A 144,179-nucleotide genomic window follows, 5' to 3' on the forward strand; every position below is an offset into this window, starting at 1 on the left:
AATTTATGTAGTTTTTTTTTTACTGTACTACTTTTATTTTTTTTCAAAGACATTTAATTTTTTTACATTTTCTGCCACCATCTTCTGCGCGCAATAACTTTTTTATTTTTCGGTCAACATAGTTGTGCGATGGCTTAGTTTTGTGTCACGTCCTGTAGTTTGCATTGGAATACATACAGTACCACCCTATGAGTCAACCCAGCAAGTCCGAAAGAAAACGCAAGTGTTGTCCAATAACTTGTCTGCAACTAGCGGATGAATATGTTCCTCTGATATTGGCTGAAGCTTGTGTATTATAACTGGCAGGCCTGCGTTTAAGTCGCTACCAGTGTGCACGTCAGGCCTTTTCTTGAGGGCCAACCTCACTTACATATCTCCAGTGTGTTCGGTACAGTAATGTAGGTGATGCATGTTTGGACCTCACTTGGGACTACCCTGAGCTGCAGGACAATGTGGATGCTTTGTAGCCATCTCTCTAGCTGTAGTCCCTGCAGATTTGTTCTCTTAGCAATGTTGGTTCTGACACATTATCGAGCTGTGCTTTTCAAAAACCAGCTACCTCCTTTCTTGTGTAACTGCCCCAATCTAACAGGCACCTCAATCTCCTGACAATGTAGTCTCTCTTCAAGTTTAGTACCACTGGAATTGCTCTCCAGCTTGCAGCTCTCTATGGTCTCAAGTCCTCCAGATCTTCCATCTCACCCCTGCAGCCAATGGGAAGTTGCATACAACACTCCATAGAGAAATACACAAACTGCAGGTCACCCTTATACCATCCAAATTATATAACTATAGGAACCATAATCGGGCTCCCTCCTTACACCAACGCTACAGGTTGGCCTTACTCAGTAGGAATGACTGGCGGCAGTTTTTTTATTTATTTTATTTTTTAATCAGCTCTTGAGACCAAATTGCTGATCAATAGCATGACTGCATTTAGTAACACACACAGAGGAAGGAAATACAAAGCAAGAAAATGTAGTTTCAAACTGCATGTCAGTAGGGATGCAGCGGCCATCTTGGAAAATTGTAATGTAGGGAAATATCAGAAATAGAGGATAGGATAAGAGGGCAATGGCTGCACAATTTATACTCAAACATCTGCGCATAAACATGACACAAACCTTTCATATCTGGAATTTTTGAAAATGTGCCTCACCACTAGAATACCCCTCAATATGCTACCCCAGATAAGAGCAGCATACTATAAGTTCACACTTCTAGTGATAAAAATAGTACAAAAATGCTATTTGGCTACTAGAAACCCTAAAATAATACATCAAACTCCGTTTCTGAGTCCAGAATATTCATGAGGATTGCGGTCCTTACGCGTCTCTGTATCCTATCGCTTATCAACCTGAGGGGTGAGGGTGCTCTTCCCTCATTATAACACTGGACTATGTGTCTGGTATACGCTTTTAATGCTCCTAGTAGCCAGATAGCACATTTTTTTGTGACATTTTGGCTCCCAGCAATATGGTCATGTAAGTTGGTGAGAGATGCAAGAACCCATTACGAGACAGACTGCAAATAACGGGTCACATTTTCATGCACGTTTTGTGCGTCCAATGCACAAAACTTACCCATGTGAATGCACCCTAAAGGCTAACTTCCCATGGAGGAGTGCGTTAAGGGGGTGTGAAACCCGCCCCCATATCTCGCTCCCCACCATGCAAATTCCCTGCGGATGCGAGGCATCACCTCGGGGATAAGGGAACCTCCATGGGAGGATCACGGAGTTTCTTCCATTATTTTCAATGGGAGACCTCACATCGCATGCGCCTAGCACGTGGCGAGATGCTGCTGCTGCTGACCGGATTGGAAACAATGGGAGAGCACACACAAGATAGAACATGCCGCCATTTGTTTCCTGTATAGCATCATATTGCAGTGCCATGCAGGAAAACATTACTTATGTGTATGACCCCATTCAAACGAATGGAGTTCATATTTGTGCATCTCGCAACGCACAGATCTTGCGCGGTTTTATCGCCTGTGTGAAGCCAGCCTTCCTCAGTTTTCAGTCCTGCTGGCAACCTGTCAAAACTCACTAACTGTCTAAATCATCTTCCAATCTGCATGGACAAGTATAGCTTTGGCAGTGGTAGTTTGGCTCCAGTTCACTTGGATGTGCCTTCTAAGCTTGTTCAGCAGTTTACTAAACTAACACTTTATGGCTTCTTTGTTCCCGAGGTATCCTCTCTAGCTAGAACCCACAGACCTATTTTCTGCTTCTTTGGCACTCTTCAGGCCATATCCTACTATGCCACCAGTGTGACCATTGTCACTTGTGCAGGCACTCCTTCATGCCCTCCTGCATTTCATCAACTCAACTCACCACCCATACTACTACTTCTCATTGGCCCTTCTGGTGGTCACCGGGTTCAGTGTAGACCGATTTGTTCACAATTGTTTGGCAATATTTACTATTTTTTGTGACCGTTGCGGAGGTATAAATCAGTAAAATGCCTTGATAGGAAGGACTGTGATGTACAGTATGGAGACACTGTACGAAATGCATGGGATTTCTTGCTCCTCTTTTGACCCTTGCCTGTCTTGAGAGCTTTCCCAACAAATTTGTGTTTACTTCACCTCTTGCCCTGCTCTGCATGGTTTTGGGAGCCAACTACTAACAGAGGCTGAGTGGCTCAAACCCCTGACCAATGGAACCTTGTTGGTCGGGCAGATGTTCACATCTACCCAGCAGCATCTGTGTCACATTACTTCCACTTAAATTACATGGGATTATAAATCCTATTTCAATAAGACATGAGGAGAACGATTTTAAGGCAGGCGATTCGTGGAGCGTTTCCATATTTTTGTCCACCCCTTGTATAACTCACTGTAGCAACATACATTGCCCGTTCACTCCCATTGCAATAAAACATATCATGCATCATACTTTTTCTTTAATTAAATTTAATCTGCATAGAAAAGCACACAACTATAACTAAGGACTGTATAGAAAAGCTGATCAGCCATGACTAGGGACAATGTTCAGCCTGAAACTCGTACGTTCTTGCCCTAACTTTCCCGTACATTCAGTGTCCGTGATTTCATGATGTATAAAAGTCTTTATTTTCACTACCACGTGAGTGAAGCATGCTGGACTAACCCAGTGTTCCCCAACAGGTCATGTTTTCAGGATTTCCTCAGTATTGCACAGGTGATGTAATTATTGTTGGTGCCTCAGACATTGCCACAGGTATTCTTACCATAGGATATCCTGGACTAACCTACCCATTTGTCCGTTGACTGTATATCTTTTTTTTTTATCCCCCCTACCATCTCCATGCACTGTAGAGAACAAAAAGTGTGAAGACGAGTAGCAGCATGAGCTGATAAAATCTCTTTTTTATGTTTCCAAGTCTGCAACTGCACTTTTTTTATACCATAAACGAAAAAGCAAAAAAAATGTATGTAGATATATACAAACCCGTCATCTGAAACCATAAGACTATCATTGTATGACATTGTGGAACACGTATGTGCCATATAAATAGAATGTTTGTCAGAGCTATCTGGTTGTGAGAACTTCTCTCTTGCGTTATATGTCACTGGTATCTACGAATATCAGAAAGTGCAGGGAGCTGCCACACTCTTCCACTGCTGCTCATCTCACACTAAAGTGATAGAGCCAGACAGGAAAATGCCATTAGATCATTAATGGATGTCGCTGAAAGTGAGATTTACTACTACAGCCAGTTCTAGGCTTAGACATGCGTCATGTGTACACACTTGACAAGTGCAAGAAAATGAACTGCCATGAAAGTCTGAGAAGCCTTACATATCTAATAAGAAACTCCTTCAATTCCTTGAAAAAAAAACTTTAAAAAGGTGTTGTGTAGTTTTAATATAAACATTTTAAAGTAACTCTCACCATCTTTTTGCACCCTTCTCTGATAGCAGCATAAGGTAGTGCCTGCTATTCTGATTACAGTGATAGGTCTGTGGTGTGGATATGTGCAGTAGTTTTTGAGAAACTTGTCTTTTATCAGTAGCAGCACTGTGCCAATCATTGGCTGGAGGGTGAAGTGGGTAAGGCCAGTATGCAGCTCAAGAATATCAAGGACTAGTTTTGTGTCTGGCTGCTACTAGTAAAATGCAAGTTTCTCCAAAACTGTATCGTTGTAACTTGTCTCCACCGGAACTTGGGGGTGGAGACAAGGGTTTGGCAGTATCTCTGACAGAGAGGGCTAGCTCATACCCCCAGCAGTGGATTGGATGCAAGTGTCCCCGGAGTGGTGGTCCAGTTCTCCAGCAGCGGGGTGACTGACCGCCAGCTGCCGCCTCCTGTCACTCACCCCCAGAATCCTCTCCTGTCACTTACTTAGGTGCTCTATATTCTAGCAGCTGATACTGATAGCTTACGCGCCGGAGGTCAGACTCTGCTTGTGCCTGAGCATCCTCCCTGTATTGGAGCCCGTTGCCATCACTGTGTTGGTCCTCTGCCGACAAGCAGTGAGCACGGCCCTACCGCAGCTGACAGTGCACGGGCGGTGCTTTCGTGGCCACCTTTTCCCCATGGAACTTTCCCCACTGCTGCGCTCATTGTTTCCTGCTCCACGCAGCCCTGCGATGAGCGCTTCCGGGTCCGCTGACACACTGCCATGGAAACTGCTGGAGCAGTCTGTGGGGCAGATCCACAGAAAAATGGAGCATGCTGCAATTTCTCCTAGTACTTGCAACCCGCTAATGCATCCCCACAGGCAGCAAGACGCATGGGTTTCCCATGCGACTTATCAAAATCCGCACATGGACATTGGGCCTAAGAGCTGGGCATGCTTTAAAATTAAAAAAAAAAAAACATACCTATCTTTGACCCAAACAATTCCATGATGCATCTGCACAGCATTGCATTATCAGCCACATAGAGTACAATCTCTACAACACTGCCATCTGTTTTCACCTTAATAAGCTACAGACAATAAATCTCCTCTATTATAACTGTGTGATTATCATCTGTAACTTTGATAGGAGTCTCTGTCCCCCTCTAGCCAGATCTGTGGCAGGGTTCATATAACAGTATCTCACGGACTGAGAAACTGACTAAAAACTGAACACATAAACCCAAGTAGAATTGAGCTGGACAGAATTAAGATCACATGACGATCTGAGGAAAAAGATGTCAGGCATTTCAGATAGAAATAAATAACCAAGGTAGCACTAACATGTATACTGGGGGATAGCTGCATAACAAATAGGAAAAAATAAATAACTCAAGTGTCCCTTTAAAGACACATTGGTTGCACCCCTGTTGGTTCCGCTCCTGGAAACTCAACATATAAAAAATACACTCCTGACTAGAAAAGTGCCACAAGGCTTTTTTAATGTGGTAAAAGAGTACCTGCACTTGCAGTCTGAAGCACTCCTGCTCCTTCAGCCATTTTTGGAAGGAGCTGAAAACAGCCAACGGGGCACGAGCGCTGCAGACTGAAAGCGCAGGTACTTTTTAAGGTGGCTATTAATCTTTGCTCGCTGCATGCATTGACACCCATATTTCAGATGTTGGAAGGTGGTTAATAAAAGGTTTTGGGTGCGTCGTTCACACGTTGCAGATCACGTTGCGGTCATATGTAAAGGGGGGGGGGGGTGTTCTCCAGTTTATTGTACTATAAGTTAAATGATAAAACTGTTATACTGTAACTTTAGAGGGGGGAGTTTTTGGCACTAGTGCTGTACAGAAGAGCCGTTGAGCTACCCAAAGTGTGGTGAGCAGGAGAAACTCCCTGGAGCAGTGCGCTGCAGCACAAGGCTCTATGGACTGAGCAGCAAGCAGAGGAAACGGTTTCAGCTATTCTAAACTCATTCTGGTTTGATGGACTTTCCTACCGTTTTTGGCACAATGCTTACTCGTACATACAGATTTACCTAAGCAGATAGGTAAGACCTAATGCCCAGGAGCGGCTTTTTGCAGCAGGATCCAGGAAAAGCAGGCGTTTAAAAAAAAAAAAAAAAATCTGTACTGCGCATGCGGACCATCCGCAGTACAGAGAAGTCGGAAGAAGCAGACGTCGCTGCCTGCACACGTAGGATCACCACCGGATTCCCGATGCGGAATCTGTGTGTGCCATGTGCATGAGGCCTAAGACAACATTGTTATAAGCCGTTGACTGAATGTTCCCGGTTACAGCATGAACCGCGAGTCTGGGTTCGAATCCTTAGACCATTGCGTGGTTCAGGGGGAACCATGGTGATGCCTTCGCCATTCCTGCAGCTGAGGGCTTCTAGGTTGTAGGATGCCTTAAACTTGCAGGACAGTGTTGGAAGAACTTGTATTCCTGCACCAGTTTATGAATGGATCATTTCTGCGTGTAATGGTTAATTTAGACAAATGCCATGTCCTATGTATGTAAATTATGAGGGAATTGCTAAGATAAAGGTGACACTTTCTATGTCTGTTTGGAATATACCGGCTATAATTGTGAGGATAGAGAATCACCAGCAGTCGGTGACTTCCCGATTTATGCTGTCATGTTCAGCGGAGTGTATTACAGCTGCCATACCGCGTTGTCCTCATGTCACTGTGGCAGCAGAATGTGATTTTAATATAAAGCTTTCATTTCAGGCTGTATTTCCTCAGAAGTTATATCAGAAATATTACAATTATCTGCGCTGAATTATATATAGTTACAGCCGCTCTGTCTGTCATCTAGTGAAAGGTGAAATGTATAAAATTATAGTGAAGTCTCAGAAAGCTGGAACATTTTGTATTCCAAACTTTTTGCTGCATAACCCAGTGCTCCTTCCTTGTAAAAGTTCTCAAATTTAGCAGACTTTTTTTCTTTACGCTAGTGAAACCTAAACCTTTTTTGGGGGGGGGGGATAGTGCAAAGTGCTGTCTCCATATATAAACAGAGGAATCTTTATAGAGGGAATTACAATTGGGCATATTTGTGGAAACTGCCACATGCAGAATCTTGGATTTGAAAATGGTGCACATGCAGACGCCATTACTCAGCCCTAAAATTGAGGGTACAATTGATTATAATCAACTGTACCCTCAATCTTATTCACAACTGCTCAGTGTTGAGGGTAAAGCTGCCAATTACATGCAAACTCATGCAGCCACTATCAACTTGGTAAAAAAAAAAAAAAAATCAAATGGGATTGTAAAAAAACCCCAAAAACAATGCACCGAGACAGAAAAGTCAGAATGCTGTAAAACTTGGCATCAACAGGCGCTGTAAAAGTACTTCCGCTGTTGCCCAAAAAAAAGGCTCTCAGAGGATACTTTTGTGTAGTGGACCTCTTGTTGGGAGATTGTTGACCACAAGATGCCTCCACGACACACTCGACATTTTAGCCAACAGACTTTGAGAGGAGGCCCATCATTGCAATGAGAGAAGGATGGTCGTTTCAACTAACTTTTTACCATCTAGACCATTCTTGACCTAGATGTTAAGAGGGCACGCACCCACGGCGAACAGTCTCCAGCCAACCCAGACAGACCACCAGTAGAGGGGATTATTTGATCCTCCAACAAGCAGATTCAAGAGTTTTGTTGTCCACACCTTCATTACAGACCCATGTCTTTTTCAGGCACTTAGCAGAAAGAAATTTGGTGTCACAGCACCCATTATGTGTCCTACTATTAACACCCCAACACCATCATCTTTGTTTGTAGTGTTGTTGAATGAGAAACCTGGATTGCTTCAATCCTGTCTTTGCTGTGGAGTGACACACTGCCCCAACTGCTGGTGTGATGGTCTCAGGAGCCATCCTGCATGAAAGTTGGTCAACCCCTGCTAGTAATACGAGAGACAATGACAACTCAGTGATATGTGCCGGAAATCCTGAAACCACATGTGTTCCTCTCATGGTAGGGCTTCCATTCTTCAGCAGGACAATGCTTGCCTGCATACAGCAAGAGTTTCTCCAGAACGCCTCTATCAGGTTGCTACATCTCATTGACCTGCCCGGTCAGCAGATTTATCGCTGATCAAGCATTTATTGGACTATTTGGGACACCAGCTTTGGCAGCCTACGAATGTGCAGGATTTAGAGGCCCAGTTACAGCAGTAACCAAATGTGCTGCAGGATAACATACAGAGTGTATATGCCTCCATGCTCATTTGCATCTCATCGTGCATCCAGGCTAGAGGTGACCCAACAGGGTACTGCAGCCTCCTTTGAAATTCCCCTAATAAACTTATCATTTTGCTCTAACACACTTACATATATCGTTACATTCACACATCGGTGCATTTTTGTCAATGACTATATTTCGGGTATGTTCATACTGTGTGGATATTTTTCTGAAGTAAATCGGCACGACTTCATTTTGGATCTACAGCAACGGAAGAAGGTGACCTGGTCTGGTCTTTTACATTATGTGGATGATAAGTGTGAACATTGCTTAGCTTCGAGAAGAGATGGCACCAGGATGCACTGTGGGAAGAAAGTAAGCCAGAGTCCGTGTGATGTTCTGGCCCGTGTTCGGATAAACAAATCGTGAGTCCTTGTATTCATGTGGCTCTTATGGCTTAATCTCTCCTTTGACATGGCATGACTATGAAACCATCAGCCTTCCACGAGTGCATTGTGTAGGGCCTAGTATGTGATAGATGGCGCTTCCTCCCTCTGCTAAGCACCTACATGCCAACCAAAAATGACAGAAGCATCCGAGGGGTTAGCAGCCAGGAATGGAGTTATGTCCAATCCCAGTCAGACCCTGTGCCCACACGAGGATGTATTATGTGTTACTTTTTGTCTACCATGACATCATACAGCAGGAAAGGGCTAGAATACAATCAGCCACATTCAGATCTGTCAACATATAGGCCGCTAGTAACAGGACATAGTGTCTCGCAAACACTGCTTCCCATCCACGAAAAATGGTCTAAGGTGAAACAAAAAAACAAAAATGCTCCCTGGTTTCGGCTTGTGAAGTCCACACTCTGGGCGAAAATCTGACTTTTTTTCAGAGTTTGCGTGAAAAAGTGAGACGCTCAGCCGGTGTACAAGCTTTACAGATGGGTACCACGGGAATCAGGAAGCGGGCGAGTATGAAAAATACATTGCCCATCTACCTGTCACCTGCATTAATAGCTACATAAGTTAGTTTATGGTACTGTCGACAAATGATAACTTAAAGTGAACCTGTCACCTGTGAAGCACCGACCCGTGTCCCACCAATTCACTTTCCTCACCAGTGCCTTGCGATTGTCATTTAGTAGCAAGCTGTATATACAGAGAGCAACCGTCCATCACTGAGGAGGAAGCTAGGAAGAATTTCCTCCATGACTAAAGGAAACTCATAACATAAATGGCCGGCATATTATGGTAACAGATCCACTTTAAAATATACCCGACATCTTAAACTTTTGGCACATCAAAAGTTTTGATCAGTGGGAGTCCGGGTGCTGACAGGCCTACTGATTACTAAAGCGAAGAGCTAGAAGCACTCAGCTCAGGACGGACAATCAGAAATAAAGGGGGACATGAAGGAGCAGAAGCAGGTGCTAATGTTTAATCCCTCTCTGCATGCGAGCGCCTCTGCCCCCTCGTTTTAGTGATCTATAACTGTCAGCACCCAATCCCCACTGATCAAAACCTCTGATGTCACTATGGAATTCCAAAGGTTTTATGATAGTTACACTTTAACATGTAGTTATATACAATGGAAGCTGGGGAGATCTCCATGTGATGATATCCTAGATATCGGGCCATTTGTGTAGACGTTGGAAGATTTTTTTAAGTTATTGTAACCATTTATTTACTTACCATCATGTCAGGTGTGACTTTGCAATACTCAGGGGGAAATAAGGATCTGCATACACAAGCAGATTCTCCACCCAATGCCAATTGACAAAGTAAGTCGATCAGCACTTATTTTGCTGTCTTTTACATGGGCTGAGAATTGCTGATCTGGGGACGAATGATAGTATTACTATGACAGTTTGTCCCCACACAGCTGACATTGGTTGGCTATACATTTGTCCGTTCACATGGTGAGCGGTCTACAAATCATGTCCTATGAGGAACGGTTAAAGGATCTGGGAATGTTTAGCTTGCAAAAAGGAAGGCTGAGAGGAGACTTAATAGCGGTCTACAAATATCTGAAGGGCTGTCACACTGCAGAGGGATCAGCCCTATTCTCATTTACACAAGGAAAGACTAGAAGCAATGGGATGAAACTGAAAGGGAGGAGACACAGATTAGATATTAGACAGTGAGGATGATCAATGAGTGGAACAGGTTGCCACGGGAGGTGGTGAGTTCTCCTTCAATGGAAGTGCTCAAACAAAAGCTGGACAGACATCTCTCCGGGATGATTTAGTGAATCCTGCACTGAGAAGGTACACATTCTACTCACACATTCTATAAAATGTATAACTGATGAGCGTGCAATTTATTGCTTGCCAAAAACAATCAATCAACTGATGAACATTTGCACGGTCATCAACTGATTGTTATTCTTTTTCAAAAGCCCAATGATCGGGCAAATGTTTGTGCTTGTTACTTGGACCATGTAAAAAAGAGTCTTTAGGGAGTTTCTCAATATACTGAAACGCTGGTGGCAATGAGAAGGGGGCGATGCAAATATTTAAAAAAAAACAAAAAAAAAAAACCTTCCCGCTGTTGCACTGCTTACCAATCCTCCGTCTCTTTGTTTACTTGCCTTGCAGGAGTCACGTGGCTTGTTTACCCACATGACCACTGCAGGCAATAGGAGGCCCAAGAGGGACATCACCAGTGACATCCTGTAAACCTTCCGGGGGCTTCTACATTACAAGCTTATATGACAGTTTACAGGATTTCACCGGGTCTTCTGACCTGGTGACATCACTCGCCAGATACGGTTGGGTCGAAGCAGTGATCTGGCACCAGTGTCAGTATATTGATTGTCTCTAGTTGTGGACATATGGTGCCCAATATCATATAAAAAAAAACTTTTACGAAAATCGCATTCCCTGTACCGAACCATCCATAAGCACCGATTAAAACAGGAGTTAAAATAATGTTGGACTTGTAGTGCATGCTCCAACGACTATATCTACAGTCAGCGATCGCCCAGAACTTGCCATAAAGTAAACATCCTTCCAGAAATCAAATAAATTAGTTTATTGGAAAATTGTACATTTTGAAATGTAACAGATCTAGTGATTAAGATTCGAACAGGCAAAAAACAAGAGAAAAATATGTTGAAGTATTGGCAAAAGGGGGTAGACATACATGTCTGTAGTAGCAAAAGTATTACTAGTTTTAAAAGTGGCATCGTGTATGTTACAACATGTACAAATCTCGTAGCAGAGAAACGAAAAAAAAAAAAAAAAGTTGCGAGTTAGAGCGATAAGGGCCCCCACTGCAGTTATTAGTCGCCTGGGCAGTGTGAGAGGTTTACGGCATACAGTACATTTTAGCAATACCCATGGTGTCGATTCAGAGCTATGAAAATGCATGTGTGTCTGTAACACTCGAACAATAGGAACCAGAAACGTTACTTGTTGTTTGCACATCTGCATGCTAATGGAGTCAGTGGGTCAGCCCCAGATACAGTAAATACCTCCAACTTCAACGCAGTAGAAAGTATAGCAAATCCAGTCACCCTTTGCCTGTAAACAATCCTCGGCTTATTGGTTAATAGCACTTAAAAGCACCAATCTAAGTGCATTAACTCCTGTAACGATCTACAATCATCACTTGCATAAAAGACCAAGAGTGCGCCCTCTTGTTATATAATATCTACATATATCATACAGCTTGCAGCTCTGTGAAAATCACAGTGAAAGCCCTGGAGGAAAAAAAAAAACAAAACAAAAAAAAAAAAACACTCTTTACAGCAGGACGTCAATCTGTAACAGTAAGAATAGGTGAATCTAAGCCTTCCCCATACAAAAATGTATGAGTGTCTTCTGGAAATCGTGTCGATTAGAAACTCTAGGCTCTACTTAAAAACCCATTGATTGAAAAGTGAAAACAGACCCTCTTATCTGTCATTTTACAAATCTTTAAGTATTTCATTTGCAAATTTCATTTTTTTTCCCCCGATCAGGAAAAAAAAAATCCCCTCAAACTGTAGTGCAATTAGTTACTTAGTCCATAATGTAAAATGTCATAGCTCTGTGGAAAGATAAGAAGATGCTCCAGTAAACAAGAGATTGGGTAAGCCCCAACGTAGGCTTAAGTAGTCTGTTAGCGCTGGGAAGTCCAAAGTGGCTTCTTAAAAATTTCAAACTAAAAACTTAAAAGCAGAAATAAATAGACCAAAGTGACTGTAAACAGCTCCACTTTCCATTGAACTTCAGTGATAAGAGTTGGCGTGACCTTCAAAAGTCGGTAAAAGTAGTAAGACGAACCGAGGAGCATCGCACCCAGACCATCCAGTCTTGATTAAACTCCACAAGGAGTTACATTCTTAAAAACGTTAAGACGCTTCATCCATTGTCTTTAATCCCTTCAAGTCATTTTACTTTGAGATTTTCTTCAGCAGGACTTTGATTTTCGATTGCTTTTTTTTCTCGCCGTTCTGAGAGAGCTCGTGTGGCGTGGTCTTTAGTACAGGAATCCCGTGAACTTCTTGAATTGGCTTGCTGTCGTTTGGAGACGTAGGAAATGAAGGATGGGGTGGTTTGGAGGCGGGTAAAACACTGGAGAGTTGGTGCAAGCTGCAGGATTTCTCCAAAATACCATTATATACTTTACTGGCTGGGCTAAAGACCATGCTTTGGCTTTCTGTTAACCCTGTGGTGTCAGGGGAGGAGGCTTTAGAAACATCAGTGGTTACGGGAGAGTCTGTTGATAGAGACTCCTCGCAGGAGGTTTCTTCTTTTGAGATCTTCCGCATAGGCTGCTGCTGAATCTCTAGACTTGAAGGTGGTGACTGTCTTCTTCCCATTGAGGAGTTTAATGAATCACATTCTGAGCTTGTATCTTGAGCTTCCCTGAAGACACGAGACAAATAAAAAGTTTAGACAAATTGTTGAATTCATGAAATTTTAAAAAAGAAATTCAAAATTTTTGTAATAAAGCCAAAATGTCAGAAAAAATATCTAATCTATGGATCTTCAAGTGGTCCTCCATTCTCAGGACAAAATTTTGTCCTGGGACCAGAGGAGCCAGTTACATTACATGTTGTTGGTCTTCTGTGCAGATGACCCTCTGATCTGCTGATTTCGGGTCCCGCTTTAAGCTGTCCAAGATGGCCAACGCAATCTTCAGACTACCTAATCCTCACAATTTATGGGTAGCATTAGATTACCAATGCACTATACCTTCTGTCTAATTGGCTAACACTGCTCACGTCACCAGTGCTGGCCACTTAAAGAGCAGTGCACAGCATGCCTTAGGTAGTTAGAAAGTTGTAGGGGGCCATTCTGGATAACTGAAAACGTAATCTCAAATCCGCAGATCGGAATGATATCAGCAGAGAACAGCAACAGGTAATATACTCCCACCAGTCCTGGGACTGAATTTTGTCCTGGGACCAGAGAGTTTCTCTAGTATGAAGAAATCTGAGCCAGTTACAATTTTTGATTACACAACGGCCACTGATTTTAATGGGCACTCCCTGAAGACAACAAAAAGCCAAGATATCCAAAAGATACCAACAGCAAGTTCTCTAATGCTTAGTTCACACAGGGCAGAATTGACGTGGAATTTCTGTGTGGACCCTCTGCACGGAAATTCCACTGCATTTACAGTAGCAGCAAAGTGGACGAGATTTAGAAAATCTTGTCCACATGCTGTGGGAAAAACCCCACACAAAACCTGTGCGGAAACTTCGTTGCGGCATGGAATTCAAATTCGCGACATGTCAATTGTATCGAAGTTTCCGCTCAGGGGATGAATTCCGCACAGGAATCTGCACCAAATGGGGCGGGTTTAGAGGCAGGCATCCGCAGCTGATCTGCAGTGGGAGGTCCGCTGCGGAAATTCCGCTGGCAGTTCTTCCCCGTGTGAATCAAGCTAAGGGTTTTAGCTAGTCAGCAGGAAGTACTGCGCTCCTGCTGATCTAGAAGGAGGGAGCACTGACTGCTCAGAACTTTGGGAAGGGCGGGTGATGTTAGGATATACAGTCCGGTCAGATTTATTCCTCACAGTATTCTTATTGATAATCAATTTTTATGTAGGAGATTTTGATAAAAATTTTATTTTTTGTCATTTTTTTCCTCTTCATCTAATTCAGGGTGATTAGACAGAGTACTTTGTCTCTATCATTGTAACACATCTATGAGTTATGCTGATGTGTTTATTAGGGGACGTAACATTAATCATAGTTCTTCTATTGAATTGTTATAGTGATCTATGCCTTTGTTCTTCTCTGCCTTCCTGAAGTTTATTCCTCTCAGTAGGGGGGGGGGGGGGGGGAGCATTAATCACTGAGAAATATATACACCAATGTGAGGTCAGATTCACATGGATATCAGCAAATTGCACCCATGATGCTCAGGCACAACTCGCTTTGGACAGCTCAGACATAAAGCCGCGTACGGTCTTGATACCCAAGGGGCAGTGTGCGCATTGCATATCCAACTCTTGTCCATTACACAGATGAAAACAGGACATGCTGCGATTTTTTTGACATGGCCCATTGGTGGTTGGATGGGAAATGCACCTATGTATATAGCGTAATTGGCTATAATGGGACTGTGTGCTGTCCGTGAAATACAAGAACAGCAAATGGCCCAAAAATTCACCAGTGTGAACGGGCGCTAAGAGTAGACGACCTTGGTGCAGCTTTTTCTAAGTAGCAACTGCCAAAATTAGTTTGGCAAAGTTCGATTTCTAGCCTGATCTCGTGAAGCTGTTGGCGCCTAGACTGGAGTGGGTAATAAAATCTACACTATGCCTAACTATTAGGGGTTGATCCAGGGAACAGTCTGATTGCCATTAGGGAGTCGGGAAGGAATTTTTTCCCCAAAAGGGCTAATTGGCTTCTGGCCTTGGGGTTTTTTGCCTTCCTCTGGATCAACAACACAGGAGGATAGACAGGCTGGACTAGATGGACATTGTCTTCATTCAGCCTTACATACTATGTTACTATGTAAATTGATCAATATAGAACACATAAGTGGTTTTAGTACATGCAGAGGTTGGAGATTCTATATCACAGAAGTTATAAGGACAGTTAGATGTAGGAAAAGGGGTTTGGTTAGAACAGTTGTTGGGTATTAGGCTAGGCGCACACTAGCCGTCAATGCGTGTTGCGCCCGAGATGCTCAGATGCAACTCACATCAGACAAGTCCATTTGCTGTCCGATTTACATGGACACAGCCCATTGGCATGCCCTATTCCTCATCTGTGATGGGTACGGGAATAGAGCAGGTCATGAGTATTTGGAAAAAAAATATATAAGTGTGCATAGCCTCATGGCAGCAAGAACAGAGCTGTCCGAGTCCTGCAGCAATCAGCTCATTGCATTAGTCTAGGGAACAGCCAATCAGCAGGGGTTCTGGGTGGCAGACTCCTGCCGATGGCCAATATTGCGGTTAGGCTGTTGATATAGTTTACAACTGGAAAACCCCTTTAATCAGATTAATCTTGCTGGTCAAAAGCCCAATTTGTTAGTTTTAGATATTCAAAACGGTATCTCCTTTAGAGATGAGCGAGCCTACTAGCTAAGGGCAATTACTCGAGCGAGCATTGCCCTTAGCTAGTACCTGCCCGCTCAAGAGAAAAGGTTCGGGTTCCGGCGCGGGTGAGAGGTGATTTGCGGCAGTGAGCAGGGGGAAAGAGGGGGAGAGATCTCCCCTCCGTTCCTCCCCGCTCTCCCCCGCCGCCGGCAGCTGAACCTGTTCTCTCGAGCAGGCAGGTACTCGCTAAGGACAATGCTCGCTCGAGTAATTGCCCTTAGCGATTATGCTCGCTCATCACTAATCTCCTTCACAATTTACAGCACCCAACTGTAATATAGCAATATCTTTGCAAATAGCCGGAAAATGAAAGCTACAAGCAGGTGGAAGAATTAGAAGCTGTAATAGTCCACACAAAAGCAAGCAACTGTCCACAAAAAAAAATAAAATTTGTTGCACACCATAGAAAAACATGGTAAAAAGTTGTTGCAAACATGCATGTAAAGTGCTGTGTTGTGCAATGGCCCACGAGCCTCATACCAGGGTATTTGTTAGGTTACCCAGCAACATTGCGGGCGCTCTGGTACGGGCTCTTTAACCTTTTACTAGGCCAAGCATGTCTGATTTGTACTTGCTTCTGTGTCGGCGTGAATTCCAGGTAGATTATAGATAGTCTAAAACTACTAGTAGGTGCGTTATGTAGGTCTTTATACAATAATCTACCTTTTAGGCATATTAGCTTGACTTAATTTCTCATACCACTGCTTTTCTGCAATGAAATAGATTGCATCCTCTTCCTCCTCAGTGCGGTAGAGAGCAGGACAGCTCGATACGGACAGAATGTCGGGATCAGGTGACTGCAGGACGTGCTGAGACTGAGGGGAAGGTGGAATTACATTACGTCGAGGACGACACATGCTGCTGCTGCGTGCCAATGTTCCATGAGTTTTCAGAATGGAACCTTCAGAGACAGGAAGGGAATTTTAATCGCATAAAAGAGAAAGATTAACATAAAAAAACAAACAAAAACAAAACGTAGAACACATTAGAAGATAGGAAATAAGAAACATCCAGGAAGCAGTAACACTGACCACTATAAAAGGAACAGCGCATCACTCCGCACGGAAATGGGGTACATATTAATACAAAATCATTAGAGACTTTCTCATTTATTACTGGACCAGTTCCAATCCATTTGCAAGCTGCGGCTTCCACGTACTACATTTATTCGGCGTAGTTGGCCTGTGCGGACACTAGGGGGCCCTCTAAACCGGTTAACCGCCACAACTTTGTAGAATAAACCTGCAGATTACTAGGTTTTACGGATCATAGTAGTTGCCCGCATGTAGTAAAATAAAGTGGCTTAAGGGAAGTTGCACTAAAATGGTCTTTTTTTTTCTGCAGAGTTTTCCTAATTTTTTTAAATCAGGGATCAATGGAAATAAATTTCACATGCTTTCGATCGTGTGTGTATTATATATATTCTCATTTTTATATATATGTATATATATATATATATATATATATATATATATATATATATATATATATATATATATATATATATATATATATATATATATACACACACATACATACACACACACAACAAAACATCTGTGGGGTCCGCAAGCTGAGACCCTATTGATGCTCAGAACAAAAGGAGCTATAACGACTCAACCCTGCAATGAGTTTGCACACAAGTTACGTAAAAAGCCAAAATGTGTGCAAAGGGAACAAGTGCAGCACTGCCATCACAGCACTGCCCAGACCCCAACTGACCATATCTATATACTATACCGACCGTAGGCCAAGAATCATGGTCAAGGTGCGTGCCACAATTGGCACAAGCATAGCCGAATGCAGCATGACTGCACGTTTAGCACGGCTTGAAACACTTGTATGAGGGTAACATTAATAGAAACTACTGAGCTTGGTCCTCATTCACGTTGAAGTATTTCTCAGGACACTAATAACTGTATATTACAGGCCAGTAATTATTAGAACAAGCAGAGTCAATGACGCCTGTGAAGTGTCCGAATAAGTAAGGCCAAGAGTATTTTTGGATCTTAAATGGAGTGTGCCATTGGAAAATTACCTATTGTACAAAGCAAGTTTTTATGTTTAAGAATTTTTGGTCATTTTTTATTTTTCCATGTCATTAGGTGGATTAAAATAAATAAAATCCGGCCTAATTATCTGCAGATGGAGGATTCTTATCTGACCGCTAAGCCTATAGTCTGACACTTCTTGTTTTGTAAAGATCTTTTCAGCAGTCATCTAATCAAAGGCTAGATGACACATTCAGGATTCATTCACAGTAGGAGATATGTGCAGGGAGGGGGAGGTGGTGAGCTGTGAATGACAGGACATGCCTAGAACACACACACACAAGTAAATGCCTCCTTGCCTGTCCATTGTTTCTATGGCCCATGAGGCCGCTGTAAAGCATCTCTCTAGAAGCTATGAACTGCAGCTCAGTTTTATAAAAAAAAAAATTATATATATATATATATTTTTTTTTTTTTTCTGTCAGGTGTCACGCAGTCAGAGATGTAGAGTAGATACACATCACCAGAAACATGGATGTACACACATAATTGTCAATATTCTTGGAAGGAGAGGGTATTGATTGAACTTGGTATTTAAATCCATACTAGGTCTCCTGTACTTTACAGGAATGGGATCCAATGTACAGCCTCAGGCTGGCAATATCCTCCATGGCAAAAATTGTTTGACATTTAAAAAAAAAAAAAAAGTTTTACACTTCTAATATATACTTCCCAGTCTTAAACATTTCTGTCTATGACAGCCAACACCCGGTAGCGTCTGCAATAGAAGATAATGCCAATCGAGGCTGTTAATCATTTAAATGCCGCTGTCAATTCTGGCAGTGGCTTTTAAATGTTCTAATAGGAATTTAAATGTCCTGAATGCCCCTCTCCAGGTTTCATGGCAGCCTGGGGCCTTGTGAAAACCCCCAGGGCTGCCATGTATTTCTGCCTAAAGACATGCCTTAAAAGAATGCCTGCAGAAATGCAATATACTGCGATACTGAAGTATTGCGGTATATTGTATAAAAGAGATCAAATAATTCCATGTTCAAATCCCAATCAAGTCATGTTAAAAATCAAAGCACATAACATTATTTCTGAAGACTCAACATCTAAATGATATCGGGATGAGCAGTGATTACTGTTTGTAGATGGAAGAGCTCACATACCATGGAACTGAGAAATGATTGGAGGCGTATCTTCATCCAAGTCATCCACCCCGCCAGCTATTGGGTAAGGGGGAATGGAGACTCTGGGCATAACCACCCAACTGTGCTCAGAGTAAAGTGTAGATGTCAAGTTTGGCAACCCAGAATTGTGTACGATCTGAAAACCACACATTTTCTCAATCTGTTGCCAGCGGTAAAGTCTCTCTCGCAGACACGTGGTTAACTCAGAAAGTGCTTTCCTGTGGAATAAAGATTCAAAGGTTAATGCTTCCAACTAATGCCAACATGACGTTCTAACGTCCATCAGTCCACATCATATACAACACGCATAGGTGAAGCGACAGGTAAACTGCTCAGCTCTGAGAATTACCAGGAAGAACAAATTTAAACTCCAGCTTTACTAGTTATTTATATGAGCCGTCATCAATATACTAGAAAGGAATGTATTTCATCAGTGTCACAAATGTCTGATAGTTCCTATGTCGATGTCCCTTCTTAGAACATCTCTGCAAACAAGGTGTAAATGGGAGTGTCAAGAGCAATAGAACCCCTGTTGTTATTAGACGAGGTCTATGCCAGGAATACCTGTTGTACGTGGATGCACAGCGGATCATCCACAACTCCACCTCACAGTCTTTTTCCCACCTTCCTTATTGAATTTAACCAAATCTGCAGTGCATCCGCAATTGTATTTGCAGATGAACTGCTGATCGCACGCTCCCACAGAGCTGAATGGAGCCCATCCAAGGTAAAATGGAGCATGCTATGATTTCTTTTCCACGTGTGGCATCCACAAATCAAATGACATCAAATCCCTAGGTGTTAAATGAAGTGCGGACGCCCAATGCTTCCCTATGGATGGCTCGATTTGCGGATCTCACTTGCGGAGTCCGCAAATCAAAACCGCCCGTGGACATTGGGCCTTAACCAGCTCTCATGTGTCAGTACAGCTTTCCCCTTTCTTCTAATCTGTGCCCACATAGGTGTGATGCCGCTTGTGTGTGATCTCCCCCTTCCTCCCTGCAGATTCTGTCATGGGTGATCTCCTCTCTATGTATTTCTGTGATTAACAAGAGTGCCCACAGGCAGGAAAAAGCAGCGCTACAGCGTATTCTGCCCAGTGAATACGCTGCGTATGCACAGACCAAAATAAGCATACGCCCATGTGAATAAGCCATAAACATGCTACTCTCAAAGGAAGGAAAGGTAGTGAGAGCAGAAAGGTGATGTTAACACCAGACTTCAGTCAGATTTATGATCGACTCAACAGCGCAGCCAGCAATATGAAGGAGCTGCATAGACTCTACAGCAACAAAATGGTTTTCTGTTAAAGGCTTCTACCATTTAAAAAAACTACACAAAAGTTTTTAATTTGCTTTCTAAATTGCAAAATTAAGTAAAAGGTGTCTATAGTTTTTAACTTAATGGTCAAAATTAAGCCAGACCGTTGTACATCAACTGCCACGATGACTGAACTTACTTTGCTTCAAGAATTTTATGGTCCACCTCATCCAGTGAGGAGCTATGTGCAACATGCAAGGTTCCAAAAACTGTGCTCCTCTTCTTCTTTATTTTCTCTGCCTAGAACAGAAATAAATGACAGTTAAGAAGGAAACTCCTGGATGGGTTATTCAGGTGAAGGTGCTAGAAGAAATCTGAATACAGAACTGAATCCACCATCTGCAATGAACAGGACATCTATTTTGCTCTGACCAAACATAATAAAAGTGTAATTTCAAAGATGATGAGTACTTTGATCTCCTGCTGGTGAAGGAGGATCAGCAATGAGGTCATTTTATTGGCCACGTTCTATTGTATACCTGTCTCCCACCCCCAAATCATCCCTCCTTCACACCTGTACACAGGGTTAGGTTAGGTAAACCATGCTCAAAAGAGAATAGACAAAATCCATTACAAACAGCTGTGTAATATAAAGCAATGCATCATATAAATATGGAAGAAAAGGGTTAAACATGCTAAAAGCATACAGGTTTTGTTATAATATCACCCCAAATTATTATATATTTGAAACCGCGACTAGAAGGAAATACATAGGCTACTTAAATAGCATACTGTTTATATAGCGCCTACATATTCCGCAGCACTGTACATCACTTCTATATTATCTACATGGATAAGATGGATGTACATAATGAAGACCCCACAACAACTTAGTGGTGATTGAACCTTTCCAGGCTTCTGCTTACATTTGACTTACCGTATATACCGGCGTATAAGGCGACGGGGCGTATAAGACGACCCCCCAACTGCCACCTTATACGCCGGTATTCAGTGGAGAAAAAAAAAAAAAATTTATTACTCACCTCCCACGGCGTTCTGTCGCGCTCCGGCAGGATGTCGCTCGCTCCGGCAGGCTGTCGCTCGCTCCTCGTCCCCGCCGCAGCATAGCTTTCTGAATGTGGGGCTTGAAATCCCCGCTTCCAGAAAGCTAATACACACGCCGGCAGCCATGACATCATTGAATGGCTGTGATTGGCTAAAGCACACGTGGCTTCAGCCAATCACACTATTCAATGACATCATTGAATGGGTGTGATTGCTAACACGTGCGCCTTCAGCCAATCACAGCCATTCAATGATGTCATTGAATAGTGTGATTGGCTGAAGCCACGTGTGCTTTAGCCAATCACAGCCATTCAATGCTGTCATGGCTGCCGGCGTGTGTATTAGCTTTCTGGAAGCGGGGATTTCAAGCCCCGCATTCAGAAAGCTATGCTGCGGCGGGGACGAGGAGCGAGCGACAGCCTGCCGGAGCGAGCGACATCCTGCCGGAGCGCGACAGAACGCCGTGGGAGGTGAGTAATAAAATTTTTTTTTTTTACACTTTTTTTTTTTTTTGTATTACCGGCGCATAAGACGACCCCCGACTGCAGAGCAGATTTTTCGGGGTTCAAAAGTCGTCTTATACGCCGGTATATACGGTAAAATTACATCAGACTTTCATACAAGTCCTAATAGGTAAATAAAGAGAACCAAATCCAACAAATGAGTCAATATTAGATTTAGTGGATAATTTTCCTCAATAAATAAATGACCATCATGCGTCTGAGAGTAGTAAAAGTATGTGAACCTTTACAATTAGCAGATAATTTGAAAGTGAAATTAGCCAGGTGTTTTCAAATCAATGGGATGACAATCAGGTGTGAGTGGGCAAGCTGTTTCATTTAAAGAACAGGGATCTACAAGAGTCTGATCTTCACAAACATGTTTGTAGAAATGTATCATGGCCCAAACAAAGGAGATTTCTGAGAATCTCATCACACTGGAAAAGATTACAAAATCCTCTCTAAAGAGTTTGGATTCCACCAATCCACAGTCAGACATAGTGTACAAATGGAAGGTAGTCAAGACCATTATTTCCCTCCCCAGGAGTGGTCAACCAATAAAGATTACATTAAGAGCAAGGTCACAAAGGAACCCAAGCATCATGAGGACACTGAACAACAATGGTGTGCATGGCAGGATTGCAAGGAGAAAACCACTGCTGCTCTCCAAAAAGAACATTGCTGTCGGTCTGCTGTTTTCTAAAGATCACTTGGACAAGTCAGCAGGCTACTGGAACAATGTGTTGTGGAAGGATGAGAACAAAATAGAGCTTTTTAGCTTAACAGAGAAGTGCTACGTTTGAAGAAAGAAAAAACACTGCATTACAGCAAAAAACTTCAAACAATCTCTGAAACTTGGTTGTATCAGGGCTTGGGCCGGTTTTGCTGTATCTGGGCCAGGACGGCTTGCCATCAGTGATAGAACAATCAATTCTGAATTATACCAGAATATTCTAAAGGAAAATGTTAGGACATCCATGAGCCGAATCTCAGGGAACGAGGGTCATGCAGCAAGACAATGACCCAAAGCAAGATATAAGATATGCTGTGATCAAGAGTCATTGTATGGCTTGAAACACATAAGCGTTACACTGCTATATGGACTCTCTACTCCTGATGTCCTAATAAAGTAGTAGCGATTTTATATGGAAGTGCTGGGCTTTTTCCTATCATGCATGCTTCTCCAAAGCGAATTGCTGGCAGTTGTCCGCTGCGCTCCTTGCATTTTGGCTGGGTAACCTGGAACATTAAGTGTAAGTGGACCTCACAACCTCTAGGCGTCGTGCCCACTGGCAGATCAGATTCCTCATGCGGGAGTCCGCAGTATAATCCGCCCCTGTCTGCGACCCAGGACAATACGGGCCTTCTACTTTCTACATTCAGGTCTTCATTTTCTTCACTGCAGATGTGTGCAGAAGCGCTGCCACACATGTGCAATGGAGTTATTTTTTTTTCCACGGCCCGTCTGCAATTGCACGGATCGGACGGCTTCAATGGAAGCAGTCTGTGCAAGATCCACATTGAAATGGAGTATGCTGCGATTTTTTTTTCCGGACCAAAAGTCTGCAAAATCAAATTCGCATGCTTCATTGCATTTGCAGATGCCGATGTATCCCTATGGGCGGCTTGATTTGCAGATCTTCCGCACGGATTCTGCAAATCAAACCCGCCTGTGGGCTTTGGGCCTTACTCTGCCTTAAAGTTACAGAATGTCCAAGTCAAAGTCCTAACTTACTCCTATAGAAATGATGTAGTAGGACCTGAAGTGAGCAGTTCATGGGGGGGGAACACCCACCAACAGAGTTGAAACTATTTTGCATGGCGGAATGGGCTAAAATTCCTCAAAGCTGATGTGCAGGACTAATCAATAATTACCGGAGAAGTTGAGATGCAATTATTGTTGCACAAGCAGGTCACACAGGATATAAAAAGCAAAGGTTCACATACTTTTGCCACTTTCTGTTCTTCAAATAAAACAGGTTGCCCACTCACATCCGATTGTGATTCCATTGATTGGAAACACTAATTTCACTTTGAAATGTTCTGCTAATCGTAAAGGTTCACCTACTTTTGCCCCATATGAGATTGGATCATTTTCCTCAATAAAGAAATGACCAAGTCTAATATTTTTAATTGTATTTGTCCGATTTGGTTCTCTATCTACGTTTAGGTCTTATCTGTGAATCTGATCTAGTTTTAGGTCAAATAGAAGCATAAATATGGGAAATTCTGAGGGGTTCACAAACTTTCAAGCATCACTGTATGTAATTCAATCGTCACTCGATACGTCGTCCCATGTAAAAGCGCCTTAAGAATTCCATCCTAGAATGTAACACACATATATATATATATATATATATATATATATATGCATTCCTCTTCGGATCCATTTCATTATGCCTTGATGAAGGACACAGAGGTCCGAAAGCTCGCTATAACATCATGCATTTTTGTTAGCCATTAAAAGGTATCATATCTACAAGATTACTTGATTTCTCTTGCTGAGAATAATCACAGAATGTACAGTAACTAGAATGGGTTAATGAGACCTGAGGGAATGGAGCGGGACCTAATGCCACACTTTTGGTTCCTATCGGGCTTAGTGCATTAAGCCTGACAGGAACAAAGGTGGTAGTTTTAGGCTACTCCTCCGCAAGTCTCATCAGCCCATGCTGGTTACATTCTAGGTTGGGTTTCCCAGAGGCTGTATGGAAGGAAGCCATGTTTTTTCACTTCCTGTATAACCCTTTTGACGCAACAAGCCCTTGACCGCTGCTGTCTGACTACAGACGTCACTGTATGGAGGTGTGCTGCAGATTTATCAAGTGTGAACGCATACATATCCAGATGACAAGAAACGTTTACGCCCAAGTTGTATTACCTCCTCTTTAGCTATCGCCAGCTGCATTTCTGCATTCTGCTTCTTGATGTTGTAGTACTGCACTTCTACCTCGTGCGTTAACTGCAGCCACTTCTGGAGCGTATCGGGGACCGACCAATTACTCCGCAGTTCAAACTCCTTTTCTGCTTTCTTTAACGCCATGCGGACCTGCAAATATGGAGAATTTATCACTATTCTCATTGTTGCCTTCTACAGTTAGTTACCCAGCATGCACCAGTAATAAGGTCTCATTACTTCTCCCTCCCAGACGCCAGCTTATTGTACATTTGGCAACTCCCTAGTAAAGCGGAAATACAGCTAAAATAAGCTGCTGATATGTTGGAAGGGGACATTGGTGGGGCCCTCCAACGTCACAGATGAAAACAAAGGCTTGACATAGAAGTTTCCAGAGATGGAAATCCCAGTCGTAAAATAAAGTAACATTAATATCAGTGCTGCTCTATCCAAAGTTGTTTAACCCCTTAGTGACACTTTTTTACTGACCTCACTAAAGGGATTTAAACCTACATGCACGCTTTATAAGGCAGTGGCTTGGTTGAGTACTGACAGCCAGGCTCCTGCTCTAATAGCCAGGAGATGAAAAACATCAGCGCCTGGCAGTTTAACTCTTTACATGCCACAATCAACAACAACTGCAGCACGTAAGCAAATGACTGGAGGGAAGGGGCTCCCTCCTGTTATCCATCGGCACCCTGCAATGCTGCGTCAAGTTACCAAATGTGTTCTCACGGCAGCCAAAGGACTCCATGTTGGCCATATAACTCAGGCTATTAGACCATGCCTCCAGCAGACTCCATTAGGCTGAAGTCATAGGCTTCATAGAAAGCACTACATAACTAATGGAGTGTACTACGATAGCAAATGAACAATCGCACCTTTAACTGCTCTAGAGGTACCAAAAAAAACATTGTCAAAGAAAGCTTAATAAAAAAAAATTTTTTTTAAATCCAATTAAAAAAAAATGTATCTATGTATTTTTCCCCCACAAAACCCTTTTTAAATGGATAAAATAGAAAAAAAATTTAAAAGCAATGGGTATTACAGTGTACATAGCGACCCAAACAGTGAAAATATTTTGCCATTTATCTCGCATTGTGAAGAAGAGAAAAATAATTTTAAAAGAAATGCCACAATTCTTGTTTTTCTTTTGTTCTCCTCCCATAAAAAAAGCGATCCAAAAGGGGGATGTATGTCTACGTAAGTACCAATAAAAATGACATCTCTTCCTGCAAAAATACCTTACTTGACACTGTTGCCAGAAAAATAAACATCCTTTGGGTGTTAGAATGCAAGGACAGAGTCAATTGTTTTTAAAATCTGTTTTCGTGTTCTAAATTTGTGGGGAAAAGTACATAAATTATGTATAGCAGTAATTGTACTGATCCAAATAAGAAAATCATCATGTTATTTTTACCAAAGGGCAAAACTTATATCAAAAGCTAAAAAAACAATGGTGGATTATCTGGGGGGGTTTCAATCACCCCTCAAAAAAAAATGTAATCCAATTTACACAAAACATAATGGCACCACTTCAGGGTGTATATAAAAAAAATAAAAAAGGAACGAACTGTGGCTCTTGCAATGCGACAATGAAAATCACTTAGTCCTTAAGGGACAAAATAGGCCGGTCAACAAGGGGTAAAGCACTTCATTTGGAGAAGTAAGCAACGAGTCCGTATTTCTAACTTTAGCATCACAAGGATATGAATGATAACCACAGGCCCTCAGGATGGAGAGCCACTCTTTGCAGGTTATCCACACAAACTTAATGCAGTTGCCCAAAGTGGGGAAGCCTCTTCAATAACCTGCTGGGGCACATGAAGAGGGACAGTCGAAAGAAGGCAACCCATTCTAAAAACTTATATCAATAGCATATCCCAGGCAACGGGACATCCACTTATCCTGAGGACGGGGATGCCGAGTCCTTCCTTTGCTAATGGAAGAGGTGGCAACATGTATGGTCTCTTATTAGACTGAGCTGGACAGTTAGGTTGCAGTCCCACTGGGTGTAAGTCCCACAAAAATCTCGCGGAATGTCCTCAGCGAGATTTCCGCGGCAGAAAGGCAGCTTCAAAGTCTGTATTCTGCTGCGGCCACCTCTCCCCATAGAGAGGATAGAGGCTGCAGCGGAAATAGCGATAAAATTCACATGCCGTGGCTTTGAATTCCGCGCAGCATGTCAGTTTGTGGCTTGGCCGCAACGGCTTGTTCTCAGTGATTTTTGAAAATACCGCCCACTTTGCTGCTTAGGCTTAAGATTGCCGCCGGAAAGTCCGCACAGAAATTGCGCAGCATTTCCGCCCCGTGTGAACCCAGCCTTACACAGCTCCCCATTACTGCCCCTCGTTCAACACAGTGCTATGTGTGACACTACACACCTGAACCAACTCCTCTTCTGCATATTTTAGTCTACTGAGTTCACATTCTGCTCCTTCCCGCAGTTCTCGGAGGCGCTGGGCTTCCCGTTTTGCGTCACTGATTTCATCCATTAACTTGCGCTCCAGATTTTGTTTTTCTACAGCGACAGTCCTGTTTTCTTCTTGCGCTTTATCTAATCTTAAAGAGAATAAACAAAAGCAAAATTAATATAAAAAAAGAATGTTAAAACGGTAAGGAGAATAGGCAAAACCAAAAGCATCACAGCTTCTCAGAGGTTCCTGATATGAGGAAGCGTGGTGGACTGGAGGTAATCCATGCGGGAGAACTGGATAGCCAGACCCAGACTGGCTTATGGAGACGACCACTTAATCTCAGGGCAGGACTAGGATTTAAACTGAGAAAAGCACCAAATTTTAAATAATTTGTAAATAAGGGTGGTTTCACACCTGTGCCCGGGGTTCTGCCTTCCTGCTCCGTTCAGGAAGCGGAAAAAAGGAACCACCTTGGCCAAATGGATCAGTGTAAGGACAGAACTGAACAGCGCCAAATGGACTCCATTGACTATAATGGGATCCGTTCGGTTTCTGCTCAGCTGCCCAGGCCTTTAGACGGAGGAAAAATATTGTAGGTAATACACCGCAGTACTACCTACTGTAATACCACAAAACATACATTTCTACGCAAACTATGCAACATTCAAGGGGTTATCCACGATTAGAAAAACACTGCTTTCTATCCACGGGTTGGGTTTTGTATTGCAGCACGGCCTCATTAAAGCGACCTTCCAGTTCCAGGCAAGAGTTGGTCCAGAGACCAGAGCAGACTGTTATATCACCTGGTACCCTCCTTTACTGCCATATTGACGCTGGCTCCTGGGTTCCCCCCGGAGATACAAAGTGGCCACACTGCTTCTTCGACTACCCCAATAAACATTGCCATTACATGCTGACCTAAATTGATCAGTGTTGCTCATGTGAGTAGCTTTGGCCAATCAGAAAGCAGCATCCAGTAGCTGATTACCAATGCACAGTGTGGATTGAGTAGTCTAAGACTGGGTTTACACTGGGCGGATTTGCCGCAGAAATTCCGTCTGGAATTGAGCCGCGGCAAATCCCGGGTTTAGCCAGCCCTGTGGACGAGATTTCTCAGAAATCTCATCCACATGGGATGGTGGATTTTCCCGACGCAGCATGTCCCTTTTTCTTTTCTGCTGCGGCCGCGCTCTTCTTTATGGGAGCACCAGCCGCAACGGAAAAGTGTGCAGCCAAGCCGCTTCAAAACCCGCGGCTAAGTGCCACAGGTTTTGAAGCAGTGCTTTCCCGGTGGAAATCTTGCAGCCAAATCGCGAGATTTCCGCCCAGAATCCGCCCAGTGGGAACCCAGCCTAAGAAGCAACGCAGCCATCTTTGATTGCCAGAGTGGGACTGCAGGAACCAGCGGCTATACGGCAATAAAGGACGGCACCAATATATAAAAACACTACTTCCCTCTAGTCTCAGAAGAAAATTTGTCACAGGACCAGAGGGTTGCTTTAAAATGAATGAGGCTGAGCTGCAATACCCCATGTAACCTGTGGACACACGTGGGGTTGTTTTGGGAACAGAGTAGCCATGTTTTTCTGATCCTGGACAACCCATTTAAAAAAGTATGACCAGGCGAAGAATGTATTAAAATACCCACCCGTTTTATAGATTTAGCATTCTGTTTATGGCGTTTATATTAAGATCTAAGTGAAAGTCTGCCATCTATTAATACCAGTTTCGAAATTTGCGTAACCCAATATGTAACTAAAAGAAAGTACACTTTGTCCTGCAACCAGTTCTAAAAGAAAATAGAATCTTAGAACAAAAAACTGAGGGAAGAAAAAAAAATAAAAATCAGCGCACTCGTCTGGGACAATACTAATATGGTCTGGGAAAAGTAAGTAAAGCTGAAAACCAAGTAAAGCCGCCGCCACCGGCAGACACATTTGGTAAAGTGGTGAACAGAAGCAAAATCTAATGCGTGGCATTTGCATGTGTGTGGCGCCTGAAGGCTGCTGAACTCAACATTTGCATGAGGATGGAATATGTTCTCCAACACAAAACAGTTTCTTATTTCTCACATGCAAAGTGGAAACTTAGAGGTCACCAAGAGTTAGAGAAAGTCAACACATTGTAACCCGGTGATCTGTTTATCTGTTCCCTTACCTTTCCTGCAGCTCAAGGAGACTCAGCTCAGCCTTCTGTAGCCCCTCCAAGTCTTTCATCATCTGTGCTATATGCTCCTTCGAGGTCTTGTTCTGGGTATAGGCAAACCAGCAGCCACCGACGCCTATCACTATAGAAATGGTCAGAACAAAATCCTTCACCCAGTTATGAGGGGGGCCTGTAAGACAAAGGTTTCCATGAGTCGCAGGAAGGAATGCTCACCGCCCGGCCGTTCTAAACATGCCCTATACCTACGTGTTAATGGTCCAAACAGAACGACATCCAACGCCTTCAGGTGAAGTTTTTGTCTGTGGCTTCGATCGCTGATCTTCAGTTGCGAGATCATAAATGCCGGCTCATTTACAGCTATTCTGTTGGCAAAATACAATGAAACATTTTATAACAAGCGGGTTCTAGTTACATTAGATTGCACTCAGAACAACAAGCTGTGATAACACAGACGTTGCGATCGACAACTTGAATCACCCTGGCGGTGGGCAGCCCAAGTCTTAACCATAGTAGCTTGGATAGGTACATGTCTAGGGCCACGCAGATGCAAGAAAGGCTTTGATCCCTTTCTACCCAGTAAGGTAGAGTAACGTCACGGGAGAGAAGTGGTTAAACTAAATGCTATACATGTACAGCATGAAGACGGTGCGGACTCAAAAGCTGATCCACCACCATCCATCCGCAGCAGGAGATGGCTGTAATAAAAAAAACAGGTCCTGCATCAACAGTGGGGATCGGAGAGAGCTCCAGATCCCTGCCTTTTTAACCCCTTACATGCCAGTATCTGTTGGTTGCAGCATTTAAGCAGTTAATAGTGGGAGTGAGCTCCCTCTGTGCCTTCATCAGCCCCTCCACCATGCAATTGCAGAGGGTGAATGCGTTGCCACTGCAACCGAGTGCCTGACAATGGCCTCCAGGTCTGTCATAGCTTATGGCAAACAGCAGAGATAATATACTGCAGTACAGAAGTACTGTAGTGTACTATCTTAGCAATCATAGGATTTCTACAGGGACATACAGTAGAAAAAACTAAATATCCAGGTAGCAAAAAAAATAAGAAGCTTTGCACAATTTTCCTTTTTTTGTAGAAAAAAAAGTGTTTAGGATCACCGCATCGGTAACTTCCCATACTGAACATCCTTCTTATCCAGCACAGCAAGTGCTATAAGGTAAAAATGAGCCCAAATGCCTTTTTTCATGTTGCTTCCGCAGTGATAAAAAAAGTCATATGTACCTCAAAATGGTACCAATAAAAGCTACAGCTTTTTATGCAAAAACAAACTCCAAACTTTTGTCCATGTAAAAAAAAAAAAAAAAAAAAGAAAAAAAGGTTATGGGTAGAGATGAGCGAACGTACTCGGTAAGGGCGATTTCACAATCGAGCACCGCGATTTTCGAGTACTTCACTACTCGGGTGAAAAGTACTCGGGTGCGCTGTGGGGTGGGGGGTTGCAGAGGGGAGTGGGGGGTAGCAGCGGGGAACAAGGGGGAGCCCTCTCTCTCTCCCTCTCCCCCCCACTCCCCGCTGCAACCCCCCGTTCACCCACAGCGCACCCGCGTACTTTTCACCCGAGTAGTGAAGTACTCGAAAATCGCGGTGCTCGATTGCGAAATCGCCCTTACCGAGTACGTTCGCTCATCTCTATTTATGGGTCTTTAAATGCAGGAATAGCAATAAAAGATTCATTTTCAAAAAAAGAGCTGCTTTTTATACTCACAGGATCCCCCATTCCAGCTCTGTTTCCCTAAGAAATTCTTGCTCGCACAGTATGACAATTTGCCCGAGGCTGTGTGCATGCGCTCTCCCATAGAAACAATGGGAGTGTGTGGTCTCACAGCCTTGTGAAAAGAGTCTAATGTAGTTTATGGGGCTCAAGGGTGATGGCAGATGCCCTTTAAATACAAAAATAGGCCAAATCCTTAACCCTTTCCAATCCACTGTCTGACCTCTGAAGACATTATGATTTAAGGCTGTACAGCTCCGATGTTGGAAGACATCCGTCGGGGTTCTCTTACTGTATATTGCCAGCCTCTCTGCTGTCGGAGCCTATCCAACGTGTCACCTCAACACGGCAGAAAAAGAGTAAACAGGATACAAACTGGATTGGAAAGGGTTAAGCAAGGTGCAATGCTGATCGTGGGCTGGAGCAACGTAAGGTATTATTCACTACTAAGAATGATTACATTTTGAGTAGTGAATAATCATTCTATGGAGCGATGAATCACATTCTACCATCTGACAGGCTGATAAATGGATGAGACTGGAATCCGCAATACCAGAAGACAACTTCCACGTCCAAACATGTATATTTCACAAGGACAGCAGTGCTCCAGAGATAAGAAATCACCGCCTATACAAGTCTACATCTGGCGGTGCTACATTTTAGGGCCACAACACAACAGTAAAGAAAATCTAACACTTCAGGCCTTATTTATCAACCCGGCAAAAAGAAAAACTGGCCATGTCAATCGATGACAGTGAAGCTTTCACTTCTCCAGAGCTGAGCCCCGATTGGTTGTAGTGGGCAACAAGACCAGTGCGTTTCTGTAAAGGTGGCCATACGCACTGTGGGCCTCAAATGGGTCTCAGAAAAAATGGCTGTGTTGTACAGGAGAGATTCCATACTGTAGGAGGGTTTGAAGATGGTTCCCTGAAGTAGCTAGTCCAGTGGTGTTCAGGGTATAGATAGCCTACTGTTAAAACTACAACTTCCAGCAAGGCCGGAGTAGGGTGGAGAATATCAAGTTAGACCAAGATATTGAGAAAGATTAATCAGTGTTAGCACACTGAAAAGTGGTTGAGTCAGCGTAACTGACCCATCAATAACTATCAATGGCGCAATGCTCTCACCAGTCGCTGTTTCAGCGTTTCATGCGACTCCATCAGCTCCTTCAAACCGCACATACAAGCCTTCGCCACCTCCAGCTCAAAAACCTCTCTCAGATACAATTTTTCAACAAAAATGCTAGTGCCCACCCTCATCTCCCATCTACACTACTGCAACGTCTTCCTCTGGTCTCCCTTCCAATGTCATTGCGCCCCTCCAATCTACCCTCAAATCTGCTGCCCGGTTTATCCAACTCTCTTATCGTTAATTCCCTTTACCAAGCCCTTCACTGGCTATCCATCAAACAGACAATCTAGGTCAAAGTATTAACAACATGTCCACACATCTGTCCCCTCCATAAGTCTGATCTAATCTCCCGATGCCTCCCCACATGTAAGCTTCAGTCTTCACTAGACCTCCTCCTCTGCTCTTCCCTAGTGTGCTCCGCACACAAACTTCTTCAGGTTTTCTCCTGTACATCACCTATACTTTGGAACTTGCCATTTCAACAGACCCTCCACCACCTGGAAAAGCTATAAAAAGGATACTGAAACTTACCTCTCCACACAAGCCTACAACCTACATTAACCCTGCTGCCACCACAAGATGAGCACTTTCTTCCCCCATCTACTGTCCCCTTCCCCGGTACACTTTAAGCCCTTATGGGCAGGGTCCTCTCTACCCCATGCCAATTTCAAGTGTTATTACTTTCAGACGCAGCATGGTAATTCTTACCTTGGTAGAGTTGTTCCTTTGACAGTGTTTTCTCGGAAGGTCCTCTCATACTGCGGGAGCTCCACAAACTCAAACAACCACTGCAACGTCTCTTCTTCTGTCCAGTTATGAACTGCAAGAAAAATGTAATTCATTCAGCCCAAGCACATGCATACCCATATTACAAGTGTTATTAAAGCAGTTACTACAGAATGACAAAAAATAAAACTGACCCCAACCTACACTGCCATAGCATTAAAACCAGCTGCCTAATTTAGTGCAGGTCCACCTAGCTCTGCTAAAACAGCACTAACCCCTCGAGGCATGGACTCCACAAGATTTCTGAAGGTGTCCTGTTGCATCTTGGCCAGAGATGTTAGCAGTAGGTCTTCGCAAGTTGAAACGTTGAGTCTCCACGGATTGGACTAGTTTTTTCAGCTCAGTCCACAGGTGGTCAATCAGATTGAGGTGTGGGGCGTTTGGATTATAAAGCACCAGCTTGATCTCTTTTTTTATACCATTCTTGAAGAATCTTTGCAGTGTAAAAGAGTGCATTATTCTAGTTTAAGAGGCTTATGCAATTGGGGAATATTGCTGCCATGAAGGGGTGAACTTTATTTGCAATAATATTTAGGTAGGTGGTACATGTCAAAGTAACATCCGCATGAAGGTCAAGACCCAAGGTTCCCAGTAGAACATTGCCCAGAGCATCACACAGTCTCCACCAGCTTGTCTTCACTTACTGCATCCTGGTGTCATCTCTTCCCCATTGCAGCGACCCACATGCACCTGAGTGTCTTCATGATGTCTAAATTAAAAAAAACGTGAGTCATCAGACCAGGCCACCTTCTACCATTGCTCCATGGACCAGTTCTGATGCTCAAGTGCACCTTGTTGGCATTTTAGATAGGGCTCAGCATTGGCACTCTAAAACAGTCCATAGCCCCAAACTCAGCAATCAGCAACGCCCTGTGTGATCAGACCCCATTCTATCATAACCAGCGGTAACTTCTTAAGAAATTCGTGCTACAGTAGCTTTTGGCTAGCCTTCAATCCTCAAACGCATCAATGAGCCTTGTGCCCATGACTATGTTGCCGGTCCATCAGTTGTCCTTCCTTGGACCACTTTTGGCAAGTACTAACCACTACATATCGGGAACATCCCGCGAGACCTGCCATTTTTGGAGATACCTAGTTATCTAGGTATCACAATTTGGCTTTTTCCCCATTTGTACAGATCCTTCTACTTGCCCATTTATTCTTCAACATATGAACTTTAACAACTGTTCACTTGCTGCCTTAAGAGGTGCCATTATCATGAGATAACGTTAGGCCGGTCAGGAAATATTAAGTAAGTCGACAAGTTTTACCTTTATTACCCTACAGTTAGTGACGATTTAAGCCCTCAGATAGTGGCATGACTTTCCAGAGTTAAAATCCATATCACCTCTCCCCATCAGGAATGTGAAAAGTAAAAAGCGAAGCTTAAATGACTCTCGCACTGGGACCTTATAAGGAATAAGAGTTTCTCCTGTTATTCAATGAAATTGTCTACATCAGTGATTAGTACTGGAGTCTTGCTGCACGTGGAATATGGTTTTTTAAGCTATTTCCTTCTCTAAAGTACTCAGCATTAAAAAATGGAAAACAATCTGAGAAGACATGTTGAATACAAGTGAGTAAGAAAACGAAGAATGAAGTAGGTGACCGGCTATTGAGAATAATACAGTGTTCCTAAATACTGTAGGGGGATCCTAAAAGCATGAGCTCTGCTAAAGAAAATTTATACCTATCCTTATTGATGCCAGTGACTGACTGCAGTGATCGCATGCTTAGACAGTACATGACCAACTTACCCAAAAGGAACATCATTGGGGTGAATAGAAGTTTATTTTTAGGATTCCCACCCTTCCCCTTCAACTTCAGTACTTTGAGTTAGTGAATAAATTGTCTTTGTTTCTGACTATCGGTAAGTTTAAGCCTTGGGTAATGTACCTTTACACAGGATAACTGTTGGGTGCATAAGCCCCCGACAGCCATCCCACAGGCTCTCTCCCCTGTGCTTTCACACAAAAGCGATAGTCATCCAGAGAGTGGAGGTTGGGTGGCTGGAGCTTTCTTCCGCCCACCTCCATTCACTGCAAAGAGGCATTCACTCATAGATGAATGACAGCTGTTTACATGGGCCAATAGCTGCTTCGTTTTTAGCTAAAAACCAAGAGACTCAAACAAGTGCCCGATTTCTCGCTCGGTGCCCGTGTGTACATGGGACAACTATCACCCAAATTCACCATTTCCAGCAACTACTCGAATGGTAATCGCCCCATGTAAAGATACCTTCAGTTCCCCGTTAGCAGAGACAGCTGATGGAGCTCAAACCTCAGATAAAAAGGTATGGAGGTCCAACATATTAGATAGCCAAAAACCATTCAGTTGGAAACCCTAAATCAAAAACACGTGCATGTTTAGCTCAACCAAGCGTGGTTCTAGCAACTCTCATCTAATGTTTATGAGCCCCTTCAGAACTATTGTGTGTGGTTATTGGCCGTCCGCGTACAGCGTCTACGGGCACCCTAACCTATCTGGTCATTAATGCAAATCAGCATAGCTTCAGTCTATTGGACTATGGTTCCAAGTCTCGCTCTTACGTAAATACCAGGTCAGACACTAGAAAAGTTGCCATTCTCTAAGAATGCAGATTAAGAAGTCTTTTGTAATATTATGGTCTCAAAAACAGTTTTTTTTTCGTCTTTGGTGTGAAACTTAATCCCACAATAACACAAGCCGCGGCTTGCCCAGATTTAGTCGCTGAATAATTACTACAATCATTCATTGTGCGCTGTTTATCCCGATTAATATGCAGAACATTTTTGTGGATCACACTCACAAGCTGTACTTTAAGTATATTTTGTAAGTGTGGATTTCCTTTCATCTCGGACTCCATTCTCCACTTCTTTACTAGAGTAGTATAATCCGATGTTTATTTGAACGTAGTCTACATTGCGGAGGAACGGCAAGTTAGGAAGTGCCATTACCCCGCCAAGTTTTTATGGTGACATTCTGTAATAATATTTTCTGGTTAACTAAACACAAAACTTCGGCTCTCGTGGAACATGACTCAAAGCAAAATAAACCACCCCTGGGCTCTTCTCGCTTACAATTTGGTATGTGTTTCTAATAAGAAGCTCCAATAGGCAGTATAGTAAACTTTATATTCGAAGGCGATCGGAGATGACAAATACAAATTCTAGAAACGACTTAGTTGGAATTAGTTGTAGAATTTAAAAAGTTATCCACAGGAGAACTTGAGGATCTCACTGCTGAAACCCCTACAGATCCTGAGAATGGATCGCATCAACAACTCGAAATGTCACAGTGAATGGAGCGCTGGTAGACCATGGGCGGTTGGCGCTCCATTTATTTCAATGGTGCTGTCCAAGACAGTGCAACCACTTGTGTTTAGGGATGTTGTAGAACTTTCCTTCTTAAAGGGGTTGTCCCTTAGAATCCCAAGGCATCCTTCTGACCTAAGAGGACAGGGCTTGTTTAATTTGTTTAATGATCAGAAGCCAAAGTACAAATGGAATTGGTAGACCTCTTGAACCAACGGGCTTGCTTCTGCAATCCAAGCTTACAAAATCTAGGACATGTTCCCCGCGGTCGTCCAGCCCAGTACAGGTTTTCTAGACTACAAGAAGGGTGTAGAAACTTTGTACTACCAGACCAAAAAATGAAGTTGCCTAAGGGTTATTTCAAGTGAACCAAGTTAGTACACCTGCAGTTTAAGTCCCAAGCTCTGGTGTCCGCTTGGGCCATTCCAAAACACACAAACATTATTTTAATCAGATCCTTGGATAAGATATGCATTGGATTACGGCTAAGTAGAAGATTACATATTATCTTCATATTTGGAGATTTCATTTTAAATTCTATCCCAACTCAAATCCTTGTGTCCCCGCTGACCCACCACACTGCAAAATGACGGATTCTTTGGCTTAAAGTGAATGTGTCATCAGAAAATAAGCTATTGTGTAAATAACGTTTATGTTAAACATTTCAGATTCAGAAAAAATTAAAAAAAACAATCTTAATCTAGATTTAAAAAACAGATTAAAAAATCCTGCTTTTTCACACTGACCACTCAGCCAAATATAGACTTAAGGCCACTATCACATATGCATTTAGAAAACGGCGCTCGAAATTACAGCATTTGTAACGCGATTCTAAGCAGCGCTTTTAAAAATGCATGTCACGGTGTTGGTCAGCGCCTTTTAATGCACCCAGTCATTGTGATGGGTGATGAGGTGCGTTAAAATGTGCGGAAATAGAACACAGCGCTCGAAGATCGCGTTAGAAATGCCATGTTTAAGCGCATATCTGCAAGGCCCCTCTAAAGTCAATGCTGGCCTTATACTGCTGTTAGCGCGGCGCTTGGGCCACCACCGCTAATTGTGGTAAAACGCGGCGTGTCTGTAAGTGCCGCCTGACACTTCCTTATCTGTAGAGAAACTTTTTCAGTAGAGGCTGGATTACAATGTCAAGAAAACACTTCTACATAGATAACAGGGGAGCCACCATTTACAATAGGTGATGGTCACAGCTCACCTCCTCCCCTCTCCCTGCACAGGTTATAGAACATGCCTACAACAGTCTTCCAAATAAGTTAATGGATCCTCTCTTGCCTACTGTGTCTATGGCCCTTGATTTCTGCTGTAAAGCATCTCTAAAAGCTATTAAAAACAGCTCAGGAGGAATGGCCACCCCAATAGTCATATACTGACCAAAAAAATTAAAACAAAGTTCAAAAATGATAAAAATGTTTCACTATCTGGTTTATTTAGTAAAAAAAAATTACAATACATTCCCTTTAAGGCTCCTCTCACACGAGTGTATTGTCACTGCCGATCTCTGATGGGCTTTAACTGCGTCTCTCACAGCGCAAAAAAAAAAATCTTGGCAAATAGTACGTGCGTATACACGTCAAGATGGTGTATGGGGATTATTGGCGCACAGCCATTGACACTCATCTGGGAGAGGCCTAACCCATGTGTCATTTGTTGGCAGGAGACGGAGGGAGGTAAACATGGATGACGTTTCTGTGTCTGCAGACAAGCGCCGTGAGACGAAGCTCCATCATTTCCAGCACATAGGATTGCATCACAGTCCTTCGCTCAGTTATATGACCTCTGTATGAACAGATCCGTGTCTGCCTTTAAGGCGGCTGGCATACTAATACAACAAGAATACGTCACCGCACAAATAAACTGGACTATTGACTGCGACGGTGAAAACGCTGATGACGATGATTAGCATCAATTACTAGGATGAACGGAAAAAAGGTAAAAAAATAGTCAATTCCTGAAAAAAAGGTTTATCAACAAAGTACACTTGCCAGTTCCTTCCACCCTCCCCCATGACAAATATTCACAACCCTAAAGATGTTATCCGGTTACCGGACAATATCCCTTCAGTAGCGCTCTCTGTAATAAATTAAATAGATCAGTACCTGCCCCTCCGCCTCTGGGATCCAGTGCTGCAGCCCCACTGTGGTCCCAGTGTTTGGCTGCAGCAGGTGACATCAGTTATTACAACAAACATCGGGACCACAGCGGGGCTGCAGCGCTGGATCCCAGAGGCGGAGGGGCAAGTACTGATCTGTTCGTAATTTTACTACGTGGTGTTATATTGAACGGATATTGTTTGGTAACTGGACAACCCCTTTAATTTGTGATAAATTATCAGTGTCAGATAATTATGTAAATTTTATTTTTTTTACTTATAACAGCCCGTTTGTGGAGAAGCGGAGTGACAACCAAGTGGCTGCCATTATAGCGAACCATTAGTGCTATGGTTATATCTCCCTCCAAAGCTGTTTTATCCTGTATCTAGCTACAGAAGGAACCTCTCCCTAATGCTCTCTGAAATGGGACACAATTATAAGTCCTACTCATCGGTTTACCAGCCGAAAAAAAAAAAAACAAGACTCTTCACCTAAAATCTAATATGTCTGGGGTATACCATCGCTTTCTGATCATTGGGCCTATGACTGCAGGAGCGGATCCTAAGAATTAAGTCATTAAGTGCTGCAGCTTTTTCACAGTTGGCGTTGTAAGTCACTGCAACAAAGCACCCAGCAGACTATATAACTGTGTACAAGACCTAAGTGTATGTTCACACGTAGCGGAAAAGCAACCAGGGCAGATTTTAACTCTAAACCAGCTGCATATCTGCAGCCGATTTTGGCACAGACAGCGCTCCCCTGCCTTCCCAATTCTTTGTGCCATCAGTGCAGCCTTTCACCCAGCGGCCTCTAGCGAATGCAATGCCACTGGTCAAGTGATGCGGAAGTGGCATCACCTGACCAGCAGCGCTTCCTTTGCTACAGGCCACTGGGTACCGGGTGAGAGGCTGCTCTGATAGGAGCATCTGCTGAAATCAGGTGAGGATATGCAGCCGATTTCAATTCCAAATCAGCAACAATGGTGCGAATTTTGACCGTTTCTTTTGCAGATTTTGCCGCAGAAGGTGCTGCTGCGGAAAGTCCACAGCATTTCTGCTACGTGCGAACGTACCCCAACGGGGTTTACCAGGCAAGTGCTATTGATGACCTGTCCTCAGGATAGGTCCAGCACTCAGGACATTGGACGACTGTTTTTTCAGAAGCTAGTGGTGAGCACCATACCACAGTGTTCGGAGCGGAAGTAGATAGGTATGATGCCTGTATACTGGCTGGCACTCGTAACGGCAAGCACAGCCGTCATTGTTTTCAACTGGAGCTGCACCAAATCAGCTGGTAGGCCATGGTCCCAAGCGCTGGACGGCAGCCGACCACCAATAAGGACCTATCCTGAGTAGAGGTCATCAATAATATTTTGCCCTCAGTGACAGACAATACTGAAGCTCCAGTAAATGGTTTCTGGAGTTCCTGAATCTATCTGGCCCCACCTTTATGGGTGGATGCATGAAGGGAAAAGGATCAATATGTAAGCGCAGGCTACGCAGCAAACACAAGATCAATGGTGTCCTAATGCTTCCACCCAGATAGACCGTTGTCATTAGTAGACATGTATTCTGAGGATCCCATGCTCATATAGACCCTGCAGAAAAGACTACAAAGTATCTTGACGGGAAAAAGTTGTTCTCCCCAGTCTGTGCTAGAAGAGTCTCAACTAGAAATGTCCATTCAGTACAGACATGCTTTATGCATAATGTAAGAAAGTGCAGCCAATATGGGATTATTCAGCAACACTGCTAGAAGATGCAAAGCCAGTCAGCAAAAAATAAAATATCTTTCGGGATAGGTCATCAGTCCACCGCTTAGGACCCCTGTCCATCATCTGATCATCTGTCCAGTGCATTGGGATGTATGTGGTCATCCAGTGGTCACCACAGGAAGTGCTGGATTCACTCCCGTTGAAATCAATGGAAGTGCCGTAGCAGTGCGGCTGTCTCATTGATTTCAAACGGGAGTGAAGCCGGCGCCGGCACTTCCTTCCCAGTCTGCTGATGACAGCGTCCAAAGGTTAGGTCAACAGTGGCAAAAAGGCCATACAACCACTTTATCTCAAAGTTTATTTTTAAAATTAGTATATTTACACTAAGGCCGCCTGCAGACGGGCAGAAATTCCACAGTGGGATTCCCCGCAGAATTTCCGCCCGTACACGCCTGCATAGGATTGCATTACAATACGCAATCCTATGCAGACAGCCGCGGATTGTCTGCGCGAAACCACGCGCAGAAAACAAACTGCAGAGTGCTCTAATGCCCCGCACAGAAACGTCACTCGCCGGCACATGAAAGAGCCGGAGCTGCGGGAGCGGGTGAGTTCCGCGCTGCTCTCTGCAGGCGCTCGGGTCCGGTCCGCTGCGAGAATTCTCGCAGCTGGATCCGACCTGGCAGCCTGCAGGCGGCCTAAGGCTGTGGTCACACAAGACGGAATTTCAGCAGAATTCTCACGGAATGGCCGCACCGAAAAACCGTGAGAATTCCACTGGAAAAGCGCACCTTCAAAACCTGTGGCCTTTAGCCACAGGTATTAGAGCGGTTTAGTAGTCAGCATTCCGCTGTGGCTTTCTCTCCCCATAGAGAGGCCGCTGCGGAAAAAAGAATAGAATCGACATGCTGCAGAATTGGATTCTACACCGCATGTCAGTTTTCGTGCGGCTTGGCCGCAGCATGAGGACGAGATTTTTGCAAAATCTCATCCACTTTGCTGGCTAATCCCGGGATTAGGAACTGTGGCCAGAATGGCCATGGGGACTTTCCACACGGAAATTCGGCAGCAATTAAGCCCTGTGAGAACCCAGCCTAAAAGCACAGGAACGGGTTCCTCATTTTGTTTCCTCAATTTATATACCTCCAATGGAACGTCCCATCTGTCCGGCATCCAATACCATGTCTCATTTGAACGCCGACAATTCATGTCACCTCGCAACTTATACAAGTGAATCAATTTACATACTATTATCCCATGACTTTTGGCATGTCAGTGTCTGTCTGTCTGTCATATAGGAGGTTTAGCAGCGGTTCTTACCCAGCAGTAATGGTCCAGCTAGGACTTGCATCAACACACTAAAACTAAACTTAGACTTCTAAAAATGATTGAACAAGGCCATTGCCTGCATCACCTTCAGATGTTTTCCACCTCTTCCACAGGTCCTCCACCGTGATGTGTTTGTCCTCTCTGTGTAAGTGGTTGTGCTTGTGAGAAGCATCCTTGTAGTTCATGTCTTCACGCAGGAACTAGAAAACAGGACAATGCATGCTTGTTAGATGGGGCTCCAAGGTAACACAGAAGGCAATGTAACAACTACACAAACAGATTCCCTACCATATAAAGGGCAGCCGCACTCCTCAATGCAATTTTTCAATTTAGGCGCTTTTCTAGTCTGCATTTCTAAGAAAAGTCGTGACACTGTGACCGATCATCATACAACGGATCCAAAGAAACACTGCCCTCCGTGACCCAAGTGCCCGCCTGCTGTGTCCTCACACAGGATTGATCATCGCTCAGTGAATGGAGGCGGAGTGGCCCATCCACAGTAAACAGGCAGCTGTTCGCAGATGAATGACTGCCTGTTTACACAAGCCCATGCAGCGGCACACCAGAAATGTTTTTTTGGATGATTTTTTTGGTCTGCATAAAATATACCATCAACACTTTATCCCCGATCATTCTTTCGCTGCATGAGTTTACACCTAATAATTATGGCGCAAAACACGCGCTCCAACGAGCAATTTGCACGATCATCATACCAAGTAAAATAGCTTTTCCTCAGTTTACAGACTGAACTATCATTCTGCCTTCTCGGCTGCTAACACATTTTCTTCTAGTTCTTAAGGCCGCCTGCACACGGCAGAGCTGGATTCCACATGTGGGTTTCCGCAGCGGATTCTGGCTCTGGCCGCGGCCGGCGACCCTGCGTACCTGTGCGCTTTCATTTTCATCTGTAATGCAGATGGACCCAGCGCTCGCCATAAGACATGCGCAGCACACGTTTTTTTTTAATGCTTATTTTTCCTGCGACGGCATTGCGGAAGGGCCGCGGGTTGAATGGCTTCATTGACTTCAATGGAAGTCTTCTGTGCGGAATCCGTGCAAAAATAGAGCTTGCTATGCTTTTCCTCCGCGAGCGGAAATCGCGATTGATTTCCACTTGGGTGCAGGAAGAATCGATTTCCCATAGCATGCTATGGACAGTACCGTACTTACTTCTGATCAAACAAAATGTGTCTCTTAGGATTTTTTCAGTTTTCTTAACCAATTACAAGCAGCTAATGAAACAGATTTTTTTCTAACCTGTTTATTATCTGATTGTCGATTGATTTGTTCTATTTTCTGTACATGATGACAGAAGTGGCCATTTTGCCAAAGCAGTTAACAGCAGCAAAACATATAGTTTAGAGATGTTCACTGACATCTACAGGAAAGTGTGGTAGGCATCTTCTGTCATCTATGCAAGGGTTGCTGTGCAGGGAGGGGGAGGAGGGGAGCTGTGACCATCTCCCATTGTAACTATCCTCTCTGTGATAAAAAGTCTTATCTACAGAACAGGAAGTGTATTATGAGCCTTAAGGCCCATTTACACCAGCCGATGATCGCTTAAAAAAATAAATAAAAATAAAATCACTAAATCGGCGATCGTTTTAACGATAATCATTGCATCTAAATTTGCGCCCATAGTGGGCTTTTCCAGCACTGCTAGCTGATCGTTAAATTCAGTCTAACCTAAAAATCGTTGTTTACTCTTATCAGCAGTTCTCCACGGGGAGTGCTGATAGCATTGTTTCTCTGTGGACAACCAAGGATCTGAGCGAAGATAATAGCCTCTGGCTATTAACTGCCTGCATTCAGCGGAGATTCTCCGCTCGTGGACAGTGGGCTGCGCTTTCCATCGTTAAGTCTATGGAAAGCGTTCACTGTGTTACCTGTGGCTGGATTCTCGCAGTGGATAGCGCAGTGACATATGGCCCATGGACAGGAGGCCTAAGAGAATAGGTCATTTTTTCATGTCACTTTTCCGTTAAAAGGTACTTCCTACTGTCAATAACCGTGCACATATCAAACAAGGTGTTCAGTTTTCCCATTCATTTGGAGAGGTTTTGGCCCAAGGAGAGGTGTCTTTTAGAGCTGGGTTCCTGTCCAATCAGGATCACCTGGACGTGGCGGATGGGCCCACATGCCTTGATCAAATCATGCGCTAAGCACTGTGCATTTTTATGTGGTTAGTATAAACAGTTGTGCAATTGTATTCCCATACTGAATGTGTACGAGTGTCGAGTTAGGTGTTCCCATTTCACTAGAGTTCACAAAAGTATCCCCGCAGAAAATACACAACTCCGTCACGTATGAACGCGACCTAAATTGGTGAAGTTACACAGGCAGGTTTGTCCTGTGGTCAGCTGTAAATGGCTCAACAGGAAGTACGACAGGCTGTGGTGTCTAATCATCTAGATTACAACATACAAAAAGTGAGAAAGGAAATTAAAAAGGGAATTTCCAGCCTACATCCAATTCTAGACAAATGAGCGTAATTCTCAGACTGACCTTGACTACCAAGGGGGAGCTACATGGGTCACATGTCATTAAATTGACTGCAGACTTGCAGTTATCAGTCAGATTTCTAGTTGATTTCCTGCAAGTTGCCGACTATTACACGGGACGATTGTCCCAGCTTGCCGTCGGACATGCGCAGTACAGATTTTTTTCCTTTTAACTCCTACTTTTCCCATGGAATTCGCGGCCCGTTAATTCCGGACACGTTGCAGGTCGGACCTCAATGGAAACAGTCTGTGCAGGAACCACAGCAAAATGGAGAATGCTGCGATTTTTCATCTGCAAGCGGAAACTGCAATTGGTTTCCACTCGTGTGCATGAAGAATCCTTTTTCCATAGCATGCTATGGACAGTTATTGCTGCGGAATCTGGGGCTGGCGTCCGCCCGTGTGCGTGAGGCCCTACCTGTTGTACTTTTACACAGGAGTGATCATCGCTCAGTGAATAAAGGCGGAGCGCCAGGGATCAGTCCAGCCAATCGCCTCCACAGTTAACAGGCAGGCGTTTGTAGATGAACGACTGCCTGTTCACAGTCCGATCACAGTTTGGTTTTCATGCCTGCAGAAACTGAGCAATGAGCAAGTGAATGAATTCTCATTCATTGTTCAGCCGCTGGCCGCATTTACCTCCCCTCCGTTCCTCCCCGCTCTCCCCCGCTGGCCCCCGAATGTTTAGAGACGAGCGGGCAGATACTCGACTAAGGCACTACTCGCTCGAGTAATGTGCCTTAGTGAGTATACTCGCTCATCTCTACTAAAGACTCATTCACAAGAAGGTAAATAAGCAACATATGTGTATATTTTTTAGGCACCTAGTACGCAGTGAATAGAGCCCATTGATTTCAATCTGTTTGTTCACAGTGGCACATTTCTCACGCAGGTGACGCATCGTAATAGCCCATTGAAATCAATGGGTATGTGGAAAAATCAAAATACGCAATACGTCAGTGTGAACGAGCTCTCAAAGTGCTTTTACACAGGACGGCTGTCGCTCCTGTACTGTCACACAGGAGCGATACTTCCTCAGCGAACGGGGGTGGAGTGTCCAGAGATCTCTTCCGTCCGCCGCCTTCATGCACAGTGAACAGGCAGTTCATAGATGAACAACTGCCTGTTTACACGGGCCAATTGTCGCTTGCTTTTTATTTTTAGGTGGGCTAAAAACCAAGTGACTCCAACAAGTGAGCACATACCTCACTCAGTGCCCGGTCGGTGTCCGTGTGTACACAGGATTATCGCCAAAATTCACCGTATCCAGCAATTATTCAGAGAATAATCAAAAAAAAAAAAAATAGATACTTTAACATTGCATTCTTGCTAGATTCATTTGTCCACTCGGTCCTCTGCTGCAGTTTTGTGCTAGAAACAGATACTTCCTGGATTAGTTTGCAGATTAAAGGTATTTTACTGTCCTTGGCATCCCAGAAGGAAAGCAGAGCCAGGCAATACACATCAGCAGTAATTACTACATCATTGGGAAAGTCACACGTTTGCTAATTAAATAAATAAGATATCTGCGCACACCCTATACTACTAGTCAAAAAAAACCCCAAAAAATATATATCATTTTTTTTAAGGAACGGTACCACATAGCATATGTTCATATACCGCTACCACGTAGCATACGCGCCACAGCTTACAGGGCCCGGAAATTAAACTAATGTATCAGTTTAGTAAATCCCAATCCCATTAACAAGGGTTAAATACAGCAAAGGGCCATGTAAACGACTATTAATGGATTTTTACCAGCCACATAAAAATCAATAGCACTTCTGGAAACTACTATGAAACTAAGAGCAGTGAAAACAGGAAAGCCTGCGACATCTGCGGGCCGACTCTGTATCATGTCACCATCTACTACGCTCAGGCGGGAGACGGAAACATTAACAACCACGTGCTTCCTGCTACTGTATACTACAATCTACACTAATACATTTTCCACTAGCGGATAGACTTCAAGGGGAGGGGGGAGTTTAGAAGCCTATTATGGTCTTGGGTGACCCTGTCAATAGTATATATATATGTAATCACGTTTTATCACATTTGGGATGCTTTAACGCGAACTACAAAATCGTGCGATTTTGCTGAGATGCGATTGCACGAGAAATCGCATGTTTGTGAAACCCATGCTTTCCAATGGGTCTCTTCACATTAATGCTGTTTTCTATGATGATAATGGGGGGGGGGGGGGGGGGAGGACGATCTATATTGCTGTGATTTGCGGGTCTTTTTAGCGCAAGTCTCCCTATCGAGCCTTCATTTTTGTTGCATCGCAATACACAAAATTGCAGTTTTAGGGCAATTAAGCCCTACCCCTAAACTAAGCCTTAGCTGAACTCCCAAGAAAAAAAAAAGGGGGGAGGGGGGGATGGGAATACTTATTTAGCAGGCTCGGTTGGGGTGCTCCCGCTGCTCTCCGCCGTGCCTCCTGCAGTCCTCGGCCGCCCACAGAAGATCACTTCCTGGTTAGAGGATTCCTAAATCCCACAAGCGATGACTCCGATTGTTTCATTCAGCGCTGCTCAGCCAATCAATGCAGCACTAGATGAACCAATGTGATGGCTGTGATTGGTTTATCTAGAGCTGCATTGATTGGTTCTTCGGCCACTTCTCAGCCAATCAACAGCCAGTGCATTGTGGAAGCGGATTAATGAATTAGCCAATCAATGCCACGGCTTAGACAATTCATAAATTCTGCCTCCACAACACGCTGGCTGTTGATTGGTTTTTCAGCCGCTGCTCAGCCAATCAATGCAGCACTGGATGAACCAATCACAGCCATTGCATTGGTTCATCGAGCGCTGCATAGATTGGCTGAGCAGCGCTGGAGGAACCATTGCTTCCTGAATGTGGGATTTATGAACCCCGCAACCAGGAAGTGATCTTCTGTGGGCAAACAAGGACTGCAGGACGCACAGCTGAGCTCCGGAGAGCAGCGGGAGGACCCGGGCCGAGCCTACTAGGTAAGTATTCCCTTTTTTTTTTTGGAGTGCAGCTAGGGGTTAACAGTCTTGCGATTTTATTGTGGACAGCAGCAATGCGATGTGCGGCTGTATGCAAAACTACGCTCGCCGCTATGGAGCGTTGTGCATGAACGTTTGTCTGCTGAAGCCCTTAGGGTGTATTTACACTGGTGATTTACAAGTGCCATTTCTGTGCATTGTAAGATGCACAAAAATCACACGTTAAGCCCCGACTACACCTCTGGAGGAATTTTATATTTTAGCGATATCCTTGCCTAGGAGCATTGCATCCATAGGATGAGACACCAGAGGGCGGTACATGTGTTAGTGCTCACTGGCCTACAGTACAGTACACCCCACTATATTAGCTTCACCTGTTAAACGGGGGCTCTTTGCTCTGGTATATCAGGCCAGATCATTTATTACAGGGATGTCCATCCCGAATAAAGATTAAGTGCTCTGCATATAAAAGCTGCATGTAAGCAGTCCAAAAATAAAGCAATGCCAGGCCGTGTTCACAAAGTGCAGTTATGACTGACACATACATATCGTTTCCATATACTCCTTTATAGAATGTATACGAGGGGGCACCCCAAAAAATGGGAACCTGCTTCTGGTGACGGGGTGTTACTAGTACAGGCTTCTGTCGCTAGGTGAATGTCTGCAGAACCCCCTGAGAGGTGCGCCTGCTGACGACGTTGGGGAAAGTTGTGTTCTGCTCCAGGGTTTTTATTTTTTCACCAAGTTGTTCAGTTTTTCACTTATTTTCTGATGGCCGCTTCATATGAGCAACCAGCAGCTGGGAAATGTAAAAGAAAATTAAAGGTTCACGGAAGGAGATCAGCTGCATACAGAGACTGAGGCAAGGAGGTTGAGCAATTTTTAATGAAAACCATCTCAACACTCAGTGCTGTGTGGGCAAAAAGGTGACTGGTTCTTCCATCATGACAACACAACTGCCCACACAGTGCTGAGTGTTTAGCAACACCCTCGCCTCACCCTCCGGATTCACCAATCTGTGCTTTGAGCAGTGGAAAAGGAAACAAAAACCTTCTTGGCTCAAGTTCTTCATATGAATCAGCCATCACAAAAACAGGCAAAAAACTGAACAACTTGAAAAAAATACAATGGAGCTGAAAACAAGCTTCCCCAACATGGTCAGCTGACGCACCGCCTGAGAAGGATTCTGAAGACATTCATCTAGCAACTTAAGCCTGTACTACCGACGCCCCGCCATCAGAAGAAGTTTCCAGTTACTTTTGGGTAGAGCCCCTGTAAAGCGCCTACTAGAGGAGGGAAGACCTCTTCAAAAAGTTTAGCTAAAACAAAGGGGGGAAAAAAAAGTTTCTGTAAATTATGAATGGGCCTGAAAGTACACAAATTAACAAGTCAGTGGCCCCAGCGATCAGCTATGACATGACCGGGTAAGTCACATCCAGAAACATATTTCCCCCGTAGCAACTTTAGCTTCGGAAGGGGCACCACTCTAAGGCTCATTTGGGAAGGGGGGGGGGGGGGGTGAACTATTTTACATTGAAAATCTGCTTTTCACATCCGCAGCTGCTGTTGTGGATTTGTTGCAGTGGATTATGGAAAACACATACTAAATCCGCAGCTACTGTGGATTTCAGCCTCTCTACTGAAGTCTATTGGCTGAAATCTGCGGTATATCTGACTTTTTTCTGTAACGTGTGCACGCGATTTTTAAAATGTCGCTGCTAGTGTAAATGCTGCAGATTTTCCGTACGGAGGCTCTGCACAGAAATTCCACTGCAAATCCACCTTGTGGCCTAATACCTCTCAAATCGGGTTACCGGAGAGGGTGTTAATTGGAGAAACCCCATGTATGACATCCAGATACTCATGAGGCACACGTCAGAGGCTGTCTTTTTGAGACAATAACCCTCCCAAGCTAAAATATTAAAGTATGGGCATGTAATCGCTCAAGCGCCTCACAGTTGTCACACCAACGACTGGTATACCATGAATGGAGGTGGAGTGTGCCAGAGATATCTTCTGGCCTCCTGAACAGGCAGTGATTTATAGAAAAACTGCCTGTTTACGCTGAGTGAGAAGTGGCTCATTAGTTGCTTTGTCCAAGTGAGCCAACTAGCAACTAATGAGCAAATTCTCGCTCAGCACTGCGTCGGGTCCCGATTTTACACTGAACTATTGGTCAAAATCCCTCTTTTGAGTTATTGTTTGGCAGATAGTCGGCCTGTGTGAAAGTATCCACAATAACGGATTTCTGTAATAATGATTACCAATAAGGCTAGGGCTGTATGGCAACTTTGGCCAAGACACAGGTGGAAAGATCAGAGATTGCCATTTAGCACTACAACCTCACACAACTCACAGATTGTGACAACCCGCAGTCCACAAGAGTGCCAAACCTTGGATTTTTTGTGATCTGCGTGTCGTGGCAATGTGAGCCTCACCATGATGCCATTGACTTCAATGGTGGTGTGAGCTTGCAGCGATCTTTTCCGAAGCGTGTTGTGGCCAAAGTTGCCATATAGCACTAGCCTAAGACAGAAAGAAAAGAAGAATTAAAAAATAAAATAAAATATTTTCTTCCTTTTAATGACAAATCGGCCCTCTCTCCTGACTTGTCTGTTTTCGTAAACAATTGTACTCCCCGTAAAATAATTCTGGAACATCTTTTCTTAGAACTGTGCTCTTGCTATGTTATTCCTCCTAGAAATGTATGAATACATTGACAACTGAGTGTTACAATATGAGGGGACAATACAAGGATCTCTCCCATGATCTGTTTATACCCAGGACTGCGATGGTAACAAGAGAGCATCCTCTACATCTAGAAGAAAGCAGGTTTCATCACCAACATAGAAGGGGTTCTTTACTGTAAGAGCAGTGAGACTGTGGAACCCTCTGCCTAAGGACATGATGATGGCAAAATTGATAGAGGAGTTTAAGAGGGGACTAGATGCCTTTCTAGAGCGCTATGATATTACAGGATATAGACATTAATCAGCAGGGTTGTTGATCCAGATCTTGGAGTCCGGTAGAAATTTTCAAACGTTGATCCAGGGATTATTCTGCCTGCCATTATGGAGCAGGGAAGGAATTATTCCCTTCAAATTAGCTAAATTGGTTTCTGCCTCATTGTTTGTTTGTTTTTTGTTTTTTTGCCTTCTTCTGGATCAACAAGGGGAGGTGTAAACAGACTGAACTAGATGGACATTGTCTCCCTTCAGCCTACCATACTATGCTACTGCTGCATTTTTGTGCTGTAGTGTCATTTCTATCCCATCGTATCCCTCTATAATAAGTAACATTATATGAAGCCATGTGAAATCATTCCTAATACACAGATGATGATCTGGTGATCATGGACATGAGGAGCACATACACACAACACAATGAAAACTTACTTTGTAGCTAGCTGGGAAGCATGAAAGGGAAATCAGAATCATAGTTTAATATCACAAAATGCATTGACAGGTCATGCAAGAGAGGCCTAGAGATCTGAAGGCAATCATAGAATGGCTTGTGATGCTTTATGGAGGGGGCATTTACAAAGATACTGAATGTACACCCAAGAGCGAGATGTCCTAGAGAAATAAGCAAAAGAAAATGTTGCTAAAGTCAGAAACAATGAAATGGCAGTGTAAAGCATGGAGAAAATATGAAGCAGAGCAAGAATGTCCCATTCAAGCAAGTTTATAAAGTTTTTTAAATTTTTTCACACTATACTCTTAACCCCAAGATTTGCTTTTGTGTCGCCGCATTCCAAAAGTCATCGCATTTTCAATTTTCCATCAACTGAGATCTATGAGGACTTGTTTTTTGTGGGATGAACTCCACCCTTCATTTATCCAATTTTTAGGAACATATAACATCTTCATTATTCCTTTTTAATAAAATCTGCAATTCTGGCATGTGTTATATTTTTATTAGTGTTCCTCGTGCAGCATGAACAATATGTTAATTCTGCAGGCTAGTACGCTTACGTCTATATAAAATTTATATAGGTTTTTTTTTGCAGTTTTCACATTTTTTTAATTTTTTTTTATTTTTTAATCGCATTCAAAAGACCGCTAACATGTTTTTTTTAAACAGTGCTGTGCGAGTGGATTTTTTGCAGGACTTGTATTTTTTAAATGGTGCAATTTGCTGATCCAGTCGGTGTTTTGATTGCCTTCTACTGTTTTTTTGTAAAGCAAGATAGGCAAAATTAGCTATATTTGCCTTTTTTTTTTCCACAGCATGCACCATGTGGGTTCAACAATGTATTCATTTTTTTCTCTTACAAACATGGTGAAAACCAGATTTGTGATTATTATTTTTGGCGGGGTGGCATTTTGCCATTTTTAATATGTTTTATACCTTAACTTTTTATTTATGTCCCACTAGGGGACTTGAATATCACCATATTGTATTATTCTTATAATGCACTGCAGTATAGCAGTGGATTATAAAGCATATCAAGCTGAGCCTCAGGCCACCATAGCTGGCAGACCTGGAGGTCATATTCAAGCCTCCAAGTACCATAGAAACACATCGGCAGCCCATAATCATATTGTGGGGTTCAGATGGGTCGCAGAGGGAGCCCCTTTACCCTGTCAGCGTTTTACATGCCACGGTTGCATTAACTGCAGCATGTAAAGGGTTAAACAGCAGGGATCGGAGGTTTCCTTCTGTCTCTGCTGTTTGAGGAGCGGAGACAGGAGAACAGCTAAGCATCTGTGCCAGGCTTCTAACGCAGCACTGTAAAAAGGTGATTACATCAGAATAAGGCCCGTTAACGGCCATCACAAGACTTATAGGCAGTGATTAAGGGGTTCACCTTACAACCCTTACAATTATGCGTAAAAGGCCCATAGGTCCTTGAGGAGTATGCTATTCAGCCATTTCAGTTCCGATGATAATAAATCTGATCTGCGGTGCTACAGAGCGTCACCATTTGTGTAGTTCCCGTGGCTGCAGCACTATACAAGGAGGCAGTGTGAGCCGCCATGATAATTGCACAATCATATAATCATGCTATACATTACTGTACTAATACCTGCTCCTAATATTCTACAGGGTGGGCCACGAAAATGTAGGCCGCCACCTACCGGTCTTTGTTGCCCATAGCAACCAATCACAGTGCAGCTTCCTTTTGTTCTACTACTGGTAGAACAGAGCAACGCAACAAAGATGCAAATCCTCCCCAGCAGATTACAGTCAGTACTCAGCAGGGGGCAGCACAGAACCTACTACTTCGCACTAGCCTACCGACTGACTGTATGCTGGCAACAAATAGGGGCAGATGCAAGAAATAGATCTGCATGACCAAGAGGTCTTTTACCCAGGCCAATGATGGTACAAATGTTCCTGAGTATTGGCCATTGGAAGCATGCCCTGCGATGGAATAAGCGAGAGAAGGCTGGTTTTGTCAGCAGCACGTCCCCTCATGCTTGCACACAAGTAATTTAGCAGGGTTTTGCAGCATTACTCTATTAATGACTTATCCTCAGGAGAGGTCATTAATACTTGATCAGTGAGGTCCGCTAGTCAGGATCCCAGCCGATCAGCTGATTGAAGCAACAGCAGCGCTCAAGTGAGCGCAGCTGTCATAGTCTATAACAGGCACAACACTGTACATCTTATAGTGGCTGTGCTGGGTATTGCAGCTCATTCCAATTCACCGGAATGGGGCGGAGCTGCTCTCAGGCCAAGTGTTGTTACAGGCAATAGAAGAGTCCATGGCGCTCACTGGAGTGCCGCTGCCTCTACAATCAGTTGATCGGTGGGGATCCTAAGCAGCAGACATAACTAATTAACTTCTGATGACCTATCCTGAAGATAGGTCATTAACAGTGTAGTTAAATTCCTTTAAATATAAAAAGGAGGCAGTTAGAATGAATAATTGCCAGAATGATTTGTTCAAACCCCCCCCCAAGGATTGCCAAGTAAAAATGTAAGTAATGAGCCCCAAATCGGCATGATCGGCGCTGGTTATGGCCAGTATTCCTGCCTGTTTAAAAAACAGAAGCACTCGGACGTCCCACAGGCTACGCTCGACCATCGCTGCTGTACTTAATACAGAAGCAATAGTCATTGAAGCGAATGGAGGTGGATTGGCTGCCCACCTCCATTGACAGTAAACTGGAGTACTGAGTGGCTCCTGTTTACCCAGAGGTCTTGATGCTGCAGCTATATTACAGATGCTGAAATGTTGCTTTACTATGACCAAACCCTAGAGGGGTTGTCCAGTTGTAAACTATTGGTGGCCTATCTACAGGATCAGCAGGAGCCTGCACCTCAGGACTTCCACTGATCAGTTATTTGACGGGTCCAGTACACTGAGCCAATTTCTGCAAGAAGCAGACAGCGCCGTTCCCACTGCAGTGACCCTATTTGGGATTGCAGGCAAAGGTCTCATTGAAGTGAATAGGAACTTTGACTGTAAAACCAATTCTGGCCATTGCAGGGAGAACAGAGGTGTCTGTTCCCAGCAGATCAGTGTGGAGGGGTCCTGGGTGGCAGACCCAGACCAATATACTATTGATGGCCTATCCTATGGCTCGTCCACCTAAAGTTTACAAATTGGACAACCCCTTTAAAAGGATGACCACTTTGCTACTAGGAGTTAAACAACATACTGGGAACCTTTACTTAATCATTACCTACATCCTGGTATCAAGTCACATAAATAATCACCGTGAGCAACATAAAAGACCATTCATTAATCCGCCCAATGCCGACAGGTACTTTCTATATAATAAGTGAGTCAGCTTTCCGTTTTCATCAGAAGCCACCTTTACGAGCACATTACGTCACCATTTATGATTCACATGTAATGCACGGCACCAGGAATGTGGAGACAAACCGGAAAAGCAATCTGAAGAATCGCGTCTACAAGCTTTTTAAGCCTGCGAACGAGAAACGAACACAAGAATGTCAACCAGAGGGCCAGACCTTAGCAGAAAGTGATACAAGCAGCGCCCGTCACACATGTGCCCGCTCAATTAGAGAATGTCAAAAATCCTGCCAACCGTTAGCAGAGCTGATGAGACTCCTAAAGTCGTCGATGAATCACAGATACGGCAAGCTGCAGTCTGCTGTCACACATTACTCACAGCACTAAAGAGGGGAATGATGCACATCACCGGGATTCCTAAGATTAGAAATGCCCATATAGAGGGAGATTATTATAATACCCGCAATACCTGCTAACGGTGTACACAATATGTGCGGCTCCCAGCGCTGCCCCACACAAGGGCGTCACCCAATACTATACACACAGGTTACAGAGCGCTCACTGGATGGACAGCTCACATAAATACAGACGTTATACAAACAGTAAAAGCCCCAAATGTAAATACATCCAGTATTATAATACACAAACAAGTGTGTCACAAGTGCACGGGTCAGGACGGGGATCATTCCTCTTTAGGAGAGCATCTAGAAGTGTAAGGAGACTTATAAGGCCATCCATGCTCCTCTGGAAAATATATAAGTAGGAAGATGGAACATTGCCTCTGCAGCGCCACCTATTGGAAGGCAGCATTCCTGCAAGTCAATGTCAGACTTTTTAAACAAGCCTTAGAACAATGACTGGGAATTGTAAGTCAAAGCCAAGGTAACCATACACAGACAGCTGTTGGGGTAGTTGCCCCTCATCAGTGTGCAGCAGGTTTCTGGCTTGGCAAGTGAGAGGCCTGCAAATGTGGGTCAGGAAGGGTATCTTTTTTTGCCTAAAAAGGCTTGTTGAACAAGTCTGACATGGATTGCCTTCCAACAGGTGGCGCTGTGCACAGACAAGTGCTATTTTGGTCAGTGAAAAAAAATTACCCGTTCTCCGTGTGATTTTCATGCATTTTCCTCTACTTTGCATTTCCTGTTTGTTTTTTTTTCTTCCCCCATATGCTCCCCATGTTAACATGTGCTAAAAACAGATTCTATTCCTAATTCTCTTATGGAAGATAATGGGCAATTCTCTAAATGGGAATTGCATAAAAATAGTACATGTCGCAATTAAAAAAAAAAAAAAAAAATGTTGGTCAGAGAAAAATTGCACCTCTGAATTAAACCATTTAAATGAAAGTATTCTTTTCCAATGTGAGTTGTTTGTCTCAAAATCAGACAGAACTCGCATGGGAAAAATAAAAGGAGAAAAAAACCATACCTGTGTGGATGCAGCCTTATTATATACAGCAAATTCATTTTAGTAATTCCATCAACATCCAATCCACAGAACCTACCAATATTCTGTATGTTACTGTAAAGCCCCATTTACACTCAAAGATGATCGCTCAAAATTCATCAGAAACTGACAGTTTTGAGCGATCATTTTGCATTAGGTACTTAAGGCCCTTTTACACGCAACGATTATCACTTAAAAGCCATCTTTTGAGCGATAATCATTGTGTGTAAATGCGTGCCCATCATGCACTTACCATGCACTCTTCGTCCATCACCGAGTTCAGTTCAGCATAAAAGCCGTCGTCCCTGCTAAGAGGGACGTCATGCTGTGTTCTCTGATAACATTCTTTTAGCTGCTGTCCTGCTGGAGAACAATAGAAATGTATTTAGCGAATAGACCACCCGCTGTTCTCTAAATACATGCAAATGAAGCTAGTTAGCTACTGATGGGCTGATTAGCCCATGAGTAGCTAATGCAAAATGATCGCTCAAAACGGTCAGTTCCTGATGAATTTTGAGGGATCCTCTGTGTGTGCAAATGCACCACAATGGGCTAATCAGCTAATTAGTAGCTAACTAGCTTCATTTGCATGTATTTAGAGAGCAGCGGGTGGTCTGTTCTCTAAATACATCACTTTTGTTCTGCCACAGGCTGCTGGCTGCATACCATGCTGTCTGCGGAGAACACAGCATGCGGTCCCTCTCATCAGGGACAGCAGATTTTATACAGAGCTAAACTCAGCGATGAACGAAGAGTGCACGGTAAGTGCGCGATGGGCACACATTTACATGCAACGACTATCGCTCAAAAGCACTCGTTTGGATGAATTTTGAATGATAATCGTTGCGTGTAAATCAGCTTTAAGAATTCTACCATGTCAAATCTCTTAAAGGAAAGGTTTCACCTATTAATACAGAAACGGCTACAACATCTATATATCTAATCTGTTTTTATTTCCCTGTTGTAGCTTTTTACTTTACATGATAACGAGAATGGACAACTTGTGTGGGCTGGTAATAGTATCTAAAATATGCTTTACGGGAGTAAAGTTGACTATAGGAAATTGTAGGCTAGAAGAGATTAATTGAACACTATGGGATATAGTTGTGTGCATGTGCAGGGATGGAGAGGAGGTGAGCTGTGACCATCACCTTTTGTGTAAAGTTGATCTTCTGTTATCTATGTACAGATGTTACCTCTCATTGTAATCCTGCCTGTGATGATAATAAAATGATTGTGAGAAGTGATTTCTACAGAACCGGACGAGTCTGTCTATTAGGGTAAGACCAGGCTCACACGAACGGCTCGGATTCCACATGCGGGAGGCCCGCAGCGGTTTTTAACATGAAAATGATTTATACAAAAAGGTAATTTTTTGATGACACAGGACTGGACTACTTCTATTCCCAATCACTTCAAGGGGAGTTGTGCCTGCAATACCACCCTGGGCCACTGCAATGTACCATAGTAAGCAAGGCTGGAAAATGACAAATGGCCATCCAGTTCAGCCTGTTCTAAGTATCAACAAGAGTACCAAAAATCATGGTCTCCATGATTAGTCGTGACATGTGTTATATGGGAGTGAGATAACCAGGGATTCCATTTAACTAAGAATGAATCTACTTTGCCGTTCCGTTTTTTGCTTGCCAACATCTTCTCGTATGTACAGTTTAGAGAAACAATAGATATTATTTCCCCTAAAGAGGAAACTTTGGGACTTTTCCAATGCCGTGCTATTGACAGTGGAGTTGGCGATAGGATATGACAGATGATGGTTCTAAGGTTTGTAGGGTATATGTCTATCCCCAGCAAAAAAAAGGGCCAGTCCAGGTTTACTTTTAGCTGTTAATGAGAAGAAGTTCTTTAACAATTGGAAGACCTCTACCCACAGATTAGAGATTAGGGGACACTCCCAAAATGTATGTAATAGTGACCCACTGTGGCTGCATTCTCTCCAACACTCTGGTGATGTGTTCGGGAAGATGTGTGATGGTTTTAGTGGTGTGTAGTACCATCTTTATAAACGGCATAGAAGTCAGGCCACAAGAAAGAGATCACGACACAGGATAGCCAGCTAACCCCTATACCCATCTCTACAATCATCCCAGAATTAGACCCCGCTGTCTGGGCAAGCGCTGGTATTAAAGAAATAGCAAATGTCTTTCAGAATGGTCAGCTAATGCCCTTTTCATATATTCAGAAGTCATATATAATACCACCTATACATACCTTAAAATCAGGAAAGTCACAACACAAATGTACTTACCATCTCTATTAAGGGGCCAAATATTTGGGTTAGGTGACCTTTATGAAAATTACACAAAGCAAATCTACTTATACCTTTCTAATGATCTGTTCTTCAGGGAAAACACATCTCTCACAAGATGGGAAAGAGACTTATCAATCCACTTCTCACTACGGGAGTAGCAATCTTCCTTAAATTGGGCTTCAAAATCAACGGCATGTGCTTCCCATTATGAACAGTTCCACATACGCAATGTTAAAGGCCGCCTGCACAGAGTCCGCTGTGAAATAGAGCATGCTGCGATTTTTCATCCGCTTGCGGAATCTGCAATTGGTACCCGCAGGTGTGAAGAAAAATTCGAAGCACCATGACTTTCATTGTCCGCGTTTCACCACTGATCGTCCGCGTGGACGGCAATTGCGAAATTCAGTCGTGCGAGAGCGGCCTTAGTGGTCAGAGTGAAAAGTGCAACATCACCAAAAATTCTTATATTTGTTTAGTAAAAACTTGATTTCACCAATAGGTAATTTTCTGTTAGGCAACCCCTTTTAGAGGGAAGGTGCCAGTTTGTGGAAAATCTGTGTCAATTCTGCAACATAACAGACATCATGTGTATTGTGCACAGATTTTTTTCTACAACTGGTTAAAGGGGAACCTGTCACCTCGGAAGAGCACCATAAACTAAAGTTATGGTGCTGATCCGGAAGGTGACAGGGAGCCAGGATGAAAATCTGACTCTTCAGACCGCTGCGCACACGCTCCTCTATAGGACAGCACGCACATGGCCGTCTGAAAAAGTCAGATTTAACTTAGCTTATAGTGCGGCTCTCAGGTGACCGTCTCCCTTTAATAGGGTTTTCATCAGCACGTTCAATGTAATTTATTGCAGTTTTGTTCGGTTTCCAGCCTACCTACCCCATTTCTCCAAAAATAAGCCCGAGTTACACTACATAAAAAAATAAATAAATACATTACCTAGCAGGCTCAGTCCAGGTCCCTCCCACTACTCTCTAGAGGTTCAGCGCAGGTTCCTGTAGTCCTCAGCCGCTCATACGTTACTTCCGGGTTACGGGATTCATAAATCCCACCTCCAGAAAACGATGGCTGCGATTGGTTCTTCCACTGCTGCTCAGCCAATCCCAACCATCGCTTCCTGGAGGCGGGATTTATGAATCCAGTAACCAGGAAGTGATGTACAAGCGGCCGAAAACTGCGAGAAGCAATGGGAGGTATCTGGACCAAGCCTGCGAGGCAAGAATAAGACCCCTCCCCTGAAAATAAGACCTAGTGCCTCTTTTGGATTTATATAAGACTTATTTTCGGGGAAAACAGTATGTGCAGCTGCAGTGTAAGCAGCGCTTTCTCTTCCAGTAAAATATCTGGCAGCTGAGCGGAAACCGAATGGAACCCATTATAGTCAATAGGGTCCTTTGGCACAGTTTGGTTCCGTCAGAAGACGGACCCGTTCAACAAGGGTATTCCCCTTTCCTGCTCCCTTAATGTAGTAAGCAGATGTGAAAGCAGCCAGACTGTAAGTAATTTACACAAAGCAGTTCACCAGCATCTGGGGGAAGCTAATCATCCGTATTTGCATCGTAGAAGAACCACAGTCCAGAGCAGGAACCCTTCCAGATAGTCGCACAGACCCCGTCACCAGACACTTCCCAATGCCTCCGCAGCTACTACATGAAAGCTTCTATTTTAAGAGCGGATTGTTTTATAAAAGTTTCCATATAGGTAAATATTTGCCCAAGCGTATTTTATCATGCACTTTATTTGTACTTTATTTGCATAAAAACATGACAGGTGTTCCAGACAGAAGTTATCCAGCAGATAACTAGAATCAACTGCACACGGGCTGGTCAGACCACAGCGGAGTTCAACCTGGTGCCCGGCCAGTGACCGCTGCGGCAGCTTCTTTTTGCGCTGCCGATGTGCCAGCCGGCACTCCGTCGCATATGCACAGTAGCCGCCGGCACTGGGGGTTAACGCGTATCCCGCGATACTTCCGCAGTGCAGAAGTGCCACGGGACGGACGGCTTCCACTGACTTCAATAGAAGCCGGCTGTGCGTAACTTGTACAAAATCGCAGAATTCTTCTCCACGAGCGGAAAATCGCGATTGATTTCTACTCATTCAGATGAAATGGTATTTTACCATTGAATGCTATGGGTAGTATTTGTTGCGGAGTCAGAAGGCAGACACCCGCCGCAGACTCCGCAATGCAAATACGCCCGCGTGCAGGCGGCCTTAAGAGGAATGTGGAAGCAGAAGATTTCCTGCTGTTTTAAGCCTGCTAAAAGTGGTTTTCCAGGACTGGACAACTCTTGACTAAAACGGTGCATTTTGACAGAACGACTACTGCTCAAAAAAGGATTCAAACAGGGAAAAGTGAGCGATAATTGTTTGGTCATTTGCGAGCCAACGACTGAACAATGAATGAGAATAGTTCACTTCTTGTTCATCATTCAGTTTCAGCCGCCATAAAAAATAGGAGTTAGACCGTTCACTTGTTGTTACTTTTAACCACTGTTGTCTAAACCAGCTGAATGAATGCAGAGTGTACAAGGACCCTTATCCCTTAAGAGCTGATTATCAGGGCATTCTCCACCTATGGATCTGTATTTAAAAAGAATCCTAAAATCTTGACATTTTCACACTGAACACAAAATTTAAGGGTAAATGCACACAGGCAGAAATTCCACCTGTGCCCGCTGCCATAGGATTGCTTTAGATATTGCAATCTTATGCAGACAGCCGCGATTTGACTGTGCGGTAAACGAATCACGGCATGTCCTTTTTCTGTGCGAGCCTCGCAGAGACCCGCACACAAACGTCATGGCTGATGCTCCGACTCTGCTCTGTGCATGTGCCAGATGGGTGGCAGCTGGCACATAGCAGAGCGGAGGAGATGAGCCGTGGGTGGTCACTGCAGGGGCACGGCTCTCATCCTGCTGCGAGAATTCCGACCTGGCTGTCTGCATGAGGCCTAAACAGTCTGATACTTTCTGTTCTGTAGGGAAACTGAAAGGTAAACACCTACCGCGTTCACTCGAAAATAAGCCCTATCCCAATTTTCAGGCAGCCGTGTCCTCCACGCTGACAGTGAATTCTCTTTTTTGTAACAGGGCGTTGAATACCCCGCCTCCAACAAGAAAGCGCTGTGATTGGATCAAGCGCCAGCCAGTGAATGACATCCCTGAATGGCTGTGATTGGTTTATCGAGCGCCGGCTTCGATTGGCTAGCACTCAACCCAATCACAGCGCTCGCTTGCTGGAGGCGGGGTATTCAAAGCCCTGTTACCAAAAAAAGAATCCTCTGTCAGTGCGGAGAACACTGCAGCATGCCGCAGCGCTGGGGAGACCAGTGCGAGGGACCAAGATGCCGGCAGCTAGGCGAGTATAAGACATCCCCTGAAAATAAGACAATGTGCCTCTTTTGGGGCAAAAATTAATCTAAGACTGTGTCTTATTTTCAGGGAAACATGGTATACGTAGATAACACAGGATCCACCATTCACAATAGCTGCAGTCACAGAACATGCCTACAACAGTCTGCCATAGAAATCAACAGGTTCCCTCCTGTCCATTGCGTGAATGGCCCAGGAGTTCTGCTGTGAAGCATATCTCTAAATGCTATTTACTGCAGCTCACACAAGATCACATTTCCTGTAACCTTATACAAAAAAAAATATTAAAATCTAAAAATAAAAAGATTAGAGAAAAAAAAAAAAAAGATTTCCCTATAAGAATAAATACAAAAACCATACATCTTCATGGTGACCTATCAGTCTTGGCTTACAATTTGTCGACCAGTGGCCTTAGCAATCACATGCCATACTTTTTACCATACTGTCTTAGGGAAGATGCCAGTAAGAATGGTCATGTGCTGGCACGCTTGTAAACAAGAACTGGCAGGGCAACCTGAGCATCTGCGCTGGATCTCTTGGAGATCAAAAAGGTGAGAAATAAAAGAAAAAAGGGAAAACAAGGAGTCTGTAGGATGCGGAGAGCTCGGATCCGTAGGACTGCGGTCAGGCCGGGACACTCATCTGTATTACGGGCACATTTACACTTGTCTGAAACTGGCCTCAAGGAGCTTCTACAGAGGGCAGCTGCTTTGTTTCCCAGCAGTTACGTATGTTGTAGATCCAAAAAATTACATTTTCCATTTAAAGTTACTTTTTTAAACTTCCACAATTAGATGTATCGTAGCACTTCACTAACTGGGTGAGAGAACATAAAATATAAGAGCAAAAACATAGCTTCAAGCACAAATTCAAGGGGTGTAGAGGATTAACTAAAAATTATTATTCTTGTATTCTTTTCATGATCTAGAAATCGTGAGGTCTCCTATGGGAACCAGGACTAGTCACTTTGGTCTATCCATTTCTGTTAAAATGGAATCCCTGAAAAGAATCCCCCCACCCACCCCCACTGCCAGCACTCAGCTTAATCTGCAGGAAGGAACATACTATCAAGAGCTCAAATTGCCTGCAGCACCTCCACAGGGGAAGAGAAGAATTGCATGGTGCCGATTGTAACCAATTAACTATTTATGTAAAGCACAAAGTCCTCTAGACCCCCAAGATACTCTGTATCCACTCTCTACTATGACCAATGGATAGGGCATTCTTTCATTTGGGCCTCTAATTGGACATTTAACAATAGATTCCTAAATGTGACAACTGCTTTACTTCGCTTGTTTGTAAACGTTCTTTAATAACGGCTACGCAGAAATCTTCCAGTAATCTAAAGATGCAACAGCGAAGCCTGGTCGAATCATCCGCCTTTGATGCGGTCAAGTGAATGAAAATCCTTTCCCGCGATGACATTAAGTGAACACATTACAATATAAAGCCCGTGTCATCCAATAAGCCATACGCATTACCCTATGCATTAATACAACATCCTGCTCTCTAGGTTGACAATATAATTGATAATGGCATTCAAGGTAACTCTCTTTTCAAAGAATTTCCCCACCGGGGGAAGGATCGCTCTCCAATTATGCATCTATGTTATTAACAAATGTTTTGTGCACCTTTAATAATAAACTCCGTAACCCAAGCATTTAAAACCATAAGCTCATTTGTGAGACTTAAGCACAAACATATTGTAGACTTGGCAACCCGCGCCGCAGTAATCTGAAAAGAATTTTCATTTTACCTGACACTGCCTGCAGAGAGCTGCTTACATCAACACATTTTGTAAGCTCCCCCCATGCCTCCCGCTTAAATCTGGTTCGGTATATTAACAGTGTTTCCATTTTAGTGCACTCCTATGTAATAGGTTCATTGTATATAAACAATATCAGAAAAGACAAGAAAAGTTTAAACGGGTTGTTAATAAATTGTAAAGAAAAGCAAAGCTTCGGACAGAAGGAGAAAACGGGCAAAAACTCCATCCGCCTTGACAGACAACTTTTTTTTTCCGCCCAATTACATCAAAAGTGGAAAATGATGTAACTATTGTAAGTTTTAATTGCAAATTTCCTAACACAGCTCCTATGCAAACTGAGCATACAAATACTGTGTAGTGTAATCTCAGACTCCTCCCCCCCCCCCCCACTTGTCCCCTATTTTTTGGTTACGTACATTTGGTAAATTAGCTGTAAGTAAGGGTTAGATAGAAAGGAATATGCAGCAACAGTGTTTGTTTGTGGTTACCATGGAGACGCATAAGTCTGCATAAGAGCTGTTCAAACAAAACAGTAAGACATTTCTAATGAAGATCTATTCAAACGTTGTTTCATTTTACAAGAATTAAAAAAAAATAAAAAAATTGCACAAAAACTCCCAATGGCATCTTGATATATCATGCAAACAAATTGATGTGTAGGTTTCCACAACTCCACTGAGCAACACAATTAAAATGCGTAACATGTGCCATTCGTTCAGGACCCTGGTGGGATTACCAGCTCCTGAACCCACCTAAACGAGGTGACATTTTTTCAGTATTTCATGTCAAACGGTCATGCCGGGAATGTCCCATAAAAGAAAAAGTAGAGTGACATGCAGTAGGTGTCTAATTTCCCTGCAGCGCCACCACAGGAGAAATGAAGCATTACAGAGTTCTAACTTAAAGAACTTTTTACAGAGCTAAACTATTGATTACCTATCCTCAGGACAGGTCATCAACATCATTGATGAAAACGAAGACACCACTGTTTGAGGAGGCCATGGTGCTCGGCAGGTTCGATCGTCAAGTGGTCCAAGTGCAGTTCAGAGAATTGAGTAGCTATACCAGGCACTGATGCTACGAAGGGTACAGCACTGCGCCTGGGATGTATTGAAAAAGGCGGCAATGGTTACCTGAGCACCGCAGTCTCTTCAAAACAGCCAACTATTGGGCATCCCAGGCACTGGACCCCCTACTAACCTGATGTAGATGATGTGTACTGAGGATATGTCATCAGTATTTTAGTTGAGGCATATAAATATACAGCTCTTGGTTTTAGGCTTTAAGCACACAATATTGTAAATATACAGTGCAAGTTTAAAGTTCCTGCAATCTAGCAGAAGCACGTTGGGTGCTTGGCTGTCAGAGAAAGCCGAGGATCCTGAGAAGATAGCAGCGCTTTATAACCATTTCTGCCTTCTCTTTTGCAGGGCAGTTTCTCCTGTTGGCATGGCAGAGCTGCTTGGTCTTAGGAAATCAGAGTCCAGCCCACCCAGTGACTATTGTCACTATGGGCAGACGTTGCCGCAGTCAGTGGAAAACTGCAAAAATAACTTTAAAAAAAAATACATTGTGGGACATAAAAGGTTAATTAAACTTTATTTTTAAAGTTGTGCGTTAACTTAAAAAAGTACTATAAATTAAAAAAAAAAAAAGGTAACTGCTCGTAGACGTTACCCTTATTAAAAAAAAATAAAATAAAAAAAATAATTAAAAATCAGTGAAACTATTAAAAAAAAAAAAAAAACAGTTCTGTGTCACGAAAAAAATAGTGCAGCCATCATTTTAGTGGCCCAATGGGGGGAAAAAAAAAAAAAAAAAAAAAAGCTATAAAACCACTGTCTGCATAAAATCACTCAAAAGCGCCCTTATGACTAAAACACTCAGGTCACTAAGGATTTTATTAACAAACCACTGGCAAGTCTTCCAGTGGACTGTGTAACTGCTTTCCCTCTGGCTAATAGAGGAGGGTCCAGAGCAGGGTACTTAACTCAGAACTCCTTCATGGGTATATGAAAATGGGTTTTTCTAAACCAGACAACCCATTTATCTACCGTTCACATCTATATAGGATTTCTTAATGCATTCATCAATCTGCATTACACTCCACTAAACCAATTCTAGGGCAACAGCCAAAACCCATAACACAACCAGAGATGTAGTACGGTTGAAGATTCTGTATGAACATCCAGTACAGTAGCAGGGCAATATAAACATTACCAGTGATACTCACCTCAACACTTTCCTCAACTTCGATGCCGCCATCTTTATCATCATCCATTTGTTTATGAATTGTTCTGATGGCTTCCAAGCTAGAGCGGTCCTCTTCTGTAAGACATGGTGGACTAAGGGAAATCAATGGATCTGCAAAAAGAAAAACGAGAAAGATGAAGACCACTGCTAATCCTACTCATAATGGACTCATTACTACACATTATACCCAGACTACTACAGAGTAGCAAGACACAGCAGATCCTACAGATATCCCAGCAGTTGTAAGACCCTTTCAAATTCTTTATCCAGCCAGTTGATTGGTGGGTTGGCCGGGCACTCCGTAGGCAGCTACATACAGTCAGCTTTGCATCACTGCCTTCCTTAAAAAGGGAGTTATCCCACAAATCAAGTTCATAAAAAAAAGTTCCTAAAAGACTATTAACCTCTGTTCTGAACTGGGCTGTACCCACCACAAAACATACCCTTTTCATTTTATTTTCCTCCTTCTGTGGTCACCCCCCTCGCTCAGGACCACTGCTCATTTTTGGTACTGCTGCACGCTGTCACATAACCCATTTCTAATTTTTTTGCCTACATCTCCCAATACCCTTTGCATGCACTCTATGTCTCTCAGTTCCACCATGCCACATCACCACCAGTCAGTCTCCTGCCCCCTCTTGCAGCTGTAACTATAGATCCCAGGCATTCTCCTTTTCCCTCTGGAAGCCATATATTCCCCATTAAGTTCCCCTGCAGTTAGTTAGATTATACACATTGTAAAAAGTTTTGTTTTTTTTAAATCCATTCCCTAGAAGAAGTTGTCAGAATCCAATGAAACTTCCTCTGTGCGATTGAAAGGTTGATAGAAGTAAGGGATTACAATATAAGAGCAAAAGGATAGTTTATTGCGGTAAACTGAACACTTGAAGGGAGGCTCTAGTACCCTGTTGTACCGCCTCTAGCTTGGATACAAAGTGTGACACGGGCGGGCATGGAGGCTCTAGTCCCCTTTTATACCACCACTAGCTTGAATGCAAGGCGTGATACGGGCGGGCATGGAGACTCTAGTCCCCTTGTGTACCACCTCTCACTTGGATGCAAGGTGCGATACGGGCAGGCATGGAGGCTCCAGTACCCTGTTGTACCGCCTCTAACTTGGATGCAAGGTGCGATACGAGCGGGCATGGAGGCTCTAGTACCCTGTTGTACCGCCTCTAGCTTGGATGCAACATGTGATACGGGCGGGTATGGAGGCATACAGCTTCTGTATGGTAACTTGCGGCATATCGGTCCACATTTCCTATAACAGCCTCTAGATTATGCAAACTCGTAGGCTCTCGAAGCTGGCATTTCAAATGGTCCCATACATGTTCAATTGGTGATAAGTCTGACGACCGGGAGGTGATGGAAGTGTGGCAATGTTGATGGCATTCCTGTGATACCCTTGATATGTGCTGATGAGCATTGTCCTGCTGAAAGCCCTGCCATAAGAGACAACACATGTGACTGCAGGATGTCCTGAACATATCACTGAGCGGTCCTTGACCCTTGTGCCACTACTAGGGGTGACAGACTGTCGTATGCGATGGCCCACCAGACCATCACACCAGCAGTGGGGGCAGTGTGCCGCTCCACAGTAAAGGCAGGATTGGGGTGCTCACCCCTAGGTCTCCAGACAAAAAAAAAATGGCTGTTGTCCGTGCCAAAACTAAACCTGGATTCGTCGCTGAAGAAAACCCGGTTCCACTCCGTAGCAGTCCAGTTTCATTATTCACGACACCACCGCAAAACAGAGGAGACGGTGGGTGTTAAAGGCAGTACAGATAATGGTTACCGCAAGACCTAATGTCCTTCAACAAAGTGCGTAGAAATGATTCCAACAGACACAGGAGCCTAAAGTTGGTGCCACCTGTCTCTAGCCAACAGTTGGAGTTGATCAGGTTTGTTGGACGATCAGACGATCCTCTCTACTGGTGGTCTGTCGAGGACATCCTGAGCTCAGTTGCCTTGTGTATGTGCCCTCATGCATCCACTGGTCCCAAACCTCCTGAACGGCCCAGGTGGCAGCAAATCATCGATAGACCATCCAGCTTCTCGCATTCCAATAATGGAACAATGAAAAGAAGTCGTACTTGCGTTTTAGCAAGAGAGGAGAGGAGAATTGACTTATTAGCGACCATCAAGGAGCTCTGTACTACGGTATGTGAGTAAATGTAATAACTTCACAGGCCCTGTTAACTCATGTCAATGGCAAATACTGCTAATTTTTCATAACCTGCACAATAAAAATAATTTTCTGGTAGGGCAACCAGAGTGGGAAAACCCACAGATTTCGGGCATATAGTAGCCACCAACAGCTATCGTGGCCTTGCAGGACTTTGTAAACGGCTGATCAAAACTAGTGAAGTTTTTCTTTAAAAAGGGATATCTACTCATATGTCACAAAGAGAAAAGGCTTTCACATCCACTGAGCTCTGACCTCCCGTTGAGTATTAAATGTCTTGTTATACACAATGGCAAAATCAGTCAAAAGTCACTTTCATGCTGGGAAATATACAGAGACCTAGACATGCAACAAAGAACTAACTGATCCAGAAACTTCTCCTGTTACTGCCAACCAGCAAAAAGTTAATGTGGATACATGGGGGTGAAGGGACGACATAACCTTAACTCACCTTCTTCATTGCGAATGGTATTAATACCGAACGCTCCCAAGTATAAAAAAAGCTTCAACTCATTCACAGCGAAGAACATAGGAATAAGCGTGCTTCAGTCAGACATAGACAAGTCTCTTCTCCAAGAACAGCCAAGACAGACTGGAGACCAAGGGGTATATAGTGCAAGGGGGTGCACTCTCTTCTCTTAGACTTCTGCACCCGGGACCTCCACAAATCACAACTACATGTCTTTAAAGAAAACCTGTCACCTCGAAACAGTATCAAAGTTAAGTTATGGTGCTGTTCGGGGATGTGACGGAGCTGGGAGGGGGTGGAATGTATTTTTTATGCTCACCCACTCCACTGTTCCCCGGGTGTCCACTGGTGAAGTCCATGCACAGTCTGAAAGTGTGACTCTTCCGACCGCTGTGCACACACTCACGTGGGAGCCAACGAGAATGCAACCCCCGGCTCCATCACCTCCACAACCATCACCATAACTTAGTTTATGGTGCTGTTCTAAGGTGACGGGTTCCCTTTAAAGGGGTATTCTGGAGACTGGGCAAAGTTTGCAAAGTTTCCCTAATGTTTCCACTTAATGCCATTATTTTACACATCCATCTAAATAGTCAAACTGAACTTTTTTTCCTGCCACCAACGAGTGCTAAACCATCTCCCTCTGCCAGTTACTGATGAGGGTGCATTCACAACTGCACAAACCATTGTCATTACAGAACTTGAAGGCAGTGAGCATGTCTGACCAGTAGAACAATGGTGCCTACAGGTCGTAACCATTGGATATTCCTGCAGCTTTGTAAACCAAGTTATGCTATATTACAAAATTATAGGTTATCGCCTTATAAATAATAGAACATTAACTTGGATTCGCCGGTATACCCCTTTTAGGGAGTTCTCAACCATTTAATAAGTTGTCTAGTCGCCTGTCCATACTAGTTATATACCAATATACGAATACACTATAGGCTCCCAAACACTAACAACTTTTGGACGAACAATTGTTTGTCCTACAGCTGTTCCAACACGAGCCAAATGTTGATGTGTTTAGAGAGGTGTGCCGCAGCTGGACAGCTCTGGCAAGGGCTTATCTCCCAAGGAACAAAGGGACTGGGTGTTGTCATCCAACATCCCGATCCCCCTTTCTCCTGACATCATCTGTCAGGGAAAGTTGAACCACCCATACACAGAGAGTCATTTGACCCTGTAGTTAGCATCAGGTTTGAGCAACTGAAGTATAATGTGCATTTGGGCCTTACATTACAAGCCAATTTGCATTAAAAATGCACTCTTTTAGATTCGTGAACTTTATCAGTTTGGGTGTCTTATTTTTATTACAATTCCTGTGCAGTTTTGTGGCATTTTTGGGTTTTCAACTAGGTCTTTATGAATCACCAATTCTGTTGGGTTTTGAGAAAAAGAAAACTAAAATAAAATTACTAACCCAAAAAAATTTAGGAGCATTTTATAACCATTCTAGTTACCATCTAGAGGCCTGAACCTAAATCACTCTTAGCTTAGCACATCCACAAAACCTTCTAAGAAAAAAAAAATACAGCACTCCATAAAAACTAAACTTTTGCATCCAAATAAAAATAAAGAGGAGGAGTAAAAAATAAAGGTGGGGGGTGGGTAGGAGAACTCGTACACGTTTAGAATCAGAATGTCTTGGCTTGAAACGCGTAAAGCTGTTTCCCCCCCCCCCCCCCCCCTTTTATTTTCTGCACTTCTACACTTTTTTTTATTCAGGTGCAATAAAAATAAATTTTACATATATTTTTTTTGAGTGCTGGAGGATTTTCTTTTTTTTGAAGATTTACTTGTCCGTTTCTGGAGTGGCCTACCCCTTCATGCACCTGCATTTAGCAATATGTGCCAATCATGCTTGGCAGCAGGAAGTTGGTCAATTTTGTGTGTTCACACTCCTACAAAGTGCATCGGCATCAAACTCCACCAGTGCACCACAGACAAAAGGTCCTTTTAGAAGGGGCAATAGTTGGTCCTTTAAGCACCCGACAGCCATCCCAACAATAATTGCCCCTGTGCTTTCACAATGTAAAAGTGCCCTAACAGGTTGTCGACAAAAGTAAACCTCCCTGAGAGAGGACATCACCGTCTTATAAACATTAACGAAAAAGGGCATTCGAGAAAAACTGCGTGATCTAACTGTAATTTCACACTTGCTACCAGGTCTACAGGTGCCGGGTTTCTCAGCCCATTAGCGGCTAGGTACACTAGAAAAGATGGAAGTCTACACGCACATTATCTTATCAGTCCTGCCAAGATTCTTTGAAAAGGTTTTTCCCAGCCAGCTCTGAGAAACAACAGCACACAAACACAGTATTATGTGTCACAAGAAACCAGAGGGCTTGTTCACAGTAACAAAGTCTAAGGAGCTCACATTCATTGACCATAACAACTGCCGGATAGGGTTTCACTCGGATGTCATGAAATTACGCCAAATTCAAACGTGACCGGCTATAAATCAGAAACCAGTTTGGAACTAAACTGGGGGGGGATGTTATGTATTCACCATCGTCAGTGGTCTCCTGTATACCCCTAGTTTCATCACACCATACTAACGGGGTAGCTGGTCTCGTTTACTGCCCGCTTCGTTTATATCCAGGGTGGTGCAGAAGTAACATTTTTAATGTAATGCCATTACCAAACCAATTCAATGACAAATTGTAACAAATCAACTGAAAATTAAACATTCAGAAAGTACGAGACTTTACCTTCTCATATATCGCTTTCGACATAATGATCAACCATTGTACCCTCAGGGTTGATGCAAGCTTTGAGACTATGTTCACATGCATGCCTACATATTGGAACGGTTAGGACTTCCTCCTTCAATTCATTGACTGGTGAAATAGGTGGTGGGGAGGGGGGGGGTAGTTCTATCAGTTTTAATGTGATGCTACTACACAATTACAGGCGAGTTAAAAGGCAGATGTCACACGAGTGTGGACCTCGTGGACCTTCGCCGGTAACCATCCCTAACTTGAACCAAAGTTTTGATGCAGCTGGAAGGTACGAGAAGCGGGAGACCCAAACATGCAACCACCGAAGAACACAAGCAATGTGTAGTGAATGAACTTGCAACGTCGTCGGATAAACCCAAGTTTCAACACCTATCAAAGAAATTGAACATTTCCAGGTGGTAGTTAGTGGATTATTCAAGATTTACACCTACGAACCAATCATCCCCAACTAAAGCGAATTAAACCAGAGTGATCCTGACAGATGTGAATTTCCTGAAACCTGGCTAGGAATACTTGAAAATGATGCAGAGTTGCATCGACGAGTGTGGTGGACTGATGAGGCCAAGTTCCATGTGTTTGGAGGCTACAGAACATTTTAGCATCTACTGTATATCACCACAATAAGTCATTTTTTAATTGGTTCCTTGTACCCGCTCTAGCTACTTTCTTCATTTTGTGTCATGTGACCTTCCGTCTGTGTTCACGACGGGTAAGACGAGAGGTTTCCAGATGTGGACTGGCCGGCTCGCTCCCTGGATGTTAGCCCTAAAGAAAAATGGTGGGTTATCTTAAAGGGGTTGTCTCACGCCGAAACGGGTTTTTTTTTTATTCAATAGGCCCCCCCGTTCGGCGCGAGACAAACCCAAGGGATGGGTTAAAAAAAAAAAAAAAGTTTATTACTTACCCGAATCCCCGCGCTGCGGCGACTTCTTTCTTCCTTTACCAAGATGGCCGCCGGGATCTTCACCCACGATGCACCGCGGGTCTTCTCCCATGGTGCACCGTGGGCTCTGTGCGGTCCATTGCCGATTCCAGCCTCCTGATTGGCTGGAATCGGCACACGTGACGGGGCGGAGCTACGAGGACCAGCTCTCCGGCACGAGCGGCCCCATTCACCAGGGAGAAGACCGGACTGCGCAAGCGCGTCTAAAAACGCCAGAAGACAGCGAATTTAGACGGATCCATGGAGACGGGGACGCCAGCAACGGAGCAGGTAAGTGAATAACTTCTGTATGGCTCATAATTAATGCACGATGTATATTACAAAGTGCATTAATATGGCCATACAGAAGTGCTGAACCCCACTTGATTTCACGAGACCACCCCTTTAAGGATAAAGTGTACATGCATCCCCATTTCAACAGTCAACAATTAGGAGCTTGCTATCACTAAAGTAATTCCACAACATTCCAGTTCCAATTTGTAGGGATGTGTGTGAACATGTGGCTTATAGTCTCCAAGTTGCATCCATCTTGAGGGTGCAATGGTTGATCATTATGTCGAAAGAAGACAAATGTACCTTCTGAACATTTAATTTTTATTCCCATTTTTACAATTTATGTAGTCCCTGAACTAGTTTTGCACTTAAATTACATAAAAAAATGTATTACCGTATATACTCGAGTATTAGCCGACCCGAGTATAAGCCGAGTCAATAAGTTTTACCACAAAAACTGGTAAAAAACTTATTGACTCGAGTATAAGCTGAGCTGTACTCGAGTATATGCTAGGTAAAGAAAAAACGCAATACTCACCTCCCAGCCGGCGTCTGTGTCCCTGACGCGATGGTCTCCCCAGCGGTGTGGCAAGCTGCTTGAGAATTCTCCCCGCTGTCATCTCCCTGCTCGACTTTGAATTCCCCCACCGTCAGCGCTGTGTCAGTAATCGCTGTGATTGGATCGAGAGCCAGCCAATCACAGCCGGCCCTCAATAAACCAATCACAGTCATTCAGAGATGTCATCCACTGAATGGCTGTGAATGATTGAGAGCCAGTGGTGATTGGCTGGCGCTCGATCCGTGCACAGCGCTGACGGTAGGGGAATTCAAAGCTGAGCAGGGAGATGAAAGCGGTTCTCAAGCAGTTTGCAACACTACCGGGGAGACCATCACACTGGGGACACAGACGCCGCTGGGATGTGAGTATTGCAGGTTTTTTGTTGTTTTTTTTTTTTACCTCACTCGAGTATAAGCCGAGGGGGGCTTTTTCAGCATAAAAAAATGTGCTGAAAAACTAGGCTTATACTTGAGTATATATGGTACATAAAAAATTACATTTAAAAAACATTTCTGCACCACCCTGTAGACTGCATCAACGGACAAGGAAAGTTTGCACGGGTCTATGTATGGATTCCTACGCTAAAAGCATGCTGTGTGATTTTTACCACTAAATACAAGTATGGTATATAGATGGGGGAGACTTTAAATGTCCCAGACCTCAATCAGAGGATGCGTCAATCAAAGTGCTGCCCCTTCGAACCAGACAAGGCACCCCCCCCCCCCCATGCATCTATATGCTATAATTTGTGAGGAAAACCCCCTTAAAAGTAATAGGGGGACACTTTCCTGCAACTCTATCTGCACTGTTAGTCTGTAAGTGCTTATTCATACAATCAAGAAAGTTTTATGTAACGCGCACAAATGTACACAAATGTGAAATCAACTCTTTAAACAGATTTATTCATGAGAGTTTTGGTTTTTTCTCTTACAACCATGTAGTGAGCAGAAAAAAAAAAATAAAAATAAAAATAAACAAATTGCAGCATGTTCAATTTTTGGGTGTTGCTCAGGAGGAAAGCGCCCATTGTTTCCTATGGGACCTTGAAAAAAAAAATTAGAATATCTATATCTCCGTTCAGATGCCACACGATGTGCCATGCGAGTTCGATTTTTGCCATTGAAGTCTATTGGAAACCCTTGTGAAAAATCAATCGCATGTTGGCAAGCATCAGGCCTGTATGAATGTAGCCCAAGTGAAACTTTTGGAATCACCTGGGTTTCTGCACTGATTACTAATACGATGTATTAGGTTATCTAGATCACATTGTCTACCAATCAATGCAGAAATCTATGTAATTCCAAAGGGTTGACTTTCCTTGTAATTGTATCGCTGACAGAGTAAAAAAAATTACTGTAAGGCCTCCCTCACACAGGGCGTTTGCAGAAACACAGCGCTTTGCAACGCTGCGTTACTGCAGATTCCGCCTCGTTTCAGCAGCGCTGGCATACTTTATGCCAGCGTTTTGGCTGCGTTTTCAGCTCCGCTGAAAACGCAGCCAAGAATGCTGAAAAGAAAAAAAAAAGTAATACTCACCTAGCCGCTGCAGTCCGGGTCGCGGCCGCTGGTCTCTGCCACTGATCCGGGCTTCCTCGGCACTCTCAAGTCTATTGCCGGAGGCCAGGTTTGAGATCCCGGCCTCCGGCAATAGAGTGCTGTGATTGGTTGTTGGTGCTTGCTCGATGCCCAATCACAGCCCTTCATTGACTGTCTCAGCCAATCAGAGCTTTCCGGCGCTGATTGGCTGAGACAGTCAATGAAGGGCTGTGATTGGGCATCGAGCGTGCCAATAACCAATCACAGCACTCTATTGCCGGAGGCGGGGTTCTCAAACCTGCCCTCCAGCAATAGACTTGGGAGTGTTGGAGAAGCCCGGATCAGCAGCAGAGACCAGCGGCCGCGACCCGGACTGCAGCGGCTAGGTGAGTATTAACTTTCTTTTTTTTTTCTCTACCTAGCTGGGACTGATTTTCGGGGTAGGGCTTCTATTGCAAGCCCTCACCCCGAAAATCGGCGAGCGGTTAACGCTGCCAAAAACGCGGCACCAAGTGTTGCCGCGTTTTCAGCAGTGCTAAAACCGCTGCCCATTCATTTTAATGGGCGACGCAGGGCTGAAAACGGCCAAAAATAGAACATGCATCGCTGTCAAAGCGCAGCGTTGCAAGGCGCTGCGCTTTCAGCCCTGTGTGAGTAGCCCCATTGAAATGAATGGGAGTGTTGTACAGCGTTTAGCGCTGGGCTGAAAAGGCAGCGCTAAACGCTGTATAAAATGCCCTGTGTGAGGGAGGCCTAAGGCTGCCTGTCCACGGGCGTTGCAGTATCCCGCAGCGGACCTCCGCCACGGGAGCCGCTGACCAGGAGCAGGAGCCTGCAGACGGATCTCCACGGTCAGCCTATCTGACAGATAGGCTGACCGCGGAGAATCGCAGCAATTCGCAGCATGCTGCCAATTGCCAGCCGTGAGTGGAGAATCGCTATGATTCTCCGCTCATGGGCAGGGGGGCTGTGATTTTCAGAGCAATGCTATGAAAAGCGTGCATTGCATTCCACGCGGCCGGATTATCGCCACGGGGAAGGCAATTCAAATCCACCAGTGGACAGGCAGCCTGGTTCCGTCATGATGGCTGCTGGTAATTTTCCATCAAAGATGAAATCTGTAGAATTTCCTGATGGGAATGCAGCACAGAACAGCAAATTCACCCAATTCATCTTACTTGCATTCTGCATGAACTTTATTTCAAATCACATGAATGAGATCAGACATTTAGTGTAAGGCGATTCTACCCTCACTAATCTTAGGATATTGAGAAAAGTCACATTACTAAATAGTGCAGAAGTGTAGCTTGCTGCTGGGAACATCCTGACAATGGCCGATCACGAGGCTGGGGCCTACTCACATCAGGTTCTCTCCATCCACTTCTGAAACGAGGACATACCAGGCAAAATGAGCAAAAGTTTAAAAAAAATTCTTTTAAAAGTCTGGGTAGGGAAATGTAAATTGAAAACTTCTAAAGGCCCTTTTACACGGTCCAATAAATCGTCCAGATTCCCACATCTAGCGCAAATCTAAACAATTATCGTTCAGTGTAAATGCATGCCCTGACAGAATGACGAAGGAAAATTTGTTAGTTTCTCGTTCGTCCTTCAGTTACTGTATGCAGAAAACTGAATAATGGATCGGCCGTGTCAACAGGCAGTTGTTCATCCATGAATGACTGCCTGTTTACTGTGAATGGAGGCGGGTGGGCTGGAACGTTCCTTGGGTGGGCCTACCTCCACTCACTAGTGATGAATGTTCCTGGGGCACGAATGATTATCGCTGTGGCAACCTGTCCTACATCTGCACCCAACAGGTTGTCTCATGTAAAAGGGCCCTAAGACCTGAATAAAAACAAGAGTCCCATCTGCCCCACCTAATCCCCTACATCTTTAGGTCTAATGGTGCCACAGTACCTCCTCCAACCCCCGCAGTCTTCTTCGGGTTCCAGTGCTGATGTCCCATCACAGGGACACGTGACCGATTCCAACTGACATACAACCGGTAACTGCCTGAAGTAGTCACATGTCCCTGTGATGGGGTGGCATCATTGGAGGTGAAAGGAGTGCGGAGGGAGACTGGACACCATCGGAACAGGAGCTGTGGGAGATCGGGTGAGGGAAAGAAGTCTTGTTTTTTACAGTAAAAAAGGGGTGTTTCCAGGCATTTTTTTTTATTGATGACCTATCCTCAAGGCACCTACAGACCTAGAGAGTTCTAGATACAAGTTTATCATTACAGTAGTAGCGAGAAGCTCCATGACAGATGGTAAGGGTCGGTGTCTCTTCGTTACAGAGACGGTCATCAGTTGCGAGACAACTAAATTCCAGTACAAGAAAAATTAAGGGGGAAAAGAAAAAAAGGTCAAAAATTTAATTAAGTTAAGCAGAAAAAAAATGAACTTTTTTAGTCTAGACTTTTTGAATCTTGTTTTTGTGTGGGCAGGGGTCACAGATGCGACATCATGACATGACGACCCAGTTTTTGTTGTGCTGCATGTCTCCTATGCATTTTAATTCCCTGAACAGCTCAGACAAGAATGCAATTGACACATTACCCACAACAATTAGATATGAAAGAATTCACTCTCACAGTATCATGCCGCACATAATGAACACATTATTCTGCATAATGAAACACATGGAGCTGAAACAACACACTGTTCCAGTGCCAAGCGGCAGAGGTCTTCAAAGCCATGAAAGGAAATACAGCTATGTCAACTCGCTTTTACGAAAAAAAAAAAAAGGAAGAAACCTGTTCATATTATACAGCCTGGAAGGGAAGAAAAGAAAGACCCAATAAAAGCACATTTGTGTCCATTTTTTTTAAAGCATTTCCATTCAAAATGTTTAAAAAATTGTCTATTTGTGTGTATCCTTGCTGGTGATCATCTCAACAATGGTTGACCTCAGCTCACACTTTCTCAGCACGTACCATCAATCACCTCCCCACAGCTGGTCACGAGTCGCTGCAAAGCCAATAGTAAGACAGCAACTATTATAGTGGTGCAAACTAATGTCTCCTTCGCAAAAGTAGCCACAAAATGCAATATCTGGGTACATATGAGAAAAGTTGTCAAGTCCAGCTTCTATAAATGGCGTCGTCATATATAGGATTGGGCATGTTGAATTTAATATGCCCAATCCTTTTGTTCTCACAGAGATAAGGGATTGCCAAAAAGGTGTCTGGCAGTGGTTTATACTATTTATTGAAAACACATGAACATGTATGAGGGTATGGGGAGGAGAGGCTGTTAACCCAATGATTGTTCAGCCAACAGCACCTGGTGGTGTAAATGCACCTTTAATTAAAGAGGTTGTCTAGTTAAAGCAGCATTCTGGTTCCGGGAAAAAATCTTTACCTGAAAGCAAAGGGCCAAGGGTGTTCCATTATCTGATGCCCTGTATTTCAGTACAGCCGTCATTGCACTGGTTTCTGAGGGTGCAGCTTTGGTGATCCAAGTGGCTGTTTGTGCATCGGTAACCAGCCACTATATGCTGCCTTCCGATTGGCTAGTAGGAAAGGAGCAGGGTGGAGCAAACCAGATGGTATTGGAGGTTTTGATACCAGATGGTGTCTGGAGACCAAAAATGCCTTATGCCTCATGTCCACGGGCGGATCCGATTCCGCATGCATGAGCCCACAGCAGAATCTGACCCTGCCGGCAGTGGCGTCCATGCGTATCTGACTTCTTTCTTTTTCTGTACTGCGGAAGGTCCGTACGGCTCATCGTCAGACATGCACAGTACAGATTTTTTTTTTTTTTTTTTAAATCTCCTGCTTTTCCCGCGGAATCCGCGACCCGTCTCCAATGTTAACGGATGGGCCGCGGGTCGGACGGCTTCCATTACGTCAATAGCAGCAGTCTGTGTGGGAACCGCAGTGAAAATGAGCATGCTGCGATTTTTCATCAACGAGCAGAAACCACAATTGGTTTTCACTCGTGTACATGAAAAAACACTTTTCCATAGCATGCTATGGAGTGTTATTGCTGAGGAATGCAGAGCGGGCGTTTCGCTTCAGATTCCGCAGCAAAAATCCACTCGTGAACATGAGGCCTTAGAATGGGTTGTAAAAGTTGAAGGATTGGATGAAGTGCTGCCAACCAGGAGAGCCCACCAATGGTGGGAACGACAGTTATGTGAAAGGTGCAACTCTCCAGTAAAGATAGTAGGATGGTAGGATATATTATCCAACTTCTTTTACTGCAGTATATTAAAAAACAGCATCGGATCCGCGTTTCGGGGCGACACCCTTTTTTTTTAGTCACGCTTGGGGGAGCATCACTTCTTGGACTTCAGGAATGTGTGCGCTAGAAAGTGCTTGTGCACCCAGTGGTGGAGCTGGAGACGCGGCCTCCTGGAAGCGCTGTCTCTGATTGGCTGACGCTTAGCCAATCAGAGCCAGCGCTCGATGAACCAATCACAGCCATTCATTGAGTGCTGGCTCTGATTGCGTAAGTGTCAGCCAATCAGAGACAGCGCTTCCAGGAGGCGGGGATTTTTCCATCCCCAGCCAGAAGAGATGGAGAAGAATAGTGCCGGGGACCAGGAGGAAGCTACAGGCACGCCGGACAATGTTTCTAAGGTGATGTATACTTTTAAAAAATTTTTTCCTGCAGCTAGGGCTTAGGTTGTGGTTTTGACAGTAGGATTTCCTACTGTCAAAGTTGCATCGCACCTCACAAAAATCGCATTTTCATGCAATGCAACAGAGAGGAAGGCTCCATAGGGAAACATTGGCTACATAACCTCGCAAGTCGTGTGCATAACACGCAACCAGCGAGGTTTTGGACTAGGAATGTTGCATTGCAAATGTGAAGGAACCAATAGGAAAGCATAGGCATCACTTACATGCGATTCGTAGCATTGTCGCATTGTGAGAATCGCGCGACTGACGCTCACGTGAAGGGGCCTAACATGGCTCCGCTTTTTTTTCATACAGCTTGTGTCTATAATTGGATCACCAACTACCCAACCCTTTTCATTTTATATGGGTTTTTCATTCCCTTTGATAGACCAGATTCTAATGAATAGATATTTTCTCTGTCCGTGGGCAGGTGCACCTGTAGCTATGCCCAGAAGACAGGCAGGACATTCATAATGAAGGGCACAACAGATGCCCAGCAGGTGTTCCCACGTGCAGAGATTACATACCATGAGTATCCGATGGGATCAGAAGCATTTCCAAGTCCCTTCTCACTAAATGAAGTTATCTCCTGCGCCTTCTCAATGCCGTAAGATCAATCTGCTCAGTGCAATTACTGCAAAGCTATTGGGTTTACCCATCCATCTCCGGTCACACCGGCACAAATCACATGAGAAATAATTCAATGCAAATCAATGGGGATTCAGCACTGTATTACGCAGCGCAAATACACCCATGTGAATGAGCCCTTATAATAGGGGGAGACATGCTGCTCAGACATGGAATTAAAGGGGTTTTCACCTCAATCTAGATGCAGCTATACATTTGCCATGATGTGTGAGACCTTGATCAACTGGTGAGCTAGCAATCCATCGGGCAGCTACCCCTTCAGAGTTTTTTCCTTGTGCCGATATACAGGGTTCAGTAGGGTGGCACGTGCGTCCCCTGCGGCATGGATCTACAATTGAGGGAAATTTAGGCGTATCAGATGGCGGCATGCCAAAATTGTTATTGTACTCCGTATAAGAGGTTCACAAGAATAGACTGCGATCAAACTGTACCCAACATTTACATAAAAGTGCAATAATATACATTTAGGCTGGGGTCACATGGGTCGTATTCTCGGCGGGAATCTCGCGGTTGTGCCGCATCGAGATTTCCACCGGGAAAGCGCAGCTTTAAAACCTGCGGCACTTAGACAGATGCTTTTCTGTTGCGGACGGCTCTCCCGTAGAGGAGAGCGTGGCCGCAGCAGGGGAAAAAAAAAACGGACATGCTGCGTACCGTGAATCCGCGCTGCAGCACCGACTTTTGTCGGCTTTGCCACAACGGCAAAGCTCCTATTAATTTCAATGGGGCGGTTCACACAAGCCTCAAAATGCAGTATCTTCAACACTGCGCTGACAGCGAAACATGTTCTCTCTTTGGCCACTTTTTGACCCAAAAATACTACAAACCAAAACACATTGCATGTAGTGTGCTTTGTACTAGAGACTTTAATGTAACCTTTTGTGTTTTTTCACAAAACTTTATTTATCAAAACTGTCCATCAGAAGTTTTATCTTGCCCATAGCAACCAATCACAGCGCAGCTTTCATTTCTTACACTGCTGAGGTAAAATGAAAGCTGTGCTGTGATTGGTTGCCATGGGCAACACTAGTTTTAGACAGCTTTGATGAACGAGGCCCTGCGTGTGTAAGCAGCCTGAACGGGAGCAGCTGCTAATAAACATGGTGGATCCAGTCACTTAGGGGCACTTCAAGTAAATGTGTGTTTGAAGAGAATATCAGATGCTCAGCAGCAGTAGGCCCCACATCCGTTACTTACAGCTAAGAGCAGCTGCTGCTAAGGAGCATCTGACAATCTTAGCCTTCTTGTGCTCCGCTAAAGGAAATCTGGCGGGCATTAAGGAGTCATATATAGAGGTTATTTGGGTGGAAGTCCTCAGTAGTCAGAAGCCGCTCCCGGCCAGAGTGACCCCCATCGTCTTATCGCTCTTCACATGCTTCCTGCGGCTATCATGGCCGCACAAGCACACTCAATCTGACCACAAATAGAAGAGATTGGCACAGGAGATTGGCACAGAATGTAAATAGTCCGGACAGTATATAGACGTATATACTGCCCAGCACCTATAGAGATGGTTGCGGGCTAACAGAGTACATGGTAGACTGCAACTCGCTTCTACAATGGAAGCTGACAGACGTTTCCAGGCGTAGGATTCAGGGCGCATTCACGCTTACAATATTCTCGCTCAAGCCGCATGTGATACACTGCGCACAAAACCCACACGTTCTATCTCTGCGCGTTCCCTCGGAACACCTCGGCCATTGTTTTCAATTGGACCCTGAAAGACATTGCATGTGACGAGCGTGATGTGCGTGCGGCGAGTGCAATGCGGTTTCCCATTGAAGTCCATTGCAACACGTGCATGAGGTTTAATAAATGCTTCGCATTGCCGAGGAAAACTGCACATTGGCAAGCTGGATCATCAGGCCCGATATTGTGCTCGCCCGTGTGAATGGATGCAATGAAGGTACATGGATTTTCATTGATCCATTCAGATTAGCGTATACACGCACATGACAAAGAACGCATCATGGTCTATTTCACCGCGTACTACATGCGCACAACACGGCTGGCTGTCACAGCAGTCAAACGCTGCGTGATCCTTGTAGGGTTTTACGCATACAGCGGTGGGAATAAGGCCTAATGCTGGAGCATGACTGATGTGTAGAAGCCATCGGCACTTTGTGCGTTGCCATATAGTATTGACATGGGCCGTTCTATTCTTTAGGCTGCTTTCACGCGGTCAAGAAACTCACGCGAGATTTGTGCGTTGCAAGACAACGTTATATCGTGCGCGCCCGTGTGAAAATAGCCTCAGTGAGGAGAATGTTCTGTGATACTGATCCATATTACAACATGAGCCCAGTCTATGGAGAGTAAAGAGGCCATTCATTAGGTACCGGGAAAGCTGGCAGATTACAGTCAGGGCACTGATGAGCCTGGAAGACGTCTGCTAGTGCCCAACCTTCTCATTCCAGGACTTTTACTACTGATGACTTCTACTTCAGATAATCAGTGGCCCACCGTTCAGATTCCCTGCCAATCAGCTGATCGCCCGGCCCACTGTCCGTGCAGGGGGACGAACGTCATCATCGGTGGTCAGGGCCAGAAGTGTGATAGGTGTCTTCACTCCCATTGAAATCAATGGAAGCGATCCCACCTATTACAATTCCGACTGACTACCGATGCAGAATAGCCCTTTAATAACTATGAAGGTCCTCAGTGCCAGCCCACTAAGAGTCATCTGGAATCTCAAGTCATCAAAGTCTATATTATTTATATAAATATACACAAGTAGCAATCGTTACCATGACCAACGCATCATGAAAACTTAATTTACAGCATTGTAGTACATGGTCTCCTCAGATGCCAAGAATGATAAAGACATTGACATTAGACCAGCAATGGCAAGCAGCTCTGACTATAAAATAGAGTATAATGCAACAAACACCTGTAGAAAACCACTAAGGTCAGGGTGTACAGCGCTGTCATACTGAGAACTCTTATGGGACTCTAAGCCATGGGTCATCTACTGTCACCATCTATGACTCCTTGAACGTTCCCATCAGCGCTGCCTCTGAACCTTTCACTGGTAAGTCTTCATTGCCAACATTGAAGACCTTAAACAGGCGGAAATCATCAGTATCGAAGAAACACCACTGAAGACGCAATTAGGCAGGGCAGGACATATATGGTGAGATAAGAACTTGTCACCGTAACAAAGTGGCCCCAAAGAAGAGGATTCTCTTAAGAGGGCCCTTGAAGCCCATCATATTGATTACAACCAGCGGTCTACTCTAGCCTCCAATTGCAGAGCTTGGAGGTATATTACGTATCACACTGGCCTCACCTTAGAGTATGCTCACTGGGCCGGTCGAAGACAAGGAGATGAAGAACGAACGAAGACACTGTAGCACCAAATTCAGGACAAACTTTCTCCTGCAATCATTGTGGCTGGATCTACCCATCCCGAATTGGACTTATCAAGCCTGTAGTAGATGTGGTTAGCTCCCTACTTAAATCTTCATTGGCAAAGCCAAGCCATACCGTTCAGCGATACCGCGTTAAATGGCAAATTAACATTAGCTACATCTGTATTACTAAACATGGATTCCTATAGAGATTCACCTGCAAATACCGTATATCACATACTAATGGATTTGCTTCACGCAGTTTAATCGCGGTAAAAGCTCTTATATGCCCTGGTTACCGGTGACTGCGAATGATATGCGGCATAAATCCTATAATCCGGGCTCTAGTAAGACAATATTATACAAAGCACACCTTCCAATTCCCATCCGGTTAATTATCCCAGGCGTGAGGTCCATGTGGGGCAGGATGGAGGCTGCTTATGTCTTTGCAGCCATCGCAGTATAGGCACGCTTGAGGAGGAGGTGAATAAAGACAGACAAATAGCTATAATTATGCTGTCCAAGAAAACGCCGAGTGATTGAAGACAGAAATTGTATGTCTTCTTCAAATGAGATTAGAAGCAGTTATCGGAGATTTCACTTGCTCAGGCGTCAATCAAAACCACATTCTGTGTGTTCTCTGCACAGAGCGGTCTTGACCAAGTAAGAACCACACTTTCCCACCCACTGTATAAGTTGATTTGCCACGCTAAAACCGAAGATGATGAACCACAACGGTAATTATAGAATTAGAGCTTATACACTTGGCAGAGCCCTGTGAACGGAGCCATACAGCCTGGCAGCTGCCCGCATACGGAGATATCCTTCCCTGGAAGCAGCGCTTTGAAGGGGGAATCCACAGCAGAAAGTTCTGCATCCAGTCTGTTCCGTCCCTTCAGACGAATGAGACTTGCATACATTTTTTGCAACAAATCTGCCGCATGTGAACACTCCGAAGAACGGTTTTAACATGGAAGTACTTTGGTCAGTATTTTGCATCAGGGATGGTAGTACATAGAGGATACTGCCATGTGAAACCACACATATGGCATTAGATGGAGACTTCAACGACTTTGTACAACTCTGAAGGAGGTACAATAAAGGTACCCCATGGACTTTATGACAGCCCTGGAACAGGTGTAATATAGCGGTGGGGGGGGGCTCACCCAATGCAAGAACTGCAGGACCGTGGACCGGAGGGCAGGAGGGAGCTCAGCCAATGCAACAACTGCAGGGCCAGAACGGTGAGCGCTATGCCACAGCTCTGACCTGGCCCCGCTGTCAGTCTTCCCTGCTGCCGCCACCATGGCTTTTAGTGTCCTCCCTGTTGCTGTTGTACGAGCCAATCGGAAGCTAGGGGCTTGACAGGGGGCGTAAACCCCAAAGCAAAGCCAGGTCAGCCCGTAGTTTCCAGTGGCGTCAAGATACACCAGTACCATGGTTATGGCTGCTGCTGGCGCTTGCGTTTTTCCGATAACTGCCGGGCTGCAGCTGCATGCGCACAATCAGCCAAGCAATAAATAATAATACATGCTTATTAATAGCGGTCTTGTAATTGCAGCCGTAGAAATGCTGTTGAATGCAGCTTGTTAAGAACAGTAAGGGGTGCCCTCACACTTGCAATATCGCTGCGTATTTTGCTTTTTTTAAACGTGAATGTCAATGGGGCTCTCTAATGTTAAAAACGCATCACACAAAAATCGCAAGTTTGTACTTTGGGATTTTTGTGCAATGCGTTAACATTAGAAAGTCCGATTGGCATTCACGTAAAAAACGCAGCGATATCGCGATGGCAAGTGTGAAGACACCCTAACCAATCTTCTAGACTTGTACGACCTCCTTAACAGGATTACTGTCTGGTGTTTTAAAATGTATGAAAAACACCTTCTAAAATGCCAGCTATTTTACAGTTTTCATGGTGTTAAGTGATGTTTATTTAATGTCATTGTTTACACACGGCTTCCTAGCTCTGTCCTGTGGAAACGCCTAGGAGAGAAAAAACACGTCCAGAGCGTGGCGCTTTGAATGAAAACTGACAAAAACTTCACAAAGTGCATGATGCATTGCGCATTTTAGATTTCAGTATAGACTAACATCTCGCTGCAGCGCTTTTGACCTAGAAAAAAAAAAAAACACCACGAAAACGTCTTTCGCAAAAACTGTGTGCAAAACATCTTCAGGCCACTTTCAGACAAGCATACTAAAAGTGGCATTTTTTGTGCTGGCATGATGTGCCCAACGCCCCTTTCAGATGAGACGTTTGGACAAGCACACGAGCGAGTGACGTCCCCGCTAGTTGTTCACGCGGAATGTTTGGACAGGCAGATCACCAATGAGAATCGCTCACTTCTCACTCAGCTCTTCACATTCTATGCATACACTGAGCGGGGAGCGTTTATATGTAGCGGCGATGATTTTCATACAGAGCAGCAAACAATGGCTCGTGTTTAGACGTAACGAATATCACGCACTTTTGTTCGTTTGAACGAATTATGAGCAACAATCGTTCCGTGTAAATGGACCTTAATTCACATAGGTCGCTAGGATGCTGCAAATTTCAAGTCCAGGACACTTGCCCATAATAAACTAATCCGAAAAGTAGCCTAAAAAAAAGTGCCAAGCCGCTGTTCCCGTATAGGGCAGAACTAAAGGCCGATCGTCTTCCTAAACCCAGTTGTATCAGAGTAAGTGCGATGTGAATGGCCGTAACAGTGTGTAAAATGACCCTCCTGTATCATGCATCTCTGAGAATAGGCACTGAATGGAGATCTTGTCACCCTGTTGTGATGTCATCTGTAGTGACATCACATGATCCATCGACACGATTACCTGAACCCTCCCCTGACTTGATCAAGTACCAAAAGAGAGAAGTTGCTGTAAATTAAATAATATGGTAGTTACAAAGTATCAAACTAGTATTTATTCAGCAATACCAAAGAGCTACTGATATGAGGAGAGAAAAAAAACCAAACAATATGAGGAGCAGCTTTAGCTTTTACCAACTGGAATAGGATATGAAACATTGTGAAACGTGCTGTGCCAATAGTGAGTCTTAATGGGCCGAGCAGATGGCGAGCATTCCCTGACAGCGCTTACTCATCACAAGCCTCGCTGCAGAACATAACCAAACACACACATCCCGTATCCAGCGCTTGACAGCCAGCGAGACGATTAGGACAGCAAAGCTACACTTACCTCTCCAAAACACCTAGTCGAGTTCTACGGGCGAAGCTAGAACGCGTCCTATGTGTGTCGGAATCTTCTCGCAGGTATCCCACTGAGCTCGATCACCAGAAGATCAAAAACTATCATTTTACTGAATTTCAAAAAATTCCCCGTCCTAAAGTTATCGAATACACGGTCATGTTTAGAAAAGTCTGTTGCCAGGGGTAACGTCCTAGAGCAACGCTTGTAAACAGTGATCACACATCACTGGTCCTGGCCAAGATCACGCTGAAGCAAGACAGTACGGTGTATTGGGGTCTTCGGGAGTCATGTGACATTAATATAGCGCTGGGGATTGTGGGAGAGGCTTTACCGAGATAAGGATCCGTTTAGACCGCCGATTTCTCGTTTGAATGAGTGAAGAATGTCAGAGTTTGCTCTTTAAGGGTACGTTCACATGTGGCAGATTTTAGACTGGATCCGCACCAAAATCCGCAGCCCATTTCCCACTGCAGACCTTAATAGGGATCTGCACTAAAATTTGTATCAAAATTCACATCATTTGATGCAGATTCTGCCCAGATTTTGGTGCAGATTTCTTTGCTGCAAATCCGTTCCGTGTGAACGCACCCTAGAGATGACCCGTCACGTCCTCACATTGGCAGGGCTAGTTATATAGCGGGCAAGCGCCCACCAACTCCAATGACATAGTTTTGTATGTTTACTTTCCCCCGTCCCCCTATAGAGGCTCTTAGATGTGGCTCCCAGCACTGTATTGAGTGGGCGTCCCCAATGCTCACTGTCAATCACGTCTGACATCATCCAACAGCTGCAAAGTGGAGGACATGATAAAGTAGAGAGTACACAAAGGTGGTGTGTGGGAGCGATACTCGTAGCACTGCTAGGACAGGAAGCAGGGGCCATAAACTTATTATATGGAACTGTGCAGGTGAGGCTCAAAATTCACCTGTCCGTCCTATCATCCGAGAACAATGCAGACTAGAGGAGGAGATGCTCTTCTCAGGCAAATTAGTGTAGGGTTGTATTAAGTATATATCTATATGCTAGCAGGACTAACAGAGAGCCTGAGTGTCTGGCTCCCTCCTCCCGCACTCCATGACCCACAGCTGTTCTGCACTCCTGTGTACACAGAGGGGAGGGGGGCAGGCAGGACTCTCAGGACTTCTAGGACTCCTGACAGGAGATAAAGGCTTTTTATATGACAATACTGATTGAAATTGTATAAATATTTCCCCCAAGTTCTATATCATTCTATCTAGCATATGAGACCTGTCAGAAAATTAACTAGAGCATGCCCCCACTACTCTCCCATAGAAGTCAATGAGTCATCTCCAGGCTATGGTTTCTATGGTCCATGAGGCTGCTCTAAGGAATATCTATGAATGCTGTTAACAGCTCAGGCAAGATGACTGCCCCCATAATCATGTAGAAAAAAAAAAATGACACTCCAAACAAAAACATAAAACAATATGTTCTAGCATTTAAAAGGGTTTTACCAGTGAATAACAGATTGGTGCCAATCTCGAGAACAGGACTTCTTTGTCCCACTCTCCTGTCACTGCTGGGGTCGCTTCCAGTGAGGACACTCTGCATGGAGTGTATGGAAATATCCGTAGGGATGCTGCTCAGGGGTCCCACTGAAAGTGAATGGAGCGCTAGTGCATACAGAGCTCCAGCCTTTCAAGAGTAAAAAATAAAGGAGAGGCAATAAGGTTCCTTTAAGAATCAGTTTAGGTGTGTTATGCCTTTCTTTCTGACACATGGATGACAAAAGCATAACAGATCTCAATGGATCCCAATAGCTTTAATGGGATCCACTAGGTGTTATTTTAAGGCTGTCTCCACTAGTTATCTTTTATCTGCAATTCTGTGCTACTCAGTCAAGCTGCAATACCAGGCACAACTATACAAAATGTACCGAGTAACCCAAAGCTGCAGTACCAGGCGCGCCCATGCCAAACCATACGGCGCTATGCCTGGTAAACAATGAGTCGGACACGGCATTTGTCGCGGTCCTCCAGCCAGCTATTCTATGGCTTAGCCAACAATATCATTAGCCCCGGAATACTCCTTTAATGAATACATCTGGGTTTCATTTTTGTATCACATCATGTGACAAGATACGCTTTGGAAGTAATATGGTCACGTTGCATCAATGTCAGGACAAGAACATAACCAATGACACCAAGTACTAAAACATAAGTACCAGAATTTCCACATCAGACGATATGACCTAGAACAGAACTGTAGGGCATTTTACATTGTAACGAGCGCCGAATAACAAAGCATCTCGAGCGTCGCTCATTTACATTGTGTGCGCCGAGAATTGCTGGTATGGGGTTAAACGAATGTTACTATGATCATTCGTCCCTGTTCATACAGAGAAGAGGGGCAGCTGACCAGCGAGAATTTTTCTGCTTGCTAAACAGCAATAATCAGTCAACAAACGAGAAAATGATTGTGTATACTGATTTGTAAGCCAAAAAAAACATAGAGATGAGGGTCATCAGTGGGAAGGTGGGCGCCATGCAAGCAGGCTTACTTCTGTGCCGCATACGCTGGCAGAAAATACCATGCAGAGCAGATGAATACATATTATTTCATACACCGTTCTATTGTGTGCCGATGCACAGCAGTATATGAAATACGAGCACACGTTGTCACATATTATATGTGAGGATTTTCTTGTTACTCATTTACGTAGGTGGATTATTTAGCATAAGAACATTATTTTTCTGGGCAGGTGGGGGATCTGGAGAGGCTTGATAGGAGAAATAAGGGGCTGCGGCTGTACGTCAAGCATAGGTGTAGGAATGTTCTATTGAACATTCCTTCTCATCGGTGCACAGTCCCCATGATGTCCTCTATGGGCTCCTTAGTCACATTATAGGACTTCTTATTTCCAATGAATTCCTCCTCCCATTACGGTATGTGTAGGATTTGCAGGGTCACGACATCGCTGATAATCTTCCTGAATGTTTCGGGCTTTATCTGGATCAGGCACTGTAAGCATGTATTGGCTGCTAACTAAAAGTCAGCTGTCAAGTACAACAAATGGTGGGGTCTAAAGGAAGTGGCCTTGCCAAGACATTCTCTAAGGAAGGGAGGGCGATGGTGAATGTACAAATTTAACTCTTAATCGTAACCATCTCCTTCCTGCTCCAGCACAGGGTCATTTCTACTGGGCACGCTCACCATTTCTGCTAGGAGTCAGGTAACAGATGCGAGGAGAACGCCGCAGCATAAATGAAGCCACAGTGTGTGTTCTGCACACCGGCCAGTACAAAGGAAACATGAGGAAAGGACTCTCAATATGAAGGCCGATTTAGCCAGGATAGAAAAAAGTTTTCCTGATCAAATTTCCACCTACTTCTGATCTACTTTCCACCCATAACACATTCCCCAATGTGCTGGCCTGGTAGTTGTGTTATTACATGAGCTGTGCAACATACAGGTCCGTAGATGCATTACTGCAGCCAATTAGGATGGTTGCAAATGTCCAAGCTCAACAATGTCCATCAGGGAATTAGTAGAAATTCTTTACATCTGCAATACACTGGCCAAACCAGCCAAGACATAGCCATATAGTATAGCTATAAGATGCCCCCCCCCCCACCCCCCCTCATGTAGATGCTTTTATTTTACCCGTCTGAAAACACTGGCGATATTGTTATACCACATCAGGTGGGGACAATATTGTTTATCGGCTTTGCGCTAGTGCTATAATTGTTGCAATTACTTGCATTATCTTATTCTGTATACAAGATACGTAGATATATACTGTAAGGAGAAGGACCAAATATGTAAGGAGAATTTATGTGTTTATCAAGGAGAAGACAATCCCAGATCTCTTGTAGAAGTCTGGTCTCAGGACAAACACAAATCACACCAGCCTTGTTGCGGTATCAAATGATTTCTAATGTATTCAAAAGGTGCATGTGGTTTATATACCATAAATGACATCACAGGAAAAGTACATACCTCCAAGATTACTAAGAATACATTATAGGGTACAACTAAAATGTTTAACATAAGTTACACCTTTTAAGGTGTTACTATAACATACAAAGAAACCGGTACAAATTCAGTGAAAAGAAATGCAAGGGGGGTCTGGAAGGCCATCTTATCTTCTTTCTGTCTCGATACCATTCACTGGTATAGAAAAGGTTTCGTTTAGACCCCTTCACTACTTATTCTAGCAGCATGCTATATCTTTCTAGTCTACAATCTATTGGAAAAACAATTAAGAAAATCGTAGATCAATGTATCAGTTAACACATAAACCTTCTGTTTTTACCTGGACGTAAAACTGGATGACATAACGGATCCAATTCTGAAACGGATTGTAAGGATAACCTTTTGGACGCCTTTACTGCTACATTTACCTGTTCCAGCAGCGCCTGGGCAACCGCCTGCTTTGGAATTTGGCAGAATTAATGCTGGATTTCCCTGCTACATCGTGAATGGCAATGATTCTTCTTTGTTTACATGGACGCTTAAATGGGTCATCCCACAAAAGCAAGTTAACCCCCCGCCCGCTCATCCACAGAATACCTTGCCCATTGGTGGAAACCCCAGCAATCCTGAGAATAGCGTCGAACAATAAAACACAGTGGTGTTCCCATATGCACATTGCCATTCCATTCATTTCAATGGGACTGCAAGAGATAGCTGAAGTACAAGGCTCAACAACGGCTGATCAACAATAAGTATCTAGTTATAGTACACCATATTTGAACACCCCTATCAGTAGAACGGATCATGTCTTATTAGCATTTCATGTGTCCAATACCATGCTACATAAAATGCAGACCATTGGAGGTGTCCGCCATAGTTTGGGACGGGAACGGCACACTATTGGATATACGGGTTATGCCGCTGCGCACAAGTCATCCATCACAAAGTGCGTCTACAATGGTGCAATCAGCGTCAGCATTAGATAGTGGAGCAATGGAAGAACATTCTAAGGAGTGGTGGCTGACAGTACACCATCTTCAGATCAGATGATGTACCCAGTAGGGGCGGGGAATGTCTTATGCCCGAGTGAGTTGTGCCAACAGATAAGTACAGCGGAGGTTCCGTTATGGTATGGGGAGGTTTTACGTGACATGATCTCGGTCAGTTTGTTGTAAGTGGCAAAAACCATAAACACGAAGGTGACCCGGACATTCCAGACAATAATGTGCTGCCGACAATATGGCAATACTCTGGGAATGGTCAGCAATACTTCCAACAAGACCATACACCTGGTCAAAAATCCAACACTGCTCTACGTTGGTTCGAGGATATGGATGTTCCACGATTGGACTGTCTGCACAGAGTCCCAACCTGAACCTACTGAACATCTTTGGGACAAATTGGAATGTGTGGTCATGGAATACAAACAAGGTCCATCTTCTTTTAAAGAACTTGCCAGACGTTTGCAGGATGAATGAAGGGAAATACCAGCTGAAGTATGAGACGGTAATGGTAATATGTAGCAAACCGTTACTAATGTCATTAGGGCCAAAAGAGGCCCCACTAAGTATAATAGATGAAAATAAATATTACTTTTGATTCTTGCTAGGTGTCTAATTACTTTCATTAGGATCGTGTCCATGTTGTGACGCTGTGAGTAGGATCACACAATGAAAGATCCAAAGTAGATGCACTTATTCTGAGCCCGGACCTCTACTGTGAATTTGGATTTAAAGATGCTGCAGATGCGCACATGGATTTGCCAATACAGATTCCGCATCAATAAGCGGTGTGTCTTTTTTTTTTTTATATAGCATAGATTTCAGATCTGTGCACTGATAAATCCACATTGTATAGACTACAGGGCAGATTCCCATTGAACTCAGTGGGAGGTGCGGATTTTGACAGGGATTTCTGCACAAAAATCGTCCATGTGAACGGGGCCGTAGAGGGATAACACATATGTGGGGGTTACATTATCGGGGGTATGTTTTATATGCGTTGTGGTTTCCAAACTTCAGCGACTGCGTTAATTACATACTTTCTAACTTTCCCATGACTCCAAATATTCTCCAAAGGCAGACGTTCTTTTGGCAAACGGGATGTCTTTAATCCTTCCTTGTAATTCTTGGATAAGAACCAAGAGATCAATTAGGAAAAACACTATGGATTATTGCAGTGTAATTATATATTAATCTAAAGGTGGCAGTCTTAGGAGGGGTTCCTTAGTTTCTGAGGCCCTCAGCTGTTAAAAGTGGCTCCTGGTTTGCTACGAATAATGCTTCATCATGGTACAATGACGATTTCTGAGACTTTTTAATCTACTTTGCTTACATCTTTCGCCATGTTAAAGATTTGTTTACTGGCAGTGATGGGAACGATCTTGCTCACAGGCTGAAAACAGTAGAAACAAAGTCCAGTGCTGAGAGTTTGCTGCAAGGAGATCCAGTCTATCCAATCCTCTATGACGCCAGGTAGATACATTTATACCTACATGGATACATTGTAGCAACCTCACAGCACATGGAATAGAAATGGTGCTAGTGGGGATATGGCTTTCATGAAATAAGAAAAAGTATCAATCTTAAAGGGGTTGTCCCGAGGCAGCAAGTGGGTCTATACACTTCTGTATGGCCATAATAATGCACTTTGTAATGTACATTGTGCATTAATTATGAGCCATACAGAAGTTATAAAAAGTTTTTTACTTACCTGCTCCGTTGCTGGCGTCCTCGTTCCCATGGAGCCCGACTAATTTTCGCCCTCCGATGGCCAAATTAGCCGCGCTTGCGCAGTCCGGGTCTTCTGCAGTCTTCTATGGAGCCGCTCGTGCCAGAGAGCGGCTCCGTGTAGCTCCGCCCCGTCACGTGCCGATTCCAGCCAATCAGGAGGCTGGAATCGGCAATGGACCGCACAGAAGAGCTGCGGTCCACGAAGACAGAGGATCCCGGCGGCCATCTTCAGCGGTAAGTATTGAAGTCACCGGAGCGCGGGGATTAAGGTAAGCGCTCCGGTAAACTTTCTTTACTTCCCTGCATCGGGGTTGTCTCGCGCCGAACGGGGGGGGGGTTGAAAAAAAAAAAAACCCGTTTCGGCGCGGGACAACCCCTTTAAGTTAAAATACGACACACCTAAACTACCAATACATATTAGTGTCTTGCCTTAGGCTGGCCATACCTATGTTCCGTTTCAGTAACCCGTACTGCTCAGGCAGTGAGTTGTGGTGTGATTAGATGAACGGTCTTGTCACCTAAGAGTGGTTCCCCCTTTGACCTATAAAAGGCCACTCAGAGACTACTTGTGTGTAGTGACCTCTTCTTCGCTTGTGTGAAGCTTGACGACCACTGGACGCTTCTACGACGTAGAGAAGAGATTTTGCCCGGTTAACAGTTTGAGGGGAGACGCATTATTGGAATATGAGAAGCTGGAGGGTCGAACCAAGGAACTGCCCACCACATGACCCGCTCTGACCAGACTGTTAGGAGGAGGTGTTGGGACAAGTAGATGTGTGACGGTACACAAGGCGATCGGGCTCAAGACGCCCTCGACAGACCACCAGTACAGAACGTCATCTGATTGTCTGACAAGCACGAAAAGCTCCAACTGTTTCATTGTCCGCCATCCAGAGACAGGTGGCACCATCATTATAGGCCCCTGTGTCTGCCAGAACCCATTTCCAGGCACTTGGCTGAAGAACATTTCGTCTCACTGCGCCCATTATATGTTCTGCTTTTGACACCCACCCGCTGTTGCCTCCTTTTCCAGTGGTGTCATAAACAACAAAACTGGACTGCTATGGAGTTGAACTTGGTTAAACACAGATTTAGTTTGGGCAAAGACAATGGCCATGGTTGTGTCTGCAGACCTAGGGTTGAGCACCTCAATCCTGTCTATGGGGTGGAGCAGCACACTGCCCACTGCTGGTGTGATGGTCTGGGGGGTCATCACATTCGACAGCCGGTCACCCCTGGTAGTGGTATGAGGGACAATATCAGCTCAGCGATATGTTCAGGACATCCTGCACCCACATGCGTTCCTCATGGCAGCTTCCAAGAGGCTTCCAGTAGGATGATGTTCCCCCGCACACACAAGGAGGTCACAGGAATGCCCCCACAACATTGTCACATCTCTGTGGCCTGCCCCATGCCAGATTTATAGCCAATAGAGCATGTATGGGACCATCTGGGATGCTAACATGACAGTCTAAAAGTTTGCACAATCTAGAGGCTCCGTAACAGCAAATGTGGACAGATATGCCGCAGGGTACCATATGGAACCAGTATGCCACCATACCCGCCAGTATCACATCTTGCATCCAAGCTAGAGATAATACAACAGTATACTAGAGCTGCCATGCCCCCCCTGTATCTCATCTTGTATCCAAGCTAGAGGCGGCCCAACAGGGTACTAGAGCCTCAATGCCCACCCATAACACATCTTGTATAAAAGTTAGAGGCAGTACAACTGGGTACTAGAGCCCCCATGCCAGTATTACATCTTGTATCCCCAAGCTAGAGGGGTACAAAGGGTACTAGAGCCTCTATTCCCACCCATATCACATCTTGTATTCAAGCTAGAGGCAGTACAACAGGGTACTAGAGTCTCCATGCCTGCCTGTATCACATCTTGTACCCAAGCTAGAGGCGGTACAACAGGGTACTTGAGCCTCTATTCCCACCCATATCACATCTTGTATCCAAGCTAGAGGCGGTACAACAGGGTACTAGAGTCTCCATGCCTGCCTGTATCACATCTTGTACCCAAGCTAGAGGCGGTACAACAGGGTACTTGAGCCTCTATTCCCACCCATATCACATCTTGTATTCAAGCTAGAGGCAGTACAACAGGGTACTAGAGCCTCCATGCCTGCCTGTATCACATCTTGTACCCAAGCTAGAGGCGGTACAACAGGGTACTAGAGCCTCCATGTCTGCCTGCATCACATCTTGTACCCAAGCTAGAGATGGCCCAACAGGGTACTAAAGCCTCCATGCCCGCCCATATCACATCTTGTATCCAAACTAGAGGCGGTACAACAGGGTACTAGAGCCTCCATGCCTGTCCGTATCACATCTTGTATCCAAGCTAGAGGCAGTACAACAGGGTACTAGAGCCTCCATGCCCAATCACATCACATCTTGTATTCAAGCTAGAGGTGGTACAATAGGGTACTAGAGCCTCCATGCCCACCCATATCACATCTTGTATCCAAGCTAGAAGCGGTACAACAGGGTATTAGAACCTCCATGCCTGCCTGTAGTACATCTTGTATCCAAGCTAGAGGCGGTACAACAGTTTACTAGAGCCTCCATGCTTAATCGCATCACATCTTGTATCTAAGCTAGAGGCAGTCCAACAGGGTACTAGAGCCTCCATGCCTGCCTGTATTACATCTTGTATCCAAGCTAGAGGCGGTACAACAGGGTGCTAGAGCCGCCATGCCCGCCCGGATGACAGTTTGTATCCAAGCTAGAGGCAGTCCAACAGGGTACTAGAACCTCCATGCCTGCCTGTATTACATCTTTTATCCAAGCTAGAAGTGGTACAACCGGGTACTAGAGCCTCCCTTCAAGACGTCAGTTTTCCGCAATAAATGATCCTTTGGCTCCGATATTGTAATCACTTACTTATATCAATGCTACAGTCACACATTTTTTCTAGGGGAGGGACTGTCTTTGACTGAGTACTTTCTTGGCCAAAACCTAACTCATATCTACAAAGGAATAGGAAAAAAAAAAGAAAAAAATTATAATAAATATATATATATATATATTTTTTTTTTTTTACACACATATATTCTATCTATATACTGTATTTATACCTCACATTGGAGGGTTTGTATCTATTTTGCCGCACTTGTCAAAATTGTACCTGTCTGTCTCAGGACAAGTGATGCCAACAGAAACATAAGTGTCCCATTTCTTGTCATGAATCCAAGCTTCTAAAGACTTGGTGACTCTGAAAAGCAGGACATAGCCGCCCCTTCCTGCGGTAGTAAGACTACACAAAGGAAAAGCCGAAAGAACAAGGAGCCACTTCCAAGTTTACTTCAGCGATTGTCAAAAGAGCAGTTGTACAATCTCAGAGCTAACTCGGCTCGGAAGCAAAAGAGAAGTACAAAGCCAAAGCCCCAAATACCAGGCAGATTCATCTACACTAGGCAAAAAGCACAGGAGTGATCCTGGTAGGCCTTTCCCACAAGGACCACTGCCATGGTCACTGGTGGCCAGGAGTACCAAACTGACGGTTCAGTGCTGCTTCCTTAAAGGGGTCCTCCAGAGACTGGGAGAAAAGCCTCCAATGTTACAATTATTGCTGCTATTCCCAACATCCATCCAAATCATCAAACTGAACTCCAGTCCTTTTGCTGACCTGAGCCACTGCTGCTTGCCAAGCAGATTCAAATGTCCATATTGCCCTTTAAAAATGGCCACCGAGGAGTGCAAAACTACATCTCCCACAATGCCCCACTCACAGTTACTGACAAGTGCACATTTGCAGCCATTATAAACTGTACTCTCATTACGCTGAGAATTCCTGACCAGTAAGACAGCGGAGCATACAAGAAGGCTGCCTGTCCATGGGGGTTGCGGTATCCCGCAGCGGATCTCCGCCGCCCGGCAAATGGGCTGGTAGTCCCATCTTGGCCATGTTTTAACAAATACTCCGGTATAATGGACGGCAACTGCCCTCCTTTAACACCAATATCCAATGCATCAAAATATTGGTGGAGATGTATGAAGAAACGGTCCTCACCCAAAAGCAACCAATCAGAGGGCAGCTTTTCTTTTCCCGGCGTAGTTTGAGAAATAAAAGCTGCGCCGTGACTGGTTGATATAGGCAACAAGAACAAAAAGTAATGAATTGGAAAACCGTGGATAGAAGTCGCCATGTGAGATAGATGAAGCTCTTCTAAAAGGATTGGGCGACTTCCATAAACCGGGAACCGCTCCCCAGGATGCTACGTATATAGCCGAGCTCCCACTAGCACTGGCTGTATATAGAGTTACAGATTAGATGAACACTGCGGAAGAGGATGCGACACGGTAAACTTCCTGTCTGGCTGAGAAACTGGAGGCCACTTCTCTGTTCCTCAATCACTTACAATCTACTTCACGAGGCCCTGTATACACGGCAGAGCCCTGTGCAACAAGGCGGGGGCACCGCTTAGATCCCATACAGCCTCCAGACCTCTGGGCAAACAGCGCCTAACGGAAAAAATAGGCCTGGGCCGTACGGAGGCAAAAGCTCCAAACACTGCTTATTACAGCTGTGTGCCAAACACAGCCATATTATAGACTTGTGTGGGAGCAGGCATCAGGGTAACAAGCCTGCAGAGGCTATAGCCAACCGGAAGACATCCAACGGCAGGTCATAGGGCAACCACAAAGTACAGAAGGAAAGGAAAAACATAGGGGGAACTCACACAGATGATTAAACTCAGACAGAACCCATTATAACTCCAATGGGGCTTTTCAGACATGATTTTTAATTTTTTTTCCCCCATTGTCTGTAACGGAAAAAAAAAAAAGAAACATCCTAATCTGGGTCGACTCGCGGGCAGGAGCGGGGCGCGCAAGGCCCGGCGCCTCGCGGCCGGGAGCCGGGGCGCGCAAGGCCCGGCGCCTCGCGGCCAGGAGCGGGGCGCGCAAGGCCCGGCGCCTCGCGGCCAGGAGCGGGGCGCGCAAGGGCCGGCGCCTCGCGGCCAGGAGCGGGGCGCGCAAGGGCCGGCGCCTCGCGGCCAGGAGCGGGGCGCGCAAGGCCCGGCGCCTCGCGGCCAGGAGCGGGACGCGCAAGGCCCACTCTCCTGCACACTGTTTCTGTATGCTGTCCAACTCGAGTTATAGCTGAGGATCTCAGGCACAACTCGCATTCGGTCACCCGAATATGGCCTAATAGTTACAGCAGTTCTGTGTAGTTACATATAAACATCAGAGCTGAATTTCAGGGCCTCAGTCACCGATTTCGGTAACAATGTCAGCCGGACGGAAACGAAAACAGACGGTATTATAGTCAATGGGGTCTATTTGGCGGCGTTTGGTTCCATTCCCAGACAAATCCGATCAGCCAGTGATTTGCATGACGGAGCAGGAAAACGTAAGTCACAATGGTGATGCGAACTTCACCTTACATCTATGAAATCTTACACCTCATTCCATATAAACTTGACAAAACACTTCGTTGCAGACGCATGAACACATTTTAGAATTTTATAAACTAGAAATGTCAACTTTTAAAGTTTGTCAAATGAGGAACTATTAACGCAAAATGTGTCTTCTCATAATCCAGGGCAGCGCTGCGCCATTGTTTTCCAACAAACACCGAATCATGTGGATGGTTGTATTGATCATCAATCACTGATTAGTGCTGATCTACCAACGTGGTCCTCTGGTGACCCACACCCACTACTTCCATGAGAATTAAAAGGGGCACTAACGGTTTACACCGTCTATGCTCATCTACTAGCTGGTGTAAGCCTCATCATTTCCGTAATATGGTTGCATTAAAAAGGTTGTTGCTTTACAACTGTATATCACATTTAAAGTGGCTATCACTAGGGGTCTCCCTTCCTGCTTCTCTGCAATACACTGTCGTTGGGTACAGAGCTTCTATTGTAACCAGGACGTTTCCATAGCAAATCTTCACAAGCGGCTCCCATGCACTCAGAGGCTGCAGGCCAACAGATCTGCAGCCACTGAGAGTATTATCCACATCGTATCTGTCTCTCCTGCTGTTACAGTGTGGGTTTGTGTGTGTGCCTGTGTGCGTGCAGAGGGGTGGGCATTCAGAAACTGCCTCCCTGCTAATTGGAGCAGAGAGAGGACAATGCGTGGGAAATCAGGGAAAGGAAGTGCAGAGCAGTGAACTACTGGCAGAATGCTATGCTTGCTACATGCTCCTTCCTGAAAATAGATTGCAAATAGCAAAAAAATGGGGAAGACCACCTTAAAATAGGACTTACAGATATGAGACAGGGTGAAACCAGCAGCAGATAAGAGGGCAAGAACCACCTGGTATATTTTTAAAAGCCCGTTGAAAACTCAGGTCCGCTTTAATGTTTGGATCTTTAATCTTTGCTTTCGCACACGTGGATGTGCCAGAATACCACAGATTCCACAAACTAGTTAGCGCACTCCAACAGCCAGTTGGACATCTTCCTGCAAAAATACACCAATTCTACTACTAAAAAAAATGTTATATGGCGACTTTTATTTCTTAAACCTTTATCCCATTGAGCAATATACAAAGACAGGTACATTTTTATTAATATTCCTAGGAGGCACGTTCCAGAATGCCATTTATCTGCTCTGATTTCACAGTAAATCATCCTACCGCCCTATAACGCTCCTACCTCCCCGCACAGAGGATTAACAATGCAAAGCACAAGTTGTTCTATTCTCTAAGGTCAGAGTTACACAAGATCGCTGCTACAAGTGGATAGAAAGCACAATATGCCAGGGCTTTCCTTTATACTTTCCCGTACCGCACTGTATGTACCCCGTAGGGAAGTCTACGATCCCCACTGCGTGCAGAACCTTATGCGCCAATTACTTTTTTGATGCTTTAAACGACGAGGGCAAAAAAAAGTTCCCCAAATGTGGACCAATACAGCGATATATTTTATCATTCACTGCACCGGTAGCAACGCGATTACTTAGTATATGTGGAACTAGAATGACCAGACGGGTAGATTGTACTGTACGACTCCCAAAACACGCAGGACCACCCTAGGGTGCATTCACACGGCCAATTTTCATGTGCGATATCTGACCGATAAAGATATGGTCTCATATTGCGCATCTAAAGGACCAATGGATTTAAATGACTCCATTGACAGGTGCCAACAGTCTGATAAGGTAATAAAATTTTTTTTTTTTTTTTTAAAGTCATTTTCTATGGGAGTTGCAAAAAAATAAAACTATTACATTGCGCTCACATGTTGATGCGATTTTTATTTAAACTGTTGAAATATGTGACTTTGACACACATTAAAGTAGCATTTTGCAGGGATGCGACGCATTTTTCTTGCGATCTGTATCTCACTAGCAGCAGAAATCGCAGGATTGCGAATGTGATATTGGTCTGAGTTGCAAATACATCCGCAAGTCATTCAAATATGAATAATTGACTTTACACCTGAGGACTTCTGACCAACCAACAACTTTTTAAGCAAAGAGGAGCAAAACAACTAGTGAGCAAATTATCGCTCATCGCCCTGCCGGTGAATCTACTGACACAGAACGGCTATAGCTTGCATTCACTTGATTGAGCGATTATTCGGACAAGTCATCCCCCACATGAAGGGACCCTAATGACCCTTTTACGCGGGCAGATTATCACTTGGCTGGCAGCTCGTCCCATGTAAAAGGACCATAAGTCTGCCCAGAACTTGTAGATGGCCACCAGCTGAACATTCATTGGGCAGACTGCTATCTCACCTGACGCCCTCGTACATGGGCACACTGGGCATCCCTGAGTGTACATGTTCTGTGAAAATGGGGAGGCCCTTTTTCGTCTCAGTGACAAAGTGAGGATCACTCGGTGAATGGAGTCCGAGAAGCCGGGGATCGTCATCTCCAGCAGTCCTACAGAAGATGACCACCGCTCTACTCAATCTCCTCCTTACTGTGGGGGACACCAAGTGCTGAAACCCCCTAGCGATCAGACTCTTCTCACCCATCATATGGATAGGTGATGAAAGTGGTCTCTGGTGCAAACCCTTTATTTAACACCTTGCACTTTCCAAAAAGATGGCAGCACCATACATCTTTCTTTTAGGCCTAAAGTCACCGGGCGGATCGCGTTCCGCATGCGGGAGCCCACAGTAGAATCCGACCCTGCCCGCGGCAGACACCGAGTTACCTGCCTGGGTCTTCTATTTCCTGGTCTGCGGATGCGTGCAAAAATGATGGCTCGGCTCGCATGCGCAGTACGTTTTTTTCTTCTAACTCCCGGTTTCCAGTGGAATCTGCACCCGGTCTACAAGTCAATTGCGGATAGGCCGACTTCCAATGGAAGCCGTCTGTGAGGGATCCGCACTGAAATGGAGCAAATCTGCACGCTTTATTTAATTTGCGGCCGCTCGTGGTTCCCTATGGGCGGCTTGAACTGCGTGGACATGAGGCCTAAGACTCTCTAATGTCTTTCGCCAAAGAAAGCCATGCATCAAGCTGCACTACACGATACACTATGGCGGGTCAATTCCTTCCATCAGATCCCTGCACATCATCTGATGTAGAGAGGACACTTTGCAAGGCCTTGTGCATATTTGCATTTTGCAGACAGTGAGCCGGAATCAAACATAAGCCGATTTCAGCTCTGAAGTCTGCAGAATTGAGAATGCTGCTCTGGAGGCTGTAACTGAAAATTAGTAAATCGCATAAATAAGGCAACGTATTTACAAATGTTTATGCAAATCACTTCTAGATGAACTATCCATTTCTGTTGGCAGCGTCTCCTAAAACATTACAATATGGCCAGAAAATCCCTTTAAATGAGTCGGAAAACCCCGTCAGCCTGTTGTGACTGTAGGCTGATTAGACTGATGCAGCTCAGACACCCGGCACATTCCCTCATCCTTCGCTCGCCTCCCGCTTCCACTAGGAGGATGCTGACAATTACGGCAGATGACAAAGGGGTTGCCTGACGAAGGAATCCTGCACACAGGGAGGACCCCCTCCGATGCGAGGAAGCCTCCCCATCATCTGCTGGATGTAATCCCCGCTCCGCCAGTGAATACCGCAATGCTGCTGCTGCTATCCTCTATGCAGTCTCACATAGCAGAGTCCCCTACAGACAGGCGAATACCAGGATGCAGCGCAATAACCACACTGCATCGTTTAATCATCCGGAAAAAAACAATTAGAAGGAAAAAGCTGGGAAAATCCATTTCTACAGCAGGAGGTTCCTGGGAAGAGGAGGGAGGGGGCCACTTCTCAGGCTGACACATTTAGCAGAGCCAGGCTGCACTCACAGCTCAACTACTCCCCGATGAGTTAGGAGACCACCAAACATCAGTATTAATATGATCTGGAGATTCCATTACACGGGCCCAAACATAGTAGTCCTATTCGAGGCCTAGCGGTGCTACGGCGGCGCATTAGTGTGATGGACTGGAGTCCTGAGAACCGCACTGTTTGAACAAGGTCCTATTTACTGCACAGGGACGTACGGCAGGTTGGGGATGGCAGATACCATACTAGAGAGTCTAGCTGGGCTTGGGTCACACAACCTCATTCCCATTCTAGGACGTCTGCATGGGGTCAAAGACCCTCAGGTGTCCAGTTCACGTACATGGAGTCATACACCCATTCTAGGACGTATGCATGAGGCCAGATACCCTCAGGCGACCAGGTCATGTACAAGCAGTCATATACCCATTCTAGGTCGTGTACAAGGGGTTGGATACCCTCAGATGTCCAGGTCACATTCATGGAGTCCTACACCCATTGTAGGCCATGTACATGGGGTTGAATACTCTCAGGAATGCAGGTGTCATACATGGAGTGAGACGCCCTTTCTAGATCATGTGCATGGGGTCAGACATCCCTCAGGCGTCCAGGTCGTGTACATGGGAGTCAGACGGCCATTCTAGGTTGTGTACAATGGGCAAGATACCCTCAGGTGACCAGGTCATGGACATGGGGCCAGACACCCATTCTAGGAGGTGTGCATGTGGTCAGACACCCTTCAGGCGTCAAGGTACATAGAGAGTCAGACAACCATTCTAGCTTGTGTGCATGAGGTTGGATACCCTTCAGGCGTTCATGTCGTGTACATGTTAGTCAGACGACCATTCTAGGTTGTGTGCATGGGGTCCGATACCCTCAAGTGTCCTGGTCACGTAGATTGAGTCAGATGCCCATTCTAGGTTTTGTACACGGGGTTGGATACCCTCAGGCATCCAGGTCACTTACATGGAGTCAGACGCCCATTCTAGGACGTGTGCCTAGGGTCAGACACCCTTCAGGTGCCCAGATCTTGTACATGGTAGTCAGACGCCCATTCTAGGTTGTGTGCATGGGGTCCGATACCCTCAAGTGTCCAGGTCATGTACATTGAGTCAGATGCCCATTCTAGGTTTTGTGCATGGGGTTGGATTCCCTCAGGCATCCAGGTCACTTACATGGAGTCAGACGCCCATTCTAGGATGTGTGCTTAGGGTCAGAAGCCCTTCAGGCGCCCAGATCATGTACATGGGAGTCAGACGCCCATTCTAGGCTGTGTGCATAGAGTCAGACGCTCTTTCTAGGACTTGTGCCCGGAGTCAGATACCCTTTAGCTTCCATTCCAAGGGTCCATTTACACGAGCCAATTCTCGTTTGAATGAGTCACGTCCCTGCAAGCGTGTTCGCCTTCTTGCAGCCCGTTTAGACAGGTAAATGCATCATTTGCTCATTCCAATGAGAATCGCTCAGTCGCTGTACAAGTGGATGAGAAGGACTGAACGAGCGCCGTTTACGCCGAACGGTAAGTGAACGAGCCAATGATGGTTTTTATGCCTGCAAAAAAACGGACAAACGAAAACTGAGCGATTCTCGTTGGTCATTGACTCGTGTTTAGACCAAACGATTATCGTTCACTTTTCGCTCGTTTGAACAATAATTGTTCTGTCTGAACGCACCCTACGTGATGAGCGTGGTGTTAGGGCCCCTTTCCACTAGCGAGGAAATCGCACGTCTTACTGCGATGCGAGAGTGCGAGCTCTCGCAAGAAAGTGCCACACGTTGCTCAATGACGGCCTTTCCCCCCGCGAGGTTTTAGGGCAAGCTGCGATGCGAGAACAAAAATCGCATCAGCAGGATTGTTTCAGCGTTTTGCTTGTTTATGTCGCCCGTACAGTGCAATGGCAAAACAGATTTCTCGCATCGCAAAAGCTTGCCATTTTCTAGCAGTGAGATCGCCCTTAGGGCACCTACCCGCTGGCGTTATTTTTTTATTTTTTTTTTTTAAACACGAATGTCAATGGGACTTGCAAATGTTAAAAACGCAAGTTTGTGCGTTGCGATTTTTGTACGATGCGTTTTTAACCCTAGAAAGTCCCATTGACATTTGCATTAAAAAAACGCAAGTGGGTAGGAGCCCTTAGCTAGCCCCCAGGTTTTCATTTTAGGTAACATGAAAGGGGGTCACATGACCTAGAATGGGAAACATACGTGTGAACATGCATCAGATATCCTCAGGCATGCAAAGTCCTGGTCACATGGGAGCTATATACACTCAGGTGTCTAAACTAGCTACTATATACACTGGGGTCAGATACGCTCACCTTTCCCTTCTACCGGTCAGATCGTCTTAGGGCGGTTTTACATGGGACAAGTCACGGACACACAGTCACCCCAGTGATGATCGTTCTTGTGCTTTCACGCAGAAGTCATCACCACCCAGTGAATGGCGGTGGAGTAGGCCAAGGAGCACTTCTACCACCTCCCTCCATTCACAGTAAACAGTCCGTTGGTCAGAGATGAACAGCCGTCTGTTTACATGGGCCGATCAGTGGTTCGCTTTTTTTGGCTGCCTAAACTGAATGACGAACGATTATCAAATTAATTCATTGCTCATTCCCTGACGGCATTTACATTGAACGTCATGATTCAGCGATCCAGTGGGAATCTAGGTAAAAGGGCCCGCAATCATCATCTTCAGATTCTCAGCCGTCTGCTCTACCTCCTGCTTACATGGCAGGGAACTACACTCACATGTCCAGACTAGCTACTGAGTATGTTGGTGCTCACTCTCTGCCGGCATTTACATTGAACGTCATCATTCAGCGATCCAGTGGGAATCTAGGTAAAAGGGCCCGCAATCATCATCTTCAGATCCTGAGCTGTCTGCTCTACCTCCTGCTTACATGGCAGGGAACTACACTCACATGTCCAGACCAGCTACTGAGTACGTTGGGGTTACATATCCAAAGGGGACCCCTCAGGGACTTTGTACCTGGGGTCATTCTCCCCCTTACGGCCCTTTCAGATGGAACGACTATCGTTCAAAAAAAAAAAAAGGTTCACTTTTCGTTCAGGATTTATGTTAGGCAAGCGTATAAATCTTTGTTGACTCGTTCACTAATCGTTCGGTTTACACACAGCTCGTTCAGCCGCTCTGATCACTTATACAGCCACCGATGTGTCTGCCGGATAAACAGGCCGCCGAGCAAACTCTGACATCACTCACGTGTTCAGGCGAGAAATCGGCAGGTCTGAACGGACCCTTAGTAACGGGGTATAAGGCTGAAGAAGGACATGCTGTACGTGCATCCAGTTCAGCCTATTATCCTGCAAGGTTGATCCAGAGGAAAGCAAAAAAAAAACAAACAAACAATGAGGTAGAAGCCAATTTTCCTCATTTTAGGAAAAAAATATTCCTTCCTGACTCCAGTCTGGTAATCAGAATAATCCCCGGATCACCGACCCTTCTAAGTAATCAACGACATAACATGTAATACTGTATGGCTCAAGAAAGGTGTCCAGGCCCCTCTTGTACTCTTAGCGAGTTCACAATCACCACATACTCAGGCAGAGAGTTCCATAGTCTCACTGCTCTTACAGTAAAGAACCCCCTTCTATGTCGGTGTAGAAACCTTCTTTCCTCTAGATGTAGAGGATGCCCCTTGTTATAGTTGTGGTATACATAATTGAGGAGAGATCTCTGTATTGTCCCCTTATATATTTATACAGTTATTAGGTCGCCCCTCAGCCGTCTTCTTCTATAAAAATAACCCTAATTTTGATAACCTCTCTGGGTATTGTAGTCCGCCCATCACTTTAGCTGCCCGCCTTTGTACCCGCTCAAGCTCTGATATGTCCTTCTTGAGTACCGGTACCCAAAACTGTCCACAATATTCCATGTGTGGTCTGACCAGTGACCAGTAAAGAGGAAGAACTATGGGGAAGACTTATGAAACGGTCTTAGTTGCCCCTAGCAACCAATCACAGCTCAGCTTTCATTTTATCCCAGCAGAACACAAAACGAAAGCTGCGCTGGGATTGGCTGTCGGCAAACTAAGTTTCTTTTAGACAATGTCAAAAATCTTACCCAACGCACTCGTCATGTGCCTCTAGACTTCTTCTAATGCATCCCATGATCCTATCTGCCTTGGCAGCAGCTGCCTGACACTGGTTGCTCCAGTTAAGTTTACTTAAGTCCTTTTTCATGTCAGTTTTACATATATTGGAGCCACGGAGGGCCGTTGTAGGTCCTGTACATGTAGACGTTAGGTGCCCGCTCTACATAGGACACACGTAGGTCCAGTATACACAGGGGATCATGCCAGAGCCCGAGGGCACAGGGGTCAGAGGCCACCACTTGTCCCCCACTGTCAACTCAAAGACTACAAATAATGGTAAGCTCCTCCAAAGATAGCGGTCTCTAGAGGGGCACAGCGGACACGCACCCCATCACCCCCGCCAAGACGTCCCAGAAGTTCATGGCAAGTTCTTCGATAACCGCTGAACACATCATCCAACTTACCCACCTATTCCAGTGGCACTACCAACGCCAGCTACCGGAATTGTACAACCCATCCGTCCGTAACCCGTTTCCTGCCAGCGGGCCCGGTTATCCTACGCTGGACAGAGGATGACTACTGAAGGGGCACACATCGGGGTGCGGATGGGATTAGGGGGCGCTCTATGAACAGGACGCAGGAAGATCCCATAACAGGACTCCAACTAACATGCCAAGACAGGAAATCTGTAGACCATTACCCAACGCAACCCAAGTACACGTAAACTCTCGTCAGGCACTACCAAGGTGCCAATCACCATACATGCCCAATGCCAGCTGCATCACTATGGTCAGTGGGCACAAGACCAGGAAGCCTCCAGACCTACAGCAGCCCCATAACTCGTGGACTGATGCAGTGCCCACACTGGGAGCCTGGCACTAGTTCTGCACCGGGTCACCTGTGCCCACCACTCACCTGCCAGCAGCTCCGGGGTATCCCGCCTCCTCCGTACCCCGTCCGCCTCACACAGCGTGCACACCGAGGCCGGGGGCAGCAGCAGCAGGACAGCGATGAGCAGAGCCAGGCACACACCGGGGACCTGCCTCCAACCCCCGGGCAGCTGCCGCTGCTTCCTTCCGCCTGCCGCATCCCAGCTCCTCATGACTGCAGCCCGTGTAGCCGCCGCTTGGGTCATCACATCTCGGGCGCCGGGAACTCCGCTCTCACCCGTCACACACTCACAGCCGCCACCGCGCGCGCGCGTACACCCGGCTTCCCCGCACGAACGCGCCCACACACACGTCAGCAACAGCGGGGCGGGGACACCGCAGTATGGGGGCGGGGCGAAACCAACGAGCAATAGCGTCAAAAGCCTGGCAGTGGGACGGGCGAATACAGAGAATGGGCGGGGCCTGGAAGAGTTCCTGACGGCTTGGCTGAAAGGAGTTGGAGGAGCTAAAGGAAGAGGGCGGGGCTAAGGACTGGATGGGAGGAGAGTGTAAGGAAAGGGGCGTGGCTGTGACGGTGGGCAGCCTGAGAAGGATCACTAATACCGGGAGGTGTGTGAGGTGCTGGGCGGTACAGACTGGAGCTGGGCGCAGAGTGGCTGAGACCGGGAGCACAGCCCCAACTAATGCAATGAGGAGATGTAGGCGGCCGAACACAGTGCCCATCATTTCTGCCACAGGACGTCCACAGCAGTGCCAGTCATAGTGCCCATCAGTCCTGCCACAGGACGTCCACAGCAGTGCCAGTCATGGTGACAATCACTCCTGCCACAGGACATCCACAGCAGTACTAGTCATAGTGCCGATCATTCCTGCCACAGGTCGTCCACAGCAATGCCAGTCATGGTGCCTATCATTCCTGCCACAGGACGTCTATAGCAGTGCCAGTCATGTTGCCCATCATTCCTGAAACAGGATGTCCATTGCAGTGCCAGTCATAAAGCCAATCATGATAACTGCAGGAAGTCTACAGTAGTGCCAGTCATGGTGCCCATCATTCTTGCCACAGGACATCCTTAGCAGTGCCAGTCACGGTGCCTATCATTTCAACTGCAGGATATCCACAGCAGTGCCAGTCATGGTGCCCATCATTCCTGCCACAGGTCATTCACAGCAGTGCATGTCATGATTCCCATCATTCTAGCAACAGAACGTGCACAGCAGTGCCCGTCATGGTGCCCATCATACCCGCCACAGGGGATCCAAAGGAGTGCCAGTCACGGTGCCCATCATTCAGACTGCAGGACATCCATAGCAGTGCTGGTCATCGTGCCTATTATTCCTGCCACAGGACATCCACAGCAGTGGAAGTCATGGTGCCCATTATTCTTGCCACAGGAGGTCCAAAGCAGTGCCAGTCATGTTGCCCATCATTAAAACTGCAGGATGTCCACAGCAGTGCCAGTCATGTTGCCCATCATTAAAACTGCAGGATGTCCACAGCAGTGCCAGTTATAGTGCCTATCATTCTAGCCACAGGACATCTATAGCAGTGGCAGTCATGGTGACTATCATTCCTGCCACAGGACATCCACAGCAGTGCCAGTCATAGTGCCCATCATTCCTGCCCCACAACATTCGCAGCAGTGCCAGTCATAGTGTCCATTATTCTTGCCACAGGAAATCTATAGCAGTGCCAGTCATGTTGCCCATCATTCCTGCCACAGGATGTCCACTGCAGTGCCAGTCATGGTGCCCATCATTTTAACTACAGGATGTCCACAGTAGTGCCAGTCATGGTGCCCACCATTCCAGCCACAGGAAATCCACAGCAGTGCCAGTTTTTGTGCCCATCATGCCTGCCACAGGACATCCTCAACAGTGCCAGTCATGGTGCCCATCATTCTAGCCACAGGACGTCCATGGCAGTGCCAGTCATGTGCCCATGATTTTAGTCTCATGATGTCCACAGCAGTGACTTTCAAGGTGCCCATCATTGCTGCCACAGGTAGTCTACGGCAGTGCCAGTATTGGTGCCCATCATTCTAGCCACAGCATGTCCACAGCAGTGCCAGTCAGGTTGCCCATCATTCTAACCACAGGTCATCTACAGCAGTGCCAGTCATGGTGCCCACCATTTCTGCCACAGGTCATCCATAGCAGTGCCAGTCAGGGTGTTCATTCCCGCTACAGGTCGTCCACAGCAGTGACAGTAATGGTGCCCATCATTCCAACTGCAGGTCCTCCACAGCAGTGCCAGTCATAGTGCCCATCATTCCAGCCACAGGAAATCCACAGCAGTGCCAGTCATGGTGCCCATCATGCCTGCCACAGGAAATCCACAACACTGCCAGTCATAGTGCCCATCATTCCTGTCACAGGATGTCCTCAGCAGTGCATGTCATGGGGCCCATCATTTTAGCCACAGGATGTCCACAGCAGTGACTTTCATGGTGCGCATCATTCCTGCCACAGGATGTCCTCAGACGTGCCAGTCATGGTGCCCATCATTCCTGCCACAGGTCGTCCACAGTAGTGCCAGTCATGGTGTACATTATTTTAGCCACAGGTCATCCACAGCACTGCCCATCATGATGCCCATCATTCTAGCCACAGGATGTCCACAGCAGTGCCAGTCAGGGTGCCAAACTTTCTAGCCACAGGACATGCACAGCAGTGCCAGTCATAGTGCCCATCATTCCTGCCACAGGTCATACATAGAAGTGCCAGTCAGGGTGTTCATCATTTTTGCTACAGGTTGTCCAAAGCACTGCCATAAATAGTGCCCATCATTTCTGCCACAGGACATCCACAACAGTGCCAGTCATGGTGCCCACCATTCCTGCCACAGGACATCCTCAGCAGTGCCAGGCATAGTGCCCATTACTCCTGCCACAGCTTGCCTACAGCAGTGCCAGGCATGGTGCCCATCATTCTAGCCACAGGTCGTGCACAGCAGTGTCAGACATGGTGCCCATCATTCCTGCCACATGACGTGCACAGCAGTGGCAGTCATGGTGACTATTATTCCTGCCACAGGACATCCACAGCAGTGCCAGTCATAGTGCCCATCATTCCTGCCACACAACGTTCGCAGCAGTGCCAGTCATGGTGTCCATTATTCCTGCCACAGGAAATCTATAGCAGTGCCAGTCATGTTGCCCATCATTCCTGCCACAGGATGTCCACAGCAGTGCCTGTCATAGTGCCCATCATTCCAGCCAGAAGTGAATTAAGGGGACCAAAGGCCCAGGATGTTCACACAACTTGGGCCCCCCCATGTCCGCAGCAAATCTGAACTGTCTATAAAAATACCCTAGGCCTCATGTTCACTTGAAAAATACAATCCGCGCAGAATCTGCATTAAATGGTATTTTTTTTGCATGCAGATATCCGCACACATTGCTATCAATGTGATAGCAATGTTGCCGATCCGCGGCAGAATGGAGCATGCCGCGTTATTTCTCCCGCGCGTGAAAAACGCAATTCTTTTAAAATGCCATCCGCGGATGTAAAAATCTATTTAAGGGCTCCTTCCCACGGACGGATTTCCGCCGCGTATTACGTTGCCCGCAGCTATTAGGTTCTATTGAACCTAATAGCTCAATGCTCAAGGTGCGGAATTCCGCACCATGAAATCACCCGCGGCATGTTCTATTTGCCGCGGGTGTACGCGTGGACGGCTTCTATTGCAGTCAGTGGAAGCCATCAGTCACGCTATCTTCCGCTGTAGCACAGCGGAAGATAGCGCGAAACCACTTCCCCGCCTACCGTCGTCGCGTCATATGACACGGCCAATGCATCATGTGATGCTGTGGGCGTGTCATGTGACGTGGCCAGCTTGTCACGACGCTGCGGCGCGTCACGCCGAAGCGTCCTGCGGGACGTAGGACGCCGAATCCGCAGGTAAGTATTGGGGTCTCTGGGGGGCGCCGTGACGGGCTCCGCCGCGGAATTCCGCAGCAGAGCCCGTCACGGCCATGTGAAGCCGGCCTAATGGACCGCGGATGGCCAATGATTCCCTATGAGCAAAATCCGCTGCGGATTACGCAATTCCATTTAGCTAGTGGACATGAGGCCTAATAGTCCTAACAGGATTGCCTCTAAGGGTCTGTTCATATGTAGCAGATTTGGTGCCAATTCACACGTGGATCCGCAGCTGTTCACATGGTGGATTCTGCTGCGGAATATCCCGCGCTGGATCTGCCTGGAGAAACGCTACAGAAATCTGTGGCTACTCTGCCATGAGTACACACAGTAATTCACCCCTGTTAATAAATGACGCCCACACACAGTATCATTGTAATTATCACGGACTGTATAATTACCTCCATACTGTTAGTCAACAAAAAAAAACACTTACTGAAAAAACACTATACCAATATTACCCCCACCCACATACAGTGACCATATAGCAGTATTACTAGATCTTCACAAGCAAATTATTACCGTACCGTTATATCCAGTGATCAGACATTTCCTCTGACTGGAGTCATTCACTTTCCCTTTTTCTTCATCCAGCCCAGACCTTCATGACGATTCCTCCTAGTCGTAATTTGTCTCTGGAGAATTTGACATACAGATGTCTTTAATTCTTCAGGTGTCTAGTAACCGACTTTGCTTTACAAAGGCCCCACATAGTAAGGGCTCATTTACACAGCCGTATGCATAAACCACTGCATGTATTACGCAGCGTTTGGCGTTGTGTGAGCCGACTATCACTGTGTAGACAGCAATTGTGCACCGCACACAACAGCATATCTCACGGGTGCTTTCACATGCAATCTAATTTTCTTTTTTTAGATTTCCTGCTCAGTATCTTAGACATCTTGCGTATTAAACGCCGCACATACACAATACAATTGAGTAGCCATACCCCTCATAGGCCCCAATTCAGTGGTGGTTCCCCCTCCACTCAGTAGCAGTGTATATTAAAGAATATACAAAAAAAAAAAACCTTATACCTTTGCTGCTCCTCCCACTCCTGACCTCTGCAGTCCATGCTGCCTGCACAGCTCACCTGCTCACTTCCAGGTACAGTGATCATGTGACTGCTGAGGCCAGTTCTGGCTGTAGTAATCATGTGTTTGTATCACATGATTGGTCTACCAGGAACTTAGTGGGTCAGCAATACAGGCAGCACCAAATGCAAAGGCCAGGAGTGGGAGGAGCATCACAGATGAATATAACTCTTTTTACATTTCATTAGTGGCGGATTATCAATAGGGGTAATTTGGACAGCCACAGTGCCTCCATAACGAGGGCAGCCATAGTACCTCCATAACAGGGTTTGCAACCTTGTTTTGTGTCTGGACAACGTAGTCCACAACCAACCTAAATTTTAAAGCCAAATTGGGAAACGCGAGGATTGTTCTGCTGCCTAGTAAAAAAAACAAGTTAATCAGACCCATTATAAGTTAGACCTATTGAAAACTGACCTTTCATGGATCTTGGAGCCTAATTTTACCTATCCAGGTCTGCGAGCTTGGACATACCAAGATGGCTGCACCACTTCTATGACTACATGGTACAGACTGTGTACTAGTATGCATTGATAGTCTAAGTCAAGAAATTACATACTGGCCAGTGATGCTCATGGGGGCACCACTGGATAATCAAAGCAGGTGTAATGTGTTAGACTACCGATACATACTAATACAAATTGTGCATCAGAGAAGCGGTGCGGCCATCTTTGGTGCGTCACAGTACCTTCATAATAAAGACAGCCACAGCACCTCCATAACAGAGACACCCACAGTACCTCCCTAACAGAAACAGCCACAGTGCCTCCTTAACAGGGATACCCACAATACCTCCCTACCAAACAGCCACAGTACCTCCCTAGCAGAAACAGCCACAGTGCCTCCATAACAGGGACAGCCACAGTACCTCCATAACAGGGACAGCCACAGTACCTCCATAACAGGGACAGCCACAGTGCCTCCATAACAGGGACAGCCACAGTACCTCGATAACAGGGACAGCCACAGTACCTCCATAACAGGGACAGCCACAGTACCTCCATAACAGGGACAGCCACAGTACCTCCATAACAGGGACAGCCACAGTACCTCGATAACAGGGACAGCCACAGTACCTCCATAACAGGGACAGCCACAGTACCTCGATAACAGGGACAGCCACAGTACCTCCATAACAGGGACAGCCACAGTACCTCGATAACAGGGACAGCCACAGTACCTCGATAACAGGGACAGCCACAGTGCCTTCCTAACAGGGACAGCCACAGTACCTCCCTAACAGAGACAGCCACAGTATTTTCATAACAGGAACACCCACAGTACCTCCATAACAGAGATATGTACAGTACCTCCCTAACAGGGACAGCCACAGTACCTCCCTAACAGGGACAGCCACAGTACCTCCATAACATATATTCTTGCCCTTGGGGGGCAGTATTACAGGGACTACTGATAGATTTGGAAGGCTAGTTACACTACAAATTAAAGTGACCCTCAGGGCTTAGACATACAAAGATGGCTACACCACTTCTATGACTACCTAGTACACACTGTGTACTAGTATGCATTGGTAGTCTAAGTCAAGAAATTACATACTGGCCAGTAATGCTCATGGGGGCACCACTGGATAATCACAGCAGGTGTAATGTGTTAGACTACCAATGCATACCAATACACATTGTGCATCTCATAGTCAGAGAAGTGGTGCGGCCATCTTTGTCTGTCCAGGCCCAGAGGGTCATTTTAATAGCATAATTTTATATTGCTATAGAATGGGCCTCATTTATCAAAACTGTCTAATAAAAAAACTGGTTTTGTTGCCCTCAACAACCAATCACAACACAGCTTTCATTTTACCTCAGCAGTTTCAGAAATGAAAGCTGTGGGCAACAAAGACAGTTTATCGATTAGACAGTTTCGATCAATGAGGCCCATCATGTTTTATGCCTCCTGCAAACGGGCGGATTTGCATTGTGAAATCCGAAGTGGGATTCCGCCTGCGGATTCTGCAGCAAATCCAGTCCATAGTGTGCTATAACAATACGCCATTTCCTGCCCACGAGCAAAAATCGATTGCGATTTTCTGCTCACGGGGGAGAAGTCGCAGCATGCTGCAATTTTTTGTGCGTCAATGGAAGCCGTCCATCCCATGCGCATTCCACAATCATTATTGCAGAATGGTCGCGGCAGCCTCGTCATCGCCATAGCGACGGTGCGGCTCCATCTCTACTGTGCATGTGCGCCGGCGCTTTGGCCCGCACATCAGCAGCAGAGGAGAAGACGGCGGAGAGGTACACTGGCGTCACCGTCCGGGCACCGGGTCGAACTCATGCGGGGTCTGACCCTCCCGCCTGTGTGCAGGTGGCCTTAGTTGTATTTCTGTTTTACAAACGTGTTATTGGCTGGAAATTTAGGGATGCGGTGGCAGACACTGTTACTGTATAGTCTGTCTGTGGACACGCTGCTGTGCATGCGCAGAATGTGCCCCTTCATGTTGTGACGTATTTGGTAATCTACTGTACAACATTGTTGGGGAGTTGTTGGAGCTTTTGCAAAAATGAGTAAAAAGTGTAACATTTTATTTTTTAAACGGGAAATTGAAGTTTTGTTCAAAATACTTTAATAGAGTAGGAAATTATGCGTAAATCAGTTGGACGGGTCCCAAATAAAAAAGGGAGTGGATTGGGGTCAGGACTGAAGGGGGCACTGTGGAAGGAAACTAATTACTAGTCAGAGGGATGACGGATTACTTTTAAAACTGTGCAGGAAAACCTGAAGGCAGTGCGCCAAATCTTTGAAGTTGCAACTGGACAAAAGTTGTATCAAGTTGAGTTGTAGAACTGTGAGGAGAAGATGCGTGTGTAGTTTCCCTGAATATCATCCTGGTCCCCTCCATAATTGTTATACATGTTTGTCTCATGTAGATGCACTGTGCAAGCTTTTCTTGTTATATCCAGTATATGTGTTGCACAGCTGCGGCGCTTGAGAGGTTAACTCCTGTAAAATCATAGTCTGCCTGTAAATGTATCAGTTTGTCATGTCATGTGGTGTAAGTGAGGGTATAAATAGGAGTGATTGAGAGCGAGAAAGTGGTCAGAGTTCCATTTTCACTGAAAGTGCCATCTTGCTTGACACAAGAGAGAGTGCTAACACAGAGCCACATGGAAGCACCTTCAGCCTCCTTGTGGTGAAGATGGAGGAGAAGGAGAGATATGCTGTAGTGACTGCATTTTGAATGAGAGTGGAGTGAGCCCAAGCCTAAGAGTGAGCCTTGTAAATAATCACTTTTCCTGACAAAATCCAGTGCAGAGGTACTAATTCAAAGCCACAAGTTTTGCCTACGTGGCTGTCCAAAGTCAGGATCACCGCGTAGAAGTACGCTTCAAGTCACACCCACGCGCCTCTAGTGTGGAGTGCCTATCCTAAAAGTAAATAATACTACCAGGAGTGTCTGTGGAGTGACCCTTGCCCCCCTTCCTCCTCCGGAGTGCTCACAATCCAGGAGCGGTACAGTACAGATAACACAGACTGTAGGATCGGTTTCATCCTGTGTATCCTCCCTGATCTCTGAACTACTTTTCTTTTCTGCACTGTGGCAAAAACAATTATTGCACAGCAATTCAGGTACAATTCTTCAAAGTTCGTTCCAAGTAAAGTTTATTCCGGGTCCTAACTGTTCCTGGGGACCAGAGGTACTAGAAATTAGTGTCTGTGTTTATTCTCTGCCGTGTAATATATCAGTGTGTAGGAACGGTGGCGTCATCTCTAACAACTACTACCCCCATCATCCTGTGTATTGGCATTCTCTATCCTAGGGGTGTCTACTGTGGCCTGCAATCCTGCTCTGGCCTTGGTTGCGTGTCATCCCTCTGCGAAAGGAGTTGGTAAGTGCCGCCGTAACACGCCAACACATATCCCTCCCTGCTCCCCACGTTTGCCAGGTGTCCAGGGTACTCCTCAGGGGTATTGCACAAGTCACCAAGCTTATCCATCCAGGAAGAAGCAGCTTTTGACTCCCCATATGAAGGTTAAACACCTTACTTGAGGCAATCAGTGGAGTTCCATAGATTGGGAATAAGTGTGCTTTGCAACGATTGCAACAATGGCCAATCGATACTTGTATGTAAGTGGGAAGTCAGGAGAAGGACTGTGCTGGCCAAAAAGTTAAAAATCCAGACAGGCTGATGGCCTGGTGTGTCACCTCTGTAAAGAGTCCAGGTCGTCTGCCTGCAGTAAAAGGAACAATAGATCAGTCCCGGTACCGGATTGTAACTGAGAATCACCTGTTTAATTAGCTCAATGAGTGGTTTCCTTACAGGAACTGTATTTTTATGCTGGACGGACCCCCGTGCCACATAGCAAGTGTGATGCATATGTTTAACGAATCTGACCTGAAGCCAGCTTCACGGGCCAGAAAATGGCGCAAGATTTCTGTGTTGTGATTCACGTCCCGGTATCGCCCTCGCCCGTGTGAAGTTAGCCTCAAGGTCCCTCACAGTCGGACAATAGCTGAACATGAACACAATAGAAAATGCCTGGTGCAGCCTTAAAAACTAAATTACTACAGGACAATCAACAAAGGGCAACTATTTGAGAGAGTACTGACAGTCTGGTTCACCCCGAAATAAAGAATATAATCATAAAATCCATTTAACCCTTTCCAATCCACTGTCTGACGTCTAAAGACATTATGATTTAAGGCTGTACAGCTCCGATGTTGGAAGACATCCGCTGGGGTTCTCTTACTGTATATTGCCAGCCTCTCTGCTGTCGGAGCCTATCCAATGTGTCACCTCATGCAGTACTAGATTTAGCCAGCATATAGCGCTGTTGTATAACAGCAGAAGAAGAGTAAGCCCCCTAGGGAAAGCAGAATACAAATTGGATTGGAAAGGGTTAAGGAATGCCAAGCAGGATTAAAGCTCTATTAAGAGCCAAAGGGGAATACACTAATTATTACAATAGCTTAAGGTTGGGACATCGACACAAAATATTGATAGTCGATAGTATCGCCTATCGCTCAACAATCGATTATTGTAAAATATCGGTGGAAAACTATCGATATTTCGATATATCGACTTTTAAATGCTGTATAAAAATAAAAGAGGTCTAGGGTTAATAAAGCAACACAAACAACAACAAAAAATATATAGCTTTCTTATAAAACTGTAAACTGTTGAATTTATTATTAACTTCTAACTATTAATAACATCATGAAAATAGATTAAAGTTACAAATGAAAATAAAAAAATTACAGATGAAACATATGCCGTAAATATCGGCGTATAAGACGACCTTTTAACTCCGGAGAATCTTCTCCAAAGTCGGGGGTCGTCTTATACGCCGGTATAAGCAGTTGAAAGGAAAAAAAAAACAACACTCCCCTCCCACGGCGTTCTGCGGTGCTGTCGCTCCCTCCTCCTCGCCAACAGAGCATTTCTTTCTGGATGCGGGGCTTGAAATCCCCGCCTCCAGAAAGCTAATGCTGTGATTGGCTAACTCAGGCAGCGTCAGCCAATGAAAGCTGGCGCTGCGTTAGCCAATCACAGCCATTCAATGATGTCATTTCTAGAAAAACATAAAGTGAAGATTGTGGTATCCTTGGCCACATCATGCAGTTATGGCTAATCCCTGGTGAATAGTACACTCATTTTCAAAAAAATCTAGCACCTAGAAGAAGTTGTTGGAATCAAATAAGACTTTCTATGTGTGATTGTAACGTTGATGTAAGTAAGTGATTACATTATCAGAGCAAGAGGAGAATTTATTGCACTGATATTGTAATCACTTGAAGGGAGGCTCTAGTACCCTGTTGTACCACCTCTAGCTTGGATACAAGATGTGATACAGGCAGCCATGTAGGCTCCAGTACCCTGTTGTACCACCTCTAGCTTGGACACAAGAAGTGTTACGGACGGCCATGGAGGCTCTAGTACCCTGTTGTACTGCCTCTAGCTTGGACACAAGAAGTGATACGGACAGGTATGGAGGCTCTAATACCTTGTTGTACCACCTCTGTCTTAGATACAAGATGTGATATGCGGGTCATGGAGTCTCTAGTACCCTGTTGTACCGCCTCTAGCTTGGATACAAGATGTGATACAGGTGGGCATGGAGGTTCTAGTATATTATCTCTAGCTTGGATACAAGATGTGATATGGGCTGGCATGGAGGCTCTAGTATCCTGTTGTACCACCTCTAGCTTGGATACAAGATGTGATACAGGTGGGCATGGAGGTTCTAGTATATTATCTCTAGCTTGGATACAAGATGTGATATGGACGGGCATGGAGGCATACTGGTTCCATATGTTATTCTGTGGCATATCAGTGCACATTTGCTGTAACTGAGCCTCTAGATCATGCAAACTCATAGGCTGTCTAAGTTGGCATCATAGATCGTCCCATACATCTTCTATTGGTGATACGTCAGCCAACCGGGTAGCCACTGAAGTGTGAGAATGTTGTGGGTACATTCCTGTGACCCCCTTGTGTGTGCGGCTAAGCATTACCCTGCTGGAAAATGCCTCTCAGAGGCCGCCATGACAGGAACACTTGTGGCTGCAGGATGTCCTAAACATATCGCTGAGCTGCCATTGTCCCTCGTACCACTACTAGGGGTGCCCGACTGTTGTATATGATGGCCCCCAGACCATCCCACCAGCAGTGTGGGCAGTGTGCCCTCCACAGGAAAGGAAGAGTAAGGAAAAACTGCATATGCAGTGAAAAACTCAGTGACCTAGCGTTTTTCACTGACTGTGTGCTGCTTTTACCTTTATTCCCCTATTGGGGTAATACATTGCTTATAACATTTGAGGGCGCAAAGTTTTTCACTGCATATACAGTTTTTCCTTACTCTTCCTTTAGACCATTACCCCTCCCACCCACCAGTGTTGGGGTTCCCTCTGCTGCCGCCTGATGTCGGATGACCAGGAGTGACTTCTATTGATTTATAAGCGGCCCTGGACTACAGGTGCTGAGTGGGCACACTGATCACAGGGGTTGCCTGCTCAGTGCCAGGGGAGTCAACATTTCTATATAGTACATTGGTGTACACACGATTTTTATATGTGAAGATCTGGCTGGCGCTTTCCCAGTTTATCCTATACTTCACAGCAAAGTCAGAATTGAGGCGCTCACTCCTAGGTCTCTAGACACATACATGGCCATTGTCAGCCCCAAACTAAACCTGGATTTGCCGCTGAAGACAACCTGGATTCACTCAGTAGCAGTCCAGTTTCGTTGTTTACAGCGCCACTGCAAGCAGAGGCAACAGTGGGTAGGTGTCAAAGGCACCTTTGGTGTTGTAATAGGCATGGTGAGACCAAATGGTGCTCGGGCGATCAGACTATCTTCTCATCTGATGGTCTGTTGAGGGCGTCCTGAGCCCAGTCACCTTGTGTGTGCACCCTCATGCATCCACCGGATCCAACACCTCCTAATAGCCTGGTTAAAACATGTGGTCAACATGCTCTACACGTGGGAAAAGAGGTCCATAACATGCAAGTAGCTTCTGAGAGCCTTTTCATAGGCCAAGGGTGGAACCATTTCCAGGGCCTCAGGTGGCAAGACCATTCATCTAATCACACCACAACTCTATAATCATTTACCTATGCATGCCAAGTTTTTCTGTAAAATGACAACTCATTTCATTTTTATTTTTTCGACAATGAGTGTTTTTAGTGACATCACAGCGGCGTACATCCATTGTGGACACGAGTCATTTGTGGATTTTCAAATCCGTAGCATGCTTGATTTGTTGCGGACATTTCCTGCAGATTTCCTTCGTTTCAATGTAATGAACGAAACCCACAGCTAAATCCACAACGGAATCATATGCGGATTTCATGGTGGATTTACAGCATGATTTTTATGCTGTTTGTGAGACTAGCCTTAATGGTTTTGTCTCCATCCACCATGAACTACTAAATAGTCTCCCGTGGCACCGCTAGGTTATGGACGTGCTCAAACATCACAACACAGTTATTCTGTATCTTTTTCAAAGTTCATGAGGATTTTTAACCTGGAGTGGGACCCCAACAGCACCCCTCTTTCTTTACTCGTTTTATTAAGTTTTACAAACAGTACAAAGTACAAAATACAGCAAACAAAAACTCTGCACAGCATATTGAAGAAAGGCATGAGAAAAGTAGTATGGCTTTCTTGTATAGTCATACAAATTTCCATCACTGTATCATACCGTCCAGGTCCAGTACATTGCATTAGACTATAGAGAGGCTTGTAGGTGAAAGTAGGTTATATCACGTCGACTTCTTTTTTTTTTAAGCTACTGTGTTTTCCCAAAAATAAGACCTACTCCATTAATAAGCCTTACCCTGATCTACATGAACGATGCGGTGTGGGGAAAAAATTGAGGCATATTTTAACCTTTTGCATTCCTCAGTAAAACACATTGGATGGCATGTGATGTGCACTCGAGTGCAATGCGAGGTTTCCCATCGAAAACAATGGGAAACACTTGCCAATCCTCCACTGTGGCTGAAAGCCGGCCCTAGGATCACAACTTCCCAGAAGTGATGTAAGGCGTTTTTGACAGAAAAGCGCCTTGCATCCGTGGTACGTTGTATGTTCATGAGCGTGATATCATGCTTGGCCATGTGTAGGAAGCCTCATAGGGCTTGTACAAGAGTCAAACATCCTGCTTTCTTCCAAATATAGTGCCACACTGCTCCAGCGGTTGTGTTCTAGCTGTACGCCATTCACTTCAGTAGAGATGAGCTGTAATACTAGCCACAACCCATGGACAGGTGTGGCGCTGTTTTTGGAAGAAAGCAGCCATGTTCATCTAACCCTATATAGCCCATATAATTTCTCAAAATATAAAATATTTGTTGGCTTTAGTAAAATTGTCCTGAAAGAAAGCTGCACCTTAGTATAAAATACTTGGGGATTACTTTAGGATGCCCCATAGTTAATGATTAGAGATGAGCGAACACCAAAATGTTCGGGTGTTCGTTATTCGGAACGAACTTCCCGTGATGCTCGAGGGTTCGTTTCGAACAACGAACCCCATTGAAGTCAATGGGCGACCAGAACATTTTTGTATTTCGCCGATGCTCGCTAAGGTTTTCATGTGTGAAAATCTGGGCAATTCAGGAAAGTGATGGGAATGACACAGTGACGGATAGGGCAGGCGAGGGGCTACATGTTGGGCTGCATCTCAAGTTCACAGGTCCCACTATTAAGCCACAATACCGGCAAGAGTGGGCCCCCCCCCTCCCAACAACTTTTACTTCTGAAAAGCCCTCATTAGCATGGCATACCTTAGCTAAGCACCACACTACCTCCAACAAAGCACAATCACTGCCTGCATGACACTCCACTGACACTTCTCCTGGGTTACATGCTGACCAACCGCCCCCCTCCCCCCCACAGCGCACACCAAAGTGTCCCTGGGCAGCCTTCAGCTGCCCTCATGCCACACCACGCTCATGTCTATTTAGAATTGCGTCTGCCATGACGAGGGACCGCAGGCACACACTGCAGAGGTTGGCACGGCTAGGCAGCGACCCTCTTTAAAAGTGGCGGAGCGATAGCCCACAATGCTGTACAGAAGCAATGAGAAATAGAATCCTGTGCCACCGCCATCAGGAGCTGCACACGTGGGCATAGCAATGGGGAACCTATGTGCCACACACTATTCATTCTGTCAAGGTGTCTGCATGCCCCAGTCAGACCGGGCTTTTTAATTCATAGACACAGGCAGGTACAACTCCCTATTGTGAAGTCCCTGTCGACCCACAGCATGGGTGGCTCCCTGGAACCCACCGGTGGTACACAGAAATATCCCATTGCATTGCCCAACACAGCTGAGGTAGTAATGTCGTGCTTAATGCAGGTGGGCTTCGGCCCACACTGCATGCCCCAGTCTGACTGGGGTTCTTTATAAGTGTACAGATGTAGTAAAAACTCCGTGTGCACCTACAGCATGGGTGGGTGCCAGGAAGCCACCGGCGGTACATAGAAATATCCCATTGCATTGCCCAACACAGCTGAGGTAGTAATGTTGTGCTTAACCCTTTCCAATCCAATTTGTATATGGTTTTCCTAGGGGGCTTACTCTTTTTCTGCCGTTATACAACGGCGCTATATGCTGGCTAAAGCCAGTACTGCATGAGCTGACACGTAGGATAGGCTCCGACAGCAGAGAGGCTGGCAATATACAGTAAGAGAACCCCGACGGACGTCTACCAACAACGGAGCTGTACAGCCTTAAACCCTAATGTCTTCACAGGTCACACAGTGGACTGGAAAGGGTTAATGCAGGTGGGTTTCGGCCCACACTGCATGCCCCAGTCAGACTGGGTTTCTTTATAAGTGGAAACAGATGCATTTATAATTCCCTGTGGACCCACTGCCTGGGTGGGTACCAGGAAGCCACCGGCGGTACATAGAAATATCCCATTGCATTGCCCAACACAGCTGAGGTAGTAATGTTGTGCATAATACAGGTGGGCTTCGGCCCACACTGCATGCCCCAGTCAGACTGGGGTTCTTTAGAAGTGTACAGATGTATTAAAAACTCCGTGTGCACCTACAGCATGGGTGGCTCCCTGGAACCCACCGGCGGTACACAAAAATATCCCATTGCATTGCCCAACACAGCTGAGGTAGTAATGTCGTGCTTAATGCAGGTGGGCTTCGGCCCACACTGCATGCCCCAGTCAGACTGGGGTTCTTTACAAGTGGACACATGTAGGTTAAACTCCCTGTGGACCCACTGCCTGGGTGGGTGCCAGGAAGCCACCGGCGGTACATAGAAATATCCCATTGCATTGCCCAACACAGCTGAGGTAGTAATGTTGTGCGTAATACAGGTGGGCTTCGGCCCACACTGCATGCCCCAGTCAGACTGGGGTTCTTTAGAAGTGTACAGATGTATTAAAAACTCCGTGTGCACCTACAGCATGGGTGGCTCCCTGGAACCCACCGGCGGTACATAAAAATATCCCATTGCATTGCCCAACACAGCTGAGGTTACGTCAGCTGTAATGCAGGTGGGCTAAAAATTAATTTGATTACACTGTAGGCGAGGGCCCACAAAAATTGCTGTATCAACAGTACTAATGTACATCCCAAAAATTGGCCATGGCCAGCCAAGAGGGCAGGTGAAACCCATTAATCGCTTTGGTTAATGTGGCTTAAGTGGTAACTAGGCCTGGAGGCAGCCCAGTGTAACGAAAAATTGGTTCAAGTTAAAGTTCCAATGCTTTTAAGCGCATTGAAACTTTTAAAAATTGTTCTGAAAAATTATTTGACTGAGCCTTGTGGCCCTAAGAAAAATTGCCCGTTCAGCGTGATTACGTGAGGTTTCAGGAGGAGGAGCAGGAGGAGGAGGAGGAGGAATATTAGACACAGATTGATGAAGCAGAAATGTCCCCGTTTTGGATGGTGAGAGAGAACGTAGCTTCCATCCGCGGGTGCAGCCTACGTATTGCTTACGTATCGCTGCTGTCCGCTGGTGGAGAACAGAAGTCTGGGGAAATCCAGCCTTTGTTCATCTTGATGAGTGTTAGCCTGTCGGCACTGTCGGTTGACAAGCGGCTACGCTTATCTGTGATGATTCCCCCAGCCGCACTAAACACCCTTTCCGACAAGACGCTAGCCGCAGGACAAGCAAGCACCTCCAGGGCATACAGCGCGAGTTCAGGCCACGTGTCCAGCTTCGACACCCAGTAGTTGTAGGGGGCAGAGGCGTCACCAAGGATGGTCGTGCGATCCGCTACGTACTCCCTCACCATCCTTTTACAGTGCTCCCGCCGACTCAGCCGTGACTGGGGAGCGGTGACACAGTCTTGGTGGGGAGCCATAAAGCTGGCCAGGCCCTTAAAGACTGTTGCACTGCCTGGGATGTACATGCTGCTCGATCTACGCACATCCCCTGCTACCTTGCCCTCGGTACTGCGCCTTCTGCCACTAGCGCTGTCGGCTGGGAATTTTACCATCAGCTTGTCCGCAAGGGTCCTGTGGTATAGCAACACTCTCGAACCCCTTTCCTCTTCGGGAATCAGAGTGGGCAGGTTCTCCTTATACCGTGGATCGAGCAGTGTGTACACCCAGTAATCCGTCGTGGCCAGAATGCGTGCAACGCGAGGGTCACGAGAAAGGCATCCTAACATGAAGTCAGCCATGTGTGCCAGGGTACCAGTACGCAACACATGGCTGTCCTCACTAGGAAGATCACTTTCAGGATCCTCCTCCTCCTCCTCCTCCTCAGGCCATACACGCTGAAAGGATGACAGGCAATCAGCCGGTGTACCGTCAGCAGCGGCCCAAGCTGTCTCTTCCCCCTCCTCCTCATCCTCCTCATGCTCCTCCTCCTCCTCCTGTACGCGCTGAGAAATAGACAGGAGGGTGCCCTGACTATCCAGCGGCATACTGTCTTCCCCCGCCCCCGTTTCCGAGCGCAAAGCAGCTGCCTTTATTGTTTGCAGGGAATTTCTCAAGATGCATAGCAGAGGAATGGTGACGCTAATGATTGTAGCATCGCCGCTCACCACCTGGGTAGACTCCTCAAAATTACCAAGGACATGGCAGATGTCTGCCAACCAGGCCCACTCTTCTGAAAGGAATTGAGGAGGCTGACTCCCACTGCGCCGCCCATGTTGGAGTTGGTATTCGACTATAGCTCTACGTTGTTCATAGAGCCTGGCCAACATGTGGAGCGTAGAGTTCCACCGTGTGGGCACGTCGCACAGCAGTCGGTGCACTGGCAGCTTAAAGTGATGTTGCAGGGTGCGCAGGGTGGCAGCGTCCGTGTGGGACTTGCGGAAATGTGCGCAGAGCCGGCGCGCCTTTACGAGCAGGTCTGACAAGCGTGGGTAGCTTTTCAGAAAGCGCTGAACCACCAAATTAAAGACGTGGGCCAGGCATGGCACGTGCGTGAGGCTGCCGAGCTGCAGAGCCGCCACCAGGTTACGGCCGTTGTCACACACGACCATGCCCGGTTGGAGGCTCAGCGGCGCAAGCCAGCGGTCGGTCTGCTGTGTCAGACCCTGCAGCAGTTCGTGGGCCGTGTGCCTCTTATCGCCTAAGCTGAGTAGTTTCAGCACGGCCTGCTGACGCTTGCCCACCGCTGTGCTGCCACACCGCGCGACACCGACTGCTGGCGACATGCTGCTGCTAACACATCTTGATTGCGAGACAGAGGAGGAGGAGGAGGAGGAGGAGGGTGCTTTAGTGGAGGAAGCATACACCTCCGCAGATACCAGCACCGAGCTGGGGCCCGCAATTCTGGGGGTGGGTAGGACGTGAGCGGTCCCAGGCTCTGACTCTGTCCCAGCCTCCACTAAATTCACCCAATGTGCCGTCAGGGAGATGTAGTGGCCCTGCCCGCCTGTGCTTGTCCACGTGTCCGTAGTTAAGTGGACCGTGGCAGTAACCGCGTTGGTGAGGGCGCGTACAATGTTGCGGGAGACGTGGTCGTGCAGGGCTGGGACGGCACATCGGGAAAAGTAGTGGCGACTGGGAACTGAGTAGCGCGGGGCCGCCGCCTCCATGATACTTTTGAAGGACTCCGTTTCCACAACCCTATACGGCAGCATCTCAAGGCTGATGAATTTTGCGATGCGGACGGTTAACGTTTGAGCGTGCGGGTGCGTGGCGGCGTACTTGCGCTTGCGCTCCAACAGTTGCGCTAGCGACGGCTGGACTGTGCGGTGCGAGACATTGGAGGATGGGGCCGAGGACAGCGGAGGTGAGGGTGTGGGTGCAGGCCATGAGACGGTCGTGCCTGTGTCCTGAGAGGGGGGTTGCATCTCAGTGGCAGGTTGGGGCACAGGGGGAGAGGCAGGGGTGCAAACCGGAGGCGGTGAACGGCCTTCGTCCCACCTTGTGGGGTGCTTGGCCATCATATGCCTGCGCATGGTGGTGGTGGTGAGGCTGTTGGTGTTGGCTCCCCGGCTGAGCTTTGCGCGACAAAGGTTGCACACCACAGTTCGTCGGTCGTCAGGCGTCTCTGTGAAAAACTGCCAGACCTTAGAGCACCTCGGCCTCTGCAGGGTGGCATGGCGCGAGGGGGCGCTTTGGGAAACACTTGGTGGATTATTCGGTCTGGCCCTGCCTCTACCCCTGGCCACCGCACTGCCTCTTGCAACCTGCCCTGCTGATGCCCTTGACTCCCCCTCTGAAGACCTGTCCTCCTGAGTAAGCGTTGCACACCAGGTGGGGTCAGTCACCTCATCGTCCTGCTGCTCTTCCTCCGAATCCTCTGTGCGCTGCTCCCTCGGACTTACTGCCCTTACTACTACCTCACTGCAAGACAACTGTGTCTGATCGTCATCGTCCTCCTCACCCACAGAAAGTTGTTGAGACAGTTGGCGGAAGTCCCCAGCCTCATCCCCCGGACCCCGGGAACTTTCGAATGGTTGGGCATCAGTGACTATAAACTCCTCTGGTGGGAGAGGAACCGCTGCTGCCCAATCTGAGCAGGGGCCCGAGAACAGTTCCTGGGAGTGTTCCCGCTCCTGAGCAGGTGTCATTGTAGTGGAGTGAGGAGGCTGGGAGGAAGGAGGAGCAGCAGACAGAGGATTCGGATTTGCAGCAGTGGACGGCGCAGAACTGCGTGTTGACGATAGGTTGCTCGAAGCACTTTCTGCCATCCAGGACAGGACCTGCTCACACTGCTCATTTTCTAATAACCGTCTCCCGCGTGGACCCATTAATTGGGCGATGAATGTGGGGACGCCAGAAACGTGCCTCTCTCCTAATCGCGCAGCAGTCGGCTGCGACACACCGGGATCCGGAGCTCGGCCTGTGCCCACACCCTCACTTGGCCCTCCGCGTCCTCGGCCGCGTCCACGTCCTCTAGGCCTACCCCTACCCCTCAGCATGCTGTATTACCAGTGATTTGATTTCACAGGCAGGAAATAAATTGGCGCAAGACTGCAGGCCAAATATTATTTTTGCACTTTTTGGAAAACGAACGGCCCCACTGCCTTTAGTGAATGAATAATCTAAGTTTAATAACTGTGCTGTGTCCCTGCTAATGTGTCACTGAACGTGAGGGTAGCAGAGTTATTATAACTCTGGCAGAGCAGGTATTTTTTTTCCCAATTAAGGAAAGCAAATGGCGAAGCCAGCAGTAAAGCGTAGCTGGGTGCGTATGATTTAGCACTGTTCTTCACGCAGCTCACACGTCTCCACCGCCCGTAAGGACGGACAGAGGCTGGACAAATAGATTTGTTTTCAGTTTTTTCCCACCAAAAGGCAGCACTGCGTATATTCAATGAACATGAGAAGTTTAATAACTGTGCTGTGTCCCTGCTTATGTGTCACAGAACGTGAGGGTAGCAGAGTTATTATAACTCTGGCAGAGCAGGTATTTTTTTTCCCAATTAAGGAAAGCAAATGGCGAAGCCAGCAGTAAAGCGTAGCTGGGTGCGTATGATTTAGCACTGTTCTTCACGCAGCTCACACGTCTCCACCGCCCGTAAGGACGGACAGAGGCTGGACAAATAGATTTGTTTTCAGTTTTTTCCCACCAAAAGGCAGCACTGCGTATATTCAATGAACATGAGAAGTTTAATAACTGTGCTGTGTCCCTGCTTATGTGTCACAGAACGTGAGGGTAGCAGAGTTATTATAACTCTGGCAGAGCAGGTATTTTTTTTCCCAATTAAGGAAAGCAAATGGCGAAGCCAGCAGTAAAGCGTAGCTGGGTGCGTATGATTTAGCACTGTTCTTCACGCAGCTCACACGTCTCCACCGCCCGTAAGGACGGACAGAGGCTGGACAAATAGATTTGTTTTCAGTTTTTTCCCACCAAAAGGCAGCACTGCGTATATTCAATGAACATGAGAAGTTTAATAACTGTGCTGTGTCCCTGCTTATGTGTCACAGAACGTGAGGGTAGCAGAGTTATTATAACTCTGGCAGAGCAGGTATTTTTTTTCCCAATTAAGGAAAGCAAATGGCGAAGCCAGCAGTAAAGCGTAGCTGGGTGCGTATGATTTAGCACTGTTCTTCACGCAGCTCACACGTCTCCACCGCCCGTAAGGACGGACAGAGGCTGGACAAATAGATTTGTTTTCAGTTTTTTCCCACCAAAAGGCAGCACTGCGTATATTCAATGAACATGAGAAGTTTAATAACTGTGCTGTGTCCCTGCTTATGTGTCACAGAACGTGAGGGTAGCAGAGTTATTATAACTCTGGCAGAGCAGGTATTTTTTTTCCCAATTAAGGAAAGCAAATGGCGAAGCCAGCAGTAAAGCGTAGCTGGGTGCGTATGATTTAGCACTGTTCTTCACGCAGCTCACACGTCTCCACCGCCCGTAAGGACGGACAGAGGCTGGACAAATAGATTTGTTTTCAGTTTTTTCCCACCAAAAGGCAGCACTGCGTATATTCAATGAACATGAGAAGTTTAATAACTGTGCTGTGTCCCTGCTTATGTGTCACAGAACGTGAGGGTAGCAGAGTTATTATAACTCTGGCAGAGCAGGTATTTTTTTTCCCAATTAAGGAAAGCAAATGGCGAAGCCAGCAGTAAAGCGTAGCTGGGTGCGTATGATTTAGCACTGTTCTTCACGCAGCTCACACGTCTCCACCGCCCGTAAGGACGGACAGAGGCTGGACAAATAGATTTGTTTTCAGTTTTTTCCCACCAAAAGGCAGCACTGCGTATATTCAATGAACATGAGAAGTTTAATAACTGTGCTGTGTCCCTGCTTATGTGTCACAGAACGTGAGGGTAGCAGAGTTATTATAACTCTGGCAGAGCAGGTATTTTTTTTCCCAATTAAGGAAAGCAAATGGCGAAGCCAGCAGTAAAGCGTAGCTGGGTGCGTATGATTTAGCACTGTTCTTCACGCAGCTCACATGTCTCCACCGCCCGTAAGGACGGACAGAGGCTGGACAAATTGATTTGTTTTCAGTTTTTTCCCACCAAAAGGCAGCACTGCGTATATTCAATGAACATGAGAAGTTTAATAACTGTGCTGTGTCCCTGCTTATGTGTCACAGAACGTGAGGGTAGCAGAGTTATTATAACTCTGGCAGAGCAGGTATTTTTTTTCCCAATTAAGGAAAGCAAATGGCGAAGCCAGCAGTAAAGCGTAGCTGGGTGCGTATGATTTAGCAATGTTTTTCACGCAGCTCACACGTGTCCACAGGCGTTAGGACGGACAGAGGCTGGACAAATTGATTTGTTTTCAGTTTTTTCCCACCAAAAGGCAGCACTGCGTATATTCTATGAATAATAACTGTGTTGTGGCCCTGCCTATACAATTCTTTCCCTGCAGTATCAATGGAGGGTGGAATGCTCTGCAGAGGCGATTTTGAGAAGCCCAAAAAAAATGCAGCACAGCCAACAGCAGCCTGGACAGTACTGCACACGGATAAATATGGCCCTAGAAAGGACCGTTGAGGTTCTTGAAGGCTACACTCACTCCTAACACTCTCCCTGCCTATGCAGCACTTCTGTCCCTAATGCCAGGTGCAACGGTCTGCAGAGGCGATTTTGAGAAAAAAAAAAATGCCACTGCTAACAGCAGCCAACACACAGCTATCAGTGGCCCTAATAAGGACCTTTGGGGGGTCTTGAAGCCTACACTAACTACCAATTCTTTCCCTACAGCAGCTCCGGTATAAACAGCACTGTCCCTCATCTAACTCACACCGCATCTGAGGCGAGCCGCGGGAGGGGCCGACTTTTATATTAGGCGAACACCTGATCTCCCCAGCCACTCACAGCAGGGGGGTGGTATAGGGCTTAAACGTTGCAGGGGGAAGTTGTAATGCCTTCCCTGTCTTTCAATTGGCCAGAAAAGCGCGCAAACGTCTCAGGGAAGGAAGTGAAAGTAACCAGAACACCGCATGGTGTTCGTTACGAATAACGAACATCCCGAACACCCTAATATTCGCACGAATATCAAGCTCGGACGAACGCGTTCGCTCATCTCTATTAATGATCCCATTCACAGACTAGTGATTGCCATCAACTCCAAGATCTGGTCTAAAAATGGATGTTCACAGGAACCTTACACTTCTACCACGTAGTTAGAGAAAACTTCAAACCATGAAGAGAGATGACCTCCTGGTACTAGCAGGGGACAAGAGGAATCATCATTAGTTGTATTATGTATCTATAGTCACCTACGCTGTGGATGGAGCTATCCTATGAGAGAGGTGAATGGTCCTTCAAAGTCAATATGTCATTTATAGTTGCACTCCAGATAGAACATGAGAAAACTGCTGGGTAAATAGAGCAGAACTAATAAGTATTGATCTGGGTCCCATGCTATGTATGGTGTTCATGCAGACATACACAGCTCAGAGCTTTCTGCAAGAAGCGATGTCTGCATTGATTACACTACAGACCACATATGACACTGGATGAGTGTACAAAGCAAATGGTAGACTGAAATAAAAAGGTAATCTAACCCATATGTCATGCAAACAACAACGATTAGTTGTAATATGTGTAATTCTTCTTATCATTAATATTTGGCGAGATTTCTGTATTGCTACCATAGTATTAGTGTAAGGCTATATGGGCCAGAGTACCTCCCTACGCATGTCCACCTTTTGCTTTGTACAGTTATCCATTGTAATAAACTATGTTGACAGAAGTATTGGGACCCCCACCAATCCTGTGCTGTCAGGTGAAGGGGATATGCCAATCGGATGTGTGAATATTAGCCATAAAGGAGAGTATCACTCAGGCATATCTCAGTACAGAATGCCACGAGGTGTACAGATGACAGACATCCAACAGGGTATAGTGGTGGGATGTCACTGATGCAACCAATCAGTTTGGGACACCGCAGCACTTTTGGACCTTCCAAAGCCCACTGCTGGCAATGTTATTTGTAAATGGAAAACCTCTGCTTTGTGTGGTGAAGCCACGTTCAGGGAGACTTTGTAAACTGACAGAACGTGGACAACAAAGCCTTGTAGAAGCTCTGAAGGCGTCATTCAGATTGCCTGCCAAAACACTTGCTCAGAACATCTCACAGGCCAGTGGAACATTCATTAGCACCCGAACCATCCATAGGGAACTGCTTGCATAGGGATGTTTAGGGGCTGGGCATGCATTAAAAAAAATAACATATGAGTATATTCATCTATCCTCAGCCACTTGTGTCATCGCTAACCGGCACACAGCTGTCATTCATTGAATGACTGAGCGCTGCCTCTGATTGGTCACAGCGCCCAGCCAATTAGAGGCAGCGCTTTAAGGAGGTGGGGATTTTTCAATTCCCGGCTAGAAGAAAAGCTTAAGAAGACTGCCCGGGACCTGCTAGAAGATGCGCCGGAGATGACAGCGCTTTTAAGGTGATGTATTTTTTTTTTCCTACAGTTAGGGATTATTTTCGGAGTAGGGCTTATATTTCAAAGCCCTCACCCCCACCACCACCCCAAAAATACTCACCATGGGGAGTCCCCTGCCACTGATGTCACAGCAGTGGCAGAGGATCGCAATCATCTCCCATTGAGAACAATTGGAGAACATCAGGATCCACTGCTGCAGCTATGACAGCTGCAGGAGGAGATTGTTTCAGCGTTAGTGTCCCATTCATTTCAATGGGGCTGGCGCTGCTGCTGGCCCCATTAAGATCAATGGGAGAAGATCACTATCTCCTGCCGTGGCTGTGACAGCCACAGCAGGAGATTCCTTCAGTTCTGCTGGGATGGGAGTTTGTTTCCCTGTGAAAACGCCTTGCATCCAGAGCTTTTCAGAAGGATTGCGGGAGCGATATCAAGGCGTGAATTACCTCCAGACATTGCTCTCACCAGTGTGCAGCAGCCCTGAAACACAGTCATTAACTGGAACAAAAAAAGCTGTGTAAGAGGCTTAAAACCTTTGAGGAACAGCCAAACTCTGCTACAAAGGTGAGGTTGTGGAAGACAGTTTCATGTCACAGGTCATACACCATGGCAAGACAGCACAGCAACAAGACACAAGTTAGTTATAGTGCATCAGCAAGGTCTCTCCTAGACAAAGATTCCAGAGCAGTCTGGGGTTTTTAGTTGTGCTGTTCATGCTCTTTTGAAGAACCACAAAGAAATCGGCAACATTGAGGACCACTGATACAGTGGTCAACCAAGGAAACTTGCAGTAGATGAAAGACACATCATTCTTCCCTTTGAAATCGGAAGATATCCAACAGTACCATCAGCTCAGAACTAGCAGAAATCACACCCATGCACTGTTTGGGGAAGTCTGGCCAAATTGTTCTCTTCATGGAAGAAACAAGGTCAAGCGATTGGGCTGCAGAAAAATGTGAAATATTTGACTGTAACAGAAGGCAGTTTATTCACCAAAGGGCTGGAAAGAGGTACAATAATGAGTGACTGCAGGCAACAGTGAAACATGATGGAGGTTCCCTCCAAGTTTATGGCTGCATTTCAGAAAATGGAGTTGGGGATTGGTCAGGATTAACCCCCATTAGGGCTTCCTGCACATGGGCGAATTTGCATTGTGAAATCCGGAGCTGGATTCCGCCTCTGGCTTCTGGAGCTAATCCAGCCCAAAGCATGCTATGACAATACAGGATTTCCTGCCCACGAGCGGAAATCGATTGCGTGCTGCAATTTTGTGTGGGCTACGCACGGCCTGCTTCCATTGACTGTCCATCCCGCGGCCATTCTGCAATCATCATTGCAGAATGGTCACGCGAGCCGCATCATCGCCATAGCGACAGCGCAGCGTCCTCTGTACTGCGCATGTGTGCCGCCACGTTGGCCAGCACATCAGCAGCAGAGGAGAAGACGCCAGAGAGGTACGCTGGGATAGTCCGGACACCCAGTTGAATTCCGCTGCGGGAATCCAGCATGCGGGGTCCGACCCATCCATGTGCAGGCTGCCTAACGCTACAGGACGTACAGTTACGCCTGCAGGTTTTGGGTCTGTTTGGAGGGAGATCGCGGGGCAATCTCCCTTCATACATTATGGCTGCCAGCTGTTTCTTTCCAATGATTTTTATTGGCATTTTCAAGAACATACAGGTGTAATTATGTTTGCGGACATCGGTATTAATTACAAAGAATAGATAGTACGTTCTTCTACAGCATTAGGTCTGAGTAAGCAGATTTTCAACATAAGTTTAACTGTAGCCTGTAATGTTCAGATTACTTTATTAATAACATTTGTAGTTACAAAATCATCCCTATGTTTTGTAGCCCGAAAGAACCCATTGGAAACCATGGGCTTCATATATATGTGTTTTGTAGCGAGATTTTGTAGCCTGTGTGAACTAGGCCTTAATCTGAGTCATTTTACACGGCTGATGCAGGTAACCTAGCAACCAGTTAGTCATTTTTATTCAGCTGCACAAAAAATGCATAGAGGCTCAGTAGCCTAGCAACCAGATAGTTGGGATTGGCTGCAGACAGATTGGTCAGGTGACAGAGGCGATAAATAGCCGGACGCAGGAGGCCGAGTAGTGACAAGAAAGTGAAACGCCAGAAAGAGAAGTGACAAGGAGAAAAATAAAGTGCCAGGCAGGAGAGAGGAGAAGCAGAGAGAGAGCTGTCAAGTCTGACAGCGGCATTTAAATCCTCCGATTGATGTTCGGGGGTCCATTAGAGATCACAGGGTGTCATGGCAGCCGGGGGCCTTTTTATAGCTAAAATGCCTATGGCAAGGCTTGATAGTGTGCCTGTCAGACCGCGGTATGGCATTACATTATACTGCAGGAGCAATCAAAGCATCGCATGTTCTGTACCCTCTGGGGACTAAAAAAAAAGTTAAAATAAGTTTTAAAACGTTTTACTAATTATTAACCCTTTCCAATCCAATTTGTATCCTGTTTTCCTAGGGGGCTTACTCTTTTTCTGCCGTTATACAACGGCGCTATCTGCTGGCTAAAGCCAGTACTGCATGAGGCGATACATTGGATAGGCTCTGTCAGCAATGAGGCTGGCAATATACAGTAAGAGAACCCTGACGGATGTCTTCCAACATCGTGGCTGTACAGCCTTAAATCATAATGTCTTTAGAGGTCAGACAGTGGATTGGAAAGGGTTAAAAAAAAACTGTGAAAGTTAAAAAAAACAAAACCTTTTGCCATATTTATAATAGAATAATTTAAATCCTAAAACAAAAATACATATTCGGTATAAAAAATTATTGCGCGCAGAAGATGCCGACAGAAAATAATTTAAAAAAATTAAATATCATTGACAAAAATAAAAGCAGTACAGCAAGAAAACAAACAACTATATAAGTTTGGTATCGTAGTAATCATACTGACCCATAGAATAAAGTTTGATGTCATTTTTGTTGCAGTGTATACATCGTAGAAACAAGACGCACTCAAAGATAGCAGAATTTCGTTTTTTTTCCGTTCCCCTCCGCTTAGAATTTTTAAAAAGTTTTTCAGTTAGAGAAAAATAGAGAGCCGTTAAAAAATACAAGACGTCCCAGATAAAACAAGCCCTCAGACAGCGACAGCGCTGGATAGATAAAAAAGATATGACTTTTTAAAAGGCGGGAGGAAAAAACAAAAATGAATTTAAAAAAAGGGCCATGTTTTTAAGGGGTTAATAATGGCTTCAATGCTAAGGAATATAGCAGATATTTATTTGTCATGCGGTACTATCGGGGAGGCATCTGATTGGCTCCAAATTCATTGTGCGGAGGGACAATGACCCCAAACATACAGCCAATGTAAGAACTATCTTCAGCGTAAAGAAGAACAAGGAGTCCTGGAAGTGATGATATGGCCCTGACAGAGTCCTGATCTCAACATCATCAAGTCTGTCTGGGATTACATGAAGAGACAGAAGGATCTGAGCAAGACTACATCCACAGAAGATCTGTGCTTAGTTCTCCAAGATGTTTGGAATAAGTTGCTTCAAAAACTGTGTGCAAGTGTACCTAGAACTGATGCTGTTTTAAAAGAAAAGGGTGGGCAAACCAAATATTGATTTGATTTAGATTTCGCTTTTGTTCCTTTTTTTTTGCATTTTGTTAATTGACAAAAATAAACTATTAATACTTCTGTTCTTGAAAGCATTTTTACTTTGCAAAACTTTTAGGCAGGTGTGGAAAATATTCTGCACCGTACTGTAAACCCCTTGTTTCTAGATCATTATCTGACCGCAGATTATCACCAAGATTTGTGGATCAGCACAAAAGTATAATACTTTTGTTTGTTGGAGAATTGCAGCTAAAGCTAATGAAATCTAAGGACAACAGGAAGGGATAAGTGCAGATGTGTGTTCAGTCCCCCCCCGCACAGGTGTACATCATCCCACGCTTGTTGAATGCGGTCTTGCCCTATGTAACTGAATATATTTACACGCTTTTCATGCTCTGAGACACCGCTATCTTAAAAGACAGATTACACCTCCAGTAATTAAACCATTTCCTTCCTTCTTACAAATATTTTCAGATATTACTGTATTACTAAAAATAGTTTATGGTGGAAAAAAAAAAGTTCTAATTATAAAAGCCGATGTTTTCAAAGTGATGGAAAGGTAAACTTTGAAGTGACATTTACGGTTCAGCATTTTCAGAAGAACTTGTTGGCAGTGGGAGCCAAGACATCCATGTATGTTTTGTAAGACTTTGAAATACACTTGGGAGGTCAATAGCACAGCAGAAAGCACTCTCTAGGGTTACTTTACACGGGGCGACTATTACCCATGTGCTTACACACAGGAGTGATAGTCTTCAATGAATGAAGGTGGAGCGCACCAGAGAATTCTTCAAGCCAACTACCTCCATTCACTGTGAAGAGGTAGTCCTTCAAACTTGAACGACTGCCTGTTTACACTTAGTGAGAATCACTCACTAGTTGCTGTATTTTCAGTGAGCTGAAACAAAGAGAATAGTAACTATTGAACAATTTCTTATTTAGTACCCTGATGGGACCCATAACAGCTATTACTCAGAATTGCTTGCTCCGTGTAAAGCCACCCTAAACGGCAGTTGATGGTCTGTAAGGGAACTGACCCTCAGTGATGACATCATTTGAGTGGAGGATTTAAAAACAGTTTACCATCCCACAAAAAATGGGCGGCTATAGAAACTGCAAGCTTGGGTGCCCCCTTGATCTCCCTGCTGGGAGTCAGACCACCACCTCTGCAGACACATGTGCTCCCAAGTCAACAGGTATCGGTCCAGATTTGGAACCAACTGACCTCTTCGGTCTCAGACAAGGTCTCGGCTACGGCTCTTCCCTTGAGATTCCTCTCCTCCATTCTCCCAGATTTCGAATACGGAAGTTGGGAGTCTTGTGGGGTCAGGAAAATAGGAGACCTCTGTGACGAAGGAGCCATAATGGATTTCCCCATATTAAGTAAAGTATTTAACCTCCCGAGCAAATTGGGTTTTTCATACCTGAGATTAAGATACGCACTACAATCCCTCGACATCCATAAACCAATGTTTCCCAATGCGGCTTTCATTTTTTTCTCACTCCCTGCGGGCACTCCCAGAGGCATATCATTCTTCTACAAGAACTCATTTTCGCAGATAACACAACACAAGTCAGTCGATATGTCACTTTGGGAAACTGATCTTAAACAACATTACAACCTGGAGGAGTGGACCCGTGCACTTGCTTGGACTAAAAAAATATCACACAGCATCGCCCACTGGGAGACATCCCAAAAAATCTTCCTCCAATGGTACCTGACCCCAGCAAGGTTATCTAGAATGAACAAAGAGGTCCCGGAGACATGTTGGAGAGAATGTGGTGCGAAAGGCACCGACTTCCACATGTGGTGGTCGTGCCCAGTCATACGATCTTTCTGGAACACTGTATTTGACTTTATTTACTCAGTCACACACCAGTTTGTATCCCCGGACCCGGCACTGGCCCTTTGTTTCTTGAACACTAACAATCTGTCCCCCTTCCACCGGGCTCTTGCCTCGCATATCATTCTTGCATATCTCACCAGATATTGGAGATCAAAAGAGGCCCCCTTTATTCTGGAGGTGAGAAATTCAGTGAATCGCACCTTCCACTTAGAGGAGGCTTATATGCGCAGACTTACTACCAAGCCCCCTAGCTTATCCTTTTGGGCGGCTTGGGTGGATTACATGACATCCAACCCTTAAAGGGGTTCTGTCATTACAATCTGTATTTTTTTTCTCCAGTAAATCTGCCCCGCTGGCACAACCTGTGGTAAATAACACATATAAAACGTTTTTTTCAGAAGTAGTACTTACCTAGGCTCCATTTTTCACCTCCATGCTCTGTTTACATCTTCAGCCCTTCCTGCTAGGAGGTCATCTCCCAGCACCCCTTGCTGTGCTGACCACTTCCGCCCTCACAAAGCTACTTCCGCCCATCCAGTGCAGTGAATAGTCCTGCCTGCAGTCTACCAAAATCTGCTAGTGTTTCTCCCTGGGTCTCTGAACACCCAGAGTTTCCCAAGGGCCTCCAGATCTTCCCTGCAATCTCACAGTAGCCACTCAAAGCAGTCACTCATAAAAATCACTCACAGTAGTCACTCCACATGGTAAAAACAGGAATATTCCCCATGCAATGTATTGTATGAGTGTATGTATATATACATTTATCTATGCGTATATGTATCAAGATGTGTGTATATATATATATATATACACATACATACACACACACACACACACATATAATATGTATAGTAATATATCTACACACTGCATAGGACATGTACGTTCCACGCTTACACCCATGTGCGGCTGCCCTCAGAGAGTCAAAAAAGTGCACAAAAGTGTGCGCAACTGCACTTACATCTGTATAAAGCTGGTCTTATTGTATGTATATATGTATGTCCTGTTGTACCGCCTCTAGCTTGGATACAAGATGTGATACAGGGGGCATGCAGGCTCTAGTACCCTGTTGTACCACCTCTAGCTTGGATACAAGATGTGATATAGGCGGGCATGCAGGCTCTAGTACCCTGTTGTACCACCTGTAGCTTAGATACAAGATGTGATACTTGGGGCATGGAGGCTCTAGTACCCTGTTGTACCACCTGTAGCTTAGATACAAGATGTGATACAGGGAGCATGGAGGCTCTAGGACCCTGTTGTACCGCCTCTAGCTTGAATACAAGATGTGATATGGGGAGGCATGGAGTCTCTAGTACCCTGTTGTACCACCTGTAGCTTAGATACAAGATGTGATACGGGGAGCATGGAGGCTCTAGTACCCTGTTGGGCCACCTCTAGCTTGGATACAAGATGTGATATGGGCGGGCATGGATACTCTAGTACCCTGTTTACTACCTCTAGCTTGGATACAAGATGTGATACAGGCGGGCATGGTGGCTCTAGTATCCCGTTGTACCAACTCTAGCTTCGATACAAGATGTGATACAGGCAGGCATGGAGGCTCTAGTATCCCGTTGTACCACCTCTAGCTGGGATACAAGATGTGATACGGGTGGACATGGAGATTCTAGTACCCTGTTGTACTACCTCTAGCTTGGATTCAAAATGCGAAACGGACGGGCATGGACGTTCTAGGACCCTGTTGTATCGCCTCTAGCTTGGATACAAGACGTGATATGGGTGGGCACGCTGCCACTTGGGATGCATTATGCATTGACACTTGGGGGTCAGGATAACAGCATGCTGACAATAGAGGGCAATGTATAGCTTTATGTCTTTGGTGATGTTAAATTCATTCTCTGTGGCTGATTTTACACAAGTGAGCACTATATCAGCCCGAGAAACTCAAACCAATATCTTGCATGGCAAATATGCGAGTGTGTCTGGCAGTGCAGTGCGCCTTGTAAGAACAATGCCTTGTGATGTGCGTATGTGTGTATCATATATATACACATACATACATACATACAAACAAACAAACACACCGCTGTAAGAGCAACTGTAAGAAACAAAATAAATGGTGGGAATACGGCGGCCGCCTGATCTTTCACGCACATAGTATTCATAGGGGAGGTCCTATATTTTCTCGGTCAAGTATTAACGAGAGAGAAACCACAGTAATCATAGGCTTAGTTTTGTCCCAATATACGGCCGTGACAATCATGGCCGCATAAGGGAAGAAAATTACATTCGCCTGAAACCGCCATATACACACACACAGACAAATAAAGCTAGATAGATATATGTGTGTATATACACATAAACATATAGATGAATAGACGCGGATGGATAGACGGGCAGATGGATAATTACAGACGGATAGATGGATAAATACAGATGCATAGAGAGATAAATGTAGACGGATAAATACAGACGGATAGACGGATAAATACAGACGGATAGACACAGACGGGTAGACAGATACAGATAGCATATATATGCATATAAATATATATATATATATATATGCATATATGCTTTTTATATATATACTTTTATTTTTATATATATATATATATATATAAAAAAGCATATATGTGTGTGCATATATATATATATATGCATGTGCATATATATATATGCATAAATATATATATATGCATATATACATATATATATATATACATATATATATATATATATACACATATATGCATATATACATATATATATATATATATATGTATATGTATATATATGCAGATATATATATGTATATATGCATATATATATATATGTGTGTATATATATATATATGTATATATGCATATATATATATATGTGTATATATATATATGCGTATATATATATGCATATATATATATATATGCATATATATATATTTATGCATATATATATGCATATGCATATATATATGCATATATTTATATATGCACACACACATATATATATATATATATATATATGCATATATTTATATATGCACACACATATATATGCATATATTTATATATGCACACACATATATATATATGCATATATTTATATATGCACACACATATATGCTTTTTATATATATACTTTTATTTTTATATATATATATATATATAAAAAAGCATATATGTGTGTGCATATATATATATATGCATATATATATATGCATGTGCATATATATATATGCATAAATATATATATATGCATATATACATATATATATATATACATATATATATATATATATACACATATATACATATATATATATATATACATATATATATATATACATATATATATATATACACATATATATATATATACACATATATGCATATATACATATATATATATACACATATGCATATATATATATATATGTATATGTATATATATGCAGATATATATGTATATATGCATATATATATATATATATGTATATATATATATATATGTATATATGCATATATATGTGTATATATATATATGCGTATATATATATGCATATATATATATGCATATATATATATATTTATGCATATATATATATATGCATATGCATATATATATGCATATATTTATATATGCACACACACATATATATATATATATACATATATTTATATATGCACACACATATATATATGCATATATTTATATATGCACACACATATATATATATGCATATATTTATATATGCACACACATATATGCTTTTTTATATATATACTTTTATTTATATATATATATATTTATATAAATAAAATATATATATGCTTATATGCAGAAGCTTGCATTTCCATTGGCTAATAGAAATATATTCTGCCTGACAACAGTGTCAGGGATACATTTCTATTGGCCGAGAGGCAGCAGAAGCTTGCATTTCCATTGGCTAATAGAAATGTATTCTGCCTGACAACAGTGTCAGGGATACATTTCTATTGGCAGAGAGTGTGCACGTGTAAAGTGCTCCCAGGCGAGCGCGAGCGCGACGCTGTCTCGCGCATGCGCAGTCGTGTGCCGCTGTCTCGCGCGTGCGCAGTCGTGCCGTTGTCTCGCGCGGCTACCTTCATTCCGCGCTTCCTCACAAGACAATGTACGCACACGTCACTAGTGACGTATGCGTACATTGACCTGAAGGAAGCGGAAGGTAGGCAGTGTACGCTTTTTGACCGGATGGAAGAAAATCGGGTGCTGGAGGTCACGTGACCGAATTGACAAGCGGCTCCAGGAGAAGATTTGGGATAAGAAGAAGAGGTAAGCAGGCTGCCTGGGGAGCAATAGGTAAGTATAAAATTTTTTGTTTTTAATGACAGAACCCCTTTAATGATCAGAATTCTGGATGCGGAGTGGTACGCGGCAAGAGACCTTCAGTCAGACAGATAAGGTAGTCCGAACTTAAGGGCAGCAAGACGCCCTCTCCCTAATTTCCCCAATCACCCCCTAGTCAACTACACACACATAGCCGCCAATCCTCCTACAAACACACAACCCCTGTCACAACTCTCCACACAATAATGTTTGTCTTGTAAATAATTTGTATAAGATAATGATGTATACGGAAAATGGAACTGTACCTCCGATGTTTTGTTTGGTTTGTTATATATAATTCCCCCCCCCCCCCCCCAATTTCCCCCCGTTCCCCCCGCTTTTTTTTTTTTGGTCCGTCCTTCCCTATGTCCTCCTCCTATGTTTTACTCTGTATGAAAAAATGTTAATAAAAAAATAAACAGTTTACCTAACAAACACAGCCTGAGGCTAGGCTCACACGGGCGGAATCCACAATCGACATCCACACAGAGTAGCTGCAGCAAAACGCAGGCATTGAAAAGCATGTAAAATCACTTTTTTGCTCACACTTGCGAACACAAATTGCGAGTGAGCGGAGGAAAAATTCGCAGCATGCTCTATTTTGAAGCGGATTCCGCGTGGACGGCCTCCAATGAAGTCAACGGAGGCCGTCCGACCTGCCACTCATACGCAGTTCACATTGCGTATGGGCCGCGGGTACCCGTGTCACCCCTAAGCAACGGCGCAGGAAATACAAGCAGTCAAAAGAAAAAAAAATTGCACGGCACATGATTGACGGCAAGCCGCTGTGGTCATCTGCAATGCAAGAAAATAAGATACACAGGGTCGCCCACCAGGCTCACTACCGGAATCTAGTCCGCCCATGTGAGCCCAGCCTGAGTGTCCTTTTACCTGCCTCAAGCCCTTATTTACTGCATTCCTGGACATTCATGGCCCTGATTGCTTGCTTATCCCCATATCTACCCTTCTTTCTGATTGTGACTTCCCAGCTTCTAACTTCTCAGTCTGACCTTTGTCCATATCTGTGACTTTGTATATCATCTGCTCCCTGGTATCATTGCCACCTGACTTTAGGGATGAAGACACGACTCCACTCCCCAGGTTAGCCTGTGCTGATGAATTGTGGTATAGCAGGTCAGTGAATTCTGTTAGGTAGATGTTCAGGTGAGTGTTGCGGATTATGCATATGGGCCATTGGAAATGTTCTGTGCTAAAACTTGCTGATCAGTGATGGTCCGCTCTCTGGGACTCTCACAATCACTAGAGTTAGGGCACAGTTGCAGGACTCTATATGCACAGCACTGGGTTGGAAGTGGCACAGTGAGCAGAAAAAGTCTGGAGGGGCCTGATTGACTGCAGTGCTAGCAAAACCTCTTTGTTTAATGATTGTTAAGGGTCCCAGAGGTCAGACCCTCATCAATCAGCAAATTATTTCCTAACAATATGCTATAAACTTACTTTAGTGGGAAAACCCCTTCAAACTCCCAGGTAACTTAGCATGGCAGTTTTTTCAAATGCAGATATGTGTTTCTCATATTTTCTTGATAACCCCCAATGTCCTCATCTACTACAGCTCATACAGTATGCATATATATTACAGTTTATATATTGCCCTCATTGAAATTTAGTCTAATGAGTACCATGACCTAATAGTGTAACACTGTCTTAGGCTGCCTGTCCACGGGAGCTTTTGCATTGCGTTATCTGCGGCGATAATCCGGCCGCGGGTAACGCAGTGCACGCTTTTCATAGCCTTGCTATGGAAAGCACAGTCCCGCTGTCCACGAGCAGAGAATCATGGCGATTCTGCGCTCGTGGGATTCAAATCGCAGCATGCTGCAATTTGCCACGATTCTCCACCGTCAACTGTCTCCTGCTCCCCAGCGGCGGCTCGCTACGCCCGTGGACAGGCAGCCTTATGATATGTGGCTGCGAACTACTATTACAAGTTTAACATGACTTTAACTTTGAAGTATATTTGTTACAACGTTTCCCAAATGCAAAAAATAACACTTGATGCAGTGAAATAGGACATTAAAGTTATCTCTTAATTACCACTTATACTCACGTGAGGGAAGGCTTAAAAAAAACCCTCCATACTCACATCCCAGCCGGTGTCTGTGTCTCCGGCGGCGGTGCGGCAGGCTGCTTGAATTCTCTCCGCTATCATCCCCCGCCGTCCTCTTTGCTCAGCTCTGTCATCCCCCGCCGTCAGTGCTATGTAAGTAAGAGCTGTGATTGTATCAAGTGTCAGCCAATCACAGCCAGTGCTCGATCATTCACCGCCAATCAATGTCGCAACGTGAGAAAAATCGCACGACTTTGTCACTTGTGTGAAACAGGCCGAAAGGGAATCTATCAGCTACTTTTAGCTACTTATACCAGTGAGTCCGGGTATGTAAGTTTTATACTTTTACACTTCCCTTCCCCTCCGTTCCTTCGGTGTCAGCGCTCAAAACCACCACTGAATGCATTCAGCAGCGCGCTAACTAGTCCGCCTGTTTTAAAATTATAATGGAGGACTACTTGGCACACTGTTCAACGCATTGCAGCGGTGGCTATGAGCTCTAACACTGGGGGGAACGGAGGGGAAGTTAAGTATAAGACTTACATCCCTTGACTCAGTGGGTCACCAACTCTTAGCCCATAGACTTAGCTTATAGGGCTAAAAGTAGCTGACAGATTCCCTTTAAAAGGGTTTTCCTACTAAAGACATTTAACCTCTATCAACAGGATAGGGAATATATGGCTGATCGCCGGGGGTCTGACCACTGGGATCCCCAGCCATCCTGAGAATGCAGTACTAGTGTGCATACTCAACTGCCGATCCATTCACTTCTACGGCACGGAGGGAGGACTATGTGCTTGGCTACCTATCTCTCTCCAACCTACAGAAGTGAATGGAGAGGCGGCTGAGCATGGACACTGCCGCTTTATTCACAAGGGGCATTCAGTGTGCCCTGTTCTTGAGATCACAGTGGTTGCCCCCCCTCCCCCCTTGTGATGCAGCATGCAAGGAAGACAAGATCTCTGCGTCTATCCTGTATTTTCCCGTATACAAATTACTGTAATCTATTGAACAGTTGTCATCAGCAGTTTGTGCCTGCCACTGCTTATACCACAAAAAGAACACATTTCCTTTCATGTTGGAGTCTAGACTTGGTAAGATTGGCAAACACCTGATATGTTGAAAGGTAATACTATGGGTTAGTGTTACATCTCAAAGAGCAACCATTCTATGTTTGTCATCTCCTAGCAAAGTAGAAGCTGGAAACATGATCTAGTGCTCACACAAAGAAGATAATCTTCTTGCATTGTTACAATATAGGTGCTGCACCCACTTCCATTACACTTTATTTCTGGTAAGTGGTTTCCTGGAAATGATTAGGCTACCAAACGACGCAGCGCTGGATACATTGTCAACATACTAATACTTATGCAAATTAGAATTGGCTCTACAATACAAGAAGCTCTCACCAATACTGATGTAAAAGTGCAGAAGTCTGTCATCAGAAAGAAGCTGCACAAATGGGATCTCCATGGGTGGCGTGCCAGGAGGAAACCTTTACCATACAGAAATAGCTAAAGGGGTATTCTGTTGTGAAGCAAATTTTCAAGAATTCCAGATATGAAAGAGGTTTGCGCCATGTTTATGTACAGCTGGTTATGCAAGTATAAAGCATGGTGGAGATGTTAGGGCTCCTTTATACTGGCGAGAAAATTGTATGATTTTCTTGTGCCGTGAGAGTGAGTGAAAATGCATGATTATGGAACCACTGATTTTCAATGGTTTCATTCGTATTTGTGATGTTTTTACTCCTGCGATGCTGTGTGAAAATAAAAATTGCAGCATTTCCTTTCTTTTTGCGATATTGTGTATTATTTTCAATGGCGCCGGCAGCAGTAGCACCGGCCCCAATGAAAATAATTGGAGAACATTGTGATATCCTACCGCAGCTGTGACAGCTGTGGCGGGGGATTCCTTCAGCCTCGCAAGGGATGTGAAGCTGTCGCATCCAGGGGTTCCCACATGTTTTTAACAGGGCCGCTGGCAGCAGCGCCGGCCCCATTGAAAACGGTGTAAGAAAATTGCCATCTCCTGCTGTGGCTGTGACAACCATGGCAGGAATGAAGGGAACACCCGCAGGGATGCGAGGCTGCTTCTTTGTGAAAACACCTTGCATTCGGGGGTCTTCAGAAGGATTGAGAGGGCTATATCGGGCCATGAATCACATCCCGATATCACTCTTGCCAGTGTGCTAGAGCCCTAATAGTTTGAAGCTACACTGCTGAATCAGT

At 45.1% G+C, this 144,179-nt stretch overlaps 1 protein-coding gene across 2 annotated transcripts; it reads right to left on the reverse strand.

Annotated features, from left to right (window-relative positions):
• Positions 1–11,058: 11,058 nt before the first annotated feature.
• Positions 11,059–106,162, reverse strand: STIM2 (stromal interaction molecule 2). 2 transcript variants are annotated; one of them, XM_066573211.1, is made up of 12 exons: positions 105,861–106,162; positions 64,440–64,570; positions 41,238–41,352; positions 32,631–32,742; positions 29,314–29,429; positions 29,059–29,236; positions 26,869–27,046; positions 24,470–24,637; positions 20,223–20,323; positions 18,743–18,981; positions 16,279–16,480; positions 11,059–12,887 (listed from the first exon to the last, which is right to left on the reverse strand). In XM_066573211.1, exons 1-12 carry the CDS (start codon positions 106,078–106,080, stop codon positions 12,413–12,415), a joined length of 2,235 nt encoding a protein of 744 aa, XP_066429308.1. In that variant the 5' UTR covers positions 106,081–106,162; the 3' UTR covers positions 11,059–12,412. The 2 variants fall into 2 exon arrangements, with proteins under 2 accessions (XP_066429308.1, XP_066429307.1); XM_066573210.1 differs by having other exon boundaries at positions 16,243–16,480.
• Between the last annotated feature and the right edge of the window lie 38,017 nt (positions 106,163–144,179).

Source organism: Eleutherodactylus coqui, chromosome 7 (genome assembly GCF_035609145.1).
Source record: "Eleutherodactylus coqui strain aEleCoq1 chromosome 7, aEleCoq1.hap1, whole genome shotgun sequence".
Taxonomy (NCBI): Eukaryota; Metazoa; Chordata; class Amphibia; order Anura; family Eleutherodactylidae; genus Eleutherodactylus; species Eleutherodactylus coqui.

Bases quoted from the DNA above. Each gene is read 5' to 3' on its own strand.
- STIM2 (XM_066573210.1), bottom strand. From the start codon at position 106,080: ATGACCCAAGCGGCGGCTACACGGGCTGCAGTCATGAGGAGCTGGGAT. The intron at 29,430-32,630 runs GTAAGAATTACC...TTTTGCCAACAG, and splicing joins AAAGGAACAACTCTACCAAG to AATAGCTGTAAATGAGCCGG. The intron at 18,982-20,222 runs GTAAGTTCAGTC...TTTATTCCACAG, and splicing joins CATAAAATTCTTGAAGCAAA to GAAAGCACTTTCTGAGTTAA.